The 144,179-nt window shown below is 44.0% G+C and overlaps 1 long non-coding RNA gene across 1 annotated transcript; it reads left to right on the top strand.

Moving 5' to 3' along the window:
• The first annotated feature begins 119,712 nt into the window (after positions 1-119,712).
• Positions 119,713-121,615, top strand: LOC123431946. Its single transcript, XR_006623556.1, has 2 exons — positions 119,713-120,160; positions 120,977-121,615. It is a non-coding gene; the product is annotated as an uncharacterized LOC123431946 (long non-coding RNA).
• The last annotated feature ends 22,564 nt before the right edge of the window (positions 121,616-144,179 follow it).

Genomic DNA, 144,179 nt, shown 5'->3' with positions numbered 1-144,179 from the left:
CACTGCCACCAAGCTGTGAGAGCTTCGTGATGAACTATAACATATCAAGGATAGATACAATGATCCTTGAGCGATTCGTGATGTTTGACACTGCGAAAGTAGAAATCAAGAAAGAGCATCAATAGTTGATGGTTTGTAAAACCACTAAGTTTCAAGAAAGGCAAGGGCTAGAAGGGATACTTCGTGAAACGGCAAAACAGTTGCTGCACTAATGAAGAGACCCAAGATTAAACCCAAACCCGAGACTAAGTGCTTCTGTAATGAGGGGAACAATCACTGAGGCGGAGCAACTCTAGATACTTGGTAGATAAAGAAGGCTGGCAAAAGTCAAAAGAAATGTATTTGATATACATGATGTTGATGTGTACTTTACTAGTACTCCTAGTAGCATGAGGGTATTGGATACCGGTTCGGTTGCTAAGTGATTAGTAACACGAAATGAAAGCTACGGCATAAACGGAGACTAGCTAAAGGCGAGGTGACGATACGTGTTGGAAGTGTTTCCAAGGTTGATATGATCAAACGTCGCGCGCTCGCTCTACCATCGGGATTGGTGTTAAACCTAACTAATTGTTATTTGGTGCTTGCGTTAAGCATGAACATGATTGGATCGTGTTTATTGCAATACGATTATTCATTTAAAGAGAATAATGGTTACTCTATTTTCTTGAATATTCACCTTCAATGGTTTATTGAATCTCGATCGTAGTGTTACACATGTTCATAATATTAATGCCCAAAGATACGAGTTAATGATGATAGTACCACTTACTTGTGGCACTGCCGCTTAAGTCATGTTAGTATAAATTGCATGAAGAGGCCCCATGCTGATGGATCTTTGTACTCACCTGATTTCGAATCACTAGTGACATGCAAATCATACCACATGAGCAAGGCCTTGTTTTCATTGAGATGAAATAAGATAGTAACTTGTTGGAAGTGATACATTTTGATGTATGCAGTCCAATAGGTACTGAGGCACGCAATGGATATCATTATGTTCTTACTTCACTGATGACTTGAGTAGATACAGGAGTATTTACTTAATGAATCACAAGTCTGAAATGTTGAAAAGTTCAAATCCGTTTCAGAGTGAAGATCGTCGTAACAAGAGGACAAACTGTCTACGATATGATCATAGAAATGAATATCTGAGTTACGAGTTTTTGGTACACAGTTAAGACAATGTGGAAATTGTTTCGCGGTTCATGCCACCTGGAACATCATAGTGTGATGATGTGTCTGAACGTCATAGCCACGCACTATTGATATGGTGCATACTATGATGTCTTTTATCAAATTACCACTATCGTTTATGGGTTATGCATTAGAGACAACCACACTCACTTTAAATAGGGCACCGCGTATTTCCGTTGAGATGACACAGTATAGACTGAGGTTTAGAGAAATCTAAACTGTCGTTTCTTGAAAGTTTGGGGCTTCGACACTTATGTGAAAAAGTTTCAGTATGATGAGCTCGAACCCAAAGCGGACAAATGCATCTTCATAGGATATCCAAAACAGTTGGATACATCTCCTATCTCAGATCCGAAAGCAAAGTGTTTGTTTCTAGAAACGGATCCTTTCTCGAGGAAAGGTTTCTCTCGAAAGAATTGAGTGGGAGGGTAGTAGAACTTGATGAGGTTATTGAACCATCACTTCAACCAGTGTGTAGCAGGGCACAGGAAGTTGTTCCTGTGGCGGCTACACCAATTGAAGTGGAAGCTGATGATGGTGATCATCAAGCATCGAATCAAGTTACTACAAACCTCGTAGGTCGACAAGGTCGCGTACTGCTGCAGAGTAGTACGGTAACCCTGTCTTAGAGGTCATGTTGTTGAGCAACAGTGAACCTACGAGTTATGGAGAAAGCGATGGTGGGCCCAGATTCCGACAAATGGCTGGAAGCCATGAAATCCGAGAGAGGATCCATGGATGAAAACAAAGTGTAGACTTTGGAAGAACTACTTGATGGTCATAAGACTATTGAGTAAAAATGGATCTTTAAAAGAAGACAGACGATGATGGTGATAAGTCACTATTGAGAAAAGCTCGACTTGTCGCAAAGATGTTTTCGACAAGATCAAACAGTTGACTATGATGAGACTTTCTCACTCGTAGCGATGCTAATGGTCTGTTAGGATTATGTTAGTTGTTGATGCATTATTTATGAAATATTGCACGTAGGATGTCAAAACATTGTTTTCTCGACGGTTTCCTTGAGCAAACATTGTATGTGATACAACCAGAAGGTTTTGTCGATCCTAAAGATACTAGCAAGTATGCAAGCTCCAGTGATTCTTCAATGGACTGGTGCAAGCATCTCGGAGTTGGAATATACACTTTGATGAGATGATCAAAGATTTTGGGTTTGTACAAGGTTTATGAGAAACTTGTATTTCCAAAGAATTGAGTGGGAGCACTATAGATTTTCTGATAGGTATATGTGGTTGACATATTGTGGATCAGAAGTAATGTAGAATTTTTGTAAAGCATACAAGGTTGTTTGAAAGAAGTTTTCAAAGGAGTACCTAGATTACGCTACTTGAACGTTGAGCATCAAAGATCTATGGAGATAGATCAAAAGCGCTTAATGAAGTTTCAACAAGATGCATGCCTTGACAAGTTTTTGAAGGAGTTCAAAATAGATCAGCAAAGAAGGAGTTCTTGGTTGCGTTGTGAGGTGTGAATTGAGTAAGACTCAAAACCCGACCCCGGCAGAATAAAGAGAATAGACGAAGGTCGTCTTCTATGCCTTAGCCGTAGAATCTAAAGTATGCCATGCTGTGTACCGCACCTGATGTGTGCCTTGACTCAAAATCTGTTGAGAGGTACAGAGAGTGATCCATGATTGAATCACTAGCAGCGGTCAAAATTTATCCTTAGTAACTAATGGACTAAGGAATTTTTTTCGATTATGGAGGTGGTTAAAGAGTTCGTCGTAAAGGGTTACGTCGATGCAAGCTTTGACACTAATCCGAATAACTATGAGTAGTGAAACGGATTCGTGTAGTAGAGTAGATATTTGGAGCATTTCCGAATAGCACGTAGTAGCAGCATCTGTAAGATGACATAAATATTTGTAAAGAACGCACGGATCTGAAAGTTTCAGAACCGTTGACTAAAACCTCTCTCACGAGCAAGACGTGATCAGACCCCAGAACTGTATGGGTGTTGGATTCGTTGGAATCACATGGTGATGTGAACTAGATTATTGACTCTAGTGCAAGTGGGAGACTGTTGGAAATATGCCCTAGAGGCAATAATAAATTAGTTATTATTATATTTCTTAGTTCATGATAATCGTTTATTATCCATGCTATAATTGTATTGATTGGAAACACAATATTTGTGTGGATACATAGACAAAACACTGTCCCTAGTAAGCCTCTAGTTGACTAGCTCGTTGATCAAAGATGGTCAAGGTTTCCTGACCATAGGCACGTGTTGTCACTTGATAACGGGATCACATCATTAGGAGAATCATGTGATGGACTAGACCCAAACTGATAGACGTAGCATGTTGATCGTGTCATTTTGTTGCTACTGTTTTCTGCGTGTCAAGTATTTATTCCTATGACCATGAGATCATATAACTCACTGACACCGGAGGAATGCTTTGTGTGTATCAAACGTCGCAACGTAACTGGGTGACTATAAAGATGCTCTACAGGTATCTCCGAAGGTGTTAGTTGAGTTAGTATGGATCAAGACTAGGATTTGTCACTCCGTGTGACGGAGAGGTATCTCGGGGCCCACTCGGTAATACAACATCACACACAAGCCTTGCAAGCAATGTAACTTAGTGTAAGTTGCGGGATCTTGTATTACAGAACGAGTAAAGAGACTTGCCGGTAAACGAGATTGAAATAGGTATGCGGATACTGACGATCGAATCTCGGGCAAGTAACATACCGAAGGACAAAGGGAATGACATACGGGATTATACGAATCCTTGGCACTGAGGTTCAAACGATAAGATCTTCGTAGAATATGTAGGATCCAATATGGGCATCCAGGTCCCACTGTTGGATATTGACCGAGGAGTCTCTCGGGTCATGTCTACATAGTTCTCGAACCCGCAGGGTCTGCACACTTAAGGTTCGACGTTGTTTTATGCGTATTTGAGTTATATGGTTGGTTACCGAATGTTGTTCGGAGTCCCGGATGAGATCACGGACGTCACGAGGGTTTCCGGAATGGTCCGGAAACGAAGATTGATATATAGGATGACCTCATTTGATTACCGGAAGGTTTTCGGAGTTACCGGGAATGTACCGGGAATGACGAATGGGTTCCGGGAGTTCACCGGAGGGGGGCAACCCACTCCGGGGAAGCCCATAGGTATTTGGGGGGGTCACACCAGCCCTTTGTGGGCTGGTGGGACAGCCCACCAATCCCCTATGCGCCAAGATAGAAAAATCAAAGGGAAGAAGAAAAAAAAAGGAGGAAGTGGGAAAGGGGAAGGACTCCCTCCCACCAAACCAAGTAGGACTCGGTTTGGGGGGGGGAGAGTCCTCCCCCCTGGCTCGGCCGACCCCTTGGGGATCCCTTGGACCCCAAGGCAAGGTCCCCCTCCCTCCTCCTATATATATGGGGCTTTTAGGGCAGATTTGAGACGATTTTCTCACGGCTGCCCGACCACATACCTCCATAGTTTTTCCTCTAGATCGTGTTTCTGCGGAGCTCGGGCGGAGCCCTGCTGAGACAAGATCATCACCAACCTCCGGAGCGCCGTCACGCTGCCGGAGAACTCTTCTACCTCTCCGTCTCTCTTGCTGGATCAAGAAGGCCGAGATCATCGTCGAGCTGTACGTGTGCTGAACGCGGAGGTGCCGTCCGTTCGGTACTAGATCGTGGGACTGATCGCGGGATTGTTCGCGGGGCGGATCGAGGGACGTGAGGACGTTCCACTACATCAACCGCGTTCTCTAAACGCTTCTGCTGTGCGATCTACAAGGGTACGTAGATCAATCATCCCCTCTCGTAGATGGACATCACCATGATAGGTCTTCGTGCGCGTAGGAAAATTTTTGTTTCCCATGCGACGTTCCCCAACAGTGGCATCATGAGCTAGGTTCATGCGTAGATGTCTTCTCGAGTAGAACACAAAAGGTTTTGTGGGCGGTGATGTGCGTTTTTCTGCCCTCCTTAGTCTTTTCTTGATTCCGCGGTATTGTTGGATTGAAGCGGCTTGGACCGACATTACTCGTACGCTTACGAGAGACTGGTTTCATCGTTACGAGTAACCCCCTTTGCTCAAAGATGACTGGCAAGTGACGGTTTCTCCAACTTTAGTTGAATCGGATTTGACCGAGGAGGTCCTTGGATGAGGTTAAATAGCAACTCATATATCTCCGTTGTGGTGTTTGTGTAAGTAAGATGCGATCCTACTAGATACCCTTGGTCACCACGTAAAACATGCAACAACAAAATTAGAGGACGTCTAACTTGTTTTTGCAGGGTATGATTGTGATGTGATATGGCCAATGATGTGATGTGATATATTGGATGTATGAGATGATCATGTTGTAATAGAAATATCGACTTGCACGTCGATGGTACGGCAACCGGCAGGAGCCATAGGGTTGTCTTTATACTAACATATGTGCTTGCAGATGCGTTTACTATTTTGCTAGGATGTAGTTTTAGTAGTGATAGCATAAGTAGCACGACAACCCCGATGGCGACACGTTGATGGAGATCATGATGATGGAGATCATGGTGTGGCGCCGGTGACAAGAAGATCGTGCCGGTGTTTTGGTGATGGAGATCAAGAAGCACGTGATGATGGCCATATCATGTCACTTATGAATTGCATGTGATGTTAATCCTTTTATGCACCTTATTTTTCTTAGAACGCCGGTAGCATTATGAGGTGATCTCTCACTAAAATTTCAAGACGAAATTGTGTTCTCCCCGACTGTGCACCGTTGCTACAGTTCTTCGTTTCGAGACACCACGTGATGATCGGGTGTGATAGACTCAACGTTCACATACAACGGGTGCAAAACAGTTGCGCACGCGGAACACTCGGGTTAAGCTTGACGAGCCTAGCATGTGCAGACATGGCCTCGGAACACATGAGACCGAAAGGTCGAGCATGAATTGTATAGTTGATATGATTAGCATAGAGATGCTTACCACTGAAACTATTCTCGACTCACGTGATGATCGGACTTGAGATAGTGGATTTGGATCATGTACCACTCAAATGACTAGAGAGATGTACTTTTTGAGTGGGAGTTCTTAAGTAATATGATTAATTGAACTAATTGTCATGAACATAGTCTAATGGTATTTGCGAATTACGATGTAGCTTGCGCTATAGCTCTACTGTTTTTATATGTTCCTAGAGAAAATTTAGTTGAAAAGTTGATAGTAGCAAACTTTGCAGACTGAGTCTGTAAAACCGAGGATTGTCCTCGTTGCTGCACAGAAGGCTTATGTCCTTAATGCACCACTCGGTGTGCTGAACCTCGAGCGTCGTCTGTGGATGCTGTGAACATCCGACATACACGTTTCTGATGACTACACAATAGTTCAGTGCAAGATACTTAATGGCTTAGAAGCAAGGCGCCGAAAACGTTGTAAAACGTCACGGAACATAAGTGATGTTCTAAAGAGATGAAATTGTGATTTCATGCTTGTGCCCTTGTTAAGAGGTACGAGACCTCCAACAAGATTCTTTGTCCACAAAGTAAAGGAGAAAAGCTCAATCGTTGAGCGTGTGCTCAGATTGTCTGAGTACGACAATCACTTGAATCAAGTGGGAGTTAATCTTCCAGATGAGATGGTGATGGTTCTCCAAAGACACTGCCACCAAGCTGTGAGAGCTTCGTGATGAACTATAACATATCAAGGATAGATACAATGATCCTTGAGCGATTCGTGATGTTTGACACTGCGAAAGTAGAAATCAAGAAAGAGCATCAATAGTTGATGGTTTGTAAAACCACTAAGTTTCAAGAAAGGCAAGGGCTAGAAGGGATACTTCGTGAAATGGCAAAACAGTTGCTGCACTAATGAAGAGACCCAAGATTAAACCCAAACCCGAGACTAAGTGCTTCTGTAATGAGGGGAACAGTCACTGAGGCGGAGCAACTCTAGATACTTGGTAGATAAAGAAGGCTGGCAAAAGTCAAAAGAAATGTATTTGATATACATGATGTTGATGTGTACTTTACTAGTACTCCTAGTAGCATGAGGGTATTGGATACCGGTTCGGTTGCTAAGTGATTAGTAACACGAAATGAAAGCTACGGCATAAACGGAGACTAGCTAAAGGCGAGGTGACGATACGTGTTGGAAGTGTTTCCAAGGTTGATATGATCAAACGTCGCGCGCTCGCTCTACCATCGGGATTGGTGTTAAACCTAACTAATTGTTATTTGGTGCTTGCGTTAAGCATGAACATGATTGGATCGTGTTTATTGCAATACGATTATTCATTTAAAGAGAATAATGGTTACTCTATTTTCTTGAATATTCACCTTCAATGGTTTATTGAATCTCGATCGTAGTGTTACACATGTTCATAATATTAATGCCCAAAGATACGAGTTAATGATGATAGTACCACTTACTTGTGGCACTGCCGCTTAAGTCATGTTAGTATAAATTGCATGAAGAGGCCCCATGCTGATGGATCTTTGTACTCACCTGATTTCGAATCACTAGTGACATGCAAATCATACCACATGAGCAAGGCCTTGTTTTCATTGAGATGAAATAAGATAGTAACTTGTTGGAAGTGATACATTTTGATGTATGCAGTCCAATAGGTACTGAGGCACGCAATGGATATCATTATGTTCTTACTTCACTGATGACTTGAGTAGATACAGGAGTATTTACTTAATGAATCACAAGTCTGAAATGTTGAAAAGTTCAAATCCGTTTCAGAGTGAAGATCGTCGTAACAAGAGGACAAACTGTCTACGATATGATCATAGAAATGAATATCTGAGTTACGAGTTTTTGGTACACAGTTAAGACAATGTTGAAAATGTAAATATTTGGCAAGACAAATGGGTCCCCCATGATTGGCACTCTCTTTCGTGTTTCAAGTTGTGAAAGCCAATTTTTGCACGCTATTAAACACAAGTGGTCATGCATTGGGAATCGTCGGTGATCTTAAGTCACACATGGATGTTGACCCAACAATTGTGTGCAATCGAGGACATTGAATAATGGTGATAGGCACGCCCGTTGCAATCTCCCCCCTTTATTTTGCGCCCGTTGAGGCCGAGGCGGGCAGGGTCGGCAACGAGGATGGAGGCAGGGTAGAGGTGACCAGAGGCAACATTGGTCCGCCGGATCTATTTGAGGGTCGCCGGATCTGGGCGCGACGGGGCATGTCACGGCGGCGGGGGTGTGAACATGCGCGACGGCGGTGTCGGGGAGTCCGGAGGTTGCGGGAACCAGCGGAAGGGAGGCGCACGCGACTGCTCCATCAAGCAGCCACTCGGTGGCGGGATTCGGCGTGAGCGTGCTGGAGGAGGGGTCGGCAAGTGAGTGACGCAGGATGGCGCGGGGCGCTTGGTGGCGGAGCATAGAGCAGCAGCGCAAGCGACAGGCGCGGTCGAGGCATGCGGGGTGCTCGGGCGTGGGGGCGGGCGTGCCGGGCGAGGCGGGCCTTGGCGGCGAAGGGCGTTGGAGGGGCAACTGGTAGCGCGGGAATGTCGAGGGCGGCTGCTGCGCCGTTTCTGGGGGCGGCTAGCGAGAAGGGCGGCACCAAGTGGCGGTGGCGGGTTTGGCCAGTGCGGATTTCGAGGGAGGAGGCGGCTGGAGGTGGAAGGAGGCTAGGGGCTAGGGTCCAAAATGGCAAGGTTGGATGCCTATTTATATACATGGCACGGAGAGGGTGGTTGCTCTGTTTTGAGTCATTCGATCGTAATTGGACGGCTCCGGTCGCCGAGCTAGGCTAGGTGGGCTAGGTTGGGCTATGTGGATTGGCTAGGTGGGGATGAGAGGGAAAATAGGCGGCCTGGCAACAATTTTAAAACAACGAATATCGCACAATTAAACCGGCTAGCCGCTATGGGTTTAACCGTGCGAGTATCAAACAGACTCCGATTGTGATGAAATTTGGCATGCGGTCTACCTACAATAAAATAAGACTACACGCCAACTTTCATCCCAGTCCGAGAACATTTGATACACACTTTTAAAAACAATATTTTAACAATGTCGCGGGTGCGTGCATGTGTGGTTAGTCTCGAAACAGTCGAGGACAAAACGGAGAGAACTAGCAACTAAACGACGGATGCAAGTTTGAAAAAAATGACGACAACGGAGTGCCGATGCAATGCAGATGATGAGAATGATGCGATGATGAATGCCACAAACAAACTAATCACACGACGACTATGGAATAAACACGGACTCTTCTGGAGCGTCGGTTTCGGGCTGATACAACTCTCCTACACTAACAAGAACTCTCGTGCCAAGATCTAAGAATGAAAGGGGAAGATTAAAAGAAAGGAAGAGGTAAAACTTAGTTTCTTCTTTGACAATCGAGTGAAACCGATGGTCCTCGAAGGTTGGAAGAGATGAAGAAAGATATCATGAACAATCAAAATGTCAAAAGAAATTTCAGCAGCACTTCGGTAGGAAAAGGGAAGCAAAACTTGATAAGATGGAAATAATTTAAAAAGGTGACACAACGCTCTAGTTCAATGGATAAGCAAGGAAATAATATAATCTTGACGAATGAGATGATGGAACAAAGGGAGCAACATCACATGCCTCCGAAACAAAATAATAGAAACTAGATCATTGGTGAGAAAAGAACGGAGAAGAACATGACAATTTCTACCACAATTGGAATTAAAAGCATGCTTATGAAGAAGAATTGAATGGAGTTGTTGGAAAATCAACAACAAAAAGAAGATGCTTGTAGTGGACCTATGAAAACCATCTCAAATAATGAGGTGGCAATCCGCCACTAACAAAAACAAGGATTGCTTGGGAACAACAAGATATGAAAAACCTCTTTCAGCAATAGGATATATATAGAACTTGGGTCATATTAAACACCATAATAGCAACAATCCTTAGGAAATGCTTTAGGTGAAATCCAATCCAACATAGCTTCAATGAATAAATCATGGGTTGAAAATATCTCATGATTGAAGGAATTGGTGGGTTTAAATATCTCATTCTTGAAACAAATCCCGTAGGGACTCCTCATAAATCAACAATGCGATAACACCACCTCAAAGCATAATGGAGGAATAATTGCACTTTGAAATGCAAGAGAAAGAATACTTGAGGTACCACCACAAGAATATTGAGGAACACTCAAGAGAGAATTACATACCCAACGAACCACCATGAAGAACCACTTGGAGAACTCCGGAATGAAATGATGATAGAAAAGAATTGAAGGTTGAAAAGTATAAGATTATCAGATTGCAAAGATTTAGATGAAGATTCGCAAAGAGATACTTTAGAAAACTTGAACTTCGAAAAAGATAATATGAAGCACTAGGGATAAGAATTTGATATCATGAACAACTCTGAAAAAGGAATAGAGTCACTTGATGAAACAAGAATAAGAATCATGTTATGCTTATACTTCATCAAGTTAATTGATGATAAGAAACGGATTTAGCATACCTCTTATTATTTTTGAAAAAGATTGAAGAGAGATAGATATGGCACAAACTTGAAGAAGTCTTCAACAAAACACCAGTAAGAATTTGGAATGAAAGAGGATAATAGAAATGAACTAGGCTACGTGAGGACAAAGAGAGCATGATTCGATTAGAGAATGCTTGAACAAGCCACCAGAATAATTGAAATACAAATGAAGAGACAACATTTGAGAAGAATTTGAGAATGAAAGCTGAAAGATGAGAACGAAGAAGTCTTGTGAAATGAAGGCCTTCGGAGGATCTAGAAATCAATGCAACACTGAAATGCACCGGATAGACATGGAAGGAATGACTCATGATTGGAATTTTTTTGAAAGGATAGCAACATGCTGAAACATGAATCTTCTAAATAACTGATAGGAATAAGAGAAACTCTTTTTTGGTCTTCAATGTTGAGAATGATGGAAGGGAACACCACCAAGAATTACTGAGCAACTCCAGAACAAGAATAAAGAACAGTTGAGCCAACGACGAAAATAATTCGAAGCGATTTTGGAGAAGGGATATAACTGATGGAATCCATACTTACGCCATACCGAGGAGAACTTGAGATCTACATAAAAGATTAGAAGAGCCCTGTAAGATCCTAGAGAAGAACCTGTGGGTTATGGGCCCACTCAAAGGAAAGCACCATTTAATGGATTGCTTAGAAAAGAGACATTACACCGGTATAAATGAAAACTTGATGAGGTGAGACCCTCAAAATAATTGGACGGATTGAATGAAAACGTGAATCTTCAGAGATATCTTGAGCACTCTGGGAAGAATAAAGAGGGATTAAAAACAAGAGAGGCTTTAATAAGAATTTCAAACATGGGAAAACATTGCACGAATGAAAAGGATATGATTAACACCGAAATCCTTAATTTAATCCACGAGAAAAGAAAAACAAGAATGAAGAATGATGAACTTGAAACTCGTGGGAATCTTCACAATGAATCGTCGGATACAATATGGAACAGAAGATAGAGGAAGCATCAATGAAAAGAAAGGCACTCGGATGATTTTTAAATCACTGAACAGAAAGGGGTGGGAGGGTGGGGGAAAACAAAGATAACTTGGGATAGATGATACAAACTCCGAAAAGAATACAAGGAATGATCTTGCAAATATTGGAGAGGATTGAATTATCTTGAAGAGAAGCACTCCGGTTGGAAAAGAATTGACATGACGACTCCAGTTGGAAAAGAATTGATAAGACAATTTGATTGAGCAAAAGACTTAATTAGCACTTCCATAGAAATATGAGGACACCGCTTTTGAAAGATATGAGATCACCACTTGACATCGAATCAACTCGAAATACCATACTCCAACAAAACAAGGGATGAGGCTTGCTAATTAAGACACAAACAAATTCATGACAGAGATTCTGTTTGATATTTTCGTGGTAAGGTTCGCACAGGCTCGATCGTACATTGGATTATCGTATTGAAATGATGCTCGAATATGCTTGCTAGGCGTACCGAACTACAGGGCTTGACGAAGCACATGTGACGACATATATTAAGACTGCCCTTTGTAAGAAAGACCGTGAACAAACAAATCCACTAGATGTTGAACCCCAACCTCACATCATGCATCTGTTGGAAGGTAATCCTAGGTAACTACTTGAATTCCCACCTAAGAACTTCCGAAATTTCCCGGTTATGCAAGCGGGTCCATGGATTCATGGAGTGAATCCATCACTAAACTCCTAGCAATAACACTACCCGTCCAGTGTATCACATCCGTCAACACATAACCAGAGATCTCGTAAACACATCTACCTCAGACCCTCGTAATCACAATGATACCAATTATGGCAGTACATCTGGACGCTCTACCGAGTAGTGGGTGACGCTAAAATCCTCTCGCCACAAAGAGTATTGAATTCATTTTGAACATCCTTTGTCCTGAGATACTAAGGAAAATGAACGATAGCGATGTGTCAAGAATCCCTTGGAGCTCAACTCCCCGGAAGAAAGCAATTCAGACATGAGGCACCAAGTCAGAACTCCCTCACATCAACATTGTAGAGGTTCCAAAATACCCGCATGATCCTAATTTGTTTTTAAGTGAGAAGAGGAGTAGATTTAAAATTCTTACGTCAAGATTCCTCACCAGAGCATAGAAGAGGAGTAAAAAGAGTCCTAATCTCCAATATATACTAGACTAAAAGTAGTTTATCCCTAGACTTGAATCGGCCAAGTTTATTAATCAAGGGGGCTCCTAGGTCGGTACTACACTTATACCAAATTGTAACGCCCAAGATGCGATCCTATCCTTATTTTTGGCGCGAGGGCCTTGACAGGGATGGAAGCGCATATCATCATTACGCACGAATGGGTATTGTTACAAGTACATGTACAAAAGAGACGAGTATATGGAATTGTCTTACACTCGCCACAAGCTACATCATGAACACATCAATACAACAATACATTCAAACACCATGTAGAAGAGCAGGATCTGACTACACAGGAAATCAAACGACAAAAGAACGACATCCCTCCTTGCTATCCGAGGCTGCTGGCCTCGAACCCATCGTATGATCGATGAAGAAGAAGAATTTGAAAACTCCAAATAGAACAATCACCGCGCTAAAGTCAAAGTATCGCTTAACCTGTACCTGCAATTGTTGCTATAGTAATCCATGATCCACACGGACTCAACGATCTCATTTCCAAAGGTATCAAGACTAGCAAAGCCTAATGGGTGAGGTATGGTTAGCTTCTGAGGCTGCAACAAACAACTAAGAATTTATTTGAGTGGCTAACTTATGAGTACAAGAACAAAGGGGGGGAGGATCTACGCATAACAGATGTGAACTAACGATGATCAAATGAATGATCCTGAACACCTACTTACGTCAGACATAACCCCACCATGTCCTCTCTCAGATACAGAGCTCACGAGAAGAGACGGTCACGGTTACGCATGCAGTTGGTATATTTTAGTTAAGTTTAATTGAAGTTTGCTAAGACCGGGTGTTAAACAAAGTTTCCAAGTTGCCACATAACCACGGGCACGTCTCTCAAAAATATTTAACCGTACAGGGGTGCTCCAACTAGTCCATCACAAACTACCACAAGATGCGTCGAAAACCTCGACCATGGAAAACCCGTGACCTCCTCGGCTTCCTGGTGGAAAACCTCAACCTCGAGAGAGCCCAAAGTATCCTCGGAATCCCTTGCACAAGATCTTCGAGAAAGGTAAAACAAATTTAGCAAGGCCGCCCCGCATGCCGACAGACCCGATAGGAGCCGCATATCTCGTTCTCCGGGTACGGTCGGATGAGCTAGACGTCGTGTTGGCTGAGATGTCGGGTAACGAGGGGGCACGGTACATCGCTCGGTTTTGACAACCACTCATGCGGATCACTGGCCCGGGGGGTTGATTAATTATCCACGAGGGTCGACGGGTCCCTATGCAATTTTATAAGTTATTTGGCAAATGTATGTTGGAAATTGCCAAAAGAGTTTTATCTCAAAACAAAAATCAAGGAGGTCCCCATAACAACCCCAAACATGTTAGGAGCGCTGAAATGAAACATAACAACAGTTCACAAGTAACTAGGGAGGCAAAGGTGGAACAAAACACCGAGCTAGGAGGCAAAGGCTTCCACTCTTTACCAAGTATATAGGTGCATTAAATTAAATAGCAATAATATGGTGATATAACAAGGATCCCATGGTGTAACACGGAAAGCAACTGCACCTACAACTAGCGACGCTATAAGAAGGTTGAGCAAGTGGCAACATAGCCAAACAGAGGTTTGCTGGGTTGTGGAGGGGGTTAGATGCTTTTCATGGCAATGTTGGGAGGCTGAACATAACATGTGGTAGGCAGCGAGACATAGCGTAAGAAACGAGACAACTAGCATGGCAATGATAGTAGTGGTATCAAGGGGAATGATCATCTTGCTTGTGATCCCACTTGGAAGAAGAACAAATCTGTGAAGTAGACGAACCAATGTAGTTGAACGAATCCTCACACCCCGAAGCGGTTCGGAACTCTATCGAGAAGAATCAATCCAGAAACAACAACCAACACACGAGAGACACCACAACATATGCATGACATGATGCACAGTCGGGTATGATGCATGTTCAATTAATTAAGCATGGTATATCAAAGCACAGTAAGCAACTCCTACACACTAATGTAGCTCAATATGTAATGAGTTACATATTAACGAAACTTCATATTTGAATTACATAGTTCACTCTCGTTTAGGTACATGACAATGTTAAATGTTGTTAAACATGGCAAGAGATGAAGCACAAATAAACTACACTATCTAGGCATTTTAAATGAGGTCGGAAACAACATATAGCATTTCTGATATGACCCCATATGTTAATTTTGAAATTGATCCAGATCTATACTAAACACATTTTATATTTATTAAACAGAAAATAAAGTTGACCATGTGATTATACATGTCATTCTAGTCGATATACATATATAGGTAATCTAAAACGGAGCTACAGTTTAAAAGATATGACCAACACAAGATAATATGTCATGAATGGAAAATGTATGCAAATGACACCCACAAACATTCCAAATCTTGGATGCAGAAAGATATTATGAAACTACATGATATTCTAAGATATTTTCATATATGGCATGTTCAAAATGGAGCTTCCATTCGACAACTACAACCAATAGAAGAAATAGACATAATCTGCCCAAAACAGCAACATGACATTTTATACACACCAAAACATACACCTACTGGATTCTAAAATGCACAAATCAGACATGAGGCACTAGTGGACAAGATGCACAACAATCATCTTCTAATGACAAATGGAATAGAAGCATGGATCACTAGGAAAAGAGCACACAAAATGTCAAGTTGAACACTATTTCAGACTTAGTGAAATATCAGTTTTAGCAGTGCAGTTTTTAACATGATGGCATATTGGCAACAAGAAAAAACACATGCTACATGGCATATAATGGCATGAAAATTTACAGCATGATAGTAGGCATTATGCACTTCATTTAACTCCACACTAGCAAGGTCTAAATATGCACACATTCAGAACTAGCATCAACACAACATGGCATGCTGAAATATCAGATTCTCAGACTAAGAAATATTTGACCCTAACAAACAGCAACATCATCATAGCATGTTCACATGAAGAAAACTACAACTAAGCATGGCATACATGGCATGGTAAACTTACTAAGAGAACCTAGGCATGTCCTACTACAATTCCATCCATTGCACACATTCAAAAGAGACATGGTTTGCTTAATTCGAGCTTCACAAAATGGATCTTATCATTAACAGATTTTACTTTTAACACGATAGAAACTTGAGAGCAACAAATGAGTATGGTAATGATAATCTACATGGCAAAAAGGCATCACATCAAAGTATACATATCCTAAAGTGCAAAAAGGCATCACATCAAAGTATACATATCCTAAAGTAATTCTCAGGAGGAAGCCACATGCAAAAGTACTACGGTCTGCTTGCAATCAACCACACAACTTGGAAGAAAATTAACAGATTACCGACTACGATGGGATGCACTGTTGCAACACCATTAACAGAACCTACATGAATCCTAATATGAAGCGAATCCTATCAACACGTAGAGCATGAAGAGTAGCTGCATTTTGATATAAAACACATTTTCATCGGATGCACACTTTACGAGCTACACACATATCAATATGCTAACATGATGAATTTTGCACACAACATGCTTAGGGACTTAGACGAAATTACCCCAGGAAAACGTGGAGCGGGATGGTGAGGTCCGGCTAGGCGTCAACGGCGGCTCTCGCGGAGGCTGAGGCGGACAGGGCCGGCGACGAGGCTGGAGGTGGGGCGGAGGTGATCAGAGGCGACGCGGGTCCGTCGGATCTCATCGGGGGTCGCCGGATCCGGGCGCGACATGACTCTCACTATGGCGGGGGTGCATCCATGCACGGTGGCAGCGCAGGGGAGTTCGGCGGCTGCGAGCACCAGTGGAAAGGATGCACGGCATGACTGCTTCGGCGAGCAGCTAGTTAGTGTCACGGTTCGGGGCGGGGCTAGCGGAGGAGGGGACGGTGTGCGAGCAGCACTGGATGGAGTGGGGTACGCGGCGGCAGAGCGCAGAGGAGTGGCACAAGCGGGAGGCATGGCCGAGTCACGAGGGGCGCTTGGGGGCAGGGCGGGCGCACCGGGTCAGGCGGGCCGCGGCTGGGCCCAGCGGACCATGGCGACGGAGGGCGCTGGAGGGGCACGTGGGAGGGCGGGATTGGCAAGGGCGTCCGCGACAGCGGCGGCTCAGCAGGTGGATGGCGAGCAGAGGAGCAGCAAGTGGCGGAGGCGGGTCTCTCCGGTGCTGATTTCGAGGCAGCAGGCGGCTGGAGGCGGAAGGAGGCTAGTGTTGGAAATATTCCCTAGAGGCAATAATAAAATGGTTATTATCATATTTCCTTGTTCATGATAATCGTCTATCGTTCATGCTATAATTGTATTAACAGGAAACAGTAATACATGTGTGAATGAATAGATCACAATGTGTCCCTAGCAAGCCTCTAGTTGGCTAGCTCGTTAGTCAATAGATGATCATGGTTTCCTGATCATGGACATTGGATGTCATTGATAACGGGATCACATCATTGGGAGAATGATGTGGTGGACAAGACCCAATCCTAAGCCTAGCACTAGATCGTATTGTTCGTATGCTAATGCTTTTATAATGTCAAGTATCTTTTCCTTCGACCGTGAGATTGTGCAACTCCCGGATACCGTAGGAGTGCTTTGGGTGTATCAAACGTCACAACGTAACTGGGTGACTATAAAGGTGCACTACGGGTACCTCCGAAAGTGTCTGTTGGGTTGGCACGAATCGAGATCGGGATTTGTCACTCCGTGTGACGGAGAGGTATCTCTGGGCCCACTCGGTAGAACATCATCATGAGCTCAATGTGACTAAGGAGTTAGTCACATGATGACGTGCTACGGAACGAGTAAAGAGACTTACCGGTAACGAGATTGAACAAGGTATAGGTATACCGACGATCGAATCTCGGGCAAGTTCTATACCGACAGACAAAGGGAATTGTATACGGGATTGATTGAATCCTTGACATCGTGGTTCATCCGATGAGATCATCGTGGAGCTAGTGGGAGCCACCATGGGTATCCAGACCCTGCTGATGGTTATTGGCCAGAGAGGTGTCTCGGTCATGTCTGCCTGTCTCCCGAACCCGTAGGGTCTACACACTTAAGGTTCGATGACGCTAGGGTTATAGGGAATTGTTATACGAGATTACCGAAAGTTTTTCGGAGTCCCGGATGAGATCCCGGACGTCACGAGGAGCTCCGGAATGGTCCGGAGGTAAAGATTGATATATAGGACGGATGGTTTCGGACACCGGAAGTGTTTCGGGCATCACCGGTAACGTACCGGGACCACCGGGACCACCGAAGGTGGTCCCGGGGGACCACCGAAGGGGGGTGACGACCCCGGGAGGCTAGATGGGCTAAGTGGGGAAGGGAACCAGCCCCTAAGTGGGCTGGTGCGCCCCCCACCCAGCCCATGTGCACCCGAAAAAATGGGGAAGGGGGGGAACCCTAACTAAGGTGGGCCTTAGGCCCACCAGAGGGGTGCGCCACCCCTCCTCCGCCACTCCCCCCATCTGGGAGGGCTGCCGCACCCCCTAGGGTGGGAACCCTAGGGGTGGCACCCCCTCTCCCCTTCCCCTATATATAGTGGGCACTTTTGGCCTTTGGAGGACACGGTTTTCCCTCTCCCTCGGCGCAGCCCTGCACTTCTTCCTCCTCCTCTCTGCCGGCGCTTGGCGAAGCCCTGCCGGGAGACCTCGTCTCTCCACCAACACCATGCCGTCGTGTTGCTGGTCTTCTTCCCCAACCTCTCCCTCCTCCTTGCTGGATCAAGGTGCGGGAGACGTCACCGGGCTGCACGTGTGTTGAACGCGGAGGTGCCGTTGTTCGGCACTAGATCGGAATCGCTGCGAGTACGACTCCATCAACCGCGTTCTAGCAACGCTTCCGCTTAGCGATCTTCAAAGGTACGAAGATGCTCTTACCCCTCTCTCTTTGCTGGTCTCTCCATAGGAAGATCTGAACATGCGTAGGAAATTTTTTGAATTTATGCTACGTCACCCAACAGTGGCATCCGAGCCAGGTTTTCTATGCGTAGATTTTATGCACGAGTAGAACACAAAAGTTGTGGGCGATGGTTTGTCAATTTGCTTGCCGTTACTAGTCTTATTCTTTTCCGGCGGTATTGTGGGATGAAGCGGCCCGGACCGACCTTACACGTACGCTTACGTGAGACTGGTTCCACCGACAAACATGCACATCGTGCATAAAGGTGGCTAGCGGGTGTCTGTCTCTCCTACTCTAGTCGGATTGGATTTGATGAAAAGGGTCCTTATGAAGGGTAAATAGCTTTGGCATATCATCGTTGTGGTTGTCACGTAGGTAAGAAGGCGTTCTTGCTAGAAACCCAAATCAGCCACGTAAAACTTGCAACAACAATTAGAGGACGTCTAACTTGTTTTTGCAGGGTTTGACATGTGATGTGATATGGCCAAAGTTGTGATGTTGCATGTATGATGTATGAGATGATCATGTTATTGTAATAGGTTTCACGACTTGCATGTCGATGAGTATGACAACCGGCAGGAGCCGTAGGAGTTGTCTTAATTTATTGTATGAGATGCAACGCCATGTGCTTACTATTTTACTTCATTGCTAACGGTTAGCCATAGTAGTAGTGATAGTAGTAGTTGGCGTGACGACTTCATGGAGACACGATGATGGAGATCATGGTGTCGTGCCGGTGACAATGATGATCATGCGATGCCTGAAGATGGAGATCGAAAGAGCAAAGATGATAATGGCCATATCATGTCACTATATGATTGCATTGTGATGTTTATCATGTTTTACATCTTATTGCTTAAAACGACGGTAGCATAATAAGATGATCCCTCTGAAAATTTCGAGAACGTATTCCCCTAAGTGTGCACCGTTGCGAAGGTTCGTTGTCTCAAAGCACCACGTGATGATCGGGTGTGATAGATTCTAACGTTCGCATACAACGGGTGTAAGCCAGATTTACACACGCGAAACACCTGGGTTGACTCGACGAGCTTAGCATGTACAGACATGACCTCGAATACAAGAGACCGAAAGGTCGAACATGAGTCGTATGGTTGAATACGATCAGCATGAAGTTGCTCACCATGGTGACTAGTCCGTCTCACGTGATGATCGGACACGGGTTAGTCAACATGGATCATGTATCACTTAGATGACTAGAGGGATGTCGATTTAAGTGGGAGTTCATACTTAATTTGATTAAATGAACTTAATTGTCATGAACTTAGTCTAAAAGTTGTCTTTATAAATATTGTAGATGTCCAACGTCAACCTCAACTTCAACGCATTCCTAGAGAAAAACAAGCTGAAAGATGATGGTAGCAACTATGCGGACTGGGTTCGCAACGTGAAGCTCATCCTTGAAGCAAGTAAAAAGGCTTATGTCCTTAATGCGCCGCTAGGTGACCCTCCTGCTCCTGCAGCAGCCCAGGACATTCTAAACGTCTGGCAAGCACGGAGTGATGACTACTCTCTGGTCAGGTGTGGCATGTTATACAGTTTAGAAACGGGGCTCCAAAGACGTTTTGAGCAAAACGGGGCATATGAGATGTTCCAAGAGCTGGAGCTAGTTTTTCAAGCTCATGCCCGTGTCGAGAGATATGAAGTCTCCGACAAGTTCTTCAGCTGTAAGATGGAGGAGAACAGTTCTGTCAGTGAGCACATACTCAAAATGTGTGGGTTACACGGTCGTCTGACTTCACTTGGAGTCGAACTTCCGGATGATGCTATCATTGACAGAATCCTCCAGTCTCTCCCACCAAGCTACAAAGGCTTTGTGCTTAACTACAACATGCAAGGGATGGAGAAAACCATTCCCGAGTTGTACTCGATGCTCAAGTCTGCAGAAGTAGAAATCAAGAAGGAGCATCAAGTGTTGATGGTCAACAAGGCCACTAGTTTCAAGAAAGGCAGGGGTAAGAAGAACTTCAAGAAAGACGGCAAAGCTGTTGCCGCGCCCGGTAAGCCAGATGCCGGGAAGAAGAAAAAGAACGGACCCAAGCCTGAGACTGAGTGCTTCTATTGCAAGGGAAAGGGTCCCTGGAAGCGGAACTGCCCCAAATACTTAGCGGACAAGAAGGCCGGCAACGTTAAAGGTATATTTGATATACATGTTATTGATGTGTACCTTACCAGCGCTCGTAGTAGCTCGTGGGTATTTGATACCGGTGCTGTTGCTCACATTTGCAACTCAAAGCAGGAACTACGGAATAAGCGGAGACTGGCCAAGGACGAGGTGACGATGCGCGTCGGGAATGGTTCAAAGGTCGATGTGATCGCCGTCGGCACGCTACCTCTACATCTATCGTCGGGATTAGTTTTAAACCTTAATAATTGATATTTAGTACCAGCTTTAAGCATGAACATTGTATCAGGGTCTTGCGTAATGCGAGACGGCTACTCATTTAAGTCAGAGAATAATGGTTGTTCTATTTATATGAGTGATATGTTTTATGGTCATGCTCCGCTGGTGAATGGTTTATTCTTGATGAATCTCGATCGTGATGTTACACATATTCATAGCGTGAGTACCAAAAGATGCAAAGTTGATAATGATAGTCCCACGTACTTGTGGCACTGCCGCCTTGGTCATATCGGCGTTAAACGCATGAAGAAGCTCCATACTGATGGACTATTAGAGTCTCTTGACTTTGAATCATTTGACACATGCGAACCGTGCCTCATGGGCAAGATGACTAAGACTCCATTCTCAGGAATAATGGAGAGAGCAACCGACTTATTGGAAATAATACATACTGATGTGTGTGGTCCAATGAACGTTGAAGCTCGCGGTGGTTATCGTTATGTTCTCACTCTCACCGATGATTTGAGTAGGTATGGGTATATCTACTTGATGAAGAACAAATCTGAGACGTTTGAAAAGTTCAAAGAATTTCAGAGTGAGGTTGAGAATCAACGTGACAGAAAAATTAAATGTCTACGATATGATCGTGGAGGAGAATATTTGAGTCACGAGTTTGGCACACACCTAAGGAAGTGTGGAATCGTTTCACAACTGTCGCCGGCTGGCACACCGCAGCGCAACGGAGTGTCTGAATGTTGTAATCGCACTTTATTAGATATGGTACGATCTATGATGTCTCTCACCGACTTACCGCTATCATTTTGGGGATACGCATTAGAAACTGCAGCATTCACTTTAAATAGGGCAGTGTCTAAATCCGTTGAGACGACACCGTATGAACTGTGGTTTGGCAAGAAACCTAAGTTGTCGTTTCTTAAAGTTTGGGGCTGCGATGCTTATGTGAAGAAACTTCAACCAGAAAAGCTCGAACCCAAAGCGGAGAAATGCGTATTCATAGGATACCCTAAGGAAACTATTGGGTATACCTTCTATCTTAGATCCGAAGGTAAAACCTTTGTTGCCAAGAACGGATCCTTTCTAGAGAAAGAGTTTCTCTCGAAAGAAGTAAGTGGGAGGAAGGTAGAACTTGATGAGGTAATTACACCCCCTCTCGAACAGGAAAGTAGCGCAGCGCAAGAAGTTGTTCCTGTGGTGCCTACACCGACTGAAGATGAAGTTAATGATGATGATCATGAAGCTTCGGATCAAGTTACTACTGAACCGCGAAGGTCCACAAGGGTACGCTCCGCACCAGAGTGGTACGGCAACCCTGTGATGGAAATCATGTTGTTAGACAACGGTGAACCTTCGAACTATGAAGAAGCGATGGCGGGCCCGGATTCCAACAAATGGCTTGAGCCATGAAATCCGAGATAGGATCCATGTATGAGAACAAAGTATGGACTTTGGTGGACTTGCCCGATGACCGGCGAGCCATAGAAAATAAATGGATCTTCAAGAAGAAGACTGATGCAAACGGTAATGTAACCGTTTACAAAGCTTGACTTGTCGCAAAGGGTTTTCGACAGATTCAAGGAGTTGACTACGAAGAGACTTTCTCTCCCGTAGCGAAGCTGAAATCAGTCTGAATCATGTTAGCAATTGCCGCCTTTTATGATTATGAAATTTGGCAAATGGACGTCAAAACGGCGTTCCTTAACGGGAACCTTAAGGAAGAGTTGTATATGATGCAACCAGAAGGTTTTGTCGACCCTAAGGGTGCTAACAAAGTATGCAAGCTCCAGCGCTCCATCTATGGGCTGGTGCAAGCATCTCGGAGTTGGAACATTCGCTTTGATGAAGTGATTAAAGCGTTTGGGTTCATACAGGTTTACGGAGAAGCCTGTCTGTACAAGACAGTGAGTGGGAGCTCTGTAGCTTTCCTCGTACTATATGTGGATGACATATTATTGATGGGGAATGATATAGAGATGTTGGAGAGCATAAAGGCCTATTTGAACAAGAGTTTTTCAATGAAGGACCTTGGAGAAGCTGCATACATATTAGGCATCAAGATCTATAGAGATAGATCTAGACGCCTCATAGGTCTTTCGCAAAGTACATACCTTGAAAAGATATTGAAGAAGTTCAATATGGAAAACTCAAAGAAAGGGTTCTTGCCAGTTTTGCAAGGTATGAGATTGAGTAAGACTCAGTCGCCGACCACGGCAGCAGATAGAGAGAAGATGGGTTTTGTCCCCTACGCTTCAGCCGTGGGCTCTCTAATGTATGCCATGCTGTGTACCAGACCTGATATAAACCTTGCGATAAGCTTGGTAGGGAGGTACCAAAGTAATCCCGGTGCGGAACACTGGACAGCGGTCAAGAATATCCTTAAGTACCTGAAAAGGACTAAGGAAATGTTTCTCGTTTATGGAGGTGACGAAGAGCTCGTCGTAAAGGGTTACGTCGATGCTAGCTTCGACACAGATCCGGATGACTCTAAGTCACAAACCGGATACGTATATGTGTTGAATGGTGGGGCAGTGAGCTGGTGCAGCAGCAAGCAAGAAGTCGTGGCAGCATCTACATGTGAAGCGGAGTACATAGCTGCTTCAGAAGCGGCTCATGAAGGAATTTGGATGAAGGAGCTCATCACCGACCTTGGAGTGGTTCCAAGCGCGTCGGGTCCTATGACACTCTTCTGTGTTAACACTGGAGCCATTGCCATAGCCAAGGAGCCCAGGTTTCACCGGAAGACAAAGCACATCAAGCGCCGCTACAAGTCCATCCAGGACCATGTCCAGAGTGGAGTGATAGATATTTGTAAAGTACACACGGATCTGAATATTGCAGACCCGTTGACTAAACCTCTTCCACGAGCAAAACATGATCAGCACCATAATGCTATGGGCGTTCGATACATCACAATGTAACTAGATTATTGACTCTAGTGCAAGTGGGAGACTGTTGGAAATATGCCCTAGAGGCAATAATAAAATGGTTATTATCATATTTCCTTGTTCATGATAATCGTCTATCGTTCATGCTATAATTGTATTAACAGGAAACAGTAATACATGTGTGAATGAATAGATCACAATGTGTCCCTAGCAAGCCTCTAGTTGGCTAGCTCGTTAGTCAATAGATGATCATGGTTTCCTGATCATGGACATTGGATGTCATTGATAACGGGATCACATCATTGGGAGAATGATGTGGTGGACAAGACCCAATCCTAAGCCTAGCACTAGATCGTATTGTTCGTATGCTAATGCTTTTCTAATGTCAAGAATCTTTTCCTTCGACCGTGAGATTGTGCAACTCCCGGATACCGTAGGAGTGCTTTGGGTGTATCAAACGTCACAACGTAACTGGGTGACTATAAAGGTGCACTACGGGTACCTCCGAAAGTGTCTGTTGGGTTGGCACGAATCGAGATCGGGATTTGTCACTCCGTGTGACGGAGAGGTATCTCTGGGCCCACTCGGTAGAACATCATCATGAGCTCAATGTGACTAAGGAGTTAGTCACACGATGACGTGCTACGGAACGAGTAAAGAGACTTACCGGTAACGAGATTGAACAAGGTATAGGTATACCGACGATCGAATCTCGGGCAAGTTCTATACCGACAGACAAAGGGAATTGTATACGGGATTGATTGAATCCTTGACATCGTGGTTCATCCGATGAGATCATCTTGGAGCTAGTGGGAGCCACCATGGGTATCCAGACCCCGCTGATGGTTATTGGCCAGTGAGGTGTCTCGGTCATGTCTGCCTGTCTCCCGAACCCGTAGGGTCTACACACTTAAGGTTCGATGACGCTAGGGTTATAGGGAATTGTTATACGAGATTACCAAAAGTTGTTCGGAGTCCCAGATGAGATCCCGGACGTCACGAGGAGCTCCAGAATGGTCCGGAGGTAAAGATTGATATATAGGACGGATGGTTTCGGACACCGGAAGTGTTTTGAGCATCACCGGTAACGTACCGGGACCACCGGGACCACCGGAGGTGATCCCGGGGGACCACCGAAGGGGGGTGACGACCCCGGGAGGCTAGATGGGCTAAGTGGGGAAGGTAACCAGCCCCCAAGTGGGCTGGTACGCCCCCCACCCAGCCCATGTGCACCAGAAAAAAGGGGGAAGGGGGGGGGAACCCTAACTAAGGTGGGCCTTAGGCCCACCAGAGGGGTGCGCCACCCCTCCTCCTTGCCCTGGCCGCCACTCCCCCCATCTGGGAGGGCTGCCGCACCCCCTAGGGTGGGAACCCTAGGGGTGACACCCCCTCTCCCCTTCCCCTATATATAGTGGGCACTTTTGGCCTTTGGAGGACACGGTTTTCCCTCTCCCTCGGCGCAGCCCTGCACTTCTTCCTCCTCCTCTCTGCCGGCGCTTGGCGAAGCCCTGCCGGGAGACCTCGTCTCTCCACCAACACCACGCCGTCGTGTTGCTGGTCTTCTTCCCCAACCTCTCCCTCCTCCTTGTTGGATCAAGGTGCGGGAGACGTCACCGGGCTGCACGTGTGTTGAACGCGGAGGTGCCGTTGTTCGGCACTAGATCGGAATCGCTGCGAGTACGACTCCATCAACCGCGTTCTAGCAACGCTTGCGCTTAGCGATCTTCAAAGGTACGAAGATGCTCTTACCCCTCTCTCATTGCTGGTCTGTCCATAGGAAGATCTGAACATGCGTAGGAAATTTTTTAAATTTATGCTACGTCACCCAACAGCTAGGGGCTAGGGTTTTGACCCCAAAATGGCAGGGTTGGATGTCTATTTATAGACGGGGCTAGCACAGGGTGGATTTTGCTGTGTTTCGAGTCCTTCGATCGTATTCGGATGGCTCTCGTCATGGGGCTTGGCTAGGTGGCTAGGTTGGACTGTAGATGGGCTAGGTGGGGATGAGTGGGAAAACGGACAGCCCAACAACAATTTTAAAACACCGAATATCGGACAATTAAACACGCTATATTGCCGCTATAGGTTTAACCGTATGGGTGTCAAACGGACTCCGATTGTGATGAAATTTGGCATGTGGTCTACCTACAATAAAATAAGACCCCGAGCCAACTTTCAACCCAGTCCTAGAATGTTTGATACACACTTTCAAAGACAATATTTTAATGATGTCGCAGGTGCGTGCGTGAGTGGTCGGTCTCGAAACGGTCGAGTACAAAACGGAGAAAACGGACAACTAAACAATGGATGCAAGTTTGAAAAAGAAATGATGACAACGAAGTGTCGATTCGATGCGGATGATCGAATGATGTGATGATGAATGTGACAAACAAACGAATCACACGACGACAATACCTATATGAGTTTGATAATTATATTATAAAGGAAGATCATTTCAATTCCAATCTCATGAAACAATTGATACAAAACTCTGATATGATTGCTCGCTTAAGTGACTTGTTATTTAGAATCACCAATGATGTAAGAGGTGTAGGAAAACATGCTTCTATGGTTCAAACCCAACTAAAACAAGTTGCTAAATCTCAAAGTGAGCCACTTCATGAAATTTCTAATAATATGAATGATCGTGTTGTTAGAGTAATGACTAGAGGAGGAACAACGACTGAAGATCCACTATATCCAGAAGGTCATCCTAAGAGAATTGAACAAGATTCGTAAAGAATTAATGTTGAGACACCTAGTCCTTCTAGGAAGAAAAATAAAAATAAAAATGATAGGACCTTGCATACTTCTAGTGATGCTCAATTGGAGAAACCTTCTGCCAATGCTAATCATATCTTTATCTCTGATGCTGAATCTCAATCTGGTAGTGAGCATTCACCTAGTGATAATGAAAATGATAATGATGATGCTCATATAGATGCTCAACCTAACAATAACAAAGAACCACATAATGATGTTGAGATAGAACCTGTTGTTGATCTTGATAACCCACAACCTAATAATAAATGTTATGATAAAAGACATTTTGTTGCTAGAAAGCATGGCAAATATAGAGAGCCATGGGTTCCAAAACTATGCCTTATCCACATGAACCAACTAAGAAAAAATATGGTGAGGAATTTGAACGCTTTGCTGAAATGCTTAGGCCAGAATTTTTGCATACTCGTTTAACTGATCTTTTGAAGATGGCCCCTTATTCTAAGTACATGAAAGACATCGTCACTAATAAAAGAAAAATACCTTAAGCTGAAATCTCTACCATGCTTTCTAATTATACCTTTAAGGATGGAGTACCTAAACAACTAGGAGATCCATGAATACTAACTATACCATGTTCCATAAAAAATAACTATGTGTAAACTAATTTATGTGATCTAGGAGTTGGTGTTAGTGTTATGCCTTTCTATTTGTATAAAAGACTTGACTTGAATAAAGTCACACCTACTGAAATTTCATTGCAAATGGATGACAAATCAACAGCCATACCTATCAGTATTTGTGAGGATGTACCCATTGTTGTTGCTAATATTACTATCTTGATAGACTTTGTTATACTTGATATGCTCGAGGATGAAAATATGTTAATTATCCTTGGTAGAACTTTCTTAAATACTATAGGGGATGTTACTAATTGCAACAAGAGTAAGGTCACTTTTCATGTCAATGGTAAAGAACATACGATGCATTTTCCAAGGAAACAATTTCAAGTGAATGGTGTTATTGTTATTGAAAATTCTTCGACTACCATTAATGAAAGTTTTCAACTACCTCTACCTACAGTCAAAAATAAATATGATATACTTATTGTTGGGGATATGCACAACCCCATAGAGGTAACCTAGTGTTTTACTAAAAAAAATTGGGATCATGCTAATTGGAAGTGGTTGTTAATAAGACTTCAGCAACTTTATTAATGAATCATTTTCAAGAAAAATGAGGTCGATGAATTCAGTAGGCACAACTCTCCTTACCCACTTTTCTTTCCCTGTTATTATTAGGTAATTACAATAGAAGTCATGATTATCCTGTTATCTGATTTTTCCGTGCAATAAAAATTGCCCAAAAATAAAAGTTCTCCAAATGACCTGAAATTTTTACACAAATTTTTTGTGAATATTTGAGAATTTCTGGTACTAAAAACACTGCAAAGGGGTGACCCAGGTGGCTACTAGACACCAGGGTGTGCGAGCCCCCTAGCATGGACAAGTGTCTAGTGGCCCCCTCGGGGATCCCCTCACTTATTCCTTCACCCCACTTCATCACTCACCTCCAAAAAATTCCCTATACATGTCTTTCTCATCTTCTTTCTCTCAAACCCATCGATTTCGATATCTTTGCTCGAAACTCCGTTTCCAAAACTGTTTTGGGGGGTGCTCCTTGGTAAGTAACTCCCCCACTCCCCCAATTTGCTTTTGCTCTAGTTGTTTATCTTAGGAGTAATTAGCTACTCTAGGTGCTGCTTTACATGAGCTTGCACGTTGATTTCTTGAATTTCCAAGTAGTTTGAATGCTTGTTTTAGGCTCTAGGCATCCCTGTGAGTAGTTGCTACCATTATTGTGAAGATTAGTTAGCTTTGGTATGTGACCCAAAAATATTCAGAAATTTGTTCTTGGAAAAATGAACCTCTTCATGAGGAGTTCATCGAAGAAGAATGCCAAGGGGGTTCTTGGTGAATCGTCTGCTGCTGGACTCACGACCCCGCGATTGACGGAGGTCCGGCCGTGCGAACGTCCATACACTCCTTTCATGGAACAAGCCGGATTTCACCACTAGTTTGCGTAATCCGTGGCAAATTCCGGGTTGACCAACTTCATCGCACATGAGTGTGACAAATACCATACCCTCATTAATCTGTTCTTTCAAAATTTATATTTCCTAAATAAGCATGATCCCCCTTTAGTATAATTTAAATTATATGTTGAAACCCGCCAAATACCGCTTACTCAATTTTGCGAGATATGTTTAATTCCCTCTCATGGGGAGTTAAGAGAACCCAAACCGGTTGAGTTGAGGATTTCCTGCTCACCTTAACAGTCGCTGAGATGAGAGGCATGTCGAAAGAGACAACCCCGAGCCTGTAGTTTCCTTGAGTGCACTACTTTGCTTTTATTTATCATGAAGTATTTAACTGCTAGGTGGAAGGGTAGTATCTTTAGCGCTCCTAACCTTACCATTTTGCGCCGACCACTCCATAATGATCACACCTTTAATTTGGGATCTATCATTGCTCGACGTTTACAAAATAATAGATCTAAGGGTAAAATCCACGGTGGTATTTATGCCACTCGCTTAGCGAAACGCTTTAACATCCCTTTTCCTAATGATGACTATCTTTTACCAGAAGCTTATCTAGATCGCTAGTATATGATTGATCACCAATTTATTAACAGTGATGATTCGTTGGGTAACCTCCCGTATAACTAAGTCTTTAGTCAGGTTACCCGAGATATTATCCCTTTGCCTGCACCTTCCCTCTTTGATTATCAGGAAAAAGGAAGATAATGTGTATGAGAGGGAGGCACATGAGTAGAACGCGGCAGTGCAGGCTGCCCTTCAGGCTGAACAGGCTGCACCAAGAGCTTCAATGAGTTACCACACTAACTATTACCCAGGCTACTACGGGTGGTGATTACCAAGCTAGGCCAAAAGCCTAAGCTTAGGGGAGTAAGTGTTTCCACCGACTTTATATTCATGCTTTCTTATTCTTGTTGTCAATGTTCACACTCTTGCATGGTGCTATCCTTGTTAGATTTATTTTCCTGCTTTCTTCTTGTGTGTTTGAAAAACTTGCAAAAAATCTAAAAATATTTCTCACTTCTTTTCAGTTTTTCTTTCTAGAATTTAGTAGTATTATTATAAGGAAACCCAAAAATATTTCTCATTTCTTCTTTTACTTGTTGGGAGCTTTCTCGTGTTATTAGTTTTTCTTATTTTAGTTTTTTCCTTCTTTAATTTGTTTTCTTCTACAAAAACTAAAAACTCCAAAAATATTTTAGTATGTTTCTCTCAATTTCTTCTCCTTTCTTTGAGTTATACCCAAGGGGAAGACCATGATGAAAATATTGAGCGGCCCTCATATGCATTGTTATTGATCTAATGAAGAACCCATATCACTTAATCTTATCCTTTTGAATAAAATGTTGCAGATTCCAGCTTAGTCCACGACACTCTAGCACTATTATTATGTTCATATTGTTCGGTTGTGCAAGTGACATGCAATAATGACGATATCTGATGAAATGACTGTGGCAAACAGAAGCGGGTATGAACTCAACTTGTTTTTATTTTTGTAAATATGTTTAGACGAGTATCCATGATTCAGCGTATTATGATCATACATGTTTGCAATGACAATTAGAGATTATAGTTGTTCATGACATGCTTAAGTAGCTAGGAGTGGATAATGATTTATCTTGGATGTCAACATGCATTAAAATGGTTGTGATGTAGTATGATGATATGGTATCCACCTCTGAATGTTCGAGTGGCTTAACTTGGAACATGTTCACGCATGTAGTTGAATCAAAACCAACATAGCCTCCCCGATATTTATGTTCATGGTATTTATATCCTACTCATGCTAATATGCAACAATGGTTATTCATAAAACATGTTCATGACCGTCTTCGCTCTCTAGTTGGTCGCTTTCCAACCTAATTGCTAGCCTTTGCCTGTACTAAGCGGGAATACTGCTTGTGCATCAAAATATATTAAACAAAGTTATTCCACACGAGTCCACCAAACCTACCTATATGCGGTATTACCCTGCCGTTCCAAGTAAATTTCGATGTGCCACCTCTAATATTTAAAATAAACTTCTATTTTGTGTGCTTGGACCGCTCATTTAGCGACACATGATGGTCATTATCTTCCATGCTAAGCAGGTTATTCTCATGATGAGTGTTTATTCACTCGTCCTTGCACGATAGGGGCTGGTAAAAAGGTACTTGATACGTCTCAAACGTATCTATAATTTTTTATGGTTTCATGCTATTATCTTGTCAAATTTGGATGTTTTATATACCTTTTATATGTTTTTTGGGACCAAATTATTAATTCAGCGCCAAGTGCCAGTTCCTGTTTTTTCTGTGTTTTTTACTCTTTTCAGATCCGATTTTGGAACGGAGTCCAAACAGAATAAAATCTCTGAAATATATTTTTCCATAACAGAAGAAGATCGGGGGACTTGAGGGCCAAGGCAGGAGGCCCACAGGGAGCCCACAAGCCCTGACGCCACGGCAAGGGGGGCCCGCAGCGACCAGGCTTGTGGCCTCCGTGGCGCTCCACTGCCCTAGCTCTTTGGCCTATAAATTCCCTAAAATCACAGAAAAAATAAGGGCATCCACGAAAACACTTTTCCGCCACCGCAAGCTTCCGTTTCTGCGAGATCTCATCTGGAGACCCTTCCTGGTGCCTTGTCGGAGGGGACTTTGGAGTTGGAGGGCTTCTACATCAACATCATCGCCTCTCCAATGACTCATGAGTAGTCCACTTCAGACCTACGGGTCCGTAGTTAATAGCTAGATGGCTTCTTCTCTCTCTTGGATTTTCAATACAAAGTTCTCCATGATCTTCATGGAGATCTATCCGATGTAATCCTCTTTGGCAGTGTGTTTGACGAGATACGATGAATTGTGGATTTGTGATCAGATTATCTATGAAATATATTTGAGTCTTTGTTGATTTCTTATATGCATGATTTGATATCCTTGTAAGTCTCTCCGAGTCTTGGGTTTTGTTTGGCCAACTAGATCTATGATTCTTGCAATGGGAGAAGTGCTTGGTTTTGGGTTCATACCGTCCGGTGACATTTCCTAGTGACAGAAAGGGCAGCAAGGCACGCATCGTGTTGTTGCCATCAAGGGTAACAAGATGGGCTTTCATCATAGATTTGAGATTGTCCATCTACATCATGTCATCTTGCTTAAGGCGTTACTCTGTTCTTTTGAACTCAGTACACTAGATACATGCTGGATAGCGGTCGACGTGTGGAGTAATAGTAGTAGATGCAGAAAGTATCGGTCTACTTTTTTTGGACGTGATGCCTATAGATATGATCATTGCCATAGATAACGTCATGACTTTGCGCGGTTCTATCAATTGCTCGACAGTAATTCGTTCACCCACCGTCTAGTTGCTTTTATGAGAGAAGCCACTAGTGAACACTACGGCCCCCGGGTCTATTCACAACTATTGTCTCCACTTTTACATTTACTTTGCTTTGTTTGCTTTTTAATTTTAGTTTTCACTTTGCAAACAACCTATAAGGGATTGACATCCCCTTCATAGCGTTGGGGGAAAGCTCTTTGTGTTTGTGCAGGTACTGGTGACTTAACGCGATCCTCCTATTGGATTGATACCTTGGTTCTCAAACTAAGGGAAATACTTACCGCCGCTGTGCTACATCACCCTTTCCTCTTCAAGGGAACCTCAACGCAAGGCTCCAAGGCCGCGGGGGAATCCTTTGCATATTTGCCAAGGAAGTCCCTATAGGCGTAGCCCATAGCAGAAGGATTCCTGGCGCCGTTGCTATGAAGGTCTTTTGTTGCCGTAGCAGAAGTATTTCTGGCGCCAATGCCGGGGAGGATCGCTTGCCGAGGAGTATCAAGACAAGAATAATCTCCCGTCAACACGCCTATTTCTACCGCCGTTGCCAGGGAGAGATCAAGTGAAGATCCATCCAAGTATGTGTCACAAACTCATCTCTTGTACTTTTTTGCCAGTTGCCTCTCGTTTTCCTCTCCCCCACTTCACATTTTCCATTTTCATTTGCCTTTCTCCTTTTCCGTTTTCATTTGCCTTTTGCCGTTTTCATTTGCCTTTCTCCTTTGCCATTTTCTTTTTCCTTTTTGTCGTTCTCATTTGCCCGTTTCACTCGCTTACTTCCTGCTCGTTTGTGTGTGGGATAGTCCTTCAATGGCTAGACCCACCACTCCAAATGATACCCCTGAGAACGAAGTTCTCAATTTCAAGCAGAATGAGGAATAAAATTTAAAGGACGCTTGGTACAGGATTTGCAATGCTCAAAGTAGATCTACTCGTAAGCAATCCACTACCGTTCTTCTTCACAATTTTTATGTTGGAATCTATCCTTGGAATAGGTATATTCTTGATACCATCGTAGGCGGGAATTTTTTGGGGAGCCATACTGTTGACTCCTATGGAGCTATCATGAATTTGGTAGGCTCACCCCCGCTCATGGTTAATGGAACTACCTTGACCTTGGAACACGTGATGCAAAGGCTTGACGCTATTGAAAACAAAATTGCCACAATTAAACTTATTGAGGGTTTCGATAGAAAGGTCCACAATCAAATTACTCGGTACGGATCAAAGTGGGAATGGTTTTGAAAAATTTAAGGGAGAAGGAACCTATAGTTAATGATTCCTCTAGAATTGGCAAATCAGAAGATGTCATAACCAACTTGGGTTCCGCTTTTGCCGCTGTGCAAAATACTCCAAATCTCACTCTCAAAAAGACCGTCAATTCTGTTTTTGTTCCTAAAGCTAGTGGTGAGTCATCCAATAAAGATGAAGTTTTAAGATGATAAATAATCACACTACTTATGGTTTGAGCACCAAAGATAACTGTACGTGATTCCATCACCTTATGCCTAGCTAAGGGCGTTAAACAATAGCACTTGTTGGGAGGCAACCCAACGGATCTATCCTTTTTCTTTACGTTTTGTGTTTTTCACACTTCCACAATTATGTTATGATTTTGTTTTTTGTGTTTCTTTTTGCATTTGTGCCAAGTAAAACCGTTATGATTAGTCTTGGGGATGATCGTTTTGTCATGCTGGAAAAGACAGAAACTTTCTGCTCACGAAAAGAATTTTCATTTGTTTTATGTAAGAGATTTTGAGTTGATTCTTTTTGCTGCTGATTTCTACGCAAAATCTTCAGACTGTCGTAATTTGTCAGAATTTGGGAAGTACCAGAATTATACGAAGTATACAGATTGCTACAGACCGGTCTGCTCTTAACAGATCCTGTTTTTGTTGAGTTGGTTGCTTATTTTGATGAAACTATGGATAGTATCGGGGGGTATTAGCCATGGAAGATTGAAAATATAGTATCGGGGGGTATTAGCCATAAGTAGAATTTAAGTTTGCTACAATACCTAAGGAAGTGGTGGTTTGCTTTCTTATACTAATGTTATCACGAGTTTCTGTTTAAGTTTCGTGTTGTGAAGTTTTCAAGTTTTGGGTGAAGTTCTTATGGACAAAGAGATAAAGAGTGGCAAGAGCTCAAGCTTGGGGATGCCCAAGGCACCCCAAGTTGATTCAAGGATGCCGTAAAAGCCTAAGCTTGGGGATGTCCCGGGAAGGCATCCCCTCTTTCGTGTTCAATCCATCGGTAACGTTACTTGGGGCTATATTTTTATTCACCACATGTTATGTGTTTTGCTTGGAGCGTCTTGTATAGTAGGAGTCTTTTATTTTTGTTGTGTCACAATCTTCCTTGCGGCACACATAGAAATAGAGACATGCACTCACCGTGATTTTGTCGAGCTTCACTTATATCCTTTGGTTAGGCAATTCAGCTCACATGTGCTTCACTTATATCTTTTGAGATAGTTGATTTTGCTCTATGTGTTTCACTTCTATCTTTTAGAGCACGGAAGCGCGTGGCGTGGTAGTTGGATTATGCTATGAAAGTAGTCTCAAAAGGGGTAGTTATCCAAAGGGATATGAAAACTTCCACCTTCATATGCATTGAATAGTTAGAGAAGTTTGATTCATCTCAATTAGTTTTGAGTTGTGGTTGTGGTAATATTGAAGTAATACTAGTAAGGTGTTGTGGATCTAGAAATACTTGTGTTGAAGTTAGTGATTCCCGTAGCATGCACGTATGTTGAACCGCTATGTGATGAAGTCTGAGCATGATTATTTTGTTTATTGTCATCCTTTGTGTGGCGGTCGGGATTGCGCGATGGTTTATACCTACCAACCCTTCCCCTAGGAGTATGCGTTGAATGCTTTCTTTCGATTACTACTAAAACTTTTGCAACAAGTATATGAGTTCTTCATGACTAATGTTGAGTCCATGGTTTAGATGCACTTTCACCTTCCACCATCACTATCTTCTTTAGTGCCGTGTAACTTTCGCCGGTGCACAAAACCCACCATGTAGCCTCCCTCAAAACAGCCACCATACCTACCTACTATGGCTTTTTCAAAGCCATTCCGAGATATATTGCCATGCAACTACCACCATGACATGTGTCAGCACTTCTACATTGCCATTGCATGATCATAAGATAGCTAGCATCATGTTTCCATTGATGTTTATGCCATGCTAGATCATTGTCATGGTACACTACCGAAGGCATTCCATATAGAGTCATCATTGCTCTAAGTTTTGAGTTGTAAGTGTGATGATCATCATTGATGGAGCATTGTCCCATGTGAGGAAATAAAAGAGGCCAACGAAGCCCATTTACAAAAAGAGGCCAAAGATGCCCACCAAAAAAAAGAAAAAGAAAAAAAAGAGGCCAAAGGGCCCACCAAAAAAATGAGAGAAAAAGAGAGAAGGGACAGTGCTACTATCTTTCCACACTTGTGCTTATTAAGCACCATGATCTTCATGATTGAGAGTCTCTCGTTTTGTCACCACCATATAGCTAGTGGGAAATTTTCATTATATAACTTGGCTCGTATATTCCGATGATAGGCTTCCTCAAAATTGCCTTAGGTCTTCGTGAGCAAGCAAGTTGGATGCACACCCACTAGTTTTCTTTAAGAGCTTTCACATACTCTTAGCTCTAGTGCATCATTTGTATGGCAATCCCTACTCATTCACGTTGATATCTATTGATGAGCATCTCCATAGCTCATTGATATGCCTAGTCAATGTGACCATCTTCTCCTTGTTTGCCTTGCAACCTCCACCACACTCCACTCCACTTATAGTGCTAAGACCATGGCTCGCGCTCATGTATTGCGTGAGAGTTGAATTTTTTTGAGAAAGTAAAGGTGTGAAAACAATTACTTGGCCAATACCGAGGTTGTGCATGATTTAAATTCGTTGCGCAAGGATGATAGAGCATAGCCAGACTATATGATTTTGTAGGGATAACTTTCTTTTGGCCTTGTTATTTTGAAAGTTCATGATTACATTGCTAGTTTGCTTGAAGTATTATTCTCTCCACATCAATAGCAAACTATTGTTTTGAATCTAATGGATCTGAACATTCACGTCACATGAGAGGAGTTACAAAGGACATCTATGCTAGGTAGCATCAAAGCCTCAAAAATTCATTCTTTTTCACTTCCCTACTCGAGGACGAGCAGGAGTTAAGTTTGGGGATGCTTGATACGTCTCAAACGTATCTATAATTTTTGATGGTTTCATGGTGTTATCTTGTCAACTTTGGATGTTTTATATACCTTTTATATCTTTTTTGGGACTAACTTATTAATTCAGTGCGAAGTGCCAGTTCCTGTTTTTTCTGTGTTTCTGACTCTTTTCAGATCTGATTTTGGAACGGAGTCCAAACGGAATAAAATCCCCGAAATAAATTTTTCCAGAACAGAAGAGGATCGGGGGACTTGAGGGCCAAGGCAGGAGGCCCACAGGGAGCCCACAAGCCCTGATGTCGCGGCCAGGGGGGCCCGCGGAGACCAGGCTTGTGGCCTCCCTGGCGCTCCCGTGCCCTAGCTCATTGGCCTATAAATTCCCTAAAATCGCAAAAACAAATAAGGGCATCCACGAAAACACTTTTCCGCTGCTGCAAGCTTATGTTTCCGCGAGATCTCATCTGGAGACCCTTCCCGGTGCCGTGCCGGAGGGGACTTTGGAGTTGGAGGGCTTCTACATCAACATCATCGCCTCTCCAATGACTCGTGAGTAGTCCACTTCAGACCTACGGGTCCGTAGTTAGTACCTATATGGCTTCTTATCTCTCTTGGATCTTCAATACAAAGTTCTCCATGCTCTTCATGAAGATCTATCCGATGAAATCCTTCTTGGCGGTGTGTTTGTCGAGATCCGATGAAATGTGGATTTGTGATCAGATTATTTATGAATTATATTTGAGTCTTTGCTGATTTCTTATATGCATGATTTGATATCCTTGTAAGTCTCTCCGAGTCTTGGGTTTTGTTTGGCCAACTAGATATGTGATTCTTGCAATGAGATAAGTGCTTGGTTTTGGGTTCATACCGTGCGGTGACCTTTCCCAGTGACAGAAAGGGCAGCAAGCCACGCATCGTGTTATTGCCATCAAGGGTAACAACATGGGCTTTCATCATAGATTTGAGATTTTCCATCTACATCATGTCATCTTGCTTAAGGCGTTACTCTGTTCTTTTGAACTCAATACACTAGATGCATGCTGGATAACGGTCGACGTGTGGAGTAATAGTAATAGATGCAGAAAGTATCGGTCTACTTGTTTTGGACGTGATGCTATAGATATGATCATAGCCATGTATAACGTCATGACTTTGCGCGGTTCTATCAATTGCTCGATAGTAATTCGTTCACCCACCGTCTACTTGCTTTTATGAGACAAGCCACTAGTGAACACTACGGCCCCCGGGTCTATTCACAACTATCGTCTCCACTTTTACTTTTACTTTGCTTTATTTACTTTTTGCTTTCAGTTCTCACTTTTCAAACAATCTATAAGGGATTGAACACCCCTTCATAGCGTTGGGTGCAAGCTCTTTGTGTTTGTGCACGTACTTGTGACTTAACGCGATCCTCCTACTGGATTGATACCTTGGTTCTCAAACTGAGGGAAATACTTACCGCCGTTGTGCTACATCTGTTGGGGAACGTCGCATGGGAAACAAAAATTTTCCTACGCACACGAAGACCTATCATGGTGATGTCCATCTATGAGAGGGGATTTCCGATCTATGTACCCTTGTAGATCACACAGGAGAAGCGTTAGTGAAAGTGGTTGATGTACTGGAACGTCCTCATGTCCCTCGATCCGCCCCGCGAACCGTCCCGCGATCCGTCCCACGATCTAGTGCCGAACGGACGGCACCTCCGCGTTCAGCACACGTACAGCTCGATGATGATCTCGGCCTTCTTGATCCAGCAAGAGAGACGGAGAGGTAGATGAGTTATCCGGCAGCGTGATGGCGCTCCAGAGGTTGGTGGTGATCTAATCTCAGCAGGGCTCCGCCCGAGCTCCGCAGAAACGCGATCTAGAGGAAAAACCGTGGAGGTATGTGGTCGGGCTGCCGTGGCAAAGTTGTCTCAAATCAGCCCTAAAACCTCCGTATATATAGGTGGGAGAGGGGGGACCTTGCCTTGAGGCTCAAGGATCCCCAAGGGGGTCGGCCGAGCCAAGGGGGGGAGTCCTCCCCTTCCGAACCGAATCCAACTAGGTTTGGAAGGTGGAGTCCTTCCCCTTTTTCCCACCTCCTTTTTTTTCTTTTTCTCTTTGATTTTCTTCCTATGGCGCATAGGGCCTTCTTGGGCTGTCCCACCAGCCCACCAAGGGCTGCTGCACCACCCAAGGCCTATGGGCTTCCCCGGGGTGGGTTGCCCCCCCCCCCCGGTGAACACCCGGAACCCATTCGTCATTCCCGGTACATTCCCGGTAACTCCGAAAACCTTCCCGTAATCAAATGAGGTCATCCTATATATCAATCTTCGTTTCCGGACCATTCCGGAAACCCTCGTGATGTCCGTGATCTCATCCGGGACTCCGAACAACATTCGGTAACCAACCATATAACTCAAATATGCATAAAACAACGTCGAACCTTAAGTGTGCAGACCCTGCGGGTTCGAGAACTATGTAGACATGACCCGACTGACTCCTCGGTCAATATCCAATAGCGGGACCTGGATGCCCATATTGGATCCCACATATTCTACGAAGATATTATCGTTTGAACCTCAGTGCCAAGGATTCATATAATCCCGTATGTCATTCCCTTTGTCCTTTGGTATGTTACTTGCCCGAGATTCGATCGTCAGTATCCGCATACCTATTTCAATCTCGTTTACCGGCAAGTCTCTTTACTCGTTCCGTAATACAAGATCCCGCAACTTACACTAAGTCAAATTGCTTGCAAGGCTTGTGTGTGATGTTGTATTACCGAGTGGGCCCCGAGATACCTCTCCGTCACACGGAGTGACAAATCCCAGTCTCGATCCATACTAACTCAAGGAACACCTTCGGAGATACCAGTAGAGCATCTTTATAGTCACCCAGTTACGTTGCGACGTTTGATACACACGAAGCATTCCTCCGGTGTTAGTGAGTTATATGATCTCATGGTCATAGGAACAAATACTTGACACGCAGAAAACAGTAGCAACAAAATGACACGATCAACATGCTACGTCTATTAGTTTGGGTCTAGTCCATCACGTGATTCTCCTAATGACGTGATCCAGTTATCAAGCAACAACACCTTGTTCATAATCAGAAGACCCTGACTATCTTTGATCAACTGGCTAGCCGACTAGAGGCTTGCTAGGGACAGTGTTTTGTCTATGTATCCAGAGATGTATATAAGTCTTCATTCAATACAATTATAGCATGGATAATAAACGATTATCTTGATACAGGAATTAAAATAATAACTATATTTATTATTGCCTCTAGGGCATAATTCCAACAACATCACCCTTTCCTCTTCAAGGGAACACCAATGCAAGGCTCCAAGGCCGCGGGGGAATCCTTTGCATATTTGCCAAGGAAGTCCCTATAGGCGTAGCCCGTAGCAGAAGGATTCCTGGTGCCGTTGCCAGGGAAGGTCTTTTGTTGCCGTAGCAGTACTCCAATCCCGAATCATAAATTGCAAATAATTAAACAAAAATCTCCCTGGATTGTTGTTGGTATGGGCGGCACCCGTGGATTTAGCTAGCCATGGTGTGTGTTTGATTGGTGGAGCGGGTAAACCTTTACTTTTACCGCTTGAGAACATCCACTAATTTTTTTAGCATGGAAGATATCAATAACTCTTGTTCGTAATGTTGACAGCAAAGGTGCATCTTCCAAATAATTTATCTCTTATTTTCACTATCAGCTTTGGCACCTGTGCAAATACCTGCTTCCCTCTATGAAGGGACGTTCTATTTACTTTCATGTTATGTTTACTTTGAGTCATCACATTCTCAATTAAGCACCAAACCTGAGAGCACTGCTATCATCCTCATGCTTTGTGCCTAGTTAATCATTGTTTGCAGCATGATTGGAATGTCTAGTCGTTGCTTGAGCTTTAGAGGTGCTCTACATTTTTGTTTTGTGGACTCAGAAAGGGCTAGCGAGATACCATTCTTGTCATATTATATCATGATTGTTTTGACAAAGTGTTGATGTTTGAGCTATCTTTTTATTGCTCGCTAGTTGATTATGCCATTGATATGAGCTAATATAGTTTCTAAGGGTTATTGTTGATATGATTAGTTTTGATTTATGCTGAAAACCTAGGTGCCCTCTAAGCATGTATATGTAAAAAGAACAAAAGAGTTTATAATTATTTTTCTTTATCATGTTCAGTTTGTCAACTGCGTTACTTGAGCACAAGCAATGGATTATGCTTGGGGGAGTTGATACTTCTCCATTGTATCTACTTTTACTAATGCTTTTGCTCTTGTTTTGGACTCTAATTTGCATGATTTGAATGAAACTAACCCGGGCTCACGCTATTTTCACTAGAACTACCATGGTGTTGCTTTTGTGCAGAAAAAAAGTTCTCGGAATGGAACGAAACTTTTTGGATATTTTTTTTGGAATATATAGAAAATACTGGAACCAAGTTCCACCGGATGGGAAGCCACCAACGCCCACTAGACATCAGGGCGTGCCAAGCCCCCTAGCGTGGCATGGTGTCTAATGGGGCCCACATGGCTCCATTGACCCTAATTCTAGTGCTATAAATTCCTATTTTCGAAGAAAAAAATCAGAGAGAAAGTTTCATCGCGTTTCACGATACGGAGTCGTCGCCACCTCCTGTTCTTCATCAGGAGGCCTAATCTAGAGTCCGTTTAGGGCGCCGGAGAGGGGAATCTTCGGTCTTTGTCATCCCCAGCCCTCCTGCATCGCCGATTCCATGATGCTCTCCATCAGGAGTGAGTAATCCCTTCGAAGGTTGCTGTTTAGTGAAGAGCTGGATGAGATTCATCATGTAATTGAGTTAATTTTGTTAGGGCTTGATCCTTAGTATCCACTATGTTCAGAGATAGAATTTGCTATGACTTTGCTATGCTTAATTCTTGTCACTAGGGCCCGAGTGTCATGATTTCAGATCTGAAACATTTACGTTTTCAACATTATATCTATGTTCCTGATCTGATCTTGCAAGTTATATGCACCTACTACGTGTGAGGATCTACATACCCCAAATTGACAACAGTTGGGATTCTTTTGTGTGATTACCGTAGTATGAGGATTTCATGTATTCACTATGTGTTAGTGCTTTGTTCGGGTTCTCTATTAAAAGGAGGCCTTAATATCCCTTAGTTTCCTACTAGACCCCGCTGCCACGGGAGGGTAGGACAAAATATGGCATGCAGGTTCTTTTCCATAAGCACGTATGACTATTTACGGAATACATTCTACATTATATCGATGAACCGGAGCTAGTTCTGTGTCGCGCTATGTTGTGACTGTTATATGATGAATATTATCTAGGAATACCATTGGTCCAGTGCCTACAAGTTTTCCACATATTGTGCTTGCTAAGTTACTACTTTTGCTACTACTGTTAGAACTGCTACAAAACTGCTATCACTGTTACCGTTGTTGTTGCTACTATTGCCGTTCCTGCTGCCACTATTACCACTGCTATAAAGACTATTATACTATTGTGCTACTGATCACTATGCTGCAGAAACTAAATCCCCAAGTGTGGTTGAATTGACCACTCAACTACTAATACCTGCAAATCTTCTTTGGCTTCCCTTGTGTCGAACCTCTAAATTTGGGTTGAATAACCTACCCTCGAAAACTATCGTGATCCCATATGCTTGTCGGTTGATAACCCACAAGTATAGGGAATCTATGGTAGCCTTTCTCGATAAGTAAGAGTGTAGAACCCAACAAGGAGCTAAAGGTAGAACAAATATTCCCTCAAGTTCTATCGACCACCGATACAACTCTACGCACACTTAATGTTCGCTCTAAATAGAACAAGTATGAAACGAGAAGTACTTTGTAGGCGTGAAAGGATAGGTTTGCAAGAAACTAAAGAACACATAAATAAATACTAGGGGAGGTAAGATAAAGAATCAACTAAGTTGGTCTTAGTAGAGATCTTTTTCTCACAAGATTGTTATTTGTCCCTAGGCAATCGATAACTAGACCAGTAATCATTATTGCAATTTTATATGAGGGATAGGCATAAACTAACGTACTTTATGTACTTGGATCATATGCACTTATGATTGGAACTCTAGCAAGCATCCGCAACTACTAAAGATCATTAAGGTAAAAACCAAACCATAGCATTATAAGGTATCAAGTCCTCTTTACTCCCATATGCAACAACCCACCTACTCAGGTTTATGCTTCTGTCACTCAAGCAACCCACCATAGGCAAATCATGAACACATTGCAACACCATACAATGAGGATACCTCATGCTTGCGTGACACGGAGAGCACCATAGGACAGCACCAATAATAAAACATTCAACTCAAACCAATCATGATCATCAATCAACCCATAGGACAAAACATATCTATTCAAACATCATAGGATAGTCATACATCATTGGGAAATAATATATAGCGTTGAGCACCACGTTTCAGTAGAGATTACAGCGGGGAGAAGGGGTGTTACACTACTGCATAGAGGGGGAGAGGGGTGGTGATGACGGCGGCGAAGTTATTGTGTAGATCGCCGTCACGATGATGGCCCCGACGGTGTTCCGGTTCCACTGGAAGAGAGGGGGAGAGAGCCCCCTCCTTCTTCTTCTTCTTCCTTGGCCTCCCCCCTGGATGGGAGGAGGGTTTCCTCTCTGGTCCTGGGCCTCCATAATGGCGGAGGGGCGAGAGCCCCTCCGAGATTAGATCTCTCTCCGTGTTTCTTTCTGTTTGTGCGTTTCAGATTCTGGCTTTTCACTGTTTCTTATATTCCCGGAGATCCATAACTCTGATTGGGCTGAAATCTTAACACGTTTTTTATCCGGATATTAGCTTTCTTGCGGCGGAAGAAGGGAACCAACCGCCTTACGGGGTGGCCACAAGACAGCCTGGTACGCCCTATCCCCCAAGTCACGCCCCTCTGGCTTGTGAGCCCCTCGGGCATCGCCTTCTGTTGATTCCACCTCCCAAAATTCACATATATTCCAAAAAAATCTCCATAAATTTTTATCCCGTTTGGACTTTGTTTGGTATGGATTTTGTGTGAAACAAAAAAATGCAACAAACAGGAATTCGCACTCGGCACTCGATCAATATGTTAGTTCCAAAAATAGTATGAAAATTTGCCAAAAGTATACGAAAGTTGTAGAATATTGGCATGAAACAATCAAAAATTATAGATACGATGGAGACGTATCAGCATCCCCAAGCTTAATTCCTACTCGTCCTCGAGTAGGTAAATGATAAAAAAAGATAATTTTTGATGTGGAATGCTACCTAGCATAATCTTGATCATATCATCTAATCATGGCTTGAATATTAAGACACGAGTGATTCAAAGCAATAGTCTATCATTTGACATTAAGACAATAATACTTCAAGCATACTAATAAAGCAATCATGTCTTCTCAAAATATCATGGCTAAAAGAAAGTTATCCCTACAAAATCATATAGTCTGGCTATGCTCCATCTTCATGAAACAAAGTATTAAATCATGCAAAACCCCGGTTTTAGCCAAGCAATTGTTTCATACTTTAGTATTCAACTTTCATGCAATACTTGAGAGTGAGCCATGGGTATAGCACTATAGGTGGAATAGAATATTGTGGAGGTTGTGGAGAACACAAAAAAGGAGGTAGTCTCACATCATATAGGCGTACCAACGGGCTATGGAGATGCCCATCAATAGATATCAATGTGAGTGAGTAGGGATTGCCATGCAACCGATGCACTAGAGCTATAAACGTATGAAAGCTCAAAAAGAAACTGTGTGGGTGTGCATCCAACTCATTTTCTCACGAGGACCTAGGGCAATTTGAGGAAGCCCATCATTGGAATATACAAGACAAGTTCTATAATGAAAAATTCCCACTAGTATATAAAAGTGACAATATAGGATACTCTCTATCAGGAAGATCATGCTGCTACTTTGAAGAACAAGTGTGGAAAAAGGAATAGTAGCATTGCCCCTTCTCTATTTTCTCTCATTTTTTCTCCTTTTTTGTGGGATTATTTGGCCTCTTTTCTTTATTTGGGCTTCTTTGGCCACTTTGATTTTTCATAATGTCCGCAGACTCATCCCAACTTGTGAGGGAATCATACTTTCCATCATACTTTCCTCACATGGGACAATGCTCTAATAATGATGATCATCACACTTTTCTTTACTTACAACTCAAGAATTACAACTCGATACTAGAACAAAAGATGACTCTATATGAATGCCTCTGGCAATGTACCGGGATGTACAATGATCTAGCGTAGCAATGACATCAAAAACATGAAAACATCATGCTAGCTATCTTACGATCATGCAAGGCAATATGCAATGATGGTGCGTGTCATAATAAATGAAACTGTGGAAGTTGCATGGCAATATATCTCAGAATGGCTATGGAAATGCCATAATAGGTAGGTATGGTGGCTGTTTTGAGGAAGGTGGGTTTAATGCACGAGCGAGAGTTGCACGGTACTGGAGAGGCTAGCAAATGTGGAAGGGTGAGAGTGCGTATAATCCATGGACTCAACATTAGTCATAAAGAACTCACATACTTATTGCAGAAATTTATTAGTCATCGAAACAAGGTACTACATGCATGCTCCTAGGGGAAGTGTTGGTAGGAGTTAACCATCACGCAATCCTGACCTCCACACAAAGGATGACAATCAATAAAAATCATGTTCCGACTTGTTCACATAATGCTTCACCATACATGCATGCTACAGGAATCACAAACTTTAACACAAATATTTCTACCAATTCACAATTACTCACTAGCATGACTCTAATATCACCATCTTTATATCGCAAAAACTATTGCAAGGAATCAAACATCTCATATTCAGTGAGATACAAGTTTTATGTAGAATTTTATGACTAATCATGTGAACGACAAACTCCTGTTCTCTCTAAATAGATATAAGTGAAGCATGAGAGTTTAGTTCTTTCTACAAAATATATGCCCATGCTCTAACAAATATAAGTGAAGCAAAAGAGCAGTCTACGAATCGCGGTTTTCTATGTGTAGAGAAACATGCAATCCAAACTTCAAATGATATAAGTGAAGCACATGAAGCATTTTATAAAGCCATACTCAAAAGATATAAGAGAGGTCCAAAGAGCATTCTATAAACCAACCAAGGACTTTCTCATACCAGCATGGCGCATTATTAAAAGAAAAGTAAAAACCACACGACACTCCAAGATTTACGCATATCATGTGATGTATAAACATTTTGCTCCAATTGAAATTACCGATGGTTGTCAGAAGAAAGAGGGGATGTCTTCCTATGCATCCCCAAGCTTAGTTGCTTGGGAGTCCTTGAATATTACCTTGGGGTGCCACAGGCATCTCCAATCTTAGTCTCTTTCCACTCCTTATTCCTTCATCCATCATGATCTCGCCCAAAACTTGAAAACTTCAATCACACAAAACTTAACAAAACCCTCGTGAGATCCTTAGTAACAATAAAGAAAATTAATCCTTTAAGTATTGTTGCCAACCAATTCATATTTTGTTTTTGCATTGTATCTACTATAACATAACTTTTCCGTGGCTTATACTACCGATACAATCGATAGTTTCATCAAAACGAGCAAAAAATGCATCAAAAACAGAATCTATCAAAAACAGGACACTCTCTAGTAATCTATACATTCACCATAGTTATGTAACTCTAAAAATTCTGAACAGTTAGGATGAAATAAAATAAATAAGAGCAGTACTGTGTAAAAATTCAGAAACTTTTGACATTCCAGTAAAAATGTAAATTCATGCACTACAGCCAAAGTTTCTGTTTTTGCACTCCACACACCAAACAAGCAATCTAGTCATCCTTAAGGCAAATCTTGGCACATTATCTTTATAATACAATGGATTTATACAAGGGGATAATTATTTTTCTTGAAAAGTTTATGTAATTAAGATTCACAAGGTTTCCATGGGCATGAACAAAGTTCAAGGCATGCTCCCATTTTAACAATGCTCGTCTCTCTCACTTTCACTTTAAGTTTTAGGTTCCCCTCTTAATTTTTTGTTTAAAACTATATAAAAGCACACAACAAAATAAAATGAGTCTCTAAAACTTCTGGGTTGTCTCCCTGGCGGCGCTTTCTTCAAAGCCATTAAACTAGGCATAAAGTGCTTTATTAATTGATCCACTCTGATCCCAAGGTATATCAAAGCCAATTTTAATTAACAATGATTTGTAATTTAGTAGTGAGCACAAAGTAACATATATCACACAACAACAAAGTCTAACTCTCTTCCTATGCATCGGCATGTCATAAAAGAACAATTCATGCACACAAAGTAAAGGCGAGTGCATAGTATAAACAAGTTCTTGCAATTTTATCGTATTGGAAACATAGAGAGGCGGAGAGGTAGTTCCTCTCTCATAGTAATTTCAAGTAGGAGCACCAAGCACATGCATATTATATTTATCATAATCATCATGTGTAATAGTAAAAGGCAACCCATCCATATAATCCTTAATAAGTGCAAACTTCTCCAATATAGTGTAGTTGGGAGAATTCAAAAAGATAATAGGACTATCATGTGTGGATGCAATAGCAACAACTTCATTCTTAACATAAGGAACTATAGCAAGTTCATATCCATAATCATCATTCATATTGGCATCATGGCCACAAGCATAGGAAGCATGTAGTTCATCAAAAAGGGATATTTCAAATGAATCCAAGGGATCATAGCAATTATCATAGCATTCATACTTTGGTAAGCACGAAGGGAAATTAAACAATGTACGAGTTCAAGAGTTACTCTCATTATAAGGTGAGCACGGGTAGATAATCTTCTCTTCCTCCTTTTGTTCTTCGCTCTCCTCATCTTTTTCATCCAATGAGCTAACAGTGTCAACAATTTCTTCTTCGATAGATTCCTGCAAAATATTAGTCTCTTATTGGATAGCGGAGACTTTCTCAATAAATCAATTAATATGGTCATTATATTCATAATTGGCATAACAATAATGAAGCATAGCCAAATTTTGAGATCGGTAAACAACATCATCATAATCTTCATACTTTTCAAACAAAGCTTCAATTTCATAAGCACCCTTAAAACCGACAAACTCTTCTATTGGTTCCACATCATAGTAATCATATATACCATTAGCATAAGAAGCCAAGGTTTCATTATCATTAAATTTACATGAAAAGTGAAGATGTTTAGCCTTCATCCTAGAGCAACAATTAATATCATATATCAAGCATAGATTCCAAGCATACCATTTCAACATATGAATTTGATCCCATTACAGTTTCCCTTTTTGAGTCAAGCGATAATCCCTAAAGTATTCACGTTGATCCAACATGTCTGCTATTATATAACTCAATGGGGTTTTCTCAGGATTATTAAAGTTGTGCATAATATCTTCCACATAATGAGCATCTAGGGTTTTATGAAGTTCCCCATCTCCATGAGTGGCAAGTACACCTAATTGTTTTGGTATTTCGTGTTCCATATCCATAACTAAAGATAGAGAACAACTTAAACATCAAATAAATCTATGTAGTGATAAATCAAACAAGCACAAACGAGAATATTCACCCCCACGCTATTGCTCCCCGGCAACAGCGCCAGAAAAAGGTTTTGATAACCCACAAGTATATGACACAAATTATAGCCTTTCTAGATAAGTAAGAGTGTCGAACCCAACGAGGAGCTAAAGGTAGAACAAATATTCCCTCAAGTTCTATGGACCATTGATACAAGTCTACGCACGCTTAACATTCATTTTACCTATAACAAGTATTAAACTAGAAGTACTTTTTAGGCGTGAAAGGATGGGTTTGCAAGAAAATAAAGAACACGTAAATAAAAACTAGGGGCAGCTAAGATAAAGAAACAACTAAGTTGTTCTTAGTAGAGATCTTTTTGTCACATGAAGGTTATTTGTCCCTAGGTAATCGATAACTAGACCGGTAATCATTATTGCAATTTTATATGAGGGAGAGGAATAAGCTAACATACTTTCTCTACTTCGATAATATGCACTTATGGTTGGAACTCGAGCAACCATCTGCAACTACTAAAGATCATTAAGGTAAAACCCAACCATAGCATTATAAGGTATCAAGGCTTCTTTACTCCCATATGCAACAACACACCTACTCGGGTTTATGCTTATGTCACTCAAGCAACCCACCATAGGAAAATCATGAACACATTGCAACACCCTACATCGGGGATCTCTCATGCTTGCGTGACCCGGAGAGCAGCATAGGGCAGCACCAATAATAAAACATGCAACTCAAACCAATCATGATCATAAATCAACCCATAGGACAAAACAGATCTACTCAAACATCATAGGATTGCCATACATCATTGGGAAATAATATATAGCGTTGAGCACCATGTTTAAGTAGATTTTACAGTGGGGAGAAGGGGTGTTACACCGCTGCATAGAGGGGGAAAGAGTTGGTGATGACATCGGCGAAGTTGTTGGTGTAGATCGTCGTCACGATGGTGGCCCCGTCGGCGTTCCGGTGCCATCGGGAGAGAGGGGGAGAGATCCCCCTCCTTCTTCTTCTTCCTTGGTCTCTCCCCTAGATGGGAGGAGGGTTTCCCCTCTGGTCCTCTCCATGGCGGCGGAGGGGCGAGAGCGCCTCAGAGATTGGATCTCTCTCTCTTGCTTTCTGTTTTTGCGTTTCAGATTCTCACTTTCCACCTTTTCTTATATCCACGGAGGTCCGTAACTCCGATTGGGCTGAAATTTTAACACGATTTTTATCCGGGTATTAGCTTTCTTGTGGCGAAAGAAGGTCATCAACTGCGTTACGGGGTGGCCACAAGACAGCCTGGCGCGCCCTACCCCCTAGGTCACGCCCCTTTGGCTTGTTGGCCCCTCGGGCACCACCTTCTGTTGATTCCACTTCCCAAAATTCACATATATTCCAAACAAAATCTCCATAAGTTTTTATCCCGTTTGGACTTCGTTTGATATGGATTTTCAGCAAAACAAAAACAAGCAAAACACATGAACTGGCAGTGGGCACTAGATCAATACGTTAGTCCCAAAAATAGTATAAAAGTTGCCAAAAGTATATGAAAGATGTAGATTATTGGTATGAAACAATCAAGAATTATAGATACGACGGAGAGGTATCATGGGTTATCATGCCACACCTTGCTCCAACGGACTGCTCAACCCTTGGGATGACGCGCATCACATCATTGTCCGACGCGTCGCTGGGCACGCCATCACCCTCTTCAGGTTGTTGCGCCTGCACCGGATCGTTTTCGTTGTCGAGGAGGTTCATGGCAGAGGCGGCGCTTGGTTGGGTTGGCATGCTTGGTAGATGGGCTAGGTTGCACTAGCTGTGCATCCGCGTGTGTCGCACACTGACTCTTATGATCATTTGTTTCTAGCGGGAAACCGACAGGGAACTCGCGCGGGAACATGCACGTTTTCGGGCGGGAACATGGCAAAAAGAAATGTTAGTGCGGTGCCGAAGAGTGCACTCGAATCCTCACGCGATAATGCGGTGACAAGACGTGAGATAGGAAGAAGGTGTGATGTGTACTCAGATGGGTAATAATAATAAAATGTCTACAATATTAATACGGGAAAACGACACTTCCCTACATAGCGTTAGTAATGATTTCATCTAGCACTAACAATTATTTGGCAGCAACCGTCTCTCCCACAACACATACGACTTGTCCAGATGAATCGTTTTGGTTATTATTGGTCTTCCCACACAATTCTGATGAATCAACCATATGATGCGTATCACAAACATCTTCTTATGCTAACCCGTTTGTGTTCTGTTGAATTGGCGCAAACAGTTTCTCCGAGTGAACTGTATGTCATACTTTGCACACGTATGGATTTTTGTTAACCGTTTCTACTGTCTTCACTAATCGCAAATAGTTCATAAGATCAAACTCTGTGTCGTAGGTCGCACGTGCAACTATTTTCGGAATCGTATTTGATGGATCCACCATCGCACACAGTTTGTGTCATTGGCAGCAGATCTAGAACTATGAGTTTGTGATTCATGCATCGCACACAGTTTTGTTGAACGGTCTCTATTGATGTGTCGCCTTTGAACCATCCTGCATTAGTGTTTGATCTCTCTCTCTCTCTCTCTCCCTCGCTCGCTCGCTCGCTCGCTCTTTCTCTCTCTATCCCACTCACTCTCACTCTATCTCTCATATTTTTGAGATGGCACGGTCTTGATGTATCACAACCTTTGTTAACATAGTTGGATCATATGGTGTTCTTCCCTTACTATTTTGATCTGATGAATTGATTCTTTCCCTTTGGTATTTCGTTATGTTGGATTGAATATTTTGGATTTGAGAACACTTGATGTATGTATTGCATGTGAATACTGGTGGCGATAATGGGGTATTCTATTAATTCATTTGATATATGTTATGGCATCAACTTGCATATTCTGGTGACATTGTGGGATCTATGCACATGGGTTGATGCACGTGTTTGTCCTACTTTTTCCGATAGAAATCTTGGGAAACTCTTGGAAGTTCTTAGTGTTGGATTTAATATGATGAATTTGAAATTGTTTGATACACGTCAAATAATAAACTCATAGATACATGATGTGACATTGGAGTATCTAGGTGACATTAGAGTTGCTTGACGTGCCTCATACGTGTTATTTTAGTATGAACTCTAGGGCTATTTGTGACACTTATAGGGATGGCTCAATTAATATCAAAAATGATAACTTTTAGGTGGTTCTACTACCTACATAAATTTTATCTTTTGTTCTCCGCTATGTAGGAACTTTGGAGTGACTCTTTGTTGCATGATGAGGGATGATTATATGATTCTATGTTAGCACCATTGAGAGATTGCACTAGTGAAAGCATGGATCCTAGGCCTTGTTTCCAAGAATTTATATATCGTTTTGCTCAATGTCTTGCACTTTCTACCTTCCTGTTATTTACATTTTCGTATTATAAAAACCTATATCTACTATCCATACTACACTTGTATCACCATATGTTCCCCGATTTAGTGCACCCATAAAATTCTCCATTGTATTGGGTGTGTTGGGGACACAAGAGGTTTCTTGTATTTGATTGCAGGGTTATTTGAGAGAAAACACCTTGATTCTACACCTCCCATGAATTGATAAACCTTAGGTCATCCACTTGAGGGAAATTGCAAGTCTCGTACAAAACTCTACGCATGGAAACCCAACAGACTCTAGAAGAATAAAGTTGTATAGTAGACATTGACGGCACGGGCTACCCCTGCGCCATGGCGGCGTTTTAGTGTGCCTGTCTGTGCTCCATGGTGTGGCTGGCGTGCACATGTGGTGTGGGAGCCGGGGAGGTATCATCCGAGCCCGTCTCCATGGTGGTGTCGTCCTTGTCGTCGAAGTCCTCACACGAGCTGACCGGCAAGCCGGCCTCGATCTGTCTGGCACGAGGGCTCTACAAGGCGGCGACCACATGTGCTTCATCTGCGTGGAAAGGCTCTCTCACAAAGCAAAACCATTTTGAGTCTAGACATATAGGCCAAAGTTCTAATGCTCAATCCTAGTGAAATAGTGCGGGCACGCAAGGAGAATGTTGCAACTTGTCCATTCGATTTGGTTGAAATCAGTGGTGAGGATAATATGCCAATGTTTTTCATGTGGATAAAGCACACACTTGAGACCATCGTGTAGAAGTATCTTTTAGAACCATGTAATATCTGAATAGTCTAGTCAATGGTTGGAAAGAGTCATTTACCTTGACTTGATGCATTCAACAAATTTGAGTGGTTCAACATAGGTTTTAAAGTGCGTGAGCCTTGAAATTAGCTTCCCTGCGTCACATGTAGGACACATAAAATCCAAATATTTTTAGAATTTAGCATCGTTTTAGTCATAAACAATGGAATTGCTGATTGTTTTGGTTTCAACCCAATATCCGGATGACCAAGACGAGTATGCCAAGTTTGTCACGCAAAAGAAACTCTTAAAAGATATCTTATATGCAACATGTCCTATGCGTTTTGTAGTATGTGTAATGAAATCCCGATGATAGAAAGATAATGTGCTAGCCATATCCGTTAAACATGGTAACGACAATATATTCCTATTTGTTGTCATCATAAGTTTCGCTATAGAAATTATTTTGACAGATATCTCTATTATTTAGTAGTCTACGAGTTGAGCAGGACACAGTAAAGCATCATTGATGGTACTCGAGTACCCATAGGGATAGTAAGTATGACCCGAGTTGATCAAACAAATACCTTATCGTGTCTAGTGATTTTAAAATATCTCCTTTTCTCCCAACGGGAGTGGAAACTTTTTACATCAATAAGTATAGAATTTGTGAAGCATATGTACACAAGACACATATATTCTTTAATTGGATTGTGTTGGGTTCTACCATAGGTGTATCGCATGAGAATTAAAAATTCCCTACGCGCAGAACAACCAAGAACATGCTACGGAGATGGATCACAGATCGTTACCACTAGACGTGCAGTGTCGTGCAGCGGAAGTAGAGTTGGGGCAGTCGCGTGGTCCGTATCCTACTCGCCGATCTCCCTCGAACAGCTTGTCGCTGGATCCCACATATAGGTTTGCCGGAGCGGCGTAAGTGCACCGCATCTAAAGGTATGCGTGTGTGCGGGAGGAACACCGTGCGGCGTACTGCTAGGTCCGAATTACACAGTCGGCGGCTCGTTGCAACACATGCAAAGCCCTATTGACAACATCGAAGCGATCAACCGAATTAGTGTGCCGCACCTCCACTATATATAGATGTCCAATGTGGGCTCAACGCTTGGGCCTCGCACGGACCCTAAAGCCCACGTGTTCCTTCCCTTAAGTGTGCGACCCCTTAGGTTCTTGTTCACTTGGTCGCGAGTCAGATCACATCCGACTTGGCCAGTTGGTAGCGGCCTCTAGCAAAGCGTGCCGCCTCCAAGTGTCCGATGAAGCTAGTTAGGCAAACCTGTACTTCATACTTCCGTTCCCTTTGCCATACGATATATGTTGTCGTGCCCAAGGAGACATGGTCAGTCTTGTTGTAGCACGACCTCTTTCTCGTTCTGGTGAATTCGACCAATACTTTGGATTATCTCATAATCATCATCGCATGGCCATCTTATCCAGGTCGGGTCACCCGAGGGCCCCACAATATATCTCTCCTAATCGGAGGGGCAAATCCCATATTGCTCAACCATGTCCCGCAGCATGGGTCTGGACAAGCCTGAAACCTACCTTTGTAACTACCTAGTCACGGAGTAGCGTTTGGTCGGCCGAAAGCAAGTCCTTCACCATCCCGAGTACATGCACCAACTTAGTTCTTAGGACATAGAACGCATGTTGTACTAGAGACACATATATGACCTATCGCTGCTTCGCATCGTTGGGTCTCACCAAATTAGGCCTTATCTCGACTCAGATCCGACTACGTCGAATCCAACTAGATCTTTCCGAGTCCATATTATCCGGCTAGCATCCAATACTACATGGCCAATGAGACTGAACCATCCAGTGTGTCATACGCTGGTCTGATTGGTTGTGCGTCTACACAACCCTTTCGACTAGGGACCATTTAGGACACTTACCATACAATTTATAGTCTCACAAACAAGTCATACTTGTTAATACACATCATTGATAATGTCCAAGGACTATCTTTATTCATAAACACATAGGAAATATCATCATACACGATTGCCTCTTGGGCATATTTCCAATAGTCTCCCACTTTTATTGGAGTCAATCAAATATACATGGAACGCACATAGCTCTAACGTGACCCTCATCCTTGGGTTGCGGAAGCGTATTAGTCAATGGATCTGCAAGATTTGCATCTGTGTGAGTCTTGCATAAATTAGTATCACCATTCTGCACGGGTTTTTGTATCAAGTGATATTTTTGGCCGATGTGCCTGGTCTTGTGGTGTTGTCTCAACTCCTTGGCATGTGCGTTGGCACCTGAATTATCGCAATAAAGTTCCAACGGTTTTGACCAGCCCGGGAACACAAGAAGATCTTCTAAGAACTTCCAAATCCAACCATCTTCCTTTGCAGCTTCACAAGCCACAATGTATTTGGCCTTTGTTGTGGAGTCTAGCACCGTATCTTGCTTGGAACTCGTCCAACTCACAGCTCCTGCATTCATGACATACACAAATCTAGTTTGTGATCAACAAGCATCCCTGCTGGTTAGGAAACTAGCATCAGCGTAACCCTTTACACTGAGCTCCTCCTGACCTCCATAAACAAGGAACATCTCTTTAGTCCTTTTTAGGTACTTCAAGATAGTTTTCACCGCTGCCTAGTGACTCTCACCTGGTCAGCCTAGTATCTTCTTGTTAAGCTTATTGCATAGGCAACATCCGGCCGAGTACATATGTCACATCCCTGACACCTTAATCAAGTTAGCTTTGTGCTCATATTTTCTTTGCATTGCATCTAGGAAATTTTTCAACAAGAACAAAGTAAGTGGTGAAGGAAAACTCAAAAACCCTAGTCACTTCTCAAATTAAAGGAAATTTCAAACTAGTTAAAATCAATGAACCCAAAATGGCCTCAAGAAAAGTTCAATCTTTCTGATAATTCTTGGAAGTAAATAAGCAATGAAGGAAACCATTTTCTTGATACTTTAAGCATTTTAAATAAATGCAAAAAGCTACTGATTTCAAGTTTAAAATTTGAAATCAGAAACTTTAAGTTTTCAAAAATATTGAAAACTCCAGGAATGGTTGGATATATTCCAAGAAATATTCTAGTGTGTTCAAAATACTTTTTACAAACTATTTGGGAGCTGAAATAAATAGTAAATCAATTAGTTAGCAGAACAGAAACAAAACAGAAAAAAATAGAGGAAGAAACTACCTGACGCTCACCTCAGCCCAGGCCCAGTAGCGCTGACGTCTTCCTCCTCGCCAGTAGGAGCAGGAGGTGGCCGCCGCGTCGCCGCGCGCCTCCACGCAGCTCCTTGCCTGCCTGGCCGCCGCTTCGCGCTGGCAAGCACGGGGATAACCTCCCCGAGCACGTAGCTATCCATTCCCGTGCTCTTTCTTCCCCCTCTCCTCTCGGTTCTCCCGATCCTCACTGCAGCCATTGACAGGAGCTCGAGCTCGAGCTGCCCGTCCCCCTAGCCATAGGATCTTCCTCCCGAGTGTGCCGTTAGCTCCGCCTCGACGAGCTGGTACTCCCTGCAGAAGCCGAAGCCTCCCCGAGCCCTGCAACGCCCACGGCATCGTCGTCTTCAACCTTCGGCCGCCGGCGAGCGCTGCTTGATTCGTCGCCCTCAGTGCTTCCCCGAGCCGTCTAAGCCCTCCTCTGCACTCCTCGTGAGCTTGCGCAACTTTCCCCTAAGATCTCCCCGTCGATCCCCTCCTCTAGGCCTAGTTCCACCGGAGCCCGACAAGGACCGCCACTGCAGCTCGTCGCCGGTAGCCCTCCGGTGAAGGGTTGGTCCGTGTGAGGCCACCAGCAGCCTCAAGACATCACGTAGATGCTTTAGGAGCCCAGCCCCGCGCGTTTTGACCCTGTAATCGATGGCTTCGACGATGGCCGAACTTGGTCGCCGCCAAGCTCGTCGCCGTCGTTGATTCCGGCCACCCCAGCCCCTGGGGTTTGTCCCATCATGCGCACCGTCGAGTGGCCATTCTCCCCGTGGTCTCTGCCGTGAGTTTGGTCATCGGAGGCGAGTTTCCAATGCCCTCCACCGTCCTGGTGGTCGCCGGAGGCTCCCCGCCGGCGAGGACGACCTCGCCGCCGGTGGATCTCAGCTGGCCTGAGCCACTGACGTGTGGGGCGAGCCTCTCGATAATCTGGAATAATAAAACTAAAATCAAATAATTTAGTAAGTCACTGACATGTGGGTCCAGTGAGATTAATTAGCTAATTAAGATTAATTCTAATCTAAAACTGACCAGAGTCACTGACCAGTGGGTCCCACTGGTCAGGTTTGACTTTCTACGGCCAGTTGGACCTGCTGATGTCATGCTGATGCAATAAAGAGTTTTATGATTTAAAAGAATTCCAGAAAAATGTTAAAACTTCTAAAATTCATAGAAATTAATCTGTAACTCCAATGAAAATAATTTATATATGAAAAAGTATCAAAAAAATTCAAGGAATCAGCAACCTAACATGTCATCCCATGCATGTTAAAAGCAAGTTGATATGAGCATCAGGTCGAATCAATTAAAATGGTATCCGAGAATACCTCGTTTGAAGTGATATTTGAATTTGATTCAAATCAACTTCAAACCTAATACATGTTAGCTATAATAGTATATCACCTTGCATCCTCATGCCATGCTCATGCATCATCTTTATTGCATATGTTTGATATTGATTGTTGTCATTCCTTTCGGTAGGCTCCGCTCCCCTGGATTCCACCGAATATCCGTCTTACGGATATTGTCACTCCTCTGAGCAACAAGGCAAGCAACCATTTTGATCATCCCGATAAATCCCATGTTCTTGCTCCTGCACTTACTTATTGCATTAGGATCAAATGCTTCAAATGTTTTTGCCACGTTAGTTGAACCCACTTCCTTTGCATGACCTATCCTTGTCACAGTAAATAGCTGAACCTTGCAACCTAGCATACCTGGTAGTTGCTTGAGCCATGATGTGCCTTATCCTGCTATGCATGCTATGCTTAGAGTTGTGTATGGTCTGTCATCTGGGAGATGAACAGAATTGTGAGAATGTGTTCGGTAAGCAAAGGTTGTGTGTTGAACCTGATTTGGTAAAGGTACCGGTGAAAGGCTGTGTAGGAGTACATGGCGGGTTGTTTCATTCGAACCGTCCTTAGGAACTGAGTTCCATGTATGTAATCCAAGACTAGATACTACCACACGTTGGGATACTTAATTGACCCTCTCGACTTATTAATCGCTTAGTACTCGGTCCAGGAGTTGCAAGTGGTTTCTGGTGTTTATAGTCATGCTGGAGGCCATGCATAGCGCTGACCTAAGAGGTGGGCTGTGATGCGGTAGGCAGTGGCACGGTGTACCAAGTGGCACCCGGATGGTGGGCTTGGGAACCCTGCGCACATCGTTTGAGGCCGTGGCGGAAACCTCGGCCGGACTTCCGTACGGGTTACTCTCAGATAGGCGATAAACCTGGACTAGGTACTAATGTGGTTAACTGTCGTGGCCGACTCCCTCGCTGGGCTTCCGCTTGAAGGTTGCCGAGGTGCATGACGTGCACATGGCGATAAGTGGCGAGAGCGTGTGTGACGAGGTACACCCCTGCAGGGTTATGATCTATTCGAATAGCCGCGTCCGCGGATATGGACTACTTGGATACATATGTTGTTCATAGATAACTTCAATGGCTACTCATAAAATTGTCAAGATAAGCGTGAGTGTCGTGGACGGCATTTCCGTATGGAGACAGAATGATTCCACGATGGAGTATTGTTGTGGTGGTAGTGGACTCGAGTGCGAGAAATCAAGTTGTCAAAATTATTTAAAAATGCAAGTTGTCTAGCCACGAGTCAAATGTTGGCTTTCCGCATGAAACCGCACAATACCTTATTGATACATTGCATGAGTAGATAGTTATCCTAAAGTCTTGCTGAGTACCTCCGTACTCATGTTTGCTTAATAAATGTTGCAGAGGTTGCTAATGACCCTAATGGAGGGTTCTTCATAGACATCGACAACGACGAGTAGCTGGTGTCCCAGCTATGATCTGGCCCTAGGTTGGGTCTGTAGTATAGTCAGGCCATGTGCCTTCTAGTTGCACATGTATGTACTCAGACAGCTTTAAACACTTCCGCTGGCTTGTAACTGAATGACTGCTATTATGGGTCGTGAGACCCTTACTATGTAATATTATGTGTGTGGCTCTTCCCAGCCTCTTAAATAAAGCTTGTATGTTTATGGTTATGTTGTGATGCCATCGATGTATCTATACATATCGGTATGCCATGCGTACGTGTGTTGTACTTGATATGTATGGGGTTCGATTACCTAGTCGTGAATTTTAGTAGCACTCCTTACAGGGAAATGCCCCTTTGTGATCCAACGAGCCATGGTAGCTCGCTACTGCTCCGGACACATTGGTTGACCGGCATGTGTCCTTCTTAGCTGCTGTGTCTGTCCCCTTTGGGGAAATGTCACGCAATGTAATGGAGTCCTTGTAGCTTGCTACGACTCGTCTACACTCGCTGGTGACCGACACCTACTTTGTTGGGTCATGTATGCATGTCCTTGTGCGGTACTGTCACTTTGGTTTATGACTAGACTTGTCGATCCGGGTTCTTTGACATCGGAATGCTAGCGAAACAATTGCATACGTGAGTCAAAAGACGCAAACGGTCCCGGCTAAGGTAAGGCTGCAGCCGTGGGGTTAACCGTGCGTGAGACCGCAAAGGGATGCGATGTGTTACAGGCTGGATTCCTATGGCTTAGGATCGGGGTCCCGACAATATAGCATGGTATACATGTTGGATCCTGTTATAGAAGCATATGGAATCCTACGCATCCAATTTCGCTCATCAGAAGTCAAAGGACTCTCAGTCTTGCTTAGCCTTATACCATGTGAGACACGAAAGAACCCTTTCTTAGCCTCACTCATGTTGAACCGCTTCAACACTTTGTCTATGTATGTGTTCTAGCTTAAGTCGAGCAACCTCCTTGATCTATTTCTATAGATCTTAATACCTAAAATGTACACTGTCTCTCCAAGGTCTTTCATCGACAACTTGCCATACAATGATTCCTTGATTGAGTTCAACATCGAAACATCATTTCCAATCAGGAGTATGCCATCCATATACAATATCAAAAATTCTAACGAGCTCCCACTATAGTTCTTGTATAAACAATAGTCCTCTTCGTTCTTGATGAAACGAAGGTCAACAATGAGTTCATCAAAATGAATATTCCAACTCCGAGCCGCTTGCCTCAATCCATAAATGGATCTCTTGAGCTTGCATATTTTACCAGAGTTAGTTGGATCGACGAAACCTTCGGGTCATATCATGTATGCATCCTCTTTTAAATTTCTATGAAAGCCGTTTTGACATCCATCTGCCATATCTCATAATCGAAATATGCAGCTATAGCTAGTATGATCCTTACCAACTTCAGCATTGGTACCGGCGAATAGGTCACGTCGTAGTCAATTCCTTGAACTTGTCCATAAGCTTTAGCGACAAGCCGAGCTTTGTGGATCTGAACATTTCCATCCACATCGGTTTTGTTCTTAAAGACCCATTTGCGACCAATGGCTACTATGCCAGGTGGCGGATCAACCAAGTCCTAGACTTGATTGTCATCCATGGACTTTAACTTAGATCTCATGGCCTCTATCCATGCCTCGGAATTTTGCCCGCCATCGCTTTCGCATACATGGTCGGCTCGTCGCTTTCCAGCAACAACACATCATGCACTCTACGCAATCTATCCGACCTCTCTGGCTCTAGTGTCGTCTCTACTATGGGTTCTATGACCGACACTCGTATGATCTCATCACTAGTCGAGTCGTCCTCGAGTGGCTCACGAATTTCTTTGAGTCCCACCGTTCTCCCACTGGATTCCCGACTGATAAACTCTTTCTCTGGAAAACCCCCGTTCCGAGAAACAAACACTTTGTTCTCTTCTCGGTTGCAGAAGTTGTATCCCAAGGTTTCCCTCGAATATCCCATGAATATGCATTTATCCAACTTGGGTGTAACACTACAGGAATCACCTTCTTTGCCGTCTGCCATCACAGACGGCAAAGACAAATACCCGGACGGCAAAGACAGTACCACAGACGGCAAAGATTGTCACGGCCGGCAAATTTTCTGCGTCAGCCTACGACGGCATAGGACATTCTTTGACGTCTGCCCCCCCCCAAAGCGGACGCAAAGCTCTTTGCCGTCAGCTTCCCTGAGGAGCAGTCGGCAAAGAGCTTGAGACGGCAGCCGAGAGGCGTTGCCTCCGTTAGGGGTTAACGAAGGCTCTTTGCCGTCTGCCTGCTGGTCAATCTTTGCCGTCTGCCCTATTGAATATCTTTGTCGTCTGCCGTGTCCTCCCCTCCCCCTCTCTCCACTCCTGCCCCTCCTCTGTGCCCTCTTCTTTGCCGTCGGCCCCCCCAGTAGGCAGATGGCAAAGAGCCTATATGGCCAGCTGCTACTGCCCAGGAAGCACAGCTGGGTGCCATGTGGCACCTTTGCCATCTGCTGGCTGATGGCAAAGGCCTTTGCCATCAGCCAGCAGATGGCAAAGAGCCCATATTGTCACTGTTTTTTTTATTTTATGTTATTTCACAGCAATAATATATATAATTCATAGCACATATATGATATATAGTTCACAACACATATATGATATACATATAAAGTTCACCAATGTCATTTGTTCATCAATGGACATCCATATATCGAAAGAAACCAACATATACAAAGTTTCATCCATATATATATACATATAGTTCCACATATATTGTTCATCAACACATACAAAGAACCAACACATTGTTCATCAACTCAAATAAAAAAGGAAACTAAAGCACTCCAACGCCAGCTTCCATGCATATAGTACATCCAATCTGCAAAATGGGAATAAGAAAGTAAGTAGAAGAAGAACAACAACATATATGACAAATAAGCTAAATTGAAGAAGAAAGAGAAGAAGCAATAAGAGAACAAGGAGGAGGAGGAGGAGGAGGGGAAGGGGAAGGAGAAGGAGAAGGAGGAGGAGAAGAAGAAAAAAGAAGAGAAGAAGAAGGAGAAGAAGGAGGATAAGAAAGAGGAGAAGAAAGAGGAGGAGGAGGAGGAGAAGAAGAAGAAATCAAGAAGAAGGAGGAGGAGGAGAAGGATAGAAGGTCCTTGGCCTTCTCCTCCTCCTCCTCCTCCTCCTCCTCCCCTCTCCTCCTCCTCCTCCTTCTCCTTCTTCTCTTCTTCTTCTTTCTTTTCATTTTGAGCTTATTATGGTAGAAGAAGAAGAAGAAAGAGGAGGAGAAGAAGAAGAATGAGGAGGAAGAGGAGAAGAAGAAGAAATCAAGAAGGAGGAGGAGGAGGAGGAGGAGGAGAAGGCCAGGGGCCTTCTCCTCCTCCTCCTCCTCCTCCTTCTTCTCTTCTTCTTCATCTCTTCTTCTTCTTTCTTTTCATTTTGCCTATTTCTTCTCCTCTTCTCCTCTTGTTGGAGCTAAATTACCTAATTATGTCTTTTTTGAGCTAAATATTCCAATTATGTCCTTTTAGAGGAAAAGAAGCTAAGTATATAATATTCATGAGCTAACCAAGGTTCTTATGCCATTTTGAGCTTATTACGGTATTTTGGAGCTAAATGGGCTAACTATGTCATTGTTGGGTTAATTAAAGCAAGGATAATATGATAGAGGAGAAGAAAGAGGAGGAGGAGGAGGAGAAGAAGAAGAGATCAAGAAGAAGGAGGAGGAGGAGGAGAAGGATAGAAGGTCCTTGGCCTTCTCCTCCTCCTCCTCCTTCTCCTTCTTCTCTTCTTCTTCATCTCTTCTTCTTCTTTCTTTTCATTTTGAGCTTATTATGGTAGAAGAAGAAGAAGAAGAAAGAGGAGGAGAAGAAGAAGAAAGAGGAGGAAGAGGAGAAGAAGAAGAAATCAAGAAGAAGGAGGAGGAGGAGGAGAAGAAGAAGAAAGAGGAGGAGCTTATTATGGCATATTTTCTAATGTTTCTAATCTTCAAGTGCATTGCATTCATCTTGATCTTGTGATCGTCACGCACCTCGGCAACATCCAACTCCAATATCATCTTCTCCTCATCAAGGCTTTTACGGACCTTCGACAACTTATATATAAGCTAATAATAGATCTTTTGCGTCTTTCGATATGCGAAGAGAAGTAAGAAGGTTTACTATTGGGATAACGAAGATATGACCATATTTCTGATCAATTCAACAGACGAGATCGGATAGTAGAATAGAGAGAAGGATCTTCTACTTTCTGAAAATGATAGAGAGTCGGGAGAGGGTCTATGTTAATAGTGCTCTTTAGATAGGGAGAGGAAAGACGTAACTAGACCGTGAAAATAATATAATCTTTTACCGCTACATCCGCTAGAGAAGAAAACTCAGCAAAGGATATTCCTATCCTTTCTCTAGTTGAAGACTAATCTGGATATTCCCTAACATGCTTGACTTCGAGTTCTTGGAGTGACAACTTTATTTGTAAACAAGGGTCCCTTACTTTATTACTTTTCCACTTCATTGATCTGAAAGAAGTGACAGAAGAAAGCTACATGCATATACCCCTGCCCTGGGGGAACAAGTGCCACCTCAACAGTTATATTCTAAATCGTTAAGCCTTGCAACCCTTTCTTTTGTATCAGACCTTTCCCGATTTCCTTACTTTCCTTGTTCACTCAAACTTCAAAAATTCCTTCCATGAATCTAGGGACGGAAAACCACGTGTGACTTCGCCAAGTCTCCCTTTCTTTGGTCGAAGGCCTCAGGTCAAGATCCTTTTTCCTATCTATTGAAAATGCATAGAGAGATGCTTCTTCCTCTTCAAGTTGGAAGTGTAAGAAGAAATGCGGTAAATAGGAGTTCCATCTACCACGCACTCGACCCACACTCCAGCTAACTTCAGCATCCATACTCAGCTATGAGGAAGGTGCCGGGGACACTATGAACACACACGTACTTGGTTGACTTGACGTCCCGTCTCACAACCGTGTAAGATCTAATAAACAAACAACTTGCTTGCCCAATCCCTATTGAGAGGATTTCTTGAGCTTGAACTTCCTTTTGTAGCTCCGCACAAAAGGACTTCTTTTCATCCGCAATGAAGCTTATACCACCACTTGGAGAGTAAGGCTTGATTTCGTCCCGTCCATAGCACTTCAGAAGTCACTTTGGCGTGGCGCTGCTGGATACTTCTGTTCAATAGGAATAGGAGCAAAAAAAGCTATTGATGAGCATCTATTGGAGTCGATCATTTCCAAGATCTAATTCTAGTTTCTTATTATGTAGTTGAAACACCTCACAATCTTCAGTTTTACGCTTACGCTTAAGGGATGAAATGTTCTTGGTGGATGCAGGACCTAGTACTACAAAAATTTGCATGCAAGATGAGCTTACATGAGTGCCAATCAAGGGAGCCACCAGGCTTGAGAATAAGGTGGTATCAAAGAATTAGTGGCTGGTGAATGACTCATCAAAAAGCGGATTTCTGAGAGGTTCTTTATCGATCTAGTGGCCAATGAATCACTTATCAAAGAGCGAGCAGCCGCCAGGTTTAATGATTTTGTGGACCCTGGATGTAGCCGCTGGTGAACCGCGTCTTCTTCCACAAAGATTCAGACAAAACCGAGCTTGGATAGAACTAAAGAAGATTTGGCGAACGAAGAAAAATGTCAAAGGGTTTAGTATAAAAAATCAAAGGAGGTTATTCAGTAGCCATTGCGGGTTTCATTACTTTTATTCCATTCAAAAAAGCTCTTCACAAAAAAAGGATAGCGAATGATCGATTCACCATTGATAGCATTAAGCCTACAAGGAGGGATATTGTGATAATAGTGACCTCCGGGCTACCATGTCAATTGTAAAAAGTAGTTGATTCGTGTCTTGCAGGAGCAATAATAGTGAAATGAGGACGTAAGCCCCCTAGGTCTTCCTCTTCCTTCTAAACTAATTGCTTTCGCTTGACTCTTCCAGGAGAAAAGTATAATAAGTGGTTGAAGGAAAGCGAAAAGGAATGGCTTTTTCATGTACCAGATCCGTGATCTAGACATCAAGCAAAAATGTACATACAATCAAAGAGAGAAGTTATTTGTAGTGACTGGTGTATTGGTTAGAGATGCAAGGAGAGACTCGGTTATGGTGTGGTAAAGATCTTGCTCCAATTCTCGGATTCAGGTAGAAAGTAAGAGCAGTAGCATATTCGTAGGAGAGATTTTTTACTTGAAATTACTAGTCCTGGTAGTTGGAAAAAAGCTATGAATATAGATTTAAAGCATCAATATAGGTAGTCCAATCAATATATTTCCCTTTTTCCAGTCTCTGATCGGATGATTGCCGCTTGTGTGAATTTCATTGTTGTGGGTCCCGTGTGTGCTCGAATAATATTATTTTAGGATTCGATTTAGTTGAATTTCTTGACTCCGCGGTGCTGGTTATCGAGTTTATGGCGCCGCCGACCATCCAAAAAGTCAAAGATGGCGCCGGCATTTACTTATTATGGTCTCTTCTAATAGTGGTCCCTTGGTATTCAGGTTGTAAAATCCTCATAGGAACGTCGATTGTTATACCTTGTTTTTGTAATGGTCTATCTTATTTAAAAAGCCGAAAGATAAACAAGCTCTTGGAACCGAAGGTATGTCTGAGCATTCTGGGCAGGTCGCAAGAAGCCGCTTTTAGAAGGTTTGGAGCAACCGCAACTTTTCACCATATTACCCGCTTCCAATTTTTCACCATGCCACCGTGGGACCGCTTTCGCGAGCTCTGCCTTCTCCGGTTTGGCCCCCCCATCCGTGGCAGCCGACTGGCAGCCCTAGGCTGCTTACCGTTTACCTCAACGGTCCAGGACTACGCCGACCGATTCCAAGCCCTGGCATGCCACGCGCCAGGCATATCCGGGACTTCGACGCCCTCACGATGACATTCTGGCGGCTGGGACGCCAAATTGGCCTTGGCCTCCTCCTCCTCCTCCTCTTTATGTCTTTTTTGAGCTAAATTACCTAATTATGTCTTTTTTTGAGCTAAATTACCTAATTATGTCTTCTTGGAGCTAAATTGGCTAATTATCTCAATTTAGAGGAAAACAAGCTAAGTTTGGAGGAGAAACTTACCGTAGTGGTCATCAAGGAGGAGAAACACCACGGTTGCTCGCGCCGGCTTCGTTTGGAGACGGTTGCCCTGGAGAAGGGTCGTGCGATGCCGCTCGGGAGTTATTCTGCAGAAAAGATATTTTGCAATGTCTGAGTTAGCATGATGACACTCAATTATTAATACTAGTTTATAATGAAACTCACCGTGCCAATCGAAGAGAAGACGGGCATCGGCGGAGGGACTTGACCGCTCTTCTCGCACAGACCCTGAAGAGTGGGTCGTATTAGTTAGTATTGAAACAGACATTACACACATGATTTGGCTAATGTGAAAAAAAAACATACCACAAAAAGCTCGTACAGGGCCCGTTGACCCGCCTCATTCCGGGCCCTCTCCTCCTCAAGCAATCGTGCCGTGCTCTGGTCCCTCTCATCAAGAGCAGCCTGAAGAGCAGCCTGGCTTGCCAATCTCTCTTTCTCAAGAGCAGCCTGGTTTGCCGCTCTCTCTTTCTGAAGAGCAGCCTGAAAAACCATTCCTCGTTACCACAGTAATGATCTATGGTGACACACATAATGAAATGGATGAAAGTGTTCTTAGTCCGTACAACTAACCTCGATGGCAAGTTCGACTGGCCGTGGACGACGCGTTATCTCAGGACAGTTGCTCGATTGGCGCGCCTTGATCTCCGGAAGAGTGAGTGGACAACGTATTATCCCATCTCCAATGGCTATCGAGCCATGGGGCCTCCCGCCACCAGATATCATCACCATCTCTGGATCCAAAGGTTCCTGGCTAGGGTTAAAGTCATCCCCTTTCGTAGCCTTCCCCGCGTCCCTGTATGCCACGAGCTTCTGGTGGGATGATAGTGAAGTTACTGGGATCATCCAGGTCAGACTCAGAGAATGCCTTCGCCTTCTTGTACGAGGCAGTATGGGCCATGCCATAAACGTCGTACAAGTGTGGCATCTCAGTCTTATTGTGATGCGCCTAAAAGAGAGGAACAAAATATTAGCATAAGAATGAATTGCATGAATCATGAAGCAAATCACATACCCAGTTTCGTCCAAACTGAAGTAAGTTGGCGCTGCCTTGATGGTGTGGCACACCAACCATTTGGCTACGCCGATCCTTCGCATTATCGTGGACGGCTCGCCAGCTGCCTGTGCACCACTCATCAACCAACGCCTCCCAACAATCCATCTTATCCGCACACCATCTCGGGGGCACCTGTAAGTTATTAGAAAGAATTTTCAGCGCTACGCCTATGAATGAAATCAAGAAAACTACGTAGAAGGACTTAAGAATAGGTAATTACCTTCATGTATTGCTCCTTCTTCAGAAACTTTCCGCGGCAATCCTTCTTCTCCTTCTTAATACCACGCGTGGCGTAGTAATCTCGAATAGCCTGCGGCCGAGCCTCGTGGCGCAAGTTCTGTAGTAACCGCCTACACTCGACCTCGAGAACCCTGGCCGCCGCCTCCTCATATCCATCCTCACACCTATAGAAGGTCTGCAATCAAACGTGAAAACACCGATTAGTACAATAATGAGGTATATGCTTAATTTTAGATTCTGTAAAAGGATAATTTACCCAAAAGCTCCTGATCACCATCTCGGCCCTCGTGTGGCACAAGACACCATCTATAATCTCCTCCGGCGGGGCCTGCGCAGCCTGGTAGTGCTCCCAGGTAAATTCTAGTGTAGGAACCTGACCCTCACCAGGCAACGTGACAAACCCCGGGAAATTTGTCCGGCAAAGCACACCAAGGACGGAGTTCGGCCTGCGGACTCCAAGAGGGTGTACCCATCCCCTGCAGTATGATAAGGTCAGCGCATTAGATATTTGAACAAACTTGAAGGCAAAAGCTAAAAAAAGGGTAAATGTACTTACCTATCTCCTTCAGGTTTTATCACCGGCCTCTGCTTGCGGGTAGCCAGGGCGACCGGGAGATGTGTACTACCACGCTTGTACACGGTAGCCGGGGCCCCGTCCACCTGCACATCGCCCTCGCTATCCGTAAGCTCATCCCCGCCATCCCCGCACCCTGAGCCACCCGGACCCTCGGTCCAATCCGGCAACTCGGTACGATCCGGCCAAGGCTCCCATCCGGACCTCTCCACGTCGGGTGAAGCCTCCGGAACCGTAGTCTCCTCCGGCTGCTCCTGGGCCGAATGCACCTCGACCCGAGGCTGCTCCTGGACCGGAGTCTCATGGGACGAATGCCCGTGAACACCAGGCTCCTGGACCGGAGTCCCCGTAGCCTCCTCCGCAAACGGGTCGACCATACTAGTCCTATGCTCGGGTGAATGAGCTGGTGGTGGTGGCGAGGACGGCTCAACAGTCCTCCTGGATCTTCCGCGGCCACCACCTCTCCGTGTACCCTTCCCCTTCTTCCCTACCCGACCAGCACCTCTACCAGCGGGCAATGCCGCCGACGAAGAAGAACCCCCGGCTGGTGTTGAAAGACTGTCTGCCAAGGCTCTACGGAGAGATAGGGGTGGAAGGGAAGTACCACCCCTCGTGCGGGGCGCCTGGGAAGAACCCGTCGAGCGCTCTGGACCCGCGCCCACCATCTTTCAACACCTGCCATGATAAAGATTAAAAGAAATTAGTACAACATAAAAAAATTGAATGACTGACATGAATAATAATATGTACATGAATAATAAATATTAAAATATATAGATATTATCTTCTGTTGCCCGGCTCTCCAAGGAGCCGGAACCCTAGCCTCCACCGCACCTAACCCTAGCCGCGACGGCGCCATCTCACCGGCGCGTCCGCTCCAGCCCTCGCTCCCCTCCTCCCTGCCCTTACAACCTACGCCGGAGGCCCGGTAGGAACCCTAGTCCTACCAATTTGGTATCCAGAGATTCCAGGCTGATCATGTCGCTCCCTCCACCACCGCCGCCGCTCAACACCACCACCGCCCCACTGCCGCAAACCACCACCACCGCCCCGCTGGGACCCAACCCCCGCCGCCGAGCGTCGCCCCCTCTACCTACGGGCCGCCGTCGCTGCCGTGGGCCACCCCGGCCTTCCAGCCACTCCACGGAGGGGCGCCGCCACTGCCGCCGCAGCTGCTTCTGCAGCACTACCACGCCGCGGGCACTCCCTGGCCGGTGTGGCCGGCCACCACCGCGCCGCTGCGGGGGCTGCCCCAACAGTCGCTACCGGCCACCACGGCGCAGGCGTCGGGGGTGAGGGTAGGGGGTCGGGGGTCGAGGGTGAGTGTTGTCGGGGGTCGGGGGTCGAGGTTACCTATAAAACTTTCTAGGTTACCTATAAAACTTTCTAGGTTACCTATAGAACTTTCTAGGTTACCTATAAAACTTTCCAGGTTACCTATACTACTTTATAAAACTTTCCAGGTTCCATAAAAAAATATTTCATGCCGGGGTGTCGTCGAGATGTCGTGTCGGGGCGTCGTGTCGGGGTTTCGGGGCATCGTGTCGGGTGTCAGGGGTGTCATCGAGATGTCGTGTCGGGGCGTCGTGTCGGGGTTTCGGGGCATCGTGACGGGTGTCAGGGGTGTCGTCGAGATGTCGTGTCGGTGCGACAACTACTATTGCGAGCTATTGTAATATCCTCGGTGTTGAAGTCGAATATCACCGGTGCCTGAAGGGGGTGGTCCCAACAGTAATGTTTCTGCACCGACCTGCATGGGGGTGGTTGCAGCAGCATCGTTGTTGCAGCACGTGAGCTCGATGGCATAGTAGCCATGGCAGGTGCGTGACAAGCTCACCGACGTTCCCCAACGTTGTGGCTGGTGCAAGCATAAGCGGCGACCGGAGGGCTCTACACGGTCAACTACAAACCTAACAACTAACCTAACACACAGTAGGTAATTAACAACTAACCTAGCTCGAGGGGTAATACCACTAACAACTAACCTAATTACCACTAACAACTAACAAGTAACCTAACTAACCTAATTACCAGTACGTAACCACTAACAACTAACCTAACTAACAATAGGTTATTAACAACTAACCTAACTAACCTAATTAATGAATTAAACGAAAAAAGGAAAAAAGGACTCACCGAGCTCCGGCGGTGGAGGAGAGGGCGATGGAGGGGGGGCGCAGGGCGGCGGTGGGGTGTGTAGGTGGGGAGGTGGGGGGGAGGCGGCGGCGGTGCGGCGGCGGCGGCGGTGGGGCGGCGGCGGCGCTGGGGGCGCAGGGAGGAGGAGGAGGCCCGCAGGGGGGGGGGGGGGTCGCAGGGCGGCGGTGGGGAGGTGGGGGGAGGCGGCGGCGGTGGGGCGGCGGCGGCGCTGGGGGCGCAGGGAGGAGGAGGAGGCCCGCAGGGGGGGGGCGCAGGGCGTGCGTGGGAGAGAGAGAGCGCGTGGGAGAGAGAGAGTGTGTGGGAGAGAGGAGAGAGGTAGGCGCATGGCGACCGTTAACTTTTCGGGGGTCCATCTCCTTTGCCGTCTGCCACTGGTCCCCTTTGCCGTCAGCCACGGACGGCAAAGCTACTCAGGCAGACGGCAAAGGGGTGGGTGGGGCCGGGTGGGATGGGGAGAGAGGAGGGGTGGGGTGGGACAGCTTTGCCGTCGGCCATCCCTACCTTTGCCGTCTGTCAGCAGACGGCAAAGAGGTGGCTGATGGCAAATATTTATTTTGCCATCAGCCTCCTCTTTACCGTCTGTTTTTTGCCAACACACGGTAAAGAGGTTCTTCGCCGTCCGCTGGCTGACGGCAAAGATTTGGCGGACGGCAAATATAGGAATTCCAGTAGTGTAAGCTTGCCTGACACGAGTCGCTTGACAAATGCTTCACAACCCCAAATCTTTAGAAAAGACAAAGTAGGACTCTTCCGAGTCTACATCTCGTGTGGTGTCTTGTCAACGGATTTTGATGGTACCCTATTAAGTGTGAAAGTTGCAATTTCTAGAGCGTATCCTGAGAATGACAAGGGTAACCCTTATTTGATCATCCTCGATCAGACCATGTCCAACAAGGTTTGATTTCTCCGTTCTGACATGTCGTTTCTCTGCGGCGTACCCGGAGGTGTGAGCTGAGGTACTATACCTCGACTTTTCAAATGATCATCAAACACATGGATCATGTACTTATCTCCAGGATCTAATCGTAAAAGCTTTATCGTCTTGCCAATTTGATTTTCAACCTCGTTCTGAAAATCTTTGAATTTTTCAAAAGTTTCTGACTTGTGCCTCGGCAAATAGATATATCTATATCTAGTCAAGTCATCGGTAAAAGTCACGAAGTACTGATAGCCACCTGTGGCCATTTTTCTCAATGGACCACACTCATCACTGTGTATTAGATCCAATAGCTCTGGCGCCCTCTCACAACTCTTTGTGAAAGGAGACTTAGTCATCTTTCCTATCAAGCATGATTCGTATGTCTCGAATGACCCGAAGTTGTACGAAGTTAGGAGTCCATCATCATAGATCTTCTTCATGCGTTTCAGACTCTTGTGTCCATGCCGGCGATGCCACAAGCATGTAGGATTTATCCCATTGTGCTTATGCCTCTTGACATTCACATTGTAGACTGGTTCCATTTCTAGATTCAAAATAAATAGCCCATCTACAATGGGTGCATAGCGGTGGAACATTCCATTCAAATACAATGAACAATCATTGTCCTTTAAATTCAATTCATAACCCTGACTCATCAAGCATGAGGTAGAAATAATGTTCCAACTAAGTGCGGGAATGTAATAACGTTTCTTCAATTGCAAAATAAAGCCAAAAGGAAGTTGGAGCTGCATCGTTCTGACCTCCGATGCAACAACTCTAGCTTTGTTGCTGACCCGAATGTCAATCTCCTCTTGTGCCACAATCCTAGTTCTTACAAGCCCCTGCATCGAGTTGCAAATATGAACAACAGATTTGGTATCAAATACCAAAGAGCTACTAGGTATATCAGCAAGCTAAATGTGTGTAACATATGTAACAAGTGTACCTTTGCCTAAAGAAGCATCTCCGGCCTTCTTGCCATGCTCAGCAAGACATTTGCTACACATCCTTATCTGATGACCAGCTTCCTTGCAATGAAAGCAAACGGTCTTTGAGTTTGGTCGAGATTTCGGATCAGCGGCGGAGACAACCTTCTGTGTGCCCTTCGTCTTACCCTTTTTCTTGGACCAACTCTTCTTGAACTTTGCCGACTTCTGCACTATCAACACTTGATGCGTGCCTTTCTTAATATCCTGCTCTGCCACCTTGAGCATCCCATGCGATTTAGTGAGCTTATTATCCATGTCCTACGTACGGTAGTTCGAGATGAATGTTCCATAGCTAGCTAGAAGAGAACCCAGCACTGCATCATTCCCCAGCTCCTCCAAGAGCGAGAAGACCAACCGATCCAAAGCTTGCATGTGTCTGATCATCTTGATCACATGCGGGATCAATGGATCACCTTCTTTCAGCTTAAAATCCATCAAGGATCACCAGACGTTAAACTATTCGGTCCTAGCATGCACCTGAAACATACTCTTGAGACTCTCGATCAAAGCCGCAATATCTTCGAAATGATGTTGCAAATCGGGCTCCATACAAGCCAGCATGAGACAATTGATCTTGTTTTATTCATCAACGAGTTTTTGGTAGGCATTCTTGGTTGTGGCATTGGCATTATCGGTAGGTACCTCTCGAAGTGGATCCTCTAGAACATGTTCCTTTTTATCATGCTTGAGAACAATTCTCAAATTTCTATACTAAGTGGTAAAGTTTGTTCCATCCAGTTTATCCTTTTCCAGGTTTGATTTCAATGCAAAGTTTTGAGCACGTGGTGCCATTGATCTACAATAGGAAATATGCAATTACTAAGAAATTTCTTCATGTAGAGTAATTCAAGCCTTAAACAGAACTACTCCCACTGAAGTCGGCATCCCTGTGCAAAGTCTCAGTGATTCAAGATCCGACTAGCGCAAGCGACTAGTGAGGTTTAGCATCACTCCTAGTCAACTTGCCTATCTGGTAAGCAACTCCATGCTAATCGTATCTCTATACAACTCCTGTCCATTGGGTAGGTATCTCATACCCCGGCTCCCAACCTTCTTTGCAATAAGGCCCAAAACGTTTTGATAGCCTTGTCAAGTTAACGTGATGTAGTGCATGTTCGTGTTCGACACAAACCCTCCAGTTCAAGGACACCTAGTAGCACCTCAATTTCAGGAGCCCACCACTAGGCATACTTGATGTGTGAAGGTGCAACATCCAGAATGACAATGTGCTTGATATTAACGAGTGATCTTTCTACCAATCTAACATGCATAGAAACAAGAAGCAATATCAATCACATGTAAACATAAATATGTGAAATAGTATGGCTCTTTCATGGACGTCCTTCGAGGCCGGCTCCAACTTCGATGGCCACGGTGGAACTCCATCTTGTCGTCACGCCAGGACGCCAAAGCCTCGAACTTGACTTCTGTCCTCCAACTACTACAACTAGTAATGAATTTACAGAGTATCACAAGTCGACGCGCATGTCATTATACAACATAATGACATCACTTTGGATCCTGTCGGCTGACAATCATGACACGCAGGTCGTGTTAAATTACACACATGCATCACATACACATGAGCCATACTATTAACATCAAAATTGTAAAGCAAACTTATGCATTGAATTGCATTCTACTAGTTTGTGTGATCATGTACCAAATACACTGCGCTACGCAGACACGATCCCGATTTGGATTTACGTTTCACTATTAACCCCAATGGCAGAAAATGACCAGTTGGAGTAGGTTGTGTCACGACCTCATCGATTAAGATTGACACAAAACATAGCCTCCACGATCCCGACGTGCAGTTGATCACATCAATCATGAACATAGTCGATTTCAACAACGACGACGAATCTCATCTGCCACCTCCACATATCAAATATGCATTTGATACCACTTTTGGGTTCAACCGTAGGTGCATTGCATGCGAATTAAAAATTTCCTACGCATAGAACAACCAAGGACATGCTACGAAGATGGATCACAGATCGTTACCACTAGACGCGTAGTGTCGTGCAATGGAAGTAGAGTTGGGGCAGCACGCCCCCCTCGTACAATCTCCCTCGAACATCCATCACCAGATCACACATACATGTTCGCTGGAGCGGCACAAGTGCACCGCCTCTAACCATATCCGCACATGCAGGAGGAACACCGTGGGGCGGGCTCGTAGGTCTGGATCACATAGTCGGTAGCAGCGAGTGGAGGCGACTAGTTGCAACACATGCAAAGCCCTGATGACGGCGCCGAAGCAATCAACAGAATGATTGTGCTGCACCTGCACTATATATAGGCGTCTGGTGCGAGTTCATCTCTTGGGGCTCCTAGGGACCCCAAAGCCCACGTGTTCCTTCCCTTAAATGCGTGACCCCTTAGGTTCTCGTTCACTTGGTCGCGAGTGAGATCATATCTCACTCAACTAGTTGGTAGCGGCCTCCAGCATAGCATCCCGACTCCAAGTGTTTGGTGAAGCTGGTTAGGCGAACCTGTACTTCATACTTCCGTTCCCTTTGCCACGCGATATATGTTTACATGCACAAGGATACATGCTCATCCTTGTTGGAGCACAACATCTTTCTCGTTCCGGTGAATCCGACCAACACTTCGGATTATCTCATAATCCTCATCACATGGCCATGCTTATCCAGGTCAGATCACTCGAGAGGCCCAGAGTATATCTCTTCTGATCGGAGGAGCAAATCCCATCTTGCTCGACCATGTCTCACAACATGGGTCTAGACAAATCTGAAACCTACCTTTGTAACTACCCAGTCACGGAGTAGCCTTTGGTCGGCCCAAAGCAAGTATCTCACCGTCCCGAGTACATGCGCCATCTCATGTATTACGACATAGAACGTATGTTGTACTAGAGACTCGTAGATGACTTATCGTTGTGTCTCGTCGTTGGGTCTGTCCAAATCATACCCTCTCTCCACTCGGATCCGACTACGTCAAATCCGACCAGATCTTTCTGTGTCCGTATTATCCAGCTAGCATCCAATGCTACATCGCCAGTGAGACCAAACCGTCCACCGTGTCATATGCTAGTGTGATTGGTTGTGCGTCCACACAACCCTTTCGACTAGGGACCATTTAGGACACTTACCATACAATGTATAGTCTCACAAACAAGTCACATACTTGTTAATACACATCATTGATAATGTCCAAGGACTATATTTATTCATAAACACATAGGAAATATCATCGTACATGATTGCCTCTAGGGCATATATCCAACAAATTGACCCCGTACAAATCTATATATAGTCTTCAAGATTTTTAGTATGAAACTCCCTATCAGATATATAAAATACATAAAAGTGTATGTGTACCGAAGTACTAATACAATATATGATGACAACAATACTTATATTTTTATTACAACATTACAAGTGGACATTAGTTATATCGACCACTCAGGAGATTGAGAGAGTGTCCATAGTCTCCAAACATGTCTGTTGAGGCATATTCAACCATCATGTTCTCTGTTTTCATATGGTCCCCTCATCATCGGTGAAGTCGGGTTGAAGGCTGAAGTTGGATTCAAACATGTTCCCTTGGGATTCTTTGTGTCCCGGGGATTGCACACATCATCCCACGAGTTACAAGAGCGATCATGATGTCCATGACCCAGGTAGAGTGTAACACCCTGATTTTTCAAAACTTTTCTTTTCAAAATATTTTTGAAAAGCACTTGCAATTTGGTGGATTTTCAAGTTCTCAAAGCAAGTTGGATTAAGAAATCATTGAATTCTTGTCTCAAACAACCCAAAACCATTTGCTTCATACTAAAACCCTTCTGAGATTTATTTGCAATATTTTCTTTCATAATTCTCTTTTTCTATTTCCGGAATTATGCCATCACTATGGGTTGTGAAGCAACCTATAACTTGGATGAGCTTTAAGACCCAAAACTTTTGCAACATCTTCTCAATGCTATATGATTTCAAAATATGCAAAAATATTTCTGTGTCCAATGGATAATTATGGCCAGAATAATTATTTATTATCTGACCAGAAATATCCCTTTGTGAAGCAACCCTATGATTCCTATTTTGAAAAATTCCCAATAAATTTATGTAGTTACTAGGGATCCTATATGGTTCCAATATGTAAAAACATCGCATGGTCCAGTACAAATTTTGAGCAAAAACACTCTGCTAAGTTTCTGCTAAAACAAGACCTTTGTGAAGGAAGTGCCAGCTAGGAGTGCACAATGGAGCTGCAAATTTTTGGGCATGTGTGCACCACCAAATGACACTTCCCCACCAAAAGACACTGGTAGCAAAGCTTGCAATTGAGTGCTAGAAGCTCATTTGTGTTCTGGACTTGAAAGGTGGTTTACAAAGGAACGATATTCATTTGATCTTCAAACCTTGCCAAATTTTGTCAGTCTAGAGTCTTTTCTATGCTAATTCCATTAGACATCTTAGTTTGCTCTTATCCCAACCCTGTTGAGCTCCAGATCAACCCAAAGTCTGCTGGCAGAACCTGTTGATGATTTTCTTAGTCGTGGGAGAGCTTGTATGCTCAGGCAAGCATTGGATGGTGACTGATGGAAGGCTGGTCGACGCAATGGACAAGGTGTCAAGGCTTGCGTGGCACCAGGGTGGCCACAACTGTGGTGACCATGGTGCTGGCATGCCACAGAGCACGCTCTGCGTAGCTCTAGTGACAGTCGAGCCGTCTTGAGCCGATAATCGTTGCCCCCTTGTCCGAAGCGCCGACGAGGTCCCTGGTAGCCGCGTGGCACCTCCCGAACCCTCTAGTTCGCCAGGGAAGGCCGCCGGCTCTCCCGACCAAGCTCCGCCACGGGCAACACAGTGGGCTTCGGCCACTGTGGTCGTCCGCACGCCATTAATGGCCCCGGACCGGTCCCATCGCTCCCCTGACCTCCTCCATCACCTCACTACCGCGCCGCGATAGCCATCTCGTCGTCCTTGCTCTAGTGGCCAGCCCGAGCCTCGCCGCTTCGGGAGAACTTGGCAGCGCTCGTCGCTGGCCTATTTAAGGCGCTGCCCGAACCCCTCCTAGCTCCCACCCCTCTCCTCCACCTCTAGATTAGCCCTAGAGCCCCCTAGCAAGAGCCGGGAGCTTGTCTCCCTCAGCTCCGGCGAGTTGCTCTGCTGCCCAATCCCTGTTGGAATTATGCCCTAGAGGCAATAATAAATGTATAGTTATTATTATAATTCCTGTATCAAGATAATAGTTTATTATCCATGCTATAATTGTATTGAATGAAGACTCATTTACATGTGTGGATACATAGACAAAACACCGTCCCTAGCATGCCTCTACTTGGCTAGCCAGTTGATCGATGATAGTCAGTGTCTTCTGATTATGAACAAGGTGTTGTTGCTTGATAACTGGATCACGTCATTGGGAGAATCACGTGATGGACTAGACCCAAACTAATAGACGTAGCATGTTGATCGTGTCATTTTGTTGCTACTGTTTTCTGCGTGTCAAGTATTTATTCCTATGACCATGAGATCATATAACTCACTGACACCGGAGGAATGCTTTGTGTGTATCAAACGTCGCAACGTAACTGGGTGACTATAAAGATGCTCTACAGGTATCTCCGAAGGTGTTAGTTGAGTTAGTATGGATCAAGACTGGGATTTGTCACTCCGTGTGATGGAGAGGTATCTCGGGGCCCACTCGGTAATACAACATCACACACAAGCCTTGCAAGCAATGTAACTTAGTGTAAGTTGCGGGATCTTGTATTACGGAACGAGTAAAGAGACTTGCCGGTAAACGAGGTTGAAATAGGTATGCGGATACTGACGATCGAATCTCGGGCATGTAACATGCCGAAGGACAAAGGGAATGACATACGGGATTATACGAATCCTTGGCACTGAGGTTCAAACGATAAGATCTTCGTAGAATATGTAGGATCCAATATGGGCATCCAGGTCCCGCTATTGGATATTGACCGAGGAGTCTCTCGGGTCATGTCTACATAGTTCTCGAACCCGCAGGGTCTGCACACTTAAGGTTCGACGTTGTTTTATGCGTATTTGAGTTATATGGTTGGTTACCGAATGTTGTTCGGAGTCCCGGATGAGATCACGGACGTCACGAGGGTTTCCGGAATGGTCCGGAAACGAAGATTGATATATAGGATGACCTCATTTGATTACCGGAAGGTTTTCGGAGTTACCGGGAATGTACCGGGAATGACGAATGGGTTCCGGGGGTTCACCGGAGGGGGGCAACCCACTCCGGGGAAGCCCATAGGTATTTGGGGGGGTCACACCAGCCCTTAGTGGGCTGGTGGGACATCCCACCAAATCCTATGCGCCAAGGAAGAGAAAATATCAAAGGAAAGAAAAAAAAAAGGGAGAGGTGGGAAAGGGGAAGGACTCCCTCCCACCAAACCAAGTAGGACTCGGTTTGGGGGGGGAGAGTCCTCCCCCCTGGCTCGGCCGACCCCTTGGGGTTCCCTTGGACCCCAAGGCAAGGTCTCCCTCCCTCCTCCTATATATATGGGGCTTTTAGGGCAGATTTGAGACCACTTCCTCACGGCTGCCCGACCACATACCTCCATAGTTTTTCCTCTAGATTGTGTTTCTGCGGAGCTCGGGCGGAGCCCTGCTGAGACAAGATCATCACCAACCTCCGGAGCGCCGTCACGCTGCCGGAGAACTCTTCTACCTCTCCGTCTCTCTTGCTGGATCAAGAAGGCCGAGATCATCGTCGAGCTGTACGTGTGCTGAACGCGGAGGTGCCGTCCGTTCGGTACTAGATCGTGGGACTGATCGCGGGATTGTTCGCGGGGCGGATCGAGGGACGTGAGGACGTTCCACTACATCAACCGCGATCTCTAATCGCTTCTGCTGTACGATCTACAAGGGTACGTAGATCACTCATCCCCTCTCGTAGATGGACATCACCATGATAGGTCTTCGTGCGCGTAGGAAAATTTTTGTTTCCCTTGCGACGTTCCCCAACAATCCCCTCTGTCGCCAGCCTCCTCTGCCCCTCCCCAGTCCAATCCAAGGCCACCAGTGTGTTCCTTGGGTCCCTCTGGTGCTCCTCGAGCCGTCAGTAAGTTGAATCCCTGCCGAAATCGTCGCCGTCGATGACCACCGTAGCCTCCACCCGCCGGAGAAAGAGGGGCGACGCCGTCCGTCCACCTCCGGAGGAGCTACGGGTACATGGAGGATCGCCGTCGAGCGCCCATTCCATTCCCGTCATCTCCCAGCCTCGCCGCCGTCCCTATCGCCGGTGAGTGTCGCAGGTGAGCCGCCCTCCTCTGTTTCCCCTCATCTCTCTCTGTTTTAAAAGGTCAGGCCCCACCCACCAGGGGCTGCGGCCTGCGGCCGAAGCGTTAAGTGGAGGCGCCCCTCCACTTTACGCATTCGGCGTGGCCCCCCCAGGTTTTCTTTTGTTTTTTTATTTCAGTTTTTACTAGAAACTTTGACTATTTAAATCTTTTTATCTTCAAGTCCGAATCACTTGATTCTTTTTGCATTGGGTTTGTATTGAAATTCTTTACAATCTGGTAAATTTTGGTATTTTTCCCACACTCATAGAATTGCTGGTTAATAAAAAGGTATTCAATGATTTTCCTTTTCTTTTTCTATTTAAAATACATTTTCAGAGGGAAACTTTGAAGACCAGGATTGTTTGAACAACCCCACTTATCAAGGTAAGCCATCATATCCATGTGATGTAGTTTTGCATAGCATAACTCACATCCTCATACATTAAAATTGCTTGACTTGCTAAGAAAATAATGATTTAATAAATGATCATATAGAGATATATGCTTATGATTATGAGTTACTATGGTTGCTATGATATGGTGGACGATCATGAGTCACCTGACCGGGCATAACCGTACAACCACCTCTTGCCGGTATGGGAAGGCCGTGACTTGGGCTGTCCGCGTGATCTCTCACCGATATGCCACTAAGAGGGAGGGTTATGCATGTGTGCCAACTTGGCCCGATGGGCGGTGATAACTCTGTGAGCCCAGTTAAGTTGAGTTGGGCCCGCCTCGTTTGGGATAGTTTTGTTTAACCACGATGGTGGCAGGTGTCATGAGGACACAGGGCCACCCAGGGCAGGACTCTGGAAGGGAGTGGTTGTCGAGGATACGATGAGAGAGTCACGGGTCAGGCAAGTTGCGTTGGAGCAAGGCTGGTCCACCCGAATGGGATCACGAGGTCAGTGCTCCAGAGTGTTGGTAAAGTGTGCAACCTCTGCAGAGTGTAAAACTATTCGAATAGCCATGTCCACGGTAATGGACGGCCCGACCAGACCTCAGTAGATGGTCACCCGTGTGGATGTTAGTATTGATGGAAGAACTCTCCAGTTGAGTGGAGATGCTTGATGAGTATTCCGGTGGTTGTGAGACAACCCCAAACATGAGTAAGTGGTTGTTATAAAGTCAAGTGGTATTATTCTTAATTTGTTGCCATGCTATTGTTTGCTGCATTGCTTGGTTATCATGAGCTTGCAAGTACATTCAAAGTACTCACCTAGCGCATCATGCCAGATGCAGGAGAAGCCGAGGATGGAGGTCCTGATGATGCGTACTAGGAAGTGTCCACAGCAGTGTCCCTGTGTATGGAGTTGCCGCTATATTCCGCTACGCCGTAGAAGTAATTAGTAGTTTTGAGGCCCCGCTTTGTCTCATAAATAATGTAGATATTGTGCTGCACCAAGGGTGCCTTTGGCCTTGCTATAATTGTAAGATATGCTCTTGTAAAATTATGCTATCAATAAAGTCAGTTCTGTTCTGTGCCAAGTTGTTGACTGTTTACAGAAGACATGATCTCTGGGTTGGAAGCACTGGTAATCCGATTCATGGAATCGGGGTGCCACAACACTTGGTATCAGAGCCACGCTGACTGTAGGACACCCTAGTAACCGCGTTAGCAACGAGTAGTACAGGGTCGTGAGTATGCATTTGCTTGTTGCATTTGGATGCTGCATTTGATTGTTGCATGGCATGCATCATGATTCATTGTGTTACTAACCTTTGGCTTTGTGAGTGTAGATGCCACCAGTTCCGTATCATTTTCAGTATGAGACTGCACCATCCTCCTTCCCAGCACTGCTGCGGAACATCTGGTTTCGACTGTACCCGCATGGCGAGGAACCAGTGTACCAGGTGTTTCGGGAGTAGCTTGTCGAGTCCGTGTACGAGTTCAATGCTCAGACTTACCTGGTTGTCAGCTCGGATATTGGCAGCTATTCTCGCTCTCCTAAGGGCAGAACGGCTTCTACTCCAGAGATGGCAATCCAGTTTGCTGCGGTGGAGGCTCTCACTAACTTGCGCTACCACGAGGTGGAGATGCAGACTCATCCAGGTTTCTTCCATTACCGCACCTTCTCGCCTTCGACAGGGCGAGTCATTTTTGCTCCCGTAGACCCGACATGTGACCGTGCGACTGTTGTGTTGTCTCGCTATGTGAGCGCCAGCTATTGTACGATCGTGTCTCTGGCAGAGGAGCTATCCCGTCTTCGGGCGGCACTTGTCATTGCAACTGCAGTGCCACCCCCACCCCAGTCTTCTGTTCCACCCCCAGATGCACCACCAGTTCCACCACCACCTGGATTTGAGATTCCAGCCAGTTCTTCAGCACCGCCAGGGACTTCGTCTGGCAGTCACCGTGAGACTCATTCTGAGTGGGTCTCACTCCTTGCCACTCCTGCTACCCCGATGCTGAGGCATCGTGCTCCTTTGGAAGCAGGACCGTCTCGTCAACATCATCGTATAGCCTTTGCTCTGGAGATTGAGGTCAACATCATCAGTTCAGACTCTGACTGAGGATCGGACGATGAGGAGTCAGAGGTCTTCAAGTGTTTGTGCCATCCGCGCCACTAGACCCGAGGTTGGAGTTGTTGAGCATGCATCTTTGCATATGTCAACTGCCGTGTGAGCAGTGTAGTCATGATATGTTCCCCTACTAGCTTGCCAAATGTGATGGTAATGTGCATTGTATATTTATGTTCTTTGCTTATTTGCCTTTCATGAGGATTTCTTTGGTGTTTTATGACCATGCTTTTCCCTTATGGATGTTGCTCATCGATTCGGTACTTTGCAATGGGAACAATAATTTAGGATGAAAGGGAGTTGTAGCTAAGGCAACGATGGAACCCCCATCCGTCGGTCTGCCAGGCAAACAGGTCAACCACCAGAAGACCTACCACCTCCACCACCCCAGGCACCAAGTACTGAGCATATCATGAGAATGTTTGAGGAAAAGAGGAATCAGGATCTCATGGAATTCCTGAGAAGCATGCAAGCTATGGTAGGCCAGAACAACCACAACGGGGCACGATCCAAGTTGTCAGATTTTCAGCATACTAAGCCGCCCAATTTTGGTCAAGCCGCGGAACCGATTGAAGCCGACGACTAGATAAGGACTATCTAGAAGAAGCTAGACATAGCCTGTTGTGATGAAGCTAACAAGGTTTCCCTTTGCAACTCACTACCTAGAAGGGCCAACAGCTATATGGTGGGATAATACTAAGATAACATGGCCCTGTGGAGAAGAGATTACATGGGAAAGATTCAAGGAAGCATTCCACAAATATCTTATTCCCACTGAAAAGACCTCGATGACACTTAGAGGGGGGGTGAATAGGCTATTTAAAAACTTCTTCGGATTTGGCTTAAACCTAATGCGGAAATAAACTAAGAGGATACTTGTCAAGCACAAATCCTAAATGCACTAGGCCCTGCAACGTGTATCAACAACACGATCTACCCAGATGGACACAACACAGTTACTCACAAGCACAAGTAAGTTACACAAACTTACTTGAGCTATATCACACGACAAGTAGGTGAACGACACAAGATACTAGATCACACTATAGCACACGATATATCAAAAGCTGCAAGTGTGAACGTGTGGATATAGAGGGTATGCTTGAATGATTAATCTTGTACAAGAAATAGCAACACAATATAATGAACACAAACAATATGCAATGTATGTATGCTCAAGTAACACAAGTAAACCACAAGTAAGGAGTTAGGGTTAAGGATAACCAAGGTCACTCAGACGAAGATGTATCCCGATGTTCACTTCCTTGGAGGGAAGCTAGTCACCGTTAGAGAGGTGGATGTTACCATGAAGGCACACCAACGCCACGAAGGCTCACCCTATTCTCCCTTTGAGATAACACCACGAAGGCGTTTCTCAACCACTAGTGGTAAGCCTTTGATGTGGCTTCCAAACCCTCACAAACTTTTCAAGGGGTAATCACACGGATTGATTCCTCTCCGAAGAACTCCTACCGCCTAGGAGTCTCCAACCTCCAAGAGTAACAAGATCACGGGGAATGCTCAATACTTCCTCAAATCTCAAATAGCTTGGGTTGAGAGAAGGAGAGGGAGACGATCTATATTTTGATTGGAACAACTCTCAAAGGGGCTCACAAATGCTCTTGGGATCTAAGATTTGGTGTGAGCAAATGTATGTGGGGTAGAAATGTGTTCTTATGAGGATATGGCTGTGTTGGGCACCCTCTCACGAAGTGGGAGGGGGTATATATAGTGAGGAGAGTAAAACAGCCGTTGGGGACACTTTAAGTCACACAGGGGTCGGATATTCGGCAGTTCATGGATGTACGGGCGTGCACAAGGAGTCGGACGTCCGACAGGGGTCGGTCGTCCGAGGGATGTAAATATATCTCGACCCACTAGGTAGTTGAACAGGGACCGGACGTCCGGAGAAAGCGGGAAGTCCGAGTTATTCGACTCAAACTTCTCTGGTGCACGATTCCGGATTTCCGAAAGCGGACGGACGTCCGGCCCTCAGACGTCCGGAGGGAGCCGGAAGTCCGAGTTATATGGCTCAAGTTTCTCTGGTGCATAGTTCCGGATTTCCGAAGCTTGTCGGGCGTCCGGGCCTCGGACGTCTGGAGGGAGCCGGAAGTCCGAGTTATATGGCTCTCATTTCTCTCGTATAGGATTCCGGATTTCCGAAGCAGTCGGTCGTCCGGCCCTCCGACGTCCGGAGGAAGCCGGATGTCCAAGGCACTAGTCCTGTTTTCTAATAACAGCAAAGCAGTGGAGATGTGGTATGAGCCGAACAGTGGATATCTAGTTTGAGCAAGTTCATCACAAAACCTGTGATCCCCTCTTAATACTGCGGGATCCCTAAAGACTCAAGAATTGTAAAAGGGGTACCGATGATCCATACTTGAGTGTATACTTTTATTCGCTGATCATCACTCTGCACCGCTAATTCAAAGGAACTGATACCTTTGAGTTAGCCCTTTCACTTGAGCTTGATGTTGTTGTTCCTTCTTGGATCAATGTTGAAAGAAAGACATGATGAAGTCTTCAAGTAGCTCTCCCATACACAATGTGGAAAGCCTAGCTTATATATTCATCTTCATTTGTCCACCATGTGAACATCCACAAGGATCAAGCATGTAGTGCTCAGGAATGCTTATCTTGATCTTGTCCTTGTTAGCACATGAGCTTGTCCTTATCAACACAGGATCATTCATAATAGATTAAAAGGGGATTAGTGATTAATTATCTATATGTGTGTTGTTAGCAACACCAAAACACGATTAAGGACATGACTGCACTTTCAATCTCCCCCTTTTTGGTAGTTGATGACAACATACATATAGCTCTCAAAAATAGTAATAGACATGTGTGGCTTAGGAGAGATTTGTTACGATGCTTATGAAGCTCCCCCTTATTATATGCATAGTAAAATAGGTAAGTGCGGGAGCTCCCCCTTAATGTGTGCATTGAAGATAATAACATGATATAACACCATAATAGTTCAACAATACATAGCATATCATATGAATCAAGGCATATCATATGAATCAATAGGATAGCATAAAACTCATCATCATATGACACAACGATAATATCATGATACCTCATCACCACATGATAGTTCAACAATACATCATCCATAGGTGATGGCATAGCACACCATCCTTAAGTATCGTTACATGATGACACATCATTAAGTTCGACATAATACATCATACCATACATTATGAGAGAAACTAAAATCGAAACTAAGATAAGATAATGTTCTCCCCCATTGGCATCAAGGACCAAAAAGGAGGGAAAACCGGTAATGCTACCAGATACTCAAATATCACCCTCATCAATATCATCATTAATCAGGCATCATCCTCATCATCATCATCCTCATCGTCAGGCAAACCACTGCCACCAGCCTCATCAAGAAAATCAGCCCACTCAGGACCAGATGGGAAGCCAAAGTCAGAAGAAGGAGCATCAGGAAGGGCCTCATCGTCACTCACATCAAGAGCGCCCGAGTCTCTCACACGAGCCTTGAGGGCATTCTTGGAGGAGATGAGACGAGAAACCACATCATGGGTTTGACCGCACTGGAAAGAGAAGGCCTTCATCGTAGCAGAATGTGCCTTGCCAATGAATTTGGCAAAGCGACCGAGAGGAGCTGAGCTAGATGAAGGGGTTGCTATCCGGGCAGTAGTGCGGCGAGTGGAGGTGGATGGTGGGGTTTTCTTGGGAGCATAGTTATCCGCCATGTGAGCGGGAATGACCCAATTGTGATGCATGTGAGTGACAGCAACAGTGAATTCAGCCACATGGTTAATAAAAGCCTGGATAAAGGGGGCGTGAGGGAAGGCTCGCTTATATTGAAAACTAGCGAGCCGAATCTCATGCCATAGAAACTGAGGCAGATTAATTTTGCCCTTGGGGTTCTCGTGCAAACGTGACATGATGTCAATAGAGTAGCCACTGCAGGATCCCTTATCACCCATCTTTGGATAGATGGTGCGGATAAGACACTGAAAGATGATCAAGTAGGGAGAGTGCCAGATGGATACTTGGTTAAGATCCTTCATCCGTTCGTCTGCATCAAGTTCACGGAGTGGTTTGAGGAGATACCCAGACGCCTCAATTGGCTTATGTGCATGGTTAGGATCATTCTTATGGATTTTGAAGCCGGAGTCGGGGAAACCGAGTGCGGCAACAAACTCATCATAAGAGGCTGTGAACAAAACATCAGAGGTTATCCAGCTAACAGTGTTGTTTGGGCCAAAGAAACATGTGGCATAAAATTGGTGAATAGCAGCAGCGTTAAAATCGCACCGAAAAGCAAAGGGGGCAGCAAGCCTCGATGACTCAATGAGCTCAATGGCACCCGGGTATTTCGCCAGGTGCGTGCGAATATGCTCAACATCAATAAAGTGATGGACAGAGAGACCCTTAGGAACAATGATCGTAGTAAAGATGTCCGCCTGGACGTTTGTGCGGAAACGTGAGTCCATAGAGTCACGTACAACAGAGAATTGGTCAACGTCACGGCGGAAAGTGAGGTAGGAAGACTTAGCAACCGTGGTGAAGTTCTAGACTTCACGACCTAAAGTAGCAGGAGGTTCAAGAGAGATGCGACGAGCTTCACCTTCGGGCTGTTCAGGAGGAGGTGGTGGCATATAGGAGGGCCTGCGAGTCCTAGGCTTCGGCATAGACTTCCGAACGGCGGGTTGTTCAGCACGGTCCTCAGCTGCAAGCTCATCCTTGAAGTCAGAGCCATCAGACGACGAGGGGAGCTGTTGAGGAGGAGGACGCCGGGCGAGCCGTTTGAAGGGATGGCGTTGCCCATCGGAGTCATCCGACCCCGTGCCAGTAGGGGCACGAGCGGATGAGCCAGCAGTGTTCTTCCGGGCGCTGTGCTTAGTCTTGGGCATGATAAACAAGGCCTACACGGTTGGAAACCCAATGGGGAACGGTCACGGTCAAACCACATGAACGAACACATGAATCTTAGGAGAAAGGGGAACCAAACGTGAGTGAGACCGAGGGGATACCTGCAGATCGAGAGAGGAGAGGAAGGGAAGACGGAACCCGCGGAGGAGATCGGATCCCATGGAGGAGATCAGTCAGATCCCGGAGCAGGGCCCCTGGTGGCGGCGCTGACGAGCACTTCTGGCGCTAGCGGTGGCGGCTGTGGTGGCAGCTGGGAGAAAAGGAGGCGGGTGGGGGCTAGGGGAAGGCCCAGCCGGCGCCCTTCTATTTATAGAGCTCCCGAAGTGTCGGACGTCCGAGGGGCGTCGGACGTCCGGAGAATGTTTAGCCGTCGGACGACCGACATGTGCCAGACGTCCGGAGTGTGTTTAGTCGTCGGACGTCCGAGAGAGAAGGCAGAGGCAATTTCTGCGATTTGGATGATGAGGTGATAAGGAGTATTCTCGCATGTGTAGCAACCAAAGGGACCTCTCAACTAACATATTTTGGACATGGTATGATGTAAGTCTTTTAATACGATTACTATGATAAGTGCGGGTCCAAAATACCGTCAAACGCCTGAGTGCATAGAATCATGCACAAGTTATCCTCTTATAAGAGCAAGGCACATGACACAAGGGTCATGGCACAAATTTGTCTCATTCATATGACCATGAAGAGCTAAGAGAACACCAACACTAAGCATTTCATCAATGTGATTAACAAGGACATGCAGGAAATTACAAAGTGGAAAAAGTATTATGTTCATGCCATGATGCAACCTACACTGTGTTGACTCTAATGTTGTACATGCATGAAGTAAATACTTGTTACCAGAAAAGCATTGGTATGGCATAGAAGTAGTCGAGTCCTGTCTTGACTCTGATTTCTTCGTGACCAACACCATCTTCTTCTAAGAATAAGTCAAGATAGCAATGCTTCTCCAAAGTACCTAAACCACCAATTAAGCACAATATGGTCCCCAAACTTATTGGGTCCGAAGTAGTTAGTCCAACTACAATATATATAAGGTAAGATCACCCAATTATGTGCATATAGATATAAGTTTTACTTTCAAGCATACCCTAACCTTTTAATGGATACGTCTGATTTACCATATACATATATTGGATCAAAGATACGATAGACATGGCATGTGCATCTACACATAGTAGATATGCCTACACAATCCTATCAAAATCCAAGGATATACAATTTGGACAAATGAACACATAATTTTCTATTACAGAACATTCATGTCGTCCAAAATGGCTCAGGGTGACAAATCAACATATGGTAGCACCCCAAGTTCAACACATGGACCGGTCAAGGCATCAAACCATGTAAGGCATGCATTTAGCACAACCTTACATGCATGTCTCACCCTAGTAGATGTATAAGTGTAGGTAATATGATTTTAACTCCCACAACATTATGAAATAAATAGTGCGAGCTCAAAGACATGCATGGGAGATAACCTGGAGACACGTGAATTTCTCGGCACGTTATGAAGGTCAACTGAAGGTAAAGCCGAAATAAAATGACCATGAAAAACACTACCAAGCCAGAGATACCATGTGTGAGAGAACACAATGGCATTTAGAGTTATCAGTGGTGGTAGGTGCCAAACCAGCACAAAGATCGTTCTATACTAACACAACTGTGATATAGGAGTTCAACCATAAGCATAGTGTTTAGATGTCATACGTTAACATCCCAATTAGTTAGATCATAGTGTGGAGAAATAATTCGAAAGGCACGCATCAACTATGCCCTTCTTTTAGATACGATCTAGCGGCTAAGCCATGAGTATTGGTGTAGTACGACGTTATACTTACGCACATCTAAGGGAATTAGATAACAAGAGGGCTTATTATGAGAATTAAGATATGTGGAGCATGACACGCCACAGAGTTATAGGATAACCCCATGAGGTAGATTCTGAGTGGCATACATCGGATGTTTTATCTTACCAGGGGATGTGACATGCACAAAGCATATCATACTCCCATAATGTGATAATTCATGTATTTATCATACAAGGCAATCAATCATCCAACTAAGGTGATAAGTGGATGCCAATTTAAACTTTGGATGGCTTTGACATCAAACTAATTGATTGGATAATCTTGCACCGAATACTACATGGAGTCCAATACATATATACACATTTTGGGTTAGTGGTGTGCGTAGAGCAGAACACTCCCCCTTAATGTGATGAGCTATTAACGTCTCAAAAGACCCACACAACGGTGCAACAAGGATGCAAGTAATGATCAGGACTACACACAACTATATGACATACATAACGACCTACACATGATAGATAACATATAACAATCATACTAGTAGGTGCAACATGTCAAAGTAAATGCTAGGTACCAAACCTAGATATGAAAAGGAGTGGGGCAGGCAACTTTCAATGTAAACAATTTAAGTACAAGTCACCGCAAAGAGGCACATTGGATATGGGATATGGGCTCGATAATCCAAGTGACTTGGATTGGGATGATACGAATGATGAAGAGTCCTCAAATCTTCATTGTGTATCCAAGTCTCCAATGTCCTCCAAAGTCACCTATTGATCAAGTTTGAGCTTGTTGGTCCCCAACTACGTTGGGTCCTAAGAGGTTAGTCATAATAGGCTTGGCAACCCTAATGCTTCTTTTCTTTCCACCATTTTGAGTTCCAACAAACTTGGCAAACACATTGCCAACCTTATTCTTCCCAAGGGAATAGCTATCATCAATAGTGATTGGGTTGGATAAGTTACCTCTCGTGCAAGACAAAGCGACGTGACCCTTCTCACGACATAAGTAGCAACATCTACCCTTTGTTTTCTTCCTAGTTGATTTCTCACATTGGGGAGTGTTGGCTTGGGTCTTATTGGGAAGAGGCCTTCCTTCAACTTGTAGCTGAGTGTGTGATTGAGTTTGTGGCCGCTTCCTTTGTTGCTTGTGACTTTGAGACTTCGTCTTCAGAGGGAAAGATCTAACATGGTGCCCTTTAACTTTGCACTTGAAGCAAATGATTTTGGCCGAATTCTTAACTCGTTTTAGGCCACTCTTGTTCTTGTTTGATTTTACTCCAACATCATTTTTGTCATTCGGAGATGTTTGCTCACACAGGACGTTGTTGAGTGTGGACATCCCTTCATGACACTGTTCCAAGTCTTTCTTCAAAGAAGTGACTTGGGCCTTGAGCTCTTCGATTTCCTCTGCACGGTTAGTGTCAATGCAAGTACTAGAGGAAGTGTAAGCTTCATTGTTAGAGCAACAAGGCAAGGAAAGTAATTCATCATACGAGGTAGCAACATTATGAGTAGACAAATTACGAGGACTAGCACATGGAAATATAGTACTTTGATTAGAAGTGGTGCCATTGTCCACATGAGGCTCACTTGATGTTACCTTGGTGATGATAGCCCCATGAGCTAACTTTTGCACATTATGGGATGGTAGAAGATCGGCATGAGAGCTTGTGAGCATTACATGGTTTTCTTCCAACTTCCCATAATTGCTAGTTAGTAAATCAAGTTGAGCACGTATCTCAACATTCTCCTTCAATGTTGATACTTCAAAAGAGATAGGGTTAGATGTACAAGTATCGTCAACAGTATGAGAGGAGTAAGTAGCGATTAGAGACTTCTCATGAGTAGATTGAAGCTCCTCATAGATCTTAGAGGTTTTGATGAGCTCTCCCTTGACATTCTTGCATTCAAGGAGAAGGACCTCAAAATCCTTTTTAAGTTTATCATGAGCAACTTCAATCTCTCCTTTTGAAGATCTTAAGTCTCTACATGCTTGATGACTCTTCTCAAGTTCATGTTCAAGTTGTTCACTTTTAGCTTGTTCATATTAAGTGAATCATTACAATTTTCAAAGTAAGCAAGAACATCTTGGAATCTTTGAAGAGCGTTATTTTTAGCTTTATGAAGAATTTTACTGATCACATAGATATTTTCAGTCAAGTCATCATCATCATCCTCATCGCAAATATCATCGTTATTGCACAGGGAAGATGATACCTCATTATTACCTCTTGCCATGAGGCACATGTGAACTAGAGGAATTGATGATGATTCTTTTGGTGAATCAGATTCTTCATTAGTCAAAAGTATTTCATATTTCTTGGTTTCCCCTAAATGATTAGTCATAGAACAACTAGGGAAAAACAAGATATTTTGATCAAGAGGACACGGGAAAGCAGGCATATCACCACATACATTTGTCGAGGGATCTTTAGGTGAAATGCATGACCTATCAGCACAATAATTTGCACTATGTGTGGTGCTAAATATGCTCGTGTCCATGGAGGTATGACATTTTCATCAACATGTATTTCTTCACTCACCATGTAGTTACCTTGTGAGATTGAAGATGCTGAGGTGTGCAAGCAATCGGATATGGAAGTAGTGGTGGAATCTTTATGATCGAAAAGAGTGAAGAGCTCATGCACCAACTCCTTCATCATAATATCATCTTCATCAAGATTGGACCCACCATATATATCTTCAAGTTTAGTCCAAACTTCATGAGCTGACTTGCAAGTCGAGATAGACTTAAACACTTCAGGACTTATGGTTCGATGAATGGCAAGAAAAGCCTCACAATCAAGATACATTTCATTAGTAGATGAAGATGCATCATCCTTTTTTGTCGGCAATCCCTACAAGAACAATTCGTAAAGTATTAGGGCCCATGGCCCGAAAGTGTTGAAGCATACAAATTCTCCATAGGGTATAATTTGTGTCATCAAAGTCAAAGGTGTCATTGTCCACCAATCCAATAGTCGACATCGATACTCTCTAGGTCGTGAAACCTAATTAAAGAGAGACCTTGCTCTGATACAAATTGAAAAGACCTCGATGACGCCTAGAGGGGGGGTGAATAGGCTATTTAAAAACTTCTTCGGATTTGGCTTAAACCTAATGCGGAAATAAACTAAGAGGATACTTGTCAAGCACAAATCCTAAATGCACTAGGCACTTCAACGTCTATCGACAACACGATCTACCAAGATGGACACAACACAGTTACTAACAAGCACAAGTAAGTTACACAAACTTACTTGAGCTATATCACACGACAAGTAGGTGAACGACACAAGATACTAGATCACACTATAGCACACGATATATCAAAAGCTGCAAGTGTGAATGTGTGGATATAGAGGGTATGCTTGAATGATTAATCTTGTACAAGAAATAGCCAACACAATATAATGAGCACAAACAATATGCAATGTATGTATGCTCAAGTAACACAAGTAAACCACAAGTAAGGAGTTATGGTTAAGGATAACCAAGGTCACTCAGACGAAGATGTATCCCGATGTTCACTTCCTTGGAGGGAAGCTAGTCACCGTTAGAGAGGTGGATGTTACCACGAAGGCACACCAATCCCACGAAGGCTCACCCTATTATCCCTTTGAGATAACACCATGAAGGCGTTTCTCAACCACTAGTGGTAAGCCTTTGAGGTGGCTTCCAAACCCTCACAAACTTTTCCGGGGGTAATCACACGGATTGATTCCTCTCCGAAGAACTCCTACCGCCTAGGAGTCTCCAACCTCCAAGAGTAACAAGATCACGGGGAATGCTCAAAACTTGCTCAAATGTCAAATAGCTTGGGTTGAGAGAAGGAGAGGGGGACGATCTATCTTTTGATTGGAACAACTCTCAAAGGGGCTCACAAATGCTTTTGGGATCTAAGATTTGGTGTGAGAAAATGTATGTGGGGTAGAAATGTGTTCTTATGAGGATATGGCTGTGTTGGGCACCCTCTCACGAAGTGGGAGGGGGTATATATAGTGGGGAGAGTAAAACAGTCATTGGGGACACTTTAAGTCACACAGGGGTCGGACATCCGGCAGTTCACGAATGTCCGGGCGTCCACAAGGAGTCGGACGTCCAAGAGGGGTCGGTCGTCCGAGGGATGTAAATATATCTAGACCCACTGGGTAGTTGAACAGGGACTGGACATTCGGAGAAAGCCGGAAGTTCGAGTTATTCGACTCAAACTTCTCTACTGCATGATTCCGGATTTCCGAAAGTGGACGGACATCCGGCCCTCGGACGTCCGGAGGGAGCCCGAAGTCCGAGTTATATGGCTCAAGTTTCTCTGGTGCATAGTTCCGGATTTCCAAAGCTAGTCGGACGTCCGGGCCTCGGACGTCTGGAGGGAGCCGGAAGTCCGAGTTATATGGCTCTGATTTCTGTGGTATAGGATTCCGGATTTCCGAAGCAGTCGGTCGTCCGGCCCTCGGACGTCCGGAGGAAGCCGGATGTCCGAGGCACTGGTCCTGTTTTCTGATAACAGCAGAGCAGTGGAGATGTGATATGAGCCGAACAGTGGATATCTAGTTTGAGAAAGTTCAACACAAAACCTGTGATCCCCTCTTAATAGTGCGGGATCCCTAAAGACTCAAGAATTGTAAAAGGGGTATCGATGATCCATACTTGAGTGTATACTTTTATTCGCTGATCATCACTCTGCACCGCTAACTTCAAAGGAACTGATACCTTTGAGTTAGCCCTTTCACTTGAGCTTTATGTTGTTGTTCCTTCTGGGCTCAATGTTGAAAGCAAGACATGATGAAGTCTTCAAGTAGCTCTCCCATACACAATGTGGAAAGCCTATCTTATATATTCATCTTCATTTGTCCACCATGTGAACATCCACAAGGATCAAGCATGTAGTGCTCAGGAATGCTTATCTTGATCTTGTCCTTGTTAGCACATGAGCTTGTCCTTATCAACACATGATTATTCACAATATCTTAAAAGGGGATTAGTAATTAATTATCTATATGTGTGTTGTCAGCAACACCAAAACACGATTAAGGACATGACTGCACTTTCACCCATGGGTATTATGAAGGTGAAGCAAAGAGAATTCCTTGCTCTCACACAAGGAAACATGATGGTAGCTGAGTATCTGAACAAGTTTAACAACCTGGCACGATACTCGACCCATGATGTATCCACTGAGGAAAGGAAGGTTGATCGCTTCCTAGGTGGTCTAAACCATGCCCTCTGTTGTCAGCTTTGTATGCTAGACTTTCCAGACTTCCAGACATTGGAAAACAAAGCTTTCATAGCCGAACGAGAGCTTAAGAGTGGACATGATGACCGCAAGAGAAAGTTTGAACCTAAGAAGGACAACAAGGAGCAGATTGCACAAAAGCCACGTATCTGGCAGCCAAACACCACTGTCTACAAGCCCACTTGGAACAACAGTAACAACTCTAACAAGACAGTGAGCGAGAACAAGGCCTTCGGCAAACAGCCAGTGCTAGAGGATTGTCGCCGCAACAATACCTGTTTTACTTGCGGCCAAAGTGGACACTATGCAAAGCAGTGCCCCACCAATGGCGGGAAGCCATCCTCCGACATCAAACCGCAGATCAACACTATTGGCTAGCGTCCTAAATCTAAGGTAACCCAAGGACACGTCTACCATATCTCCGCCGAAGAAGCATGCGAAGATCCAGAAGTCGTCATCGGTATGTTCTCTATTAACAACATACCAGCAATAGTTTTATTTGATTCCGGGGCTTCCCACTCATTTATTTCGAGGAGTTTTGCTGCCATACACAAATTTTTCCCTTCATTGTTGGATAAAATCATGGTGGTACAATCCCCTGGCTCCATGCTCAGAACAAATCTCGTATACCGGGATCTGGAAATACGGATACAAGGAGTTACCTTTCCAGCTGCACTAATTGCCATCGAATCCTCGGGATTAGACGTAATACTGGGGATGGATTGGTTGACACCCCATCAGGTGTGCATCAATTGTGCCACCAGAACTGTGACGCTGGTTAATCCGGCCGGTAAAACCGTCCAATTTATCGCCAACAACATGAAGACAAGGAATGCAATGGCGTACCAAGCAGATCTCACGGATATGAACTTGATTCCAGTGGTATGTGAATTTCTAGATGTATTCCCCGAAGAATTGCCAGGAATGCCACCGGACCGGGAGTTGTTGTTCGCAATCGAATTAGTTCCTGGTACCGCCCCAATTTACAAGAAATACTACCGTATGCCAGGACCAGAATTGGCAGAGCTGAAGAAACAGTTGGACGAATTACTGCAGAAAGGGTACATTCGCCCAAGCATCTCACCATGGGATCACCAGTACTGTTCATCAAAAAGAAGGATGGAAGTTTGCGAATGTGCATAGACTATCATCAGCTAAATGAGGTCACTATTAAGAACAAGTACCCACTACCACGCATCGATGACCTATTCGATCAGTTGAGTGGAGCACGAGTGTTCTCCAAAATTGACCTCAGGACTGGGTATCATCAGCTCAAAATCCGAAAGGAAGATATACCCAAGAGTGCGTTCACTACCCGATATGGCCTGTATGAGTTCACAATCATGTCATTTGGTCTGATAAATGCTCCATCCTATTTCATGAGTATGATGAACAAGGTCTTCATGGATTTCCTAAACAAGTTCGAGTGGTGTTAATTCATGATATACTGATATATTCTAAAGACGAAGAGGATCACAAGCGTCACCTCCGTGCTGTCTTGGAAAGACTGAGATCCCATCAACTGTATGCTAAGTTCAGTAAATGCGAGTTTTGGCTGAAGGAAGTGGGATTTTTGGGACACATCTTTTCAGAGCAAGGTGTGGGTGTCGACCCCAGTAAGGTGACATCAGTGCTAAATTAGAAGACACCAGTCTCGGTGACCGAAGTTCGCAGCATCCTGGGATTGGCAGGCTATTACCAACGATTCATAGAAGGCTTTTCCAAGATAGCCAAGCCATTGACGAAATTGCTCAAGAAAAACTAGAGATTCGTAGGGACGACATCATGCGAAGTAGTTTCCTGGAGTTAAAAACAAGGCTAACGATCGCACCTGTTTTAATCCTCCCACATATTCACAAGAGTTTTGACATTTATTGTGACGCTTCCCGACGAGGAATTGGTTGTGTGCTGATGCAAGAAGGGAAGGTTGTAGCATGTGCATCCCGACAGCTACGGCCGCATGAAGAGAACTACCCCACTCATGACTTGGAGCTAGCAGCTGTGGTTCATGCCCTAAAAATTTGGAGGCATTACCTCATTGGGCAACGGTGTGAGATATATACGGACCACAAAAGTCTTAAGTATATTTTCACCCAACCCGATCTGAACCTCAGGCAATGACGATGGCTTCAACTCGTCAAGGACTATGACCTTGGGATCAACTATCATCCGGGGAAAGCCAATGTGGTTGCAGACGCTCTTAGTCGAAAGTCAATCACGGTAAATGCATTACTGGAAAATATGCATCCAAGACTACAAGAAGAGTTCATTAGTCTCAACATGATATTATGCGGTCCAGTTTCCCCAAAGACCTTGGAAATTACCCCCACCCTCATAGATGAAATCAAGAAAGCTCAAGAATCAGACGAGGGAATCGAGAAGATCAAAGGGTCATTGCCAAAAGGGAAGGACAAATCTTTCCGAATAGATGACCAAGGCATCCTATGGTTCGAAAAACGGATATGCGTCCCCGACCAAAACAGCCCGAGGCAGCAAATGCTCAGAGAAGTGCATGATTCCGCATATTCTATTCATCCAGGAGGTACGAAGATGTACGAAGCCCTAAGAAAGACATTTTGGTGGTCAGGGATGCGAAAGGATATAGCATACTATGTCGCCTACTGTAATATATGCAACAAGGTTAAGGCGGAACACCAAAAGCCCGCGAGGTTACTACAACCTTTACCGGTTCCCCAATTGAAGTGGGACGGCATATGCATGGACTTCATTGTCGGACTACCAAAGTCAATAAGTCGCAATGATGCTATCTGGGTCATAGTGGATATGCTCACGAAAGTAGCTCACTTTATTCTGGTAAAGACTACTTTCAACGCCAATCAACTGGCACAGTTATACATGTCCCGGATAGTAAGCCTACATGGGGTACCCAAGTCAACCACATCAGATAGAGGCTCTCTATTCACCTCGACATTTTGGCTACGACTTCACTAGGCCTTGGGCACCATGCTAAAGCACAGTACGGGATACCACCCTCAGACGGATGGACAAACAGAAAGAGTAAATGAAATACTAGAGGACATGCTTCGTGATACGCCTCCATCGTATCTACTTTTCCGAACTCTTTTGCCCTTGTTTTGGACTCTAATAAGCATGATTTGAATGGAACTAACCCGAACTGACGCTGTTTTCAGCAGAATTGCCATGGTGTTGTTTTTGTGCAGAAATAAAACTTCTCGGAATGTCCTGAAAATTTATGGAGAATTTTTCTGGAATAAAAGAAAAATACTTGCGCAAAGAGCCACCGGAGGGGGCGTGCTAGTGGGCCACAAGCCCACAGGCCGTGGCCACCCCCCTAGGTCGCGCCGTGAGGGCTTGTGGGGCCCACGTGGCACCGCCGCCCCCAAACTCAGCTCTATATCTTCTGTATCGCCTGGAAAAAAATCAGAGAGAAGGTTTCATCGCGTTTTGCGATACGGAGGCGCCGCCACATCATGTTCTTCATTTGGAGGGCAGATCTGGAGTCCATTTCGGGCTCCGGACAGGGGAGATCGTCGCCATCGTCATCATCAACCTTCCTCCATCGACAATTCCATGATGCTCTTCATCGCTCGTGAGTAACCTCATCGTAGGATTGTTGGACGGGGATGAGTTGGATGAGATCTATCATGGAATCGAGTTAGTTCTTGACGGGGATTGATCCCTAGTATCCACTATGTTCTAGATTGATGTTGCTACTACTTGGCTATGATTAATGCTTGTCACTAGGGCCCGAGTGCCATGATTTCAGATCTGAACCTATTATGTTGTCGCCAATATATGTGTGTTTTAGATCCTATCTTGCAAGTTGTAGTCACCTATTATGTGTTATGACCCGGCAACCCCGGAGTGACAATAGCCGGAACCACTCCCGGAGATGACCATGGTATGAGGAGTTCATGTATTCACCACGTATTAATGTGTTGGTCCGGTTCTTTATCAAAAGGAGAACCTTAATATCCCGTAGTTTCCATTAAGACCCCGCTGCCACGGGAAGGATGGACAATAGATGTCATGCAAGTTCTTTTCCCTAAGCACGTATGACTACATACGAAATACATGCCTACATTAGATTAACGAACGGGAGCTAGTTACTTATCTCTCCGTGTTATAGCTGTTACATGATAAATCACATCCGTCACACTCATCCATCACCGATCCACTACCTACGAGTCTTTTAGTACTGGTCCTTGCTACGTTACTTTGTCCAGGCTTGTCCCTTGCTACAAAAGGGATTGGGCCACTTTGCTACTACTGTTGCTACTGCTGTTACTTTGCTGCTGCTGCTACTGTTGTTCCTTGCTACTTCTCTGTTACTTGTTCCAAGATCTTTTCCGACACTGTTGTCAGGGAAGAATAGTTACTCGCTCACGTACCTTTTACTCGCGCCATTGATACAATAGTTAGGCATAGTCTGCCGTCAACAGATCGTTTCTGGCACCGTTGTTATCATACTACTTTGCTACTGATACTTTGCTTGTAGACACTAATCTTTCAGGTGTGGTTGAATATGACAACTCAGCTGCTAATACTTGAGAATATTCTTTCGCTTCCCCTTGGCGAACCAACAAATTTGGGTTGAATACTCTACCCTCGAAAACTGTTGCGATCCCCTATACTTGTGGGTTATCAAGACCTTTTTCTGGCGCCGTTGCCGGGGATGCACAGTTATATTCTCTGAGTCACTTGGGATTGACGTCTGCTGATCACTATGAGGAATCTGAAAGATCCAAGAACTAAAATCCTGCCTTCCACTACGAGGAGAGGTAAGGAACTGTCATCTAGCTCTGCACTTGATTCACCCTCAGTTTTGAGTTAGTTTGGGACTTCACCTCCTGCTAGAAATCTTGATATGTCGCTAGTGCTTGATGATGCTACTTCCGCTGCCCATGATGCTTATGATGATGCTATGCTTGATACTATGCCTGATGATGCTATGCTTGATACTATGCCTGATGATGCTATGCTTGATACTATGCCTGATGATGCTATGCTTGATATTATGCCTGATGATGCTATGCTTGATACTTTGCGTGATGATGCTATCTCTGATACTGCTTTGCCACTAGGTGCATTCCTTGATGCACATATTGCTAGAGTTGCTGCTAGATGTGATACTTCTGAAACTGCTGATACTATTGAAGTAGAACCTGCTACTATGCCTGAATTGCCTGTTATGCCTGATACATGTTATGTTATAGAGGGAGAGATAGCTGAGGATTTTCTTGCATGTAAGGATAGCTATGATGTTGAGAAACTACTGTGTAAGTGGAAAGAAAAATCTCTGAACGCTAGGATGAAATACGACCCGAAATTCGCCACTTCGCCTATCTTTGTGACCGATCAGGATTATGAATTCTCTGTTGATCCTGAGTTAATCACTCTGGTCGAATCTAATCCTTTTAACAGTTATAAGTCTGAAATGGTTGTAGCCCATCTTACCAAACTTCACGATATAGCCACCCTATTCACTAGTGAGGAAAAGATCCGCCACTACTATATCCTCAAGCGGTTTCCTTTCTCGCTAAAGGATGATGCTAAGACTTGGTTCACTTCTCTTGCTCCTGCTGTGTGCGTAGCCCCCAGGATATGGTCTACTACTTCTCTGAAAAATATTTCCCTGCCCATAAGAAGCAAGCTGCCTTGCAGGAAATATACAACTTTGCTCAAGTTGAAGAAGAGAGTCTCCCACAAGCTTGGGGGAGGCTCATCCAGCTACTGAATGCTTTGCCTGATCACCCTCTTGAGAAGAATGAAATACTTGATGTCTTCTATAATGGACTTACCGATGCTTCTAAAGACCACCCAGATAGTTGTGTCGGTAGTGTTTTTAGGGAACGAATCGTAGAACAAGCTGAGATTCTATTGAATAACATCTTGTGCAATGAGAATGCTTGGACTATTCCCGAACCACCTCCTAAGCCAACTCCGAAGAAAAGAGTTATTCTATTCCTCAGTCCTGAAGATATGCAAGAAGCCAAGAAATCTATGCGAGAGAAAGGCATTAAATCTGAAGATGTCAAAAATCTACCACCTATCGAAGAGATCCATGGTCTCGATAACCCGATACAGGTAGTAGAAATAAATTCTCTGCGTAGGTTTGATGAGAGTGATATTCCTTTTGATAAACCTGCTAGCCTATGCATGGATGAATTTGATAACTTCGTTGCCAAACAGAAAAGTTTCAATGATTATGTTAGCAGACAATTGGAAAAGAATGCTCGTATGCTTAGTCAATTAAGTGCTTGTGTGGACAGAATGTCAATGATCTTAAGCTTCTGAGTAAACATGCCTCTATGGTTACTACTCAGGTAGAACAAGTACTTAAAGCTTAGAATGACTTGCTCAATGAGTTGAATGACAATTCTGTCACAGTCGTCACTAGAGGCGGTAGAATGACCCAAGAACCTTTGTATCCTGAGCGACATCCGAAGAGAATTGAACAAGATTCTCAAGGAGTTAGCACTGATGCACCTAGTCATCCTAGAAAGAAGAAGAAAGATGATAGGAACCTGCACGCTAGCAACCCTGTTGCTGCTACACCTGAGAGTCCAAACGATGCCTTTGTCTCTGATGTTGAAACACAATCTGGTGATGAACATGAGCCTAATGATGATATCAATAGTGATGTTCATGATGATGCTCAACCTAGCAATGATAAGGATGTGGAGATTGAACCTGTTGATCTTGATAACCCACAGCCTAACACTAAAAGATACGATAAGAATGACTTCACTGCTAGGAAGCATGGTAAAGAAAGGGAACCATGGGTTCAGAAACGTATGCCCTTTCCTCCCAAACCATCCAAGAAAAAGGATGATGAGGATTTTGAGCGCTTCGTTGAAATGATCAGACATGTATTTCTGCAAATGCGTTTGACGGATATGATCAGGATGTCTCCGTATGCTAAGTACATGAAAGATACTGTGACTAATAAGAGGAGGATACCTGATCTGGAGATCTCCGCCATGCTTGCCAATTACAGTTTCAAGGGTGGAACTCCGAAGAAACTAGGTGATCCCGGTGTGCCCACTATACCTTGCTCCATTAAAGGCAACTACGTTAGAACTGCTTTATGCGATCTTGGAGCCGGTGTTAGTGTTATGCCTCTCTCTCTCTTTATCGTAGGCTTGAACTGGATAAGTTGACACTCACTGAAATCTCTCTGCAAATGGCCGACAAATCAACTACTTTCCCTATCGGCATTTGCGAGGATGTGCCTCTTGTGGTTGCTAACACCACTATCTTAACAGACTTTGTTATCTTGGATATTCCTCAGGATGATGCCATGGCGGTCATCCTCGGAAGACCCTTTTTAAACACTGCAGGGGCTGTTATAGATTGCAACAAAGGCAATGTCACTTTCCATGTCAATGGTAATGAGCATACGGTGCACTTTCCGAAGAAACAATATCGAGTACATTGCATCAATGCTATCGAAAAGACTTCATCAATTCTTATTGGGATCTTTGAATGCCCTATTCCTCGTGTCAAGATGAAGTATGATTTGCTTGTTGGGGAGATACACATCCCCATTGAGGTGACCTAGTGACTATTCAAAAATTCTTCCTCTTCTTTTGCATTCGAGAAAGTATTGTCGAGGGGATTTGATCAACCCCATTGACGGATTTTTTTCGATGACCATGAGATGGATGAATCAAGGAGTCACAAACCTCTGTTCCAAGCTTTCACTTTAGGTTGCTTAGAAGAAAAATGATAGATTTAGTTTAGTTTTCCCTGTTTTCTGTTTTAGCGTCCGGTAGAAAAGTACCGTGAAAATAAAAGTTCTCCAAACGTCCTAAAAATCAAGTATGATTTTTTCTGGTATTTTTGAAAAATTCTGAGACAAAGAGCTTGTCTGGGGGCCACACCAGTGGGCCACAAGCCCTAGGGGTGCGGGCACCCCCCTGGCTGCGCCACCCAGGCTGATGGGGCCCACAGGCACCCCCACCACTCCTTCTTGCTCTTATCTCCTTCTCCTACCTCCAGAAAATATCGTTTCGCAGCTCAAACCCGTGTTCTTGCTCCCCTTGCTGGGATATTCAATCTCTTTGCTCAAAGCACAATTCTCCGAACTATTTTGGAGAAATTACTCCTTGGTAAGTGACTCCTCCATTGGTCCAATTAGTTTTTGCTCTAGTGCCTTATACTCCGCGTATTTTTGCTGCCTTGCTGACCCTGTTATTGAGCTTTGCATGCTCATTCTAGCTGGTCCCAAGTAGTTTTGATGCGTAATATGGCCTCTAGGCACTTGTGGGAGTAGTTGCTATGAGTTTTGTTGAGCCTTATTCACTTTTCCTTAGAATCACTAAAAATTTCAGAAATTTTCAGAGATAGAAAAGGGAAAAGATGAGGAGGTTCTTAAGAGACTCGTCAAGCCGTGACCCCAAGGATGATGAGAGTGAGAAGAACCCCAAGTATTTGGTCCCTCGAGTCGCAGAAGTTCGAGCGTGCGAATGGCCAAGTGACGTGTTCTTACGCGCCGCTGGAATTGATGAGGACTTTTATCACTTGGTGGAGAACGCAGGCCTTACCGCCTTCGTTGAAGATAAGTGTCCGCAATACCTCCTCCTCACTAATATCTTCGTACAAAGCTTTAACTTCTATCCGAGGTAGAATCCTCCTATGGTTGAGTTTAAACTTTATGATATCCCCCAGCGCATGTCACTCCAGGATTTTTGCAATGTTTGCAAATTGCCTTTTGTTGGGGATATTCATGAACCTCGTCCACGAGACTTGGAAGCTTTCATCGATACAATTGCTATAGGAGAGAAGAGAGGAGTGTCTTGCGCTAGAGCTGCTAGCATTCATTTTCCCGTGCTTCGGTACTTCTCACTATTTGTGGGAAAATATTTGATTGGCCGTGGGAAAGTTGGGTCACTTAGTTCCCCAGATCTTGTGGTCTTGCGCGAAGCCCTTTATAACGATAAAACTTATATCTTGGGCGCTATAGTAACTCAACGGTTGAACCTGAACCGTTCTAAAGGTGTTGTCTATGGAGGTATCTATGCTACCCGTATTGCCAGACACTTTGAGATACCCATTAGACTGGACGAGGAAGAAGAGGTTCTTCTTCTCGAGAGATATCTAGATTACGATAGCTGTTGGAATTATGCCCTAGAGGCAATGATAAATAAGTTATTATTATAATTCCTGTATCAAGATAATCGTTTATTATCCATGCTATAATTGTATTGAATGAAGACTTAGATACATGTGTGGATACATAGACAAAACACTGTCCCTAGCAAGCCTCTAGTTGGCTAGCCATTTGATCAAGGATAGTCAAGGTCTTCTGACTATGTACAAGGTGTTGTTGCCTGATAACTGGATCACGTCATTGGGAGAATCATGTGATGGACTAGACCCAAACTAATAGTCGTAGCATGTTGATCGTGTCATTTTGTTGCTACTGTTTTCTACGTGTCAAGTATTTATTCCTATGACCATGAGATCATATAACTCACTGACACCGGAGGAATGCTATATGTGTAGCAAACGTCGCAACGTAACTGGGTGACTATAAAGATGCTCTATAGGTATCTCCTAAGGTGTTCGTTGAGTTAGTATGGATCAAGACTGGGATTTGTCACTCTCTTTGACGGAGAGGTATCTCGGGGCCCACTCGGTAATACAATATCACACACAAGCCTTGCAAGCAATGTGACTTAGTGTAAGTTGCGGGATCTTGTATTACGGAACGAGTAAAGAGACTTGTCGGTAAGCGAGATTGAAATAGGTATGCGGATACTGCCGATCGAATCTCGGGCAAGTAACATACCGAAGTACAAAGGGAATGACATACAGGATTATATGAATCCTTGGCACTGAGGTTCAAACAACAAGATATTCGTAGAATATGTAGGATCCAATATGGGCATCCAGGTCCCGCTATTGTATATTGACCGAGGAGTCATCGGGTCATGTCTACATAGTTCTCGAACCCGCAGGGTCTGCACATTTAAGGTTCGGCGGTGTTTTATGCGTATTTGAGTTATATGGTTGGTTACCGAATGTTGTTCGGAGTCCCGGATGATATCACGGATGTCACGACGGTTTCCGGAATGGTCCGGAGACGAAGATTGATATATAGGATGACCTCATTTGATTACCGGAAGGTTTTCGGAATTACCGGGAATGTACCGGGAATGACGAATGGGTTCCGGATGTTCACCCGGGGGGAGCCCACCCCGGGGAAGCCCATAGGCCTTAGGGGTGCCACACCAGCCATTAGTGGGCTGGTGGGAAATCCCAAGAAGGCCCCTGCGCAGGACATAAGAAAATCAAAGAGAAAAAAAAGGGGGAAGTGGGAAGGAAGGGAAGGACTCCACCTTCCAATCCTAGTTGGACTAGGATTGGAGGAGGAATCCTCCTCCCCCCCTTCGGCCGACCCCCTTGGGGATCCTTGAGCCTCAAGGCAAGGCCCCTCCCCTCCCACCTATATATACGGAGGTTTTAGGGCTGATTTGACACAACTATGCCACGGCAGCCCGACCACATACCTCCACAGTTTTTCCTCTAGATCGCGTTTCTACCGAGCTCGGGCGGAGCCCTGCTGAGATTAGATCACCACCAACCTCCGGAGCGCCGTCACTCTGTTGGAGAACTCATCTACCTCTCCGTATCTCTTGCTGGATCAAGAAGGCCGAGATCATCGTCGAGTTGTACATGTGTTGAACGCGGAGGTGCCGTCCGTTCGGCACTAGATCGGAGCGGATCGTGGGACGGATCGCGGGACGGTTCGTGGGACGGTTCGTGGGGCGGATCGAGGGACGTGAGGATGTTCCACTACATCAACCACGTTTATTAACGCTTCTGCTGTGCGATCTACAAGGGTACGTAGATCTGAAATCCCCCTCATAGATGGACATCACCATGATAGGTCTTCAGGCGTGTAGGAAATTTTTTGTTTCCCATGCGACGTTCCCCAACAGTGGCATCATGAGATAGGTTCATGCATAGATGTCATCTCGAGTAGAACACAAAAGTTTTTGTGGGTGGTGATGTGGGATTTGCTGCCCTCCTTAGTCTTTTCTTGATTCCGCGGTATTGTTGGATTGAAGCGGCTCGGACCGACATTACTCGTACGCTTACGAGAGACTGGTTTCATCGCTACGAGCAACTCCGTTGCTCAAAGATGACTGGCGAGTGTCGGTTTCTCCAACTTTAGTTGAATCGGATTTGACCAAGGAGGTCCTTGGATGAGGTTAAATAGCAATTCATATATCTCCGTTGTGGTGTTTGCGTAAGTAAGATGCGATCCTACTAGATACCCATGGTCACCACGTAAAACATGCAACAACACTTGGAGGACGTCTAACTTGTTTTTGCAGGGTATGCTTGTGATGTGATATGGCCAATGATGTGATGTGATATATTGGATGTATGAGATAATCATGTTGTAATAGTTAATATCGACTTGCACGTTGATGGTACGGCAACCGGCAGGAGCCATATGGTTGTCTTTAAACTAACGTTTGTGCTTGCAGATGCGTTTACTATATTGCTAGGATGTAGCTTTAGTAGTAATAGCATGAGTAACACGACAACCCTGATGGCGACACGTTGATGGAGATCATGGTGTGGCGCCGGTGACAGAAGATCGTGTCGGTGCTTTGGTGATGGATATCAAGAAGCACGTGATGATGGCCATATCATGTCACTTATGAATTGCATGTGATGTTAATCCTTTTATACACCTTATTTTGCTTAGAACGACGGTAGCATTATGAGGTGATCTCTCACTAAAATTTCAAGACGAAATTGTGTTCTCCCCGACTGTGCATCGTTGCTACAGTTCGTCGTTTTGAGACACCACGTGATGATCGGGTGTGATAGAATCAACATTCACATACAACGGGTGCAAAACAGTTGCACACGCGGAACACTTGGGTTAAGCTTGACGAGCCTAGCATGTGCAGACATGGCATCGAAACACATGAGACCAAAAGGTCGATCATGAATCATATAGTTGATATGATTAGCATAGGGATGCTTACCACTGAAACTATCCTCAACTCACGTGATGATCGGACTTGAGCTAGTGGAATTGGATCATGAACCACTCAAATGACTAGAGAGATGTACTTTTTGAGTGGGAGTTTAGCAAGTAATTTGATTAAGTTAAACTCTAATTATCTTGAACATAGTCTAAGTCCACTTTGAATATATTTGTGTTGTAGATCATGGCTCATGCGACAGTCACACTAAATTTTAATACGTTCCTAGAGAAAGCTAAGTTGAAAGATGATGGAAGCAACTTTGTAGACTGGGCTCGTAATCCCAAGTTTCTCCTGCAAGCTGGGAAGAAGGATTATGTCCTTAATGCCGCGCTAGGAGATGAACCACCCGCTATGGCTGACCAAGATGTTAAGAACACTTGGTTAACACGTAAGGAGGACTACTCGGTAGTTCAATGTGCAGTCATGTATGGCTTAGAGTCGGGACTTCAACGTCTCTTTGAGCGTCATGGAGCATATGAGATGTTCGAGGAGTTGAAGTTTATCTTTCAGAAGAACGCCCGGATCAAGAGGTATGAGACCTCCAATAAATTCTATGCTTGCAAGATGGAGGAGAATTCGTCGGCCAGTGAACATGTGCTCAAAATGTCTGGGTACTCAAACCGTCTAGGTGAGCTAGGGATAGAACTCCCGCAAGAGGCTATCACTGACAGAATTCTTCAATCACTGCCACCAAGCTATAAGGGCTTTGTGTTGAACTACAACATGCAAGGGATGAACAAGTCACCCGGCGAGTTGTTCGCGATGCTGAAAGTCGCAGAGTCAGAACTCCGTAAAGAGCATCAAGTGTTGATGGTGAATAAGACCACTAGTTTCAAGAGAAACGGCAAAGGAAAGAAGGGTAATTCAAAGAAGAGCGGCAAGCCTGTTGCCAATGTGACGAAGAAACCCAAAGCTGGACCTAAGCCTGAAACGGAGTGCTATTATTGCAAGGGTATCAGTCACCGGAAGTGCAACTACCCCAAGTATCTGGCTGATAAGAAGGCGGCCAAAGAAAAATCATGTATATTTGATATACATGTTATTGATGTGTAATTAACCAGCTCTCGTAGTAGTGCCTGGGTATTCGATACCAGTTCTGTTGCTCACATTTGCAACTCGAAACATGAACTGTGGAATAAGCGAAGGCTAGCAAAGGATGAAGTGACGATGCGTGTGGGAAATGGTTCCAAGGTTGATGCCATCGTAGTCGGCACAATTTCACTTCAGTTACCATCAAGATTAGTTATGAACTTGAATAATTGTTATTTAGTGCGTGCGTTAAGCATGAACATTATATGTGGATCTTGTTTATTGTGAGACGGTTACTCATTTAAGTCAGAGAATAATGGTTGTTCTATTTCTATGAGTAATATCTTTTATGGTCATGCACCCAATGTGAGAGGATTGTTCATATTGAATCTTGATAGTGATAATACACATATACATAACATTGCGACCAAAAGATTTAGAGTTAACGATGATAGCGCCATGTTTTTGTGGCACTGCCGCTTAGGTCATATTGGTGTAAAGCGCATGAAGAAACTCCATACCGATGGACTTTTGGAGTCAATTGACTTTGATTCACTTGACACGTGCGAACCATGCCTCATGGGCAAGATGACTAAAACTCCATTCTCCAGAACAACGGAGTGTGCAAGTGACTTGTTGGAAATCATACATACCGATGTGTGTGGTCCGATGAGCGTGGAGGCACGCGGCGGATATCGTTATTTTCTCACCTTCACTAACGATTTGACTAGATATGGTTATGTCTACTTGAGGAACCAAAAGTCTGAAACATTAGAAAAGTTCCAAGCAATTTCAGAGTGAAGTTGAAAATCATCGTAGCAAGAAGATCAAGTTCCTATGGTCTGGTCGTGGGGGTGAATATCTGAGTTTCGATTTTGGTGCTCACTTAAGACAATGTGGAATTATTTCACAGTTGACACTGCGTGGAACACCATAGCGTAATGGTGTGTCCGAACGTCGTAATCGTACTTTATTAGAGATGGTGCGATCTATGATGTCTCTTATCGATTTGTCGTTATCGTTTTGGGGTTATGCATTAGAAACATCTGCATTCACTTTAAATAGGGCACCATCAAAATCCGTTGAGACGACACCATACGAACTGTGTTATGGCAAAAGACCAAAGTTGTCGTTTCTTAAAGTTTGGGGATGTGATGCTTATGTCAAAAAGCTTCAGCCTGAAAAGTTGGAACCCAAAGCGGAAAAGTGCATCTTCATAGTTTACCCAAAAGAGATAGTTGGGTATACCTTCTACCCCAAATCCGAGGGAAAAGTGTTTGTTGCTAAGAACGGAGCTTTTCTCGAGAAGGAGTTTCTCTCGAGAGAATTGAATGTGAGGAAGATAGAACTTGATGAGGTTGTCGAACCTCTCATCCCTCTAGATGGTGGCGCAGGGCAAGGGGAATCCCCTGTCGTTGCGATGCCGGTTGAGGAGGAAGTTAATGATGATGATCATGAAACTCCAGATCAAGTTCCTGTCGAACCTCGCAGGTCGACGAGACCGCGTACTACTCCAGAGTGGTACGGTAATCCCGTCTTATCAATTATGTTGTTAGACAACAATGAGCCTGTGAATTATGAAGAAGCAATGGTGGGCCCGGATTCCAACAAATGGCTGGAGGCCATGAAGTCCGAGATAGGATCCATGTATGAAAACAAAGTGTGGACTTTGGAAGGACACATGAGGGCCGCAAGGCTATTCAGAACAAATGGATCTTTAAGAAGAAGACGGACGCTGACGGTAATGTGACCGTTTATAAAGCTTGACTTGTGGCAAAGGGTTTTTCACAAATTCAAGGAGTTGACTATGATGAGACATTCTCACCCGTAGCGATGCTTAAGTCCGTCAGAATCATGTTCGCAATAGCTGCATTTTTCGATTATGAAATCTGGCAGATGGATGTCAAAACGACGTTCCTTAACGGTTTCCTTAAGGAAGAGTTGTATATGATGCAACCTGAAGGTTTTGTCGATCCTAAAAATGCTAACAAAGTGTGCAAGCTCCAGGGATCCATTTATGGACTGGTGCAAGCATCTCGGAGTTGGAATAAACGCTTTTATGAGGTGATCAAAGCATTTGGGCCTATACAAGTGGTTGGAGAATCTTGTATTTACAAGAAAGTGAGTGGGAGCTCTGTGGCGTTTCTGATATTATATGTGGATGACATATTGCTGATTGGAAACAACGTGGATTTTTTGGAGAGCATAAAGGATTACTTGAATAAAAGTTTCTCTATGAAGGACCTAGGAGAAGCTGCTTACATTCTAGGCATTAAGATCTATAGGGATAGATCGAAACGCGTGATAGGACTTTCACAAAGTACATACCTTGATAAAGTTTTGAAGAGGTTCAAAATGGAACAGTCCAAGAAGGGGTTCTTGCCAGTTTTAGAAGGTACGAGATTGAGTAAGAATCAGTGCCCAGCAACTGATAAAGATAGAGAGCATATGAGCACCGTCCCCTATGCTTCAGCCATATGTTCTATCATGTATGCAATGTTGTGCACTAGACCGGATGTTAGCCTGGCCATAAGTATGGCAGGCAGGTTCCAGAGTAATCCAGGAGTGGATCACTGGACGGCGGTCAAGAATATCCTGAACTACCTGAAAAGGACTAAGGAGATGTTTCTCGTGTATGGAGGTGACGAAGAGCTCGCCGTAAAAGTTTACGTCGATGCAAGCTTTGACACAGATCCGGACGACTCTAAGTCACAGACCGGATACGTATTTATTCTTAATGGGGGTGCAGTAAGCTGGTGCAGTTCCAAGCAAAGCGTCGTAGCTGATTCTACATGTGAAGTGGAGTACATGGCTGCCTCGGAGGCGGCTAAGGAGGGTATATGGATGAAGCAGTTCATGACGGATCTTGGAATGGTGCCAAGCGCACTGAATCCAATAACCCTGTTTTGTGACAACACGGGTGCCATTGCCTTAGCAAAGGAACCACGGTTTCACAAGATGACCAGGCACATCAAACGACGCTTCAACCTCATCCGCGACTACATCGAAGGGGAGGACGTAAATATATGCAAAGTGCACACGGATCTGAATGTAGCAGACCCGTTGACTAAACCTCTTCCACGCAAAGCATGATCAACACCAGAACTGTATGTGTGTTAGATTTATTACAATGTAATTCGCATGGTGATGTCAGGGCTAGATTATTGACTCTAGTGCAAGTGGGAGACTGTTGGAATTATGCCCTAGAGGCAATGATAAATAAGTTATTATTATAATTCATGTATCAAGATAATCGTTTATTATCAATGCTATAATTGTATTGAATGAAGACTTACATACATGTGTGGATACATAGAAAAAACACTGTCCCTAGAAAGCCTCTAGTTGGCTAGCCAGTTGATCAAGGATAGTCAGGCTCTTCTGACTATGTACAAGGTGTTGTTGCTTGATAACTGGATCACGTCATTGGGAGAATCATGTGATGGACTAGACCCAAACTAATAGACGTAGCGTGTTGATCGTGTCATTTTGTTGCTACTATTTTTTGCGTGTCAAGTATTTATTCCTATGACCATGAGATCATATAACTCACTAACACCGGAGGAATGCTTTGTGTGTATCAAACGTCGCAATGTAACTGGGTGACTATAAAAATGCTCTATAGGTATCTCCGAAGTTGTTCGTTGAATTAGTATGGATCAAGACTGGGATTTGTCACTCCGTGTGACGGAGAGGTATCTCGGGGCCCACTCGGTAATACAACATCACACACAAGCCTTACAAGCAATGTGACTTAGTGTAAGTTGCGGGATCTTGTATTACGGAACAAGTAAAGAGACTTGCCGATAAACGAGATTGAAATAGGTATGCGGATACTGACGATCGAATCTCGGGCAAGTAACATACTGAAGGACAAAGGGAATGACATACGGGATTATATGAATCCTTGGCACTGAGGTTCAAACGATAAGATCTTCGTAGAATATGTAGGATCCAATATGGGCATCCAGGTCCCACTATTGGATATTGACCGAGGAGTCCCTCGGGTCATGTCTACATAGTTCTCGAACCCGTAGGGTCGGCACACTTAAGGTTCGACGTTGTTTTATGCGTATTTGAGTTATATGGTTGGTTACCGAATGTTGTTTGGAGTCCGGGATGAGATCAGGATGTCACGAGGGTTTCCGAAATGGTCCGAAGACGAAGATTGATATATAGTATGACCTCATTTGATTACCGGAAGGTTTTCGGAATTACCGGGAATGTACTCGGAATGACGAATGGGTTCCGGATGTTCACCGGGGGGCAGCCCACCCTGGGGAAGCCCATAGGCCTTAGGGGTGCCGCACCAGCCCTTAGTGGGCTGGTGGGCAAGCCCAAGAAGGCCCCTGCGCAGGAGATAAGGAAATCAAAGAGAAAAAAGGGGGAAGTGGGAAGGAAGGGAAGGACTCCACCTTCCAATCCTAGCTGGACTAGGATTGGAGGAGGAATCCTCCTCCCCCCCTTCGGCCGACCCCCTTGGGGCTCCTTGAGCCTCAAGGCAAGGCCCCTCCCCTCCCACCTATATATACAGAGGTTTTAGGGCTGATTTGATACAACTTTGCCACGGCAGCCCGACCACATACCTCCACGGTTTTTCCTCTAGATCGCGTTTCTGCGGAGCTCGGGCGGAGCCCTGCTGAGATTAGATCACCACCAACCTCCGGAGCGCCATCACGCTGCCTGAGAACTCATCTACCTCTCCGTCTCTCTTGCTGGATCAAGAAGGACGAGATCATCATCGAGTTGTACGTGTGCTGAACGCGGAGGTGTCGTCCGTTCGGCACTAGATCGGAGCGGATCGTGGGACGGATCACGGGACGGTTCGTGGGACGGTTCGTGGGGCGGATCGAGGGACGTGAGGACGTTCCACTACATCAACCGCGTTTATTAACGCTTCTGTTGTGCGATCTACAAGGGTACGTAGATCTGAAATCCCTCTCGTAGATGGACATCACCATGATAGGTCTTTGTGCGCGGATGAAATTTTTTGTTTCCCATGCGACGTTCCCCAACAATAGCATGGTTCGCCATGACTTTCTTGATAGAGATATAAATAGAAGGATGATTTATAACCTGGTATTTAGTCAGGGTACTCGTAAGACTATTAATTTGCCTGCTCCTTCTTTGTTCAATCTTCATGCAGGCAGGTACATTATTATGCCCTCGGACATCTACGCATATTGGGGCTTGGCCCAACCACAATTGCCTGTGCCCGAGCCACCAGTCGAGTACCAGACGCCAGTTTATCAGTGGGAGCCAGAGGAGCTCACACAGCAGTGGCATCCTCAGTCCACTCCGGAGTACCCCAGAACTGGTTATTTCCCTCCTTGGGAGTAGACCAACTTAGGCCAAAAGCCTAAGCTTGGGGGAGTACGTGTTCTCACCGACTTTACATTCATGCTTATGCTTTCACTTTGTTCGTCAGTGTCCACACTTTGCCATTGTATCATCCATGCTATTTTATTTTATTTTTTCTCGTTTTCTTTTCGTCTGTCTGTCTAGTTTGAGAAAAACCAAAAACATTTTATTTTCTTCTTTTGCTTGTTGGGAGATTTCCCGTGTAGATAGTTTTCTTTTTCTTTGGGTCAAGGTAGAAGATATTGGTTACAATGTTTAGTGGCTCTTGCTTCCATACTTGTTCAGCTTTCAAAGAGCCATATTACCTTGTCTTCTCCTTTATGTTTGCCTACAGATTCCAGTTTTAGTCCAATGCACGAGCACTCTTATTATTGTTCACATCATTCAGTCATGCAAGTGAAAGGCAACAATGACGATATATGATGTAGCGACTGAGCCTGGAAAAGCTGGTATGAACTCGATCTATTTTGTTTTTGTAAATATGAATAGCTCATCATGCCTGATTCAACTTTGTTGTGAGAGAAACATGTTTGCATTGACAACTTAGAGATCATAGTTGCTTATGCCATGCTTACTTAGCTAGGAGCTTATAATGGTTTGTCTTGGTTGCCAACATGTATGTTGAGATGACTATGATGTAGTATGATAGGATGGTATCCTCCTTTGAATGTTTCAAGTGGCTTGACTTGGCGCATGTTCACGCATGTAGTTGAAACAAAATCAACATAGCCTCTATGATGTTCATGTTCATGGTGATTTATGTCCTACTCATGCTTGCACTCAATGCATTTTGATGACTGTTGTCGCTCTCTAGTTGGTCGCTTCCCAGTCTTTTGCTAGCCTTCACTTGTACTAAGCGGGAATACTGCTTGTGCATCCACCTCTATAAACCCAAAGTTGTGCCATATGAGTCCACCATACCTACCTATGTGCGGTATCTACCTACCGTTCCAAGTAAATTTGCATGTGCCACTCTCTAAACCTTCAAGAAATAATCTGTTTTGCATGCTCGAACCGCTCATGTAGTGACAGGGGGCTATTGGTATCTTCCATGCTAGGCGTGTTATCCTCGATATGTGTTTATTCACTATCATTCACGAGAAAGGGGCCGGTAATTGGAATTCCCAGTTCCATGCTCAAATCGAAAAGATAATTGAAAACAATACTCCCCCAAGATTGTTGTTGGTATGGACGGTACCCGAGGATTCGGCTAGCCGTGGAGTGTGATTGATTGGTAGTGGGGGAGTCAAAACTTTACTTTTCTGTTTGGGAACCGCCTATAGCATGTGTAGCGTGGAAGATGTTGAGAACTCTTAGTCATTGCCTTGACAATGAAAGCATGCCACCCAAAATTATTATCTCTGTTTTCAAACCTTGAGCTCTGGCACCTCTGCAAATCAATGCTTCCCTGTGCAAAGGGCTTGTCTATTTATGTTCCTGTTGAGTCATCCCCCTCTTACAAAAGCACCAATTAGAGAGCACCTCTGTCATGTTTATGCTTTGCTTTTAACTGTGTTGAGTGTGACTATGACTGGATCCTCATTGCCTTGAATTACAATGTTTAGTCAGCCCTTGGTCTTTGAAGGTGCTCTGCATTTATGTTTCGCGGTCTCAGAAAGAGCTAGCGAGATACCATCTATTCGTACTCCTTCATGATTGTTTTGATTGAAGTGTTGATGTTTGAGACTTATTATTATTTGCTCGCTGGTTAATTATGCCATTGATATGAGTTTACCGTGAGACCTAGATGTCATTTCCTTATGTGGTTTACTTGTGATCTTGCTGAAATTCGGGTTGTGAGTTAGACATAGTTGCAACAACAAGAAAAAATAGAGTTCGTCAAAGTTTTCCTTTTGTGTCTTTCAGTTTGTCAACTGAATTGCTTGAGGACAAGCAACGCTTTAAGCTTGGGGGAGTTGATACGTCTCCGTCGTATCTACTTTTCCGAACTCTTTTGCCCTTGTTTTGGACTCTAATTTGCATGATTTGAATGGAGCTAACCCGGACTGGCGCTGTTTTTAGCAGAATTGCCATGGTGTTGTTTTTGTGCAGAAATAAAAGTTCTCGGAATGTCCTGAAAATTTACGGAGAATATTTCTGGAATAAAAGAAAAATACCTGAGCAAAGATCCACCGGAGGGGGCGTGCCAGTGGGCCACAAGCCCACAGGCCGCGGCCACCCCCCCTAGGCCGGGCCGTGAGGGCTTGCGGGGCCCACGTGGCACCACCGCCCCCAAACTCAGCTCTATATCTTCCGTCTCGCCCGGAAAAAAATTAGAGAGAAGGTTTCATCGCGTTTTGTGATACGGAGGCGCGGCCACATCCTGTTCTTCATCTGGAGGGCAGATGTGGAGTCCGTTTCGGGCTTCGGAGAGGGGAGATCGTCGCCATCGTCATCATCAACCTTCCTCCATCGACAATTCCATGACGCTCTTCATCGTTCGTGAGTAATCTCATTGTAGGCTTGCTGGACGGTGATGAGTTGGATGAGATCTATCATGCAATCGAGTTAGTTCTTGACGGGGATTGATCCCTAGTATCCACTATGTTCTAGATTGATGTTGCTACTACTTGGCTATGCTTAATGCTTGTCACTAGGGCCCAAGTGCCATGATTTGAGATCTGAACCTATTATGTTGTCGCCAATATATGTGTGTTTTAGATCCTATCTTGCAAGTTGTAGTCACCTATTATGTGTTATGACCCGGCAACCCCGAAGTGACAATAGCCAGAACCACTCCCGGAGATGACCATAGTATGAGGAGTTCATGTATTCACCGCGTGTTAATGCGTTGGTACGGTTCTTTATTAAAAGGAGAACCTTAATATCCCGTAGTTTCCATTAGGACCCCGCTGCCACGGGAGGGATGGAAAATAGATGTCATGCAAGTTCTTTTCCCTAAGCACATATGACTACATACGGAATACATGCCTACATTAGATTGACGAACGGGAGCTAGTTACTTATCTCTCCGTGTTATAGCTGTTACATGATGAATCATATCCGTCACACTCATCCATCACCGATCCACTGCCTACGAGTCTTTTATTACTGGTTCTTGCTACGTTACTTTGGCCAGGCTTGTCCCTTGCTACAAAAGGGATTGGGCCACTTTACTGCTGCTGCTACTCCTATTCCTTGCTACTTCTCTGTTACTTGTTGCAAGATCTTTTCCGACACTGTTGTCGGGGAAGAATAGTTACTCGCTCACGTATCTTTTACTGGCGCCATTGATATAACAGTTAGGAATAGTCTGCCGTCATCAGATCGTTTCTGGCATCATTGCTATCATACTACTTTGCTACTGATACTTTGCTTGCATACACCAATCTTTTAGGTGTGGTTGAATCTGACAACTCAGTTGCTAATACTTGAGAATATTCTTTCGCTTCCCCTTGGGGAACCAACAAATTTGGGTTCAATACTCTACCCTCAAAAACTGTTGTGATCCCCTATACTTGTGGGTTATCACTTCGCTCATGTGCCCTCACCCATGGGCCCAAATGGGAAGATAGCCTAACCTATGCAGAATTTTCCTACAACAACAGCTATCAGACAAGCCTGAAGATGTCACCCTTTGAAGCATTGTATGGCAGGAAGTGCCAAACCCCGTTGAATTGGTCACAGACAGGAGACAGTCGCATATTTGGAACTGACTTGATGCTGGAGGCCGAGAAACAGGTTAAGGATATTCAGGAACGCCTTCAAGCAGCCAAGTCCTGCCAGAAATGTTACTATGATCCAAAACACCGAGAAGTGACCTTTGAACCAGGAGAATATGCCTATCTCCGACTAACCCCTATGAAAGGAGTAAGAAGGTCTCGCACACGGGGAAAGCTCGCACCAAGGTATATCGGTCCCTTTCCAGTGATGGCAAGAAGAGGCAGAGTCGCCTATCAGTTAGAGCTCCCACCCGAACTGTCAGATGTGCACGATGTCTTTCATATCTCACAACTAAGAAAGTGTATTGCACCTCCAATTAACTAGGCAGATATGAGTGAGCCAGAATTGGCTAAGGATTTGACCTATGAGGAGAAACGTGTCAGAATCCTGGATGAGATGGAAAGAACTACCAGGAGTAAGGTGCTTAAGTTTTATAAAGTACTATGGGAACACCATACTGAGGAAGAAGCTACATGGGAGAGAAAAGATTTCTTGAGATCCGCATATCCATACTAGTTTTGTGAGCAACCGAATCTCAAGGACGAGATTCATCCTAAGGGGGTAGGTTTGTAACACCCTGATTTTTCAAAACTTTTCTTTTCAAAATATTTTTGAAAAGCACTTGCAATTTGGTGGATTTTCAAGTTCTCAAAGCAAGTTGGATTAAGAAATCTTTGAATTCTTGTCTCAAACAACCCAAAACCATTTGCTTCATACTAAAACCCTTCTGAGATTGATTTGCAATATTTTCTTTCATAATTCTGTTTTTCTATTTTGGGAATTATGTCATCACTGTGGGTTGTGAAGCAACCTATAACTTGGATGACCTTTAAGACCCAAAACTTTTGCAACATCTTCTCAATGCTATATGATTTGAAAATATGCAAAAATATTTCTGTGTCCAATGGATAATTATGGCCAGAATAATTATTTATTATCTGACCAGAATTATCCCTTTGTGAAGCAACCCTATGATTCCTGTTTTGAAAAATTCCCAATAAATTTCTGAAGTTACTAGGGACCCTATATCGTTCCAATATGTAAAAACATCCCATGGTCCAGTACAAATTTTGAGCAAAAACACTCTGCTAAGTTTCTGCTAAAACAGGACCTTTGTGAAGGAAGTGCCAGCTAGGAGTGCACACTGGAGCTGCAAATTTTTGGGCATGTGTGCACCACCAAATGACACTTCCCCACCAAAAGACACTGGTAGCAAAGCTTGCAATTGAGTGCTAGGAGCTCATTTGTGTTCTGGACCAGAAAGATGGTTTACAAAGGAACTATATTCATTTAATCTTCAAACCTTTCCAAATTTTGCCAGTTTAGAGTCTTTTCTATGCTGATTCCATTAGACATCTTAGTTTGCTCTTATCCCAACCCTGTTGAGCTCTAGATCAACCCAAAGTCTGCTGGCAGAACCTATTGATGATTTTCTTAGTCGCAGCAGAGCTTGTATGCTCAGGCAAGCAGTGGATGGTGACTGATGGAAGGCTGGTCGACGCAATGGACAAGGTGTCAAGGCTTGCATTGCACCAGGGTGGCCGCAACCGTGGTGACCACGGTGCTGGCATGCCACAGAGCACGCTCTGCGCAGCTCCAGTGACAGCCGAGCCGTCAATCGCTGCCCCCCTTGTTCGAAGCGCCGACGAGGTCCCTGGTAGCCATGTGGCACCTCCCGAACCCTCTAGTTCGCCGGGGAAGGCCGCCGGCGCTCCCGGCCAAGCTCCGCCATGGGCAACACAGTGGGCTTCGGCCACTTTGGTCGTTCGCACGCCATTAATGGCTCCGGACCCGTCCCGTCGCTCCCCTAACCTCCTCCATCACCTCACCACCGCGCCGCGACAACCAGCTCGCTGTCCTTGCTCCAATGGCCAGCCCGAGCCTCGCCGCTTCGGGAGAGCTCGACAGCGCTCGTCACTGGCCTATTTCAGGCGCTGCCCGAACCCCTCCTAGCTCCCACCCTTCTCCTGCACCTATGGATTAGCCCTAGAGCCCCCCAGCAAGAGCTGGGAGCTCGTCTCCCTCAGCTCCGGCGAGTTGCTCCGCCGCCAAATCCCCTCTGTCGCCAGCCTCCTCCGCCCCTCCCCAGTCCAATCCAAGGCCACCAGTGTGTTCCTTGGGTCCCTCTGGTGCTCCTCGAGCCGTCAGTAAGTTGAATCCCTGCCGGAATCATCACCGTTGACGACCACCGTAGCCTCCACCCGCCGGAGAAAGAGGGGCTACGCCGTCCGTCCACCTCCGGAGGAGCTACGGGTACAGGGAGGATCGCCGTCAAGCGCCCGTTCCATTCCTGTCATCTCCCAGCCTCGCCGACGTTCCTATCGCCGGTGAGCGCCGCCAGTGAGCCGCCCTCCTCTATTTCCCCTCCTCTCTCTATGTTTTAAAAGGGCAGGCCCCACCTGCCAGGGGCTGCGGCCTGCGGCCGAAGCGTTAAGTGGAGGCGCCCCTTCACTTTGCGCCTTCGACGTGCCCCCGGGTTTTCTTTTCTTTTATTTATTTCAGTTTTTAATAGAAACTTTGACCATTTAAATCTTTTTATCTACAAGTCCAAATCACTTGATTCTTTTTGCGTTGGGTTTCTATGGAAATTCTTTACAATCTGGTAAATTTTGGTATTTTCCCACACTTGTAGAATTGCTGGTTAATAAAAATGTATTTAATGCTTTTATTTTTCTTTTGCTCTTTCAAATACATTTTCAGAGGGAAACTTTGAAGACCAGGAGTGTTTGAACAACCCCCTGATCAAGGCAAGCCATCATATCCATGTGATGTAGTTTTGCATAACATAGCTCACATCCTCATACATTAAAATTGCTTAACTTGCTAAGAAAATAATGATTGAATAAATGATCATATAGAGATATATGCTTATGATTATGAGTTACTATGGTTGCTATGATATGGTGGATGATCATGAGTCACCTGACCGGGCATAACCGTACAACCACCTCTTGCCGGTATGGGAAGGCCGTGACTTGGGCTGTCCGCGTGATCTCTCATCGATATGATCCAAAGAGGGAGGGTTATGCACGCGTGCCACCTTGGCCCGGTGGGCGGTGATAACTTTGTGAGCCCAGTTAAGTTGAGTTGGGCCCGTCCCCGTTTGGGACAGTTTTGTTTAACCACGACGGTGGCAGGTGTCATGAGGACACAGGGCCACCCAGGGCAGGCCTTCGGAAGGGAGTGGTTGCCGGGGATATGATGAGAGAGTCACGGGTCAGGCAAGTTGCGTTGGAGCAAGGCTGGTCCACCCGAATGGGATCACGAGGTCAGTGCTCCAGAGAGTGGGTAAAGTGTGCAACCTCTGCAGAGTGTAAAACTATTCGAATAGCAGTGTCCAAGGTAATGGACGGCCCGACCAGACCTCAGTAGATGGTCACCCGTGTGGATGTTAGTATTGATGGAAGAACTCTCCAGTTGAGTGGAGTTGCTTGATGAGCATTCCGGTGGTTGTGAGACAACCCCGGACATGAGTAAGTGGTTGTTATAAAGTCAAGAGGTATTATTCTTAATTTGTTGCCATGCTATTGTTTGTTGCATTGCTTGGTTATTATGAGCTTGCGAGTACATTCAAAGTACTCACCTCGCGTATCATGCCAGATGTAGGAGAAGCCGAGGACGGAGGTCCTGATGATGCGTACTAGGAAGTGTCCACAGCAGTGTCCCTGTGTATGGAGTTGCCGCTATATTCTGCTACATCGTAGAAGTACTTAGTAGTTTCGAGGCCCTGCTATGTCTCATAAATAATGTAGATATTGTGTTGCACCAAGGGTGCCTTTGGCCTCGCTATAATTGTAAGATATGCTCTTATAACATTATGCTATAAATAAAGTCAGTTCTGTTCTGTGCCAAGTTGTTGAGTGTTTCCAGAAGACATGATCTCTGGGTTGGAAGCACTGGTAATCCGATTCATGAAATCGGGGTGCTACATAGAGTAGTGGTGGCCATTGAGGGCGAAGGCCTCAAATTCTCTAGTCATCGGTTACCACAGATAATTAATTTATGATCAGTAAATTAAAAACCATCATATTGTTGTGTTGTAATAAACCTTACAAACTTAATATAATTTTAACAAGTTGGCTTGAAATCATTATTGTGAATCTCAAATTGCTAAGTATGACACCTTGAAAATAATCTCCAAAATGGAGTAGATGTCGTAGAACTAGGGAGTATAATCTGATGAAACCAGTAGATACTCACTCCTTATGCCTTATGTCATGACTTGATAAAATGTGTGGGGTTCACTTTGTAAAGCATTCGTAATGTCGAAATGACAAGATCTAGGCTTTAACAAGTAGTGGTGATAATCAGCAACGTAGTAGATCTACACAATACCTTGTGATCCCAACACACCAATCTGAAGAGAAACACTTTAAATTTTGCATATCAACTATTGCTCGTATTAAGCTGAAAAGGCTCTACGCTAAATTAATTTTTATTTGCAAGAAATTGAAAATATCAATTGCAAATGATAGATGTAATTAACCTCTACATGTAGGAAATTTGGAAAAAATTTACATCATAATTTTATTCTGAAATACATGGTACACTATAGATATACTCGATTAAGGTAATTAATGGTAACAATATTTCAAACTTGATGCTTAAGTGAAAAAACATGAATTGTGTGGACCTCAAATTCAAATGAGGTGATTTTTGTATCATATTTCAAAATAATTGAGGCGGGTGAATTAATATTTTGATAGAGAAAATTAATTCAATCACAATGATATTGTTGTTGTATCAAATAGACATGTTATAGGGATTTGCTTAAATCCAACACATTACACTCTCCAAGAGGGGAATGCTGGGTCATCGCTGGGATATACCACGTAGGCTTTTACCGTACCGATTTCACTGTATAGAGGAAGAAAACGAGTAGCCAACAATTGGATTGTTTCCTTCCCTAGGAAAGAAACTCTGCATTGGATCGCACGCGCATGATTTCCTCTCCACCTCCCCCGCCCCCTGTGACACACCTCTGCCTTCTCTTTCCGCTTGTTTCCCCCTCTCGCTCAAGAAGATTCATGGGCCATGGCTCTGCCTCTTCTTCATCTTTGTGCGGATCTGGGCGACGGGCAGCTTCGTCTTTGTGCGGATCTGGGCGACGGACGACCTCCCTAAAACGAGGAATCTCCCTGGCATGAGGAATCTCGCTGGGGTGATATCCAAATGCGTCGAGGAGGAGGCGAGGAAGATGGCGTCCACCACATGGCGCGGCCACCCAGCGCTGGAGAACGGAGACGGTGACGCTCGAAGAGGACGACGACCGCGCCGGCAGACAAGGGGTGGTGGTGGAGGCCCTCCTGTTCTTCAGGTGACGACACTTGCATCTGTTTCCTTTCACTTCCCCTTTGTCTCTTTTCCTCTGTTCCTGGGCACAATTTCCTTGGGGTGGGAGGAGGATCGAGTAGGGTTTCTGAAAAATGGGTTCCACACATGTTTGCCTCTCCGGTAAAACTCTATATTATATAGATTATGCAAAAGATGAGCTGAAAATAATTTTTGGAATCCGCAGTTCTACTGCTGCTCCTGCAATGACCATTGGCTTACATTTTGATATGATGAGCTAAATCCGAAGGTAGGCTGCAACTCTGGATACGGAGAAAGCGAGTACATCTCTATAGTCGATGCTGCTGCATTTTTTAAGCAAGGCTTGCTACTTTCTTGCACATGCGAGTTCTTTTAGTTTTTTTTATGGATAACCATGAGGTTGGTCCTCAAATTCCAAGGCCATCGAGCAGGACAGGGATTACACAAGAGTTTTAGTTATGTATGCATCTAACATGGGCAATACACATGGGCATATTCTTTGTTTTGGTTGCTGCAAAAGCTACTATGACGTTTTCCCTGTCGACTAATTTAAAGTGCTTACCTCTGTATTAGACAACTAGCTATTATGATTATACACTACATTTCATATGAACCATTTAATATTGCCCTCGCACTTTCCTATGTTATGTGCTTGGCTTTCCACTTTTGCTCACACTTTCCATTGAATGGCGCAGGATCGTTCAGTCCATAGTTCATCATTTGGCTTGCTGCTTGTTTAATCTCTTTCTTCCTTGCCTCCTGTTCGATAAAATATATGTGAGCTGACATAATTCCGTTTCTTGTTTCCTTGCCTCTCCAGGTTCTTTGTTGATTTGTTCGATACCGGTGTTGTTAAGCAGCAAGGTACTTTGATTTACTTGCTTTGCTATTTCCTCGTATGTATTCATGTTGCCTGTTTTACCTATCTTTCTATTTGTGGGCTTCCGATCTCTTTAGAGAAACCGTGTCTGTAATGCCCCGGCGGTGCTAGGGTTCGCGGGAGAGGAAGGGGATGAGGATCAGAGAGAGGGAGTGGGTGAGGACGAGAGAAAAGGGAGGGGGTTGATCTCAATTCATTCATCATGCCCTGATCGGATCTCGACACTCATTTAAGTAGCTTCTCGCTCGCCAGACCAATACTCACACACACACTACACTTACATGGGCCGTGGCCCAACACCCGACTCGTTGCACGCCACTTCACTAGTTGTACGCTTCAGGTTTAGTTAACTATTAAACCTGAACCTGAACCTAAAGGCGTTATAGTTCCCTTCTTTATTTATGGTTACCATGGTTCTTTGCTTCCTGCTTCTTGCTTTGGGAGGGACATGCACATTTACGTTCATGTCCATGTTTGTATGGTTTGCCCAATTCTCAGTACACTGTGTTACATGTTCAGGCCATTGCTTTGGGCAAAATGTCTATAATCCAGACGCCATATTACTTGTTGCTTCTTGCTAATGGATCTCCTTGTTTGCTTGATCATTGTTTATACATGGCCAAACCAATGGCTACTGCTCTAATATATGTGTTTGAGAATCCAACTGAGCACCTCTTCCTGTTTACATGTGCATGGATTAAAATTCTTGTTTGTCACGAATACATGAAAGTTAATTAACCAGCTAATATAATGAAACTATGGTTGCAGGGTCTGGCAAGAAGTTTTTACTTATGCTTGTGCCGGTGTTTTTCCTCCTGCCTCCTGCTTGGGAACAAATATATGCATGTTGATTTGCTTTTATGTTTGTAGGGTGCGCCTATTTTTCTTAGATTCTTAGTAATAAATTCCTCAGGAAATACCTCAAGGAGGTCTTGAGGAAATTCAACATGCATGGATGCAAAGGCGTCAAGATTCCTATGCCTACCAACGACCACCTCTCCACTGACGAAAATGGTATAGATTTCGATCAGCCGGTATATCGTTCTATGATTGGCTCTTTGTTGTACCTATGTGCATCTAGGCCAGACATTATGCTTAGTGTTTGCATGTGTGCACGTTTTCAAGCAAAACCGAAGGAATCACACCATAAGGTTGTGAAACATATTCTTCGATATCTAGCTCACACACCAACACTAGGATTATGGTACCCCAAGTGTTCAAATCTTCACCTCGTTGGATATTCTGATTCTGATTATGCTGGTGACCATGTGGATTGCAAATCAACATGAGGCACATGCCATTTCCTCGGACGATCCTTAGTCTGCTGGTCCTCAAAGAAGCAGAATTGCGTATCACTCTCCACTGCTGAAGCTGAATACATTGCTGTTGGATCTTGTTGTGCTCAACTTCTATGGATGAAGCAAACCATCAAAGATTACAGCATCAACATGAAGAATGTGCCCCATCAACATGCAAAATATCCTATAATCTACAAATGTTTTGTCAACATGCACACATCCTAACACTTATGCAAAACTGATGACTTAGGTGTGCAACATACGAAGTAAAGATTTTCTTCAATCAATGAAGAATATCACTCTAAGTGTGAAGAAATTAATGAAGAATTTGGTTCTCACGGCCCTATGACAATTGTACATGACACCTGAAGTCATCATTCTTATACGGTGGGTCACGCCACCACCAAACTTTGACATTCTTCAATGTTGAAATTCTTCAATATGAGACTTTTCACAAATTCCTCAAAATCTTCATTGTCTTTAAAATTTTCAAATTCTTCAAAACTCCCTGTGATGATCCTCATTGACTATATATTATATAATGAGCTTTTAATGTCCTCAGCAGCATTCACTTATTGCTAAGTCTTCAATTTGGTATTTCTTCTAAATGAATGTGATCAGACCCGACTCTCCTCTATGCTAAGCTCAACCCAGTCTATTCTCAATTCTCCATAGGTGTTCTATTTGGCACTCGTTCAAAGTCCTCACTAAATCATTGTCAGCTGATGACTTTGCAACAAAATCCTCAAAATTCAATTTTTTTTCATTACCGCTGTAACTGCACCCACTACTCACAGGATAGGATAACCACGATCTTCACCGTTTGAATCGTGGGTAGCACGTGTCATGTGGAGACGAAAGGGCAAGGGCAGTTTCGTCCAAAGTTTTCGCTTCAGACCGTTTTCACCTGAGCTATAAATAGTCCCTTACGCCCCCTCAGTCAAAAACTCTTCTCTTCCTCTCGACTCCTCCTCTCGAGCACAAAACCTAGCGCCGCCGCTAGCATCCTCGTCGACAGTGAGGAACAGCTTCACTGTCTCGACCTCGCCATCGTCGGATTCACACTGACTGCAGATCATCTCCCTCCGTCACCGCCGTAGGTGTCTTCAGTCACCAAGTTAGGGCACTAAAGATGAGAACCGAATAACTTATGCTTTTACTTCCCCAGTTCATCGTGTTCTTCATACAGGGTAATTAAAATCCTATTTTGTTGTACCCGTTGATCCATTTATTCTCTTTAGATTCGTGAAATCTGTTTTTCCTCAGAAAAACTTTCACGTGTGCACACCCATGTCTAGAACACTTGATGAATTTCACTAAGCCCCTAAATTCTTCACGAGATTCCTCAATTGTGCAAATCTTTGAATCTGCACAGCTCTGGAACCCAAGATCATAATGATTAGTAAAATTCCTCAACACACTGGTCAAATTCCTCAACGTAAGTCATTTTTCAATTTCCTCAAATCTGAGAACGCATATGACCTCTCCAAACTCTAACACACCTATCAAAGTGCATGATAAGGAAGAAGATGCTCTTGGCATCATGAAGAACATCCTGTTTAATGTCATTCATGGCATCAAAAATGAACCTTCACGATTTCTTCTTGAGAACTTTGGCTGACAAAGCTTTGTCACCATTTGAGCTGAAGATTTATGCGCCTTGGATCATGAGATTCATCAGAAACAGATCTGCCATCAACTACCAAGCTGACTATCAAAATCACCTTGGTTATGTTCCGCCTCTCAAATTCATCAAGAAATCCTTTGAACCAGTTGAGGGCAAAGGCAAGTCAGTGATTGATGAACGAAATCGGCCACTAGATGGTCAATTTCGCAAGGCTATCTCCTACTCCTCATTTGATGACACTGCCACTCAAGAATCTGATGGCAGATCAAAACCTCCAAGCCAAACTACCCCAAGGGTGATGACTAACAAAGGGCTTATCCTCGGTCTTCATTAGAAACTCGATCACAACCATAAGTGGGTGAAACGCCAGTTTGGCTCTATTGTGAAAACCCTTAATGATACTCAAAATGTTGTGAAGAAAAATCACTATTATCTTCATGAGGTATTTGATCGCACTTGGGCCATATTGTCCCACCTGAAGACTCCAAAGGAACTTGAAGAATTGGAATTCACTCGAGACTTTGATTGGTCGTGGCCACCAAACAAGAAATTCACTAAATGTGAAGCTTTTGAGCGAGTGAGGGGACCTGGCGCATCGATATCATCATGGATTTTATCAATTTCTACTTAATTCGAAATCCTCGGATGTGTAGGTTTAAGAGATTGGTTTGGCTGAGTAATTTGATCTGGAGATATTTCATCAGGTGCAAGGGCATGAATTTCATAATTGTTGGGGTCCACTTCATCAATAGGAGGTTGTTCCTCAGTAGGAATGATATATTCAGTAGCCTTGTGCTTGATAGCTTCCTCAGGAGTCAATTTATCTTGCACAGGAGGCAATTGCTCTCTTTGTGAGCCATTAGTTTCATCGAACCGCACATCTACAGTTTCAACAACCTTGTTGTGATAGGTATTGAAGACTTTGTAGGTGTGCGAGTCCTTTCCGTAACGTACCATAAAACCGTCATGTGCTTTTGGTGCAAATTTTGAGCTGTGGTGCGGATCTCTAATCCAACATTTTGCATCGAAGACTTTGAAATAACTTACATCGGTTTTCATGTCAGTGAAGAGTTTGTATGAAGTTCTTTTAAGGAATTTGTGAAGATATACATTGTTGATGATGTGGCAAGCAGTGTTGATTGCTTCAGGTCAGAAGCGTCGAGGAGTCTATGTTGGGCAATGTCGCATGGGAAACAAAAAATTTCCTACGCGCACGAAATCCTATCATGGTGATGTCCATCTACGAGAGGGAATTTCCGATCTACGTACCCTTGTAGATCGCACAGCAGAAGCGTTAAGAAACGCGGTTGATGTAGTGGAACGTCCTCACGTCCCTCGATCCGCCCTGCGAACCGTCCCGTGATCCGTCCCATGATCCGCTCCGATCTAGTGCCGAACGGACGGCACCTCCGCGTTCAGCACACATACAGCTTGACGATGATCTCGACCTTCTTGATCCAGCAAGAGAGACGGAGAGGTAGATGAGTTCTCCGGCAGCGTGACGGCGCTCCGGAGGTTGGTGGTGATCTAATCTCAGCAGGGCTCCGCCCGAGCTCCGCAGAAACACGATCTAGAGGAAAAACCGTGGAGGTATCAGTTGTCTCAAATCAGCGCTAATAACTCCATATATATAGCAGGAGGGGAGGGGAGGCTTTCCTTGAGGCTCAAGGAGCCCCAAGGGCTGCGCCACCAAGGAGGAGTTGAAGTCCTCCTCTAATCCTAGTGCAACTAGGATTGGAAGGAGGAGTCCTTCTCTTCCTTCCCACTTTTCCCTTTTTTTTTCCTTTCTCTTCTTTTGGTTTTTCTTTCTCTCTTGCACAAGACAGCCTTGGGCTGACCCTACCTACTTGGTGCGCCACTCCCAAGGTCCTTGGGCCCTCCCGGGTCGGTGGCCCCCCCTCCCAGTAAAGATCGAGAACCCATTCGTCATTCCCGGTACATTACCGGTAATGCCCGAAAACCTTCCGGTAACCAAATGAAGTCATCCTATATATCAATCTTCGTTTCTGGACCATTTCGGAAATCCTCGTCACGTCCGTGATCTCATCCGAGACTCCGAACAACATTCGGTGACCAACCATATAACTCAAATACGCATAAAACAACGTCGAACCTTAAGTGTGCAGACCCTGCGGGTTCGAGAACTATGTAGACATGACCCGAGTGACTCCTCGGTCAATATCCAATAGCGGGACCTGGATGCCCATATTGGATCCTACATATTCTATGAAGATCTTATCGTTTGAACCTCGGTGCCAAGGATTCATATAATCCCGTATGTCATTCCCTTTGTCCTTCGATATGTTACTTGCCCGAGATTCGATCGTCAGTATCCGCATACCTATTTCAATCTCGTTTACCGGCAAGTCTCTTTACTTGTTCCGTAATACAAGATCCCGCAACTTACACTAAGTCACACTGCTTGCAAGGCTTGTATGTGATGTTGTATTACCGAGTGGGCCCCGAGATACCTCTCCGTCACACGGAGTGACAAATCCCAGTCTCGATCCATACTAACTCAACGAACACCTTCAGAGATAACTGTAGAGCATCTTTATAGTCACCCAGTTACGTTGCGACGTTTGATACACATAAAGCATTCCTCCGGTGTCAGTGAGTTATATGATCTCATGGTCATAGGAACAAATACTTGACATGCAGAAAACAGTAGCAACAAAATGACACGATCAACATGCTACGTCTATTAGTTTGGGTCTAGTCCATCACATGATTCTCCTAATGATGTGACCCCGTTATCAAGTGACAACACTTGCCTATGGTCAGGAAACCTTGACCATCTTTGATCGACGAGCTAGTCAACTAGAGGCTTACTAGGGACAGTGTTTTGTCTATGTATCCACACATGCACTGTGTTTTCAATCAATGCAATTACAGCATGGATAATAAACGATTATCATGAACAAAGAAATATAATAATAACTAATTTATTATTGCCTCTAGGGCATATTTCCAAGAGTCTCCCACTTGCACTAGAGTCAATAATCTAGTTCACATCACCATGTGATTCCAACGAATCCAACACCCATATAGTTATGGGGTCTGATCACGTCTTGCTCGTGAGAGAGGTTTTAGTCAACGTTTCTGAAACTTTCAGATCCGTTTGTTCTTTACAAATCTTTATGTCATCTTATAGATGCTGCTACTATGTGCTATTCGGAAATACTCTAAATATCTACTCTACTATACGAATCCATTTCACTACTCATAGTTATTCGGATTAGTGTCAAAACTTGCATCGACATAACCCTTTACGACGAACTCTTTAACCACCTCCATAATCGAGAAAAAATCCTTCGTCCATCAGTTACTAAGGATAAATTTTGACCGCTGCTAGTGATTCAATCATGGATCACTCTCTGTACCTCTCAACAGACTTTGAGTCAAGACACACATCAGGTGCGGTACCCAGCATGGCATACTTCAGATTCTACGACCAAGGCATAGAAGACGACCTTCGTCTATTCTCTTTATTCTGCCGGGGTCGGGTTTTGAGTCTTACTCAAATTCACACCTTACAATGCAACCAATAACTCCTTCTTTGTTGATCTATTTTGAACTCCTTCAAAAACTTGTCAAGGCATGCATCTTGTTGAAACTTTTATTAAGCGCTTTCGATCTATCTCCATAGATCCTTGATGCTCAACGTTCAAGTAGCGCAATCCAGGTATTCCTTTGAAAAACTCCTTTCAAACAACCTTGTATGCTATACAGAAATTCTACATTACCTCTGATCCACAATATGTCAACCACATATACTTATCAGAAATTCTATAGTGCTCCCACTCACTTCTTTGGAAATACAAGTTTCTCATAAACCTTGTACAAACCCAAAATCTTTGATCATCTCATCAAAGTGTATATTCCAACTCCGAGATGCTTGCACCAGTCCATTGAAGGATCGTAGGAGCTTGCATACTTGCTGGTATCTTTAGGATCGACAAAACCTCTTGGTTGTATCACATACAATGTTTTCTCAAGGAAACCGTCGAGGAAACAATGTTTTGACATCCTATGTGCAATATTTCATAAATAATGAAGCAACTACTAACATAATTCTAACAGACTTTTAGCATCGCTACGAGTGAGAAAGTCTCATCATAGTCAACTGTTTGATCTTGTCGGAAACATCTTTGCGACAAGTCGAGCTTTTCTTAATAGTGACTTATCACCATCATCGTCTGTCTTCCTTTTAAAGATCCATCTTTACTCAATAGTCCTATGACCATCAAGTAGTTCTTCCAAAGTCTACACTTTGTTTTCATACATGGATCCTCTCTCGGATTTCATGGCCTCCAGCCATTTGTCGGAAGCCGGGCCCACCATTGCTTTCTCCATAACTCGTAGGTTCACGGTTGCTCAACAACATGACCTCCAAGACAGGGTTACCATACCACTCTACACTAGTACACGACCTTGTCAACCTACGAGGTTTGTAGTAACTTGATCTGATGCTCGATGATCACCATCATCAACTTTCACTTCAATTGGTGTAGGCGCCACAGGAACAACTTCCTGCGTCCTGCTACACACTAGTTGAAGTGATGGTTCAGTAACCTCATCAAGTTCTACCACCCTCCCACTCAATTCTTTCGAGAGAAACCTTTCCTCGAGAAAGGATCCGTTTCTAGAAACAAACACTTTGCTTTTGGATCTGAGATAGGAGATGTACCCAACTGTTTTGGATATCCTATGAAGATGCATTTATCCGCTTTGGGTTCGAGCTTATCAGACTAAATCTTTTTCACATAAGTGTCGAAGCCCCAAACTTTCAAGAAACGACAGTTTAGATTTCTCTAAACCTCAGTCTATACTGTGTCATTTCAACGGAAATACGCGGTGCCCTATTTAAAGTGAATAGGGTTGTCTCTAATGCATAACCCATAAACGACAGTGGTAATTCGATAAGAGACATCATATCATGCACCATACCAAATAGTGCGTGGCTATGACGTTCAGACACATCATCACACTATGATGTTCCAGATGGCATGAACTGCGAAACAATTTCCACATTGTCTTAACAGCGTACCAAAACTCGTAACTCAGATATTCATTTGTATGATCATATCGTAGACAGTTTGTCCTCTTGTTACGACGAACTTCACTCCGAAATAGAATTGAACTTTTCAATATTTCAGACTTGTGATTCATTAAGTAAATACTCTTGTATCTACTCAAATCGTCATTGAAGTAAGAACATAATGATATCCACTGCGTGCCTCAGCACCTATTGGACTGCATACATCAAAATGTATCACTTCCAACAAGTTAGTATCTTGTTTCATCTCAATGAAAACAAGGCCTTGCTCATGTGGTATGATTTGCATGTCACTAGTGATTCAAAATCAAGTGAGTATAAAGATCCATCAGCATGCAGCCTCTTCATGCAATTTATACCAACATGACTCAAGCGGCAGTGCCACAAGTAAGTGGTATTATCATCATTACCTCGTATCTTTTGGCACCAATATCATGCACATGTGTAAAACTACGATCGAGATTCAATAAACCATTGAAGGTGATTATTCAAGCAAATATAGTAACCATTATTCTCTTTAAATGAATAATCGTATTGCAATAAACACGATCCAATCATGTTCATGCTTAACGCAAGCACCAAATAACGATTATTTAGGTTTAACACCAATCCCGATGGTAGAGGGAGCGTGCGACGTTTGATCATATCAACCTTGGAAACACTTCCAACACGTATCGTCACCTCGCCTTTAGCTAGTCTCCGTTTATGTCGTAGCTTTCATTTCATGTTACTAATCACTTAGCAGCCGAACCGGTATCCAATACCCTCGTGCTACTAGGAGTACCAGTAAAGTACACCTCAACATCATGTATATCAAATATACTTCTTTCGACTTTTGCCAGCCTTCTTATCTACCAAGTATCTAGTGTTGCTCCACCTCAGTGACCGTTCCCCTCATAACAGAAGCACTTAGTTCCGGGCTTGGTTTTAATCTGGGGTCTCTTCATTAGTGCAGCAACAGCTTTGTCGTTTCACGAAGTATCCCTTCTAGCCCTTGCCTTTCTCGAAACTTAGTGGTTTTACTAACCATCAACTATTGATGCTCCTTCTTGATTTCTACTTTCGCAGTGTCGAACATCGTGAATCGCTCAAGGATCATTATATCTATCCTTGATATGTTATAGTTCATCATGAAGCTCTCACAGCTTGGTGACAATGACTTTGGAGAACCATCACTATCTCATCTGGAAGATTAACTCCCACTTGATTCAAGTGATTGTCGTACTCAGACAATCTGAGCACACGCTCAACAATTGAGCTTTTCTCCTTTACCTTGTGGACAAAGAATCTTGTTGGAGGTCTCGTACCTCTTAACAAGGGCACAAGCGTGAAATCACAATTCATCTCTTTAGAACATCTCTTATGTTCCGTGACGTTTCAAAACGTCTTCGGCGCCTTGCTTCTAAGCCATTAAGTATTTTGTACTGAACCATCGTGTAGTCATCAGAAACGTGTTTGTCGGATGTTCACAACATCTACAGACGACGCTCGAGGTGCAGCACACCGAGTGGTGCATTAAGGACATAAGCCTTCTGCGCAGCAACGAGGACAATCCTCGGTTTTACAGACTCAGTCTGCAAAGTTTGCTACTATCAACTTTCAACTAAATTTTCTCTAGGAACATATAAAAACAATAGAGATATAGCGCAAGCTACATCGTAATTCGCAAAGACCATTAGACTATGTTCATGGCAATTAGTTCAATTAATCATATTACTTAAGAACTCCCACTCAAAAAGTACATCTCTCTAGTCATTTGAGTGGTACATGATCCAAATCCACTATCTCAAGTCCGATCATCACGTGAGTCGAGAATAGTTTCAGTGGTAAGCATCTCTATGCTAATCATATCAACTATACGATTCATGCTCGATCTTTCGGTCTCATGTGTTCCGAGGCCATGTGTGCACATTCTAGGCTCGTCAAGTTTAACCCGAGTGTTCCGCGTGTGCAACTGTTTTGCATCCGTTGTATGTGAACGTTGAGTCTATCACACCCGATCATCACGTGGTGTCTCGAAACGAAGAACTGTCGCAACGGTGCACAGTCGGGGAGAACACAATTTCGTCTTGAAATTTTAGTGAGAGATCACCTCGTAATGCTATCGTCGTTCTAAGCAAAATAAGGTGCATAAAAGGATTATCATCACATGCAATTCATAAGTGACATGATATGACCATCATCACGTGCTCCTTGATCTCCATCACCAAAGCACCAGCACGATCTTCTTGTCACCGGCGCCACACCATGATCTTCATCAACGTGTCGCCATCGGGGTTGTCGTGCTACTCATGCTATTACTACTAAAGCTACATCCTAGCAAAATAGTAAATGCATCTGCAAGCACAAACGTTAATTTAAAGACAACCCTATGGCTTCTGCCGGTTGTCGTACCATCAATGTGCAAGTCGATCTTAACTATTACAACATGATCATCTCATAAATCCAATATATCACATCACATCGTCGGCCATATCACATCACAAGCATACCCTGCAAAAACAAGTTAGACGTCCTCTAATTTGTTGTTGCATGTTTTACGTGGTGACCATGGGTATCTAGTAGGATTGCATCTTACTTACGCAAACACCACAACGGAGATATATGAATTGCTATTTAACCTCATCCAAGGACCTCCTCGGTCAAATCCGATTCAACTAAAGTTGGAGAAACCGACACTTGCCAGTCATCTTTGAGCAACGGAGTTACTCGTAGCGATGAAACCAGTCTCTCGTAAGCGTACAAGTAATGTCGGTTCAAGCCGCTTCGATCCAACAATACCGCGGAATCAAGAAAAGACTAAGGAGGGCAGCAAAACGCACATCACCGCCCATAAAAACTTTTGTGTTCTACTCGAGATTGCATCTACGCATGAACCTAGCTCATGATACCACTGTTGCGGAACGTCGCATGGGAAACAACAAATTTCCTACACGCACAAAGTCCTATCATGGTGATGTCCATCTACGAGAGGGGATTTCCGATCTACGTACCCTTGTAGATCGCACAGCAGAAGCGTTAAGAAACGCGGTTGATGTAGTGGAACGTCCTCACGTCCCTCGACCCGCCCCGCGAACCGTCCCACGAATCGTCCTGCGATCCGTCCCACGATCCACTCCGATCTAGTGCCGAACGGACGGCACCTCCGCGTTCAGCACACGTACAGCTTGACGATGATCTCGGCCTTCTTGATCCAGCAAGAGAGATGAAGAGGTAGATGAGTTCTCCGGCAGCGTGACGGCGCTCCGGAGGTTGGTGGTGATCTAATCTCAGCAAGGCTTCGCCCGAGCTCCGCAGAAACGCGATCTAGAGGAAAAACCGTGGAGGTATGTGGTCGGGCTGCCGTGGCAAAAGTTGTCTCAAATCAGCCCTAATAGCTCAATATATATAGGAGAAGGGGAGGGGAGGCTTGCCTTAAGGCTTAAGGAGCCCCAAGGGCTGCGCCACCAAGGAGGAGTTGGAGTCCTCCTCCAATCCTAGTCCAACTAGGATTGGAAGGAGGAGTCCTTCTCTTTCATCCCACCTTTCCTTTTTTTTCCTTTCTCTTCTTTTGGTTTTTCTTTCTCTCTTGTGCAAGACAGCCTTGGGCTGACCCTACCTACTTGGTGCGCCACCCCTAAGCTCCTTGGGCCCTCCCGGGTGGGTGCCCCCCCTCCCGGTGAAGATCCAGAACCCATTCGTCATTCCCGGTACATTACCGGTAATGCCCGAAAACCTTCCGGTAAACAAATGAAGTCATCCTATATATCAATCTTCGTTTTCGGACCATTCCAGAAACCCTCGTGACTTCTGTGATCTCATCCGGGACTCCGAACAACATTCGGTAACCAGACATATAACTCAAATACGCATAAAACAACGTCGAACCTTAAGTGTGCAGACCCTGCGGGTTCGAGAACTATGTAGACATGACCCGAGTGACTCCTCGGTCAATATCCAATAGCGGGACCTAGATGCCCATATTGGATCCTACATATTCTACGAAGATCTTATCGTTTGAACCTCAGTGCCAAGGATTCATATAATCCCGTATGTCATTCCCTTTGTCCTTCGGTATGTTACTTGCCCGAGATTCGATCGTCAGTATCCGCATACCTATTTCAATCTCGTTTACCGGCAAGTCTCTTTACTCGTTCCGTAATACAAGATCCCGCAACTTAAACTAAGTCACATTGCTTGCAAGGCTTGTGTGTGATGTTGTATTACCGAGTGGGCCCCGAGATACCTCTCCGTCACACAGAGTGACAAATCCCAGTCTCGATCCATACTAACTCAACGAACACCTTCGAAGATACCTGTAGAGCATCTTTATAGTCACCCAGTTACGTTGCGACGTTTGATACACACAAAGCATTCTTCCGGTGTCAGTGAGTTATATGATCTCATGGTCATAGGAACAAATACTTGACACACAGAAAACAGTAGCAACGAAATGACACAATCAACATGCTACGTCTATTAGTTTGGGTCTAGTCCATCACATGATTCTCCTAATGATGTGATCCCGTTATCAAGTGACAACACTTGCCTATGGTCAGGAAACCTTGACCATCTTTGATCGACGAGCTAGTCAACTAGAGGCTTACTAGGGGCAGTGTTTTGTCTATGTATCCACACATGCACTGTGTTTCCAATCAATGCAATTACAGCATGGATAATAAACGATTATCATGAAGAAAGAAATATAATAATAACTAATTTATTATTGCCTTTAGGGCATATTTCCAACAGTCTGATATTCTTCAAACATTGTCCATGCCATTTCAACCAGAGTTCTGTTTTTGCGCTCAACGACGCCATTCTGTTGAGGAGTATAAGGAGCAGATAATTCATGAGGAATACCAAGTTCATCAAGATAGTCATCAAGGCCTATATTCTTGAATTTTGTCCCATTGTCACTCCTGATGTTTTTGATCTTGACACCGAAGTTCGTCGATGCCCTTGATGAAAATCGTTTGAAGACTTTCTACACTTCAGTTTTTTAAACAATGATATACACCCAAGTATAACGAGAATAGTCATCAACGATGACAAAACCATATAGAGATGCTACATTGGTTAGAGAAGCATAATGAGTAAGTCCAAATAGATCAATGTGAAGCAATTCAAACAGACGAGTAGTAGTCATGGTTGTCTTCGAGGGGTGTTTGGATGTGGTCATCTTTCCAGACTAGCAGGCCCCGCGGAGATGGCCCTTGAGGAATTTAACAGTCTTGATACCAATGACATGCTTCTTCTTTGCCAATGTGTGTAAATTCCTCATGCCAACATGACCAAGTCGTCGATGCGATAGCCAACCCTCTGAGGTTTTGCTAGTAGACACGTGGCTGGTTGAGGACCTGTAGAGAAATCAACAATATATAGATCTCCTCTCCTAAAGCCTTCGAAGACTTTGGGTTTGTCAGATTCCATGATGACTACACATCTATATTTTCCAAAGACGACAATCATATCAAGCTCACAAAGCATTGAGACTGTCATGAGGTTAAACCCAAGGGATTCGACAAGCATGACTTTGTCCATGTGTCGATCCTTAGAGATAGCCACTTTACCAAGTCCCAATACCTTGTTTTTATCTTTATCAGCATAGGTGATATGTTTCAATGGTGATGGAGTAAGTGGGATATTCAACAATAGGTTTTTACCACCAGTCATGTGATTTGTACATCCATTGTCAAGATCCCACTCTATGTTATTGGGTTGATCATCCTGCAGATGAATTAGTACTATTTACCATCTCATATGCTTCAGATTGAAAAATATGATATGAATCTCATCAAACTTGAATTTCATCATATAAATAAAATTTGAGGACATAATGAGGACGAGTGAAATGATAGGTCATTTCATCATGTTTTAGCTTGCATCCTATCAAGCAATTTCCTCACGTCTCCAGCAAATTCTTCAGATGATGACCTTCATTTGGAGACCTGGCCTGCAGAAGTGATTAGTTCGATTTCTTTACCACCCACATCTGAAGGGTTGGTAAAGAGTTCATCATCCTACAAGCACCAATGGAGGCATCGAAGCTAATGATCTTCTTTTCATGGTAGGGTGATTATAGTACTCAAATGAATAGGCATAGAAATTCTTTGAGGACTTATGAACATAGTGATTTGAGGAATAGTGCACATATTCATGTCACTTGTAGTTTCCCTGCATATCAGAAGCATTAGTGCGAGTACGAGCATAGTTTTTACCATGTGAGGAATTTGATCCTCGTGAAGACTTTGGTCCATCTGAGAAATTTGATCTGGTGTTCCTATTCTTCAGTGGTGGTGTCATGAGGACATTCACCTGAAGATTTTCCAGATAGCTTTTGGGAACCAGACTTTTCTCAGGGGTGGTTCGTTCTTGCAATTTATTCCAATATATCTGGCAAATACTTCACCAACCTGATTTTTGAACAGTTTATAGTTTGAGTCAAGTGACTCATCAAAGGAATGAGACATTTCGCAAGTAAAGCATGTTAGAGTGGATGGATCAACAGGAGGTCCCTTTGCAGCAACCCATCAGGTTTTGCGATACTAATCAAGTTTCGAGTATGAACCATGAAAATTCAGTTTCCTCTCAAGTGAAATGCCTTCTTTCCTCGAATTCCTGTTCAAGATCTGCTTTTTGAGCACATCACAAAGGGTTTGATGCCCTTTGAGGCTTTTGTATATGCCTGTCACATACAATCCCTTCAACCCTGCATTTTCGTCAGTGACACTTGTGGTTTCCTCAAGTGAGGAATTAATTACCACAGAAATAGTTGAAGACTTTGTAGCGATAGAAACATTTGAAGTTTCAGGCGAAGAATTTGCAGTTTCACGTTTGATGCATTTCACACAAGGTGGAATGAATTGTTCCTGAGCGGTACTGATCTATTGAGCAAGTAAGGAATCGTTTTCGACTTGAAGATCATCATGGGACATTTTTAGCTTTTCAAGATCTAGGTTTCTCTGAATAAAATTCTAAGAAAGCTTCTCATGATCGGCCAAGAGTGAACCATGACGTTCTTGAAGACTATCAAACCTAGACTGAAGACTTTCAACATCATCAGTGAGGATTTGAGTCCGATTCATTTCATCACTCAACAGGTCATCGCTTTTTTCTAGCAATTTCTGAAGCTTTTCAATAGAAGCTTTTTGCTTAGTTGCAATATTAGCAAGTTTATAGTAACTTTGTTTTTGATAGTCGTCAGGTTCATAGTCACTAGAGTCAGAGAAGGAAGTGTGACTTGGTACCTTTCAACCTTTTGCCATGAAGTAATAGGTGGGAGCAAAGTCATCATCATAGTCATCAGTGTTGTTGATGTTGTCATTTTCTTCGAGATCGAAGATGGACTTGCTGACGATATGGTAGCAAGGGCTAAGCTTGCCACCCCAGACTCTGACTCCTCTTCAAAATCTTCCTCTTCATCACATTCCTCATATTCTTCTTCAGAATCCATTTCCTTGCCAATGAGTGCCCGAGCCTTTCTGAAACTCGTCTTCTTGTGCTATGAGGACTTTGAAGATGAGGACTTTGAAGATTTCTTATTTTTCTTTGAGTCGTCAGAACTTTCATCCTTGTATTTCTTCTTTCTTGATTCCTTCACCCACCGAGGACAATCAGCAATGTAGTGACCATATTTCTTGCATTTATGGCAAGTTCTTTTCTTGTAATCCTCAGGTGAAGATTTTGATTTCCTCGTATCTCTTCCTCAAGACTTTCCAAAGTGGCCACACTTTTTGAACTTCTGGAATTTCCTCACGAGCATAGCAAGTTCCTGCCCAAATTCTTCAGGATCACCAAGGCTGCAGTTAGATTCTTCTTCTTCGGATGAGGAAACAACCTTTGTCTTCAGCGCACGAGGTCTTGAGTAGCTTGGTCCATATAGGTCTCTCTTTTTTATTCTTGTTAGAATTCATGAGTATTGAGTTTCTCAAGTATATCAGCAGGATCAAGCATCTTAGTCTTTTCGTTCTTGGACCATCAGAACCGGTGTGTCAAACGATGGATCAAGAGATCATAGCAGTTTCTTCACGACTTCATGGTCAGTGATGCCTCTAGCTCCCAGATCTTGCAATTCATTTGAGATGGCAGCGAGACGATCAAAGGTATCTTGGCAGCTTTCATTATCAAGCCTCTTGAAACGGTTGAAGAGATTGCGAAGAACATCAACACGAGAGTCACGTTGTGTGGAGACTCCTTCGTTGACTTTGGAAAGTCTATCCGAGATCAGCTTCGTTGAGCCCAAAGCACTCACTCTGCCATACTGACCTTTGCTTAGATGGCCACAGATGATGTTCTTTGTTTGCGAGTCGAGTTGCTTGAATTTCTTCACATCACCGACAGTGATAGTTGCAGTGACAAAGGGAACACCATTTTCCATAATGTACCAGAGATCGTTGTCAATTACTTGAAGATGCATTTGCTTCTTGGTCTTCTAGTAGGGGAAGTCCTTTCCTTCAAAGGTAGGACAATCAGTAGTAACCTTGATCATACCTGCGGTCGACATAACTAAAACTCCATGTGGTTAAACCAAAATCACACAGAACAAGGGAATACCTTGCTCTGATATCAATTAAAAGTGTGTTATATCGACTAGAGGGGGTGAATAGGTGATTTTTACAAATTCATCACTCAGGAAATTTGTAGTGAGGAAAGTCCTCGGTCATGAACTGAGTGCAGCAGAAATAATACTCACACAGAAGTGCAAAAGCGACTACAACAAAGTACTCAGTGTGAATTGGTAGGTTCGGTTTGCACAGGTCACGTACACATGATAAGCAGGTGATGAATAACTCAGGTGAAGAATTTGAGGTGAGGAATTCAGAGAAAGTCTTTAGTCAAATTCTTCAAACAACACAGATGAAAGTCTTCAACACGCAATTGAGGAAATGAAAAGACTTGAAGAAATAGAACTAGTAGCTCGATGGAGACAGTGGTTGATGACCCACTTCCAACTACTATGAGAGTTGTACATCTGATTTGGAGCGGCTTGGTATTGAAATCAAAGGACACATAGTCCCGGGACACACACTCCTTACCGTATTCTTCTAGAGCTAAGGACACACAGTCCTCGCCCAACACTCGTGGTAAGTCTTTATGGCACATTTCCAAACCCTCACAAACTCGATCACTCGGCGATCCACAATTGACTGTTGGATGCTCTAGACCATGACGTCTAACCGTCTGGAGGATACACAGTCCTCAAAGGTAACAAGCATCGGTTTCACACAGGGACAACTTCTTTAGTGATGCTCAATCACTTTAGTTTTGGTTTTGGTTTGGTTGTTTGGGGTATTTCCTCACTTGATGATTTTCTTTCAAAGTTCTCGAGGAATTGGGTTGCTCTAAATGACAAGTGTCAATTTCTCTTGGAGCAGCCAACCAGCTAGTGGTCGTGGGGGTGGCTATTTATAGCCTGGGAGCATCCTAACATGATTTGACATTAATGCCCTTAATGACATGATCGTTGGGTGGATAAGATTGGGCATGTAGCGCGTGGTGCGGCAACGGTCGGAAATTTCAACTCTGAAAGTCCTCATGTCTCTCATACTCCTCACATGGAGGATCTATTAGGTGTAGGTTTGAGTTGAGCATCATGAGCAAATTCTTTCCTTAGTTTATCTCGACCCCCTTTAGCAATATGGTGTTCCTAAGACTCAAGAATGACGAAAATGAAACAGAAATAGTGAATCTTCAGCTTTCAAAGTCTTCAGACCATTTTCCTCCGGACACATCAAATTCCTCATCTTCAATATCTTCATGAGGAATATCAATTTCTTCGCAATTTTTTCGCGATCAAAGTCTTCAAGGAATGACCAAATTCTTCACACGAAGACATACATTTTTAGGGGTCGATATTCATCGAATAACTCATACTCCTCGGTGACTTGTTGAGCATGTGTACACTTACAAACATATCGATCTCTTAACCTATAAGTATTCAAACCATCAAAATCACGAAGGGACACTAGATACACTTACATTTATCCACCCATTCAAAATCCTTTTGACAAACATAACGTATCCTTGGGACACAATAATCTATGACATGCTCATTTGGAAGACCGGACGGGGTATTGAGATGATCCATGTATATAATATGCATAACAATAGACAACAAAAAAGCATGAATGCAAGGTCTACAGATGTATGTGCATGAATGAAAAGAAAAGGAGTTGTTTCCTCATGAAAACGTTGCATACCGCTAACATGGGTATATAGGAGCAGATCTGAAATTCTTTTGGATTTTAAGTTGTTGCTTGCCGTCGCTTCTTCTCTTGAAAGACTGCAACCTCCTCCATAGCTCGTGTCAATAACTGCACCAAATCCATGTTTTCAGGGGAAGCTAAATACTCAAGGTTGACCATGTTGCCGGTGCCTGGGCAAACAAGTCTTGCCAACGCAACGAGTGCCCATGTTATCTTTATCATAGCCTCGTTTGTATCATTACAATCTTTGAACAACTTTAAAACATGGGCAATTGGTGCTCTATTCCCCTCCTTGTAAATGTCGTGAAGGGCATGTTCATCGCTCTTCTTAAGAAGGTTCACGGTACTATCACCCGATGGCACATTGAAAATCGTTTTCACCATGTTTTTGCTGAGCTTGATTGATTTATTCTTGTCTTTGAACTCGATAAGTGCATGCGGTACCTTGAAGGGCTTGATGTCCAACAAATATCCAAAGGGGGCATTCCATATGATAACCTGTTTCGCCGGTGATAACTGCTCCGCAAGATCACCTAGCCGTTTTGAATTAAACATCATCTTGAACCCGCATAGATTTTCTATCTTCTTCTTCTTCTTCTTCTTAACCTTCTTACTCCCCTCGTTCTCAACAGAGGTGCGTGCAACAACTTGCACAAAAGAGAAAAAACTCAATCATGACCTATGATGCGTCATAACAGTAGCTAGAAAACACATATATGCACACGCTAAAAAAATGAAAACATGTGAAACATCCAAACAGTAGGTAGCAACAAAAAACAGTCATGAATTAAAATCGCATTGCCACATACACAAGCAAATAGTAATTTGTTGATCATGAGATGCTAATAAGTCGTGGAATCAATAGCAATATGCATGTTCAGTTTAGTTCCGTTGTACTGAAATGTTTGACTGCACTGCCAAATTGCTAGCCTATGATGCTCCACTTTAGTTCCCCTGTACAATGGCGTGATGTATTGAGTTGTGCACTCTGTCCTATCATTTTCACTGGTACGAAACTGGGAGCAAAGAGCTATGCATCAGGATTAGGATCGAACATTTCAGGTAGCTGATGACCCATAAGTAAAGGGGATCAATCGTAGTCTTTTCGATAAGTAAGAGTGTCGAACCCAACGAGGAGCAGAAGGATCTGAAAGTGGTTTTCAGCAAGGTAAAATGTGCAAGCACTGAAATTATCGGTAACAACTGATTGTGTGGTGAGATGATTCGTACCGAGCAACAAGTAACAAAAGTAGTAACGGTGCAGCAAAGTGTCCCAATACCTTTTGTGGCAAGGGAGAAGCCTGGACAAAGTCTTATAGGAGGAAAAACGCTCCCGAGGACACACGCAAATTTTTGTCATGGTAGTTTTCATCATATTCATATGATTCGCGTTCGTTACTTTGATAGTTTGATATGTGGGTGTACCAGCGCTTGGGTACTGCCCTTACTTGGACAAGCATTCCACTTATGATTAACCCCTCTCGCAAGCATCCGCAACTAAGAAAGAAGAATTAAGACAAAGTCTAACCATAGCATTAAACTAGTGGATCCAAATCAGCCCCTTACGAAGCAACGCATAAACTATGGTTTAAGCTTCTGTCACTCTAGCAACCCATCATCTACTTACTACTTCCCAATGCCTTTCTCTAGGCCCAAACAATGGTGAAGTGTTATGTAGTCGACGTTCACATAACACCACTAGAGGAAAAACAACATACAACACATCAAAATATCGAACGAATACCAAATTCACATGACTACTATTAGCATGATTCATCCCATGTCCTCAAGAACAAAAGTAACTACTCACAAAGCATAATCATATTCATGACCAGAGAGGTAATGAGTAGCATCAAGGATGTGAATATAAACTCTTCCACCAAGTAATCCAACTAGCATCAACTACAAGGAGTAATTAACACTACTAGCAACCTTACAAGTACCAATCGGAGTCGCGAGACGAAGATTGGTTACAAGTGATGAACTAGGGTTTGGAGATGAGATGGTGCTGATGAAGATGTTGACGGTGATGAGTCCCCTCCGATGAGAGGAGTGTTGGTGATGACGATGGCGATGATTTCCCCCTTCGGGAGGGAAGTTTCCCCGGCAGGATCGTCCTACCATAGCTCTAGATTGGTTCTGCGCAAGTTCCGCCTAGTGGCGGCGGCGAATCCACGAAAAAGACTCCTCCTGATTTTTTCCCGAACGAAACCCTTCATATAGCAGAAGATGGGGGCGAGAGGGCCAGCTGGGTGCCCACAAGCCCACTAGGCGTGGCCGGGGGGGGGGGGGGCGGTGGCCGCGCCTAGCACGCTTGTGGCCACCTGCTGGCGCCCCTCTAACGCTTCTTCGGCCCAATATTTTTTATAAATCCGGAAAAAAAATCCTCGTTGATTTTTACGACGTTTGGAGTTGTGCAGAATAAGTATCTCAACTTTGCTCCAATTTCAGGCCAGAATTCCAGCTGCCGGCATTCTTCCTCTTCAAGTAAACCTTGCAAAATAAGAGAGAAAAGGCATAAGAATTGTACCGTGAAGTGAAATAACAGCCCAAGGAGCGATAAATATCAACATGAAAGCATGATGCAAAATGGACGTATCAACTCCCCCAAGCTTAGACCTCGCTTGTCCTCAAGCGAAAGCCTAGCTCAATAAATATGTCCCCATGTTTAGGGAGAGAGGTGTCGACAAAACAAGATACGAACATGCATGCATCATGATCATGATCAGAACAACAATACCAACATATAATCTCTCATGCTAAAGTGACAATTCCTTCACAAAGTAAAGCATGGATGAAGAACCTTACCGAGAATTAGCAACCGATAGCCTTTAGACATTGAAGCAATTGCAATTTATCACAACATCAGAAAGAGTCAAATAAGAGCTTGTAAAGCAAATCCACATACTCAATCATCCTTTCGTTCTCTACAATTGCTACAACTCACGTGGTACTCATGAGTTCAAAGTTTCAGTTGGACACAGAGAAAGATAGGAGCTTATAGTTTTGCCTCCCAACTGCTTACCTCAAGGGTAATGTTAACAATAATAATTCATGAATGCTTACCTCCAAGTTGACATATGAATATAGATCTTTCCCAAGCATATGACGTTAGCCAAGATAAAGGCGAAACAAGGAATTGGTGAAGATCACCATGACTCTTTCAAGGGCAAAAAGTAAAGGTACAAGATAGGCCCTTCGCAGAGGGAAATAGAGGTTGTCATGCGCTTTTAAGGTTTGGATGCGTATCCTCTTAGTGCGAAGGAACGTCATTTTATATTGCCTTCTGTGATAAAGAACTTTATTATGCAGTCTGTCGCTTTTATGTCTTCCTCATCACACGTTCGTACAAAGCTTATTTTCCACACACTAATAGATCATACATATTAGGGAGCAATTTTTATTGCTTGCACCGATGACAACTTACTTGAGGGATCTTAGTCAATCCATAGGTAGGTATGGTGGCCTCTCATGGCAAAACTGGGTTGAAGGTTTGTGGATGCACAAGTAGTATCTCTACTTGGTGCGGGAGTTTTGACTAATATGAGGTGGAAGCAATCATCACATGCTAAGGGATCTCTAATCATATAACATTGTTCGGAACCAAACAAACACAATTCATTATGTTGTCTTCCTTGTCCAACATCTACTTCTAGGCATGCAATAGTTTAGTGAGTGTTCACAATCATAGATGGTGTCAAAGATGATATATTTATATGTGAACCTCTCCTTCCTTATCACTTCCTATTAATTACAACAATGACCAAGGTCTACGTTTGTCTACCCTCAATAAGTTTCAATCAACATTCTTTTTATATGTGAAGCCATCACTTCCCATAAGATCATTACATGATCTTTCATGCTTTTGTTCCTTTCTCACTCTTTTGATCATGGCAAGAGGCAAAGCCCTTCAACTAAGACAATCTTTATTATATGTCTCACGAGATCGAATACATCGGGGGTGACACAAAGCAAAACTCAAGACTAAAACACTAAGACTTTTAAAACTACTAGAGAAAAAGAAAATTGAAAAGGAACAAACTAAAACAAAGGTAAAGGCAAAAGATGTGATGGTGATACGATACCGGGGCAACTCTCCCAAGCTTGGCAAAAGCCAAGGGGATTGCCTATACCCATGCTCAGTTGTCTCCCTTTGGTGGTGATGGTGGTGGAGTTATTGCAACCTTTGATTCCAAGGGGGCCATCAGTCTTTGATTTATACCTTGGAGATCTGTGATATGTTTCTCCAGCAAAACAACTTCACGAGTGAGATAAGTATTGCGAGCATGAGTTGTTTCACAAAACCTCAAGAGTTCAATCAAGGATGGAGATAAGAGGTGGAGGTAGGGTTGGAGGAAATCCACTTCTTCAACTTCTTCCTTGTTGAATGCAGATTGTCCTTCATCCCACGCCTGATTCTTCTCCTTAGTTTTGCCCTTGGTTTCTTTAGGTAGCCTTTCCTTGGCCTCCATGACCTCCATCCTTTTCAGATCAACATGTATTTCTCCATAGACTTGACGGAGATTGTTCTCCCCCACAGATTCCTGGGACGACATCTTGCTCTAAATCTGCGGCAGAAAACAGGCTCAAAACGAAAACAGAGGGAATCTGCGTGATACGAGGGTCACACCTTTCGGGAGAATAAATAATGATTTTTTCCAGATCAGAAGGAGTACTCCGCATGAAAACGGAGTCCGGCAGGCACACGAGGTGGCCACAAGCCCCCCAGGCGCGACCAGGGGGTGGGCCCGCGCCTGACAGGCTTGTCTCCTCCTCGCGCGCTTTCCGGACTACTTCCAATTTTTTTATTTTTTCAAATATTCCAAAATGGAGAAAAATTCCTACTGGAAAAGTTTTGGAGTCTGTTTTCTTACCGAATCACATACCTCTTCGTCTTCGGAGTCTGAAACAGGCTGATAAATATCCCTTAGGTATTCTTTCGGAGTTATGGTATTGATAATATTGTTTTCAA

Source organism: Hordeum vulgare, chromosome 1H, assembly GCF_904849725.1.
Source record: "Hordeum vulgare subsp. vulgare chromosome 1H, MorexV3_pseudomolecules_assembly, whole genome shotgun sequence".
Lineage (NCBI taxonomy): Eukaryota > Viridiplantae > Streptophyta > Magnoliopsida > Poales > Poaceae > Hordeum > Hordeum vulgare.
Note: the sequence above shows the minus strand (reverse complement) of the source record. Positions and strands in the feature narration are given on the sequence as shown.